The 144,179-nt window shown below is 42.3% G+C and overlaps 1 protein-coding gene across 10 annotated transcripts; it reads right to left on the bottom strand.

Moving 5' to 3' along the window:
* Positions 1-41,406: 41,406 nt before the first annotated feature.
* ARHGAP12 (Rho GTPase activating protein 12) lies at positions 41,407-116,555 on the bottom strand. 10 transcript variants are annotated; one of them, XM_063148794.1, is made up of 19 exons: positions 116,480-116,555; positions 110,220-110,971; positions 84,120-84,383; positions 79,076-79,216; positions 77,453-77,533; positions 69,098-69,223; positions 65,805-65,879; positions 63,036-63,097; positions 61,358-61,439; positions 59,034-59,156; positions 54,713-54,817; positions 54,261-54,359; positions 51,625-51,727; positions 50,768-50,887; positions 47,829-47,927; positions 45,705-45,782; positions 44,776-44,910; positions 44,405-44,507; positions 41,407-43,985 (listed from the first exon to the last, which is right to left on the bottom strand). In XM_063148794.1, exons 2-19 carry the CDS (start codon positions 110,886-110,888, stop codon positions 43,811-43,813), a joined length of 2,640 nt encoding a protein of 879 aa, XP_063004864.1. In that variant the 5' UTR covers positions 110,889-110,971; positions 116,480-116,555; the 3' UTR covers positions 41,407-43,810. The 10 variants fall into 10 exon arrangements, 9 of the variants coding, with proteins under 9 accessions (XP_063004864.1, XP_063004812.1, XP_063004822.1 ...); XM_063148742.1 differs by lacking the exon at positions 116,480-116,555 and adding an exon at positions 115,447-115,573; XM_063148752.1 differs by lacking the exon at positions 116,480-116,555 and adding an exon at positions 115,447-115,573 and having other exon boundaries at positions 50,768-50,884.
* Positions 116,556-144,179: the final 27,624 nt, after the last annotated feature.

The following is a 144,179-nucleotide window of genomic DNA, read 5'->3' as shown; positions in this document are numbered from 1 at the left end:
GCACAGCCATAGCTGCTCGCAGACAAAGCCCTGGCAGTTGCCATCACAGGATCCGGGAGCTGGCAGCCTTTCCCTCAGCCAAGGAGAGGAGACTAGACTGTGCCTCCTGCACTGTCAACGAGAGCAATCACAGCAGGTCATGACCTGTCTTCAGCCCAGCTTTTTCACCATCAACATCCTTTTCCCAAACCAAAGGGAAGTCTGAAATCCAGAAATATTTCTTTCTACCTGCAGGCTCTGCCTGAATCCCCTAAGCCCCTGTGAAAGGTCCTCCTAACTACCACAGCTCCAGCTGTAACTAAAGCCAGATAAAACAACCTTCTCTGAGCTGCTCAACAAAAAGTCAAGGTGCCCACAGGGCCTGCTGCCCTCAGCCACCAACAGCTGCATACCATGATGGTTTGGGACCACCCTGCCCACCCACCAATGCCCTGTACTGATGCCAGCAGATGCAATTGAGTCTCACTGCACTTCCCAGCTCAGTGTTTGAGTGCTTGGACAACCTGCCAGGGGGCAGCCATGGGGCTGGGGAGCCCTGGGACCATTCGTACCAAAGTGCCAGAAGCTGGTCCATCCCCTGGCAGCACTGGGAGCATTTGTACCAAAGTTCCAGAGGCTGGTCCATCCCCTGGCAGCACTGCAGCATTTGTACAAAGTTCCAGAGGCTGGTCCATCCCCTGGCAGCACTGGGAGCATTTGTACCAAAGTTCCAGAGGCTGGTCCATCCCCGGGCAGCACTGGGAGCATTTGTACCAAAGTTCCAGAGGCTGGTCCATCCCCTGGCAGCACTGCAGCATTTGTACAAAGTTCCAGAGGCTGGTCCATCCCCTGGCAGCACTGCAGCATTTGTACAAAGTGCCAGAGGCTGGTCCATCCCCTGGCTGCTCCCTGGAATGAATGCTCTGCTTCCCAGCACCGCAGCACCCAGGCCTGGGCACAGCAGGAAATGTGCCCACACCAGCCATTTTGCCATGCACATTTGGCAGACTCAGCTGAAGTCAGACTTGCATGTGGTTTCAGAGGTAGTCAATGTCTGGTTTGATATTCTGTTGACATGGTTTGTTTTCAGTTGTAGTTTTAAGCACCAGTCTCACAAGTGCTCCTGCCTGCACAGAGTGTTTTTCATTTCAGTGGCAGCAGTGGCCCCCTCAGCTCACAAGCTGGGTTTGGACCAGCAGCAGGAGAACATTTAAGAAATGACATTTCTGCCTGGGGTGTGAACACTTGTTTGGGGCTTTCCAGCTGTACAGCCTGCATGTGAACCGCAACCCCAGCTTTGCAGGGCGCAGGAGAAGAGATTACCAACTCCTGGTGTCCTGTCCATGTCTGGCATCATTGCCAAAGGTCCCAGCATGGCCTGGTTGTACTAGAGCAGCAGATATTGGCCACCTCATGCTTTCAGAGACAACCCTGCAGCAGCAAATCCTCATCTTTGCAGCCCAAAGCTCCCTCACAGAGCAGTGAGGTGACCACCCAGACACAGCTGGCCCATGGCCTGGGGGAGAGGCAGGTGCAGGAGAAAGCCCCTTTTGGTATCCTGCATCTTTGCAATCAATGCTGCAGTGTGCTCTGCAGCATCAGAGGAAGATGCCTCATGCTGGGAAAGGATGCCTGATGCTGCCCAGTCTCTAGGGGTGTTCCTTCCACTGCCACACACTGGAAATGCTCTGCTGCTGGCACAAAGAAGCTTTATTCTTATGGCAGAGACTTTTATTGTGCCAAAGGAACTTGTCCAGCACAAGGGCCCCCTTTGTATGGCTGCTTCAGCCATGAGCCACATGCAGGCCCAAGGCAAGGCCTGAATGCTGTGGAAGGCATTACAGGGTCTCTCTGCACAGAGATACATTCAGCTCAAACAGTGACATTTTTGTCTTACTTTTGGTGACTGCCAGGGGAGACTCACATGAAGACAATGGCAGGGAAAGTGTGCATGAGCCCTGCAGACACTTTGTCTTTTCACTTCTGAACAAGTAGAGAGGGAAAGAAGCTCAGTGAGTTCCTGATGTGCCTAATTGCCCAGCAGCAGCAGCAGCAGCAAGTGAATTGGCAGTGTGTGCATCACCCGCGCCGGCTGCTTCCTCGCCTCACCATATGTCTGCTCAGACACTCATGGCTCCCATGAACAAGACACATGGCAGCTTGGGCACTCCATAAGGGCTGTGCATGCTGTTCTAGAGGAGTAATCAAAAATAATTCCAAATGTTCAGTGTTCTGGCCTTGTCAGAGACTAGAACTGAGCTCTTGTGGTGCCATTCTATTCTGTAGTTTATTATAAACCTTACAGATGTTTGGAATGTAACCCTGCCCTCTTACCAGTCACATTTTTTTAACAAATTATTGAATTAAATGACCAGCTAGGTTGGCATTTCCTATTGCTCTTTACTGACTGGAATTTTTTCAGTCACAAAACATGTTCAATCACAAGTTAGCCTATAAGAAATGGTCTCTCTGTCAGGTGCTACTGCTAAATGACCTTGTGCTAGAATGGTCACAGGCTCTCAGAGGTCTGGAAGGTTCAGCTAGTCCTGCTCTCACCTACAGGATGGCTTTCTGCAGCAGCACAGCCTTGCCTTCCAGCTGGCTCCTGCCTCCATCCCACCAGCAGAAGACAGCACTGCTGGGTATTACAACAGTTGCCCCCTCCACAAAACCAACATTTTTCAGAATTACATTCAACACTACTCTGAGCTCCTACCTCATTGCACTGAAGTACCTCTTTACCAGGATATGCACCAGCAACACAGCAGTCTCAGCTTCTTGGTTCTTTCTTCTGGGGCAAGGAGAATGCTTTCAAAATCCCTTGTTCCTAGCATACCATCAGCTCATCAGCATTAGATGATTCCATGTGATGGAGGTGTTTTGGCCTGACATAGTCCTAACAATGGCAGGACTTGATAAAAGTCTTGCTGCGAGTATTGCATGCAGCTCTCTCAGCATTTAACTTCCAGCAGCAAAAAGTGGACAAGTACATATCTCTAAATCTGCTGCCCTGTTGCAGGTTCAATCAGGAAAAATCTTGATTCCCTTCTTGTGTCAATGAAATAAAAAACTTTACCAGCAAATAAGACCACAGGTGCAGACTCATAAATTCATTACCCACTGGAGGCTCTACACTTTTCCTTCTCAGCCAGCTTTACACCCCATGCAGTCAGATACGTGAGCTCCTTTTTTGAATTACCTTCAGTGAATGAACACTCTGTGGAGGCAGGGGGAGAGCTCTACCAGCTCTCAAGGCACTGGGAAGAGCTTGGATCTGGCCATGAAGTCGCCCAGCCCAAGGCACACCCAGGGGAGGATGGGGTGTGTGGAGCAGTGTCAGCCTCCCAGGCCGTGCTCCTCTCCCCCGGCAGCTGTGTGCAGAAATGCAGATGGAAATGTTTTCCAAGCAGGCACTCTGCAAACCCTCACCCAGGGGGCAGGCAGCACAAATCCTCAAACAAACAGCTACCAGCTGAGGAAAAGTGAGCAGCGTGGCTGTTGCCATAGCTTTGGGCCCACCACTACCGCTGTGCCTGGCACCTCGACCTCCCTCACCTCTAATCCCTCGCCGCCATCAGCCTCGGTGCAAGGCCAGCCTTGGCCAGGCTGCGTTTTTTTAATCTTTTCAGGCTGCCAAAACCCAAGCTGTCAAATACAAGTTAACAGACCGAAAACACAGATGTCCGCTCTTGACTGAGTTTCCCATGCAGACTGGACGTGCTCAGAACAGCTTTTAAGGCCAAGGCATTGTGGTACCTTTCCCCAGGCCGGGCTCCTCAGCACTCACTGCCGGTAGCGTCCCCCACGCCCGTCTTTGTGAGCATTGCTTTTCACGCACCTTGGTTTGACAAAGCTCTGCCTTAGACACACGTGGCTACAATTTATCAGGGACAAAAGCAAGGACTTCATGACACAAACACTTTGTGTGATACAGTGCACTGGGGATCAAAGATTTCTCAGCTGCAGTGCTCGAGAGTGGCCTGAGGCAGGGGAATTCAAAGTGTGCAGGAAGTTTGTCTGAATGCCCTTCTTACTCACCTGGAAACAGAGATGCTCTGCTTGCTCACAGGCCTGAAGAGACTTGACCTGCCCAAAGACATGGCATATTTGTATTATTTGTGTGTTGCCTATGAAGAACACAGCATTGGGGATCTCTAGGATTTGCTAAGAGCTGCTATTTGGCACCCAAGGCTGAGTATTGAGCACCTTATTCATCAGCAGGCCTCAGATCTTCTCCAGAAGGCAATTATACCTGGGTTGAAATCATCACTCAGCTTCCATGTCACTGAAACCTCAGTTTCTCTCCTGACACTGCCAATGAAACGATATACTCAATGAGCAGATCAGATCTGTCATTGTACCGGTGTGGGAGAATCCTGATAATTTTTCCTGATGAGTGTAGAAACTTGCCCTTCACCTTCCCTGCTGGCTTACCTATTCCATTCTCTTGACACAGATTCTATTCAGGATGGGGTGTCAAAAGGGGGTGTCAAAACTGAGATAGGCTCTGCATGGGCTACTACAGTGGGTCCTGAGCAGGGTGACCTCATAAAGCCTTAATACAGGATAAACTGCAATAATAAAAGCAGAACCTAATTGTTGGAATCAAGCAATTGTTGCTGAGGCCACCCAAGCTGGTGACTTCAGGGGCTTTTGAATCATAAGTGAAAGGCAGGTTTTGTGTGCCAGACTGTCAGAGTAAAATCTGATTTCTGAAACACTCACCCACAATATTATCCCTGAGAAGCCACAGCTCATTTTCAACAGTGTCAGAGATACTCAGAACTGCATAAATATTAAAGTAAGGTCTCTCCTAAAGAAATGATCAATACAGTGAAGCAAAAATAAAATTAATGCAATCATTCCCTGCAGTACTGTATTAAGTTATTTTGTTCTCTGTTACTCTGGTCCCGGCTACATTGAGATGAGGTAGTAAGTCTGAATTAGGTATTTGGGATGCATTTCCAGACAGGTGCATTGTTTTTTAAAATGTTTTTTCTTTTGTCTGAAGCATAAAGAATGGGCCACTTCCAGAGGCAGGGTACCAGGCTTGACAGACCAGTGGTCTGATCAAGTCTGGCATGTCCTTTGTTCTTCTGTTCCAATTTAATGCCTGCTGGGAGTGAATTCCAATCATGAAGGGATGTTTTTGCCAATGAATATTTACCAACATCCTGGCTACCCTGGGAGTACAGCTAAAAAACTAACTCCCAGAGAAGTGAACACGTACTAGAATAAACACTTACAGATAAGCCATGAGCTTTTTTCTTTAACACTGAAGGGAACAACATTTGCTTCAATTCCCATGTACATTTAAGACTAAACTAACACAAAGGCACATACTCCATGTGTCATTTTACTAGACCTGGATTTTTAGGCCAGTTATAAGCATGTCAATCATGTTTAAAGAATATATTATTTTAACAAGCCATTCATCCTTACAGTCCAGGAGACAAATAGGCAGGTTGTAACCTAACTTTAATTTCCTTAACTGCAGAGAAAGTAACTTGCTAAAGACACAGGGTTTGTGCAGATAACCCCAAAAATTAGAACCAGAAACTCCTCCATCATGTTGAGTCTGTGTATATGTCTGTACCTCTCATCTTTACCCACTGCTGTCCCAGTTGTGGTGAGAACTGGTTGATGATGCAATGTTTGTTCTACCTCTCTTCTAATTGCTAAGCTCCATTAAAACAGGCAAGAAATCGATGATACTCTTCCCTGGTCTCACATGGAAGAGCAGGCAATTGCAGCTATGGGAATTGTTGAAGAAGATGAGGTGGGTTCTGTGACAATGTGAAGTGCTGGAGGATGTTGTCACTGGGTGATCGATGCTCCAATCAGTTGGTGAGTTTCAATCACCACACTGCATTTTTTCATCTCTTGAAACAGCATCAAAGATAGGTAAATGTGAACTCTTCCTGGCCCCAAACATCTCAAGTGAAGCCTGTGAGAACAGAGGGCACCTAAGGTCTTCTTCCCTACATGAAATTCACAAGATACACACCTGCAGAGAGGCTTTGTAGCACAACTCTGCTAACACAGTGGCTGGAGAGAACTGCCCTGGCTTGCATGGTGTTCAACAAAGTAGGGCTGGCAGCCTCAACATTCCGCCTGTCCATCTGCTTAAAATTACAAGATTTTACAATAGCCCATAACAAAGATGGGAGACTTTTGAGTTTTAAGTCTGTTACATGGCATTTGCTCATCTTTTTTGGCATTTCTCTGTAAGAAGAAGGGTTAGAAAGTTGATGGGGAGTTTTGTATATATTTTGGTTTGTTTTATGCTAAAAACATACTGTAAACCCTTGTTGCAGACCCTATGGCTTCAAGAAAAAAGAAATCAAAGCCTCCCCATGAAAGCTCTGGCAGCACAAATGCTCTGTTCTGCTCTGTGATGTTGACCTGGTGTCCTGCACACAAATCCTCAGTCTCTAGAGGGGAGAGGGTTTCACCTTCCCACTTTCATGTGCAAAATGATGACAGGGCCAGGATTTTCTCAGATGGAAGCTGTTTTGGGCAGAGAGGGATCTAGTGTTGCCAGTTTCACCTTGGCTCACAGCACTTTGGAGCTCTAATAAAACCCAGGCTCTCGGAGCAGTGTGCCTGTTCCCATGTGTGCCTTTGCTGGCATTCACCTTCTCCCTGCCCATGCATGGCCTCACCACAGGTATGGAAAGAGGAGCAGCTCTGAGGACCTTCTTCTTCTTCCTCCTCCTCCTGCCTTATTTGGGCCTCACACACTCTACTAGTGAATATCTGCATCTCATCAGTGAGAGCAAATGGGCAACACAAGGGAGCTGTTAGTGAGCAGCCTGACATAGGAATGCAGATTTGTACCTCTTCTAGTCCTGGATAATTTGGGGTGATGGGATCTGACTGCACTGGAGGGAGTGAGACAGAACTCCAATATTTATACAGGTCACCATATAACCACAAGAAAAGTAGGACAGACAATTTTGGATTAACCTGTAATGTTAAGTACTTAATCAACAACTTAAATATTCTTCAAATTCCCAGCTTGACTGACAGCATCTGAATAGCTTTCTGCAAATTAAGTGGGCTTAAATCTAAGTACATTAGGGCTCTCTAGTTAGTATTGACAGTCATAACCAGGGCTTCAGCTATGCATATTTATGCTACAACACAGATAGGGTGTTCTGTCTAGATTTGGAGGATTTAGGAATTTTTAGAGTTCCAAAAATAAATGTAATGGAATGAAATATCAGAAATATGACATCTGCTCTAGTGCATGATTTGCAAGAGACTGTAGGTCTGTTCCTTTGAGAACATTATCATTGCCAGAAAATACTAAGTCCTAAAAAAAGTGTCAACTATAATTTGCAAATACTAAGCCACATTCCTCAGCCATTCCTTTCCAGGGCAGCCTGTCTACTCCGTATCCGTTCAGGATGCTTCTCTCTTTATAGTGCCAGAGAGTCTCAGAGTATTAAATGTACATATCTTCATCATCCTTGCAGGGCAGCAAAGTGCTGTCACCAGCCTTTAAAAGATGGGGAACATGAGCCTTTGGCTTGCCCACAGTCTCTGAGGCAAAGCAAGGAATAGAAAGACTGTTTTCAAAATCCTGGTTTCCCTTTCATCTTTCCTACTGGGTGGCTTGGCTGTTCAGGCAGCAGCTTTTAATGTGTGGGTCTGTTAGTGAGAAGTGCAGATTAAAGCACTGGTTCCCCTTCAGCCACAGCAGTCTGGCTTCTTGCTACTGGCTAAAATAACAAAGTCCGTAGGCTTGCCAGAACAGGCAACCTCTCTATTTTTACACAGTGCTCTGCAAATAATAAGCAATTTGCAAACAATTAATATTTTATACCAGTTTTTCCAAACGTTGCCTGTCATTTCCTCAGGTGCCCTGAGTGTAACTGCTATTTTATCTTTTCCAAAGTGTTGAAATCAGAAGTCCTGTTTACATGGATACAGCTTTTTGGCACATCCTCCACATCTTTAAGAGCAAAGTTCATCACTACTAGCAGAAAGGAACTGTACAAGGGCTTTATAGGGCTTGTGAAGGCTGGTTTCAGTGCCTCTTACTCAGTTCCAACTTTGCCAGGAGATATAGTTCTGACTTAGACACTTACATGATTAAAAGCTGCCTCCACAGTGGTTTTCAAAGTTTATTTTTTAGCATGGAATTAACAGGACTTGAATTATAAACTGTTGCCTGGTCTTTCCATCTTCCCCCCTACCCCAAAATTGCATAAATATTTTATATTTACTATATTTTAAAGCCTAAACCTTGCCATATGGGACATGTAGACTGATTGGTTCTGAAAAGAGATGATGATATTTTTTTTTAATCTGGCAGCCAGAACTGTTACAAAAGAGTGAACTCCCAAATACTGTCCTCAGGCCAGAGACAAAGATAGGGTTTTTTGGGGTTTTTTTTCTGAATTACTTGCCCTTACCATTATGATTAGCATAAATCAAGGTTAAACAAAAACAAGTAATGTTGAATTTTAAAATAAATGAATAATGTAGAAGTCTCAAAGTTTTCTTCCTGTTTTGGGGCAGCCTGTTAGGGTCCAGCCCAGGTGGTTCACAGTTCACACTGACAGATTTGATTGTCCTGCAAACTTCTGGACCATCCAGCTTGGCAGAGGCAGCTGCTGCAGCCTGGGCTGAACAACACTGCTCAGATAAAGGTTCTGCTCACTGAACCACTTGTATGGCAGTAGCTGCTTCCTCCTGCAGCAGTTCCTTGGAAGTCTAGCAGGGCAAGTTGCCTTTTAGGCCAAAGGTAGGTGCTAAAAAAAGCAACACATTTTATCATATTATTATATGGAAACAGTTGTACAGCAAATCTTAAAACTTAAAGTCATGTCATCAATCTCTGTATTCAGTGTGTCACTGAGAAAATGGAAGACTTCAGGGGCACACCTATTGGACACTTTGAATAAATACAGTTTTCTGTTTTCAGAAGTGCCCAGTACACACTCTGCCAGCATCTTTGAAAATGCAAATGGTGTCATTTTTTTGTCTTTTTTTTCCCCATATATATATATATATAAAATTAAAATAAGATGGTACTTTGTGCATGATGCAAAAAAAAACCAAACTGAAGATATCTCTTTGGGGAAAAAAAAAAAGCCAGCAGGCTTCAGGGGTGGCCTGCTTGGGTGGCAGACTTGGCTCAAATGAGGGGCAGAGGCAGAGCACATCCCTTATCACAGAATCACAGAATCACAGAAATTCTAGGTTGGAAGAGACCTTTAAGATCATCGAGTCCAACCCATGTTCTAACACCTCAACTAGACCATGGCACCAAGTGCCACATCCAGTCTTTTTTTAAACTCTTCGAGGGATGGTGACTCTACCACCTCCCTTGGTAGATGATTCCAGTATTTGACCACTCTTTCTGTAAAATACTTCCTCCTTAATTCTAGCCTGTATCCAGTCATGCTTGCTCAGAGCAAAGAGTTCTGTGGGATCTGCCTTGGAGGGGACAGCTTTGGTAGAGAAAAAGAACATTTACTAGTGTAGCTGCCATTAGCAGGAAGCCAGATGTAGACTGTGTGAATATTTTAAGTCTAATTTAATTTGGTGCTGGGATTAGGTGTGTGCTATTTATAAGCAAGCCGTGCCAAGTGGTTGCTCAGGTCTTGCAGCAGGTGGGAGCCTGTTTAGCGCGGAGTCAGGGAGCGCTGTGCACGCTGCAGGGTGAAGCTGGAGCTCTCTGAGGCTGGCACTGCCAAAGCCCAGCACACAGAGCAGATTTACATTTTCTAAGCACCCGAGGGGTGATTAACAGGCAGAGCATGTGCATCCCCCGCCTTTGTAATCGCATCCCTGAGAAACCGCGCAGCCTTTTGTGCTCAGTAACATTTGCATGAGGTGAGGACAAGTGGTTTGTTCTTGCTGTAGGGCTCTCCCTGGTACAGGAGTGCTTTGGTATCTTCCTCTGGACACAAAGAGCCATTCCCAGCCATGCTGGCAGAGGGCTGTGGCCAGGAGCTGCGCAGCACCAGCAGTGCTGGTGAGCAGAGGCCGGGCTCAGTGTGTTCTGCAGTTTGCTTCACTATCTAGATACTGAATTTTATTGGACACACGGCCCTAAAAGAGTTTCCAGAGCAGTAAAACATTGTCAGAGATAGGAACAGGGCATTTAACCTATTAGATCTGGACCAGCTGCAACTTTTTTCAATGGGGGACACATTTGATCCCAGAAAAAAAACCTCAAAATCTGGAGAAAAAGTGCTATAGGGAATAGCTGAAATTAGGGGAAACTGCTAGCTCAGTTAGTGATTCTTATTTCCCATGTCCCTTTGTTGGGGCATGGAAAAAATTTCACAGTGCAGTCTAATGGCAAAGAAATTGATAAAAAAAATATATAATGTCATTTTGTCTCCTACTTGCCATACTAATATTACATTATTGCAAAAATAAACCCTTCAGATGGAGCAGGCACGTTCCCTAGACATTCAGTCACAGCAGCCCTACACTTGTGTCTGCCTGAAACATGACAGGCACCCAGAAAGGCTGTTTGCTCGTGGCAGGAAGTTTGTTCTGGCTGCCCCAGCACTGCCAGGTGCTGTGAATGTGCCCACTGCTGACTCACAGGACGTCTGTGCATGGCTGCTATGTCATGCAGAGAAGACCTCCAACACTGCTTGTCTGGGGTTTGGATGCACATTGTCCTATTAACTCCTTTCTCCTCTTCCCTGCAGTTTGCAGGCAGTACTGAAATGGGGGCAGGTGGATAATTCATATGAAGGAGGGCAGAGCTGCTTCAGGGCTTTGCTGAACAACCTGGAGAATCAACTGAGAAGAATCTCATGAAACTCAAAAACGACAAACACAGAGTCCTGTACCTAGGATGAGACACCCCCCCACAGCAGGACAGGGTGGGGGTGAAGCAAACAGACAGGGGTTTGGCAGAAAAGGATCTGGGAGTCTTTGTGGACCAAATGTGGGACGTGAGGCAGCAGTGTGCCCTTGCAGCAAAGGCAGCCAGCTCCACACTGAGCTGGGGGAACATGAAGCAGAGGCAGCAGGCAGGGAGATATGAGAGTGTATCTGGAGCACTCTGTCCACTTTTGGGCTCCACAGTACATCAACAAACAGGATTGAGTCCAGAGGAGGCCACAGAGATGGTGAGGGGGTTGGAGCAGGTGATGTATAGGGGGAGGCTGAGAACTGGATTTGTTCAGCACAGAGAAGGGAAAGCTTCAGGAAGGGGGTCCACAAAGGGGCAGGTGGAGTCAGAGTCCTCAGTGGTACACAGTGATGGGCAGTAGACCAGCTGGAACATGAGAAATTCAAATTAGCCAGTGGGAAAACCTGATTCATCAACAGGGCAGAGGAAGGTCCTGACCCTGTAACAACTTTCCAGGGAGGTTGTAGGGTCTCCATCCTTGCAGATGTGCAAAGCCCAGCTCATCAACACCCTGAGCAATGTGCTGCAGTTGACCCCCTTCTGAGCAGCAGGGTGACAAGATGGTCTGCAGAGATCCCTTCCAACCTAAATTACTCCGTGATTCTAAGGCACGATCCAGGCTAACTGTTCAGTTGGTCTCTTCAAGCATGTGCTCCAGAGCACAATTCCAGGTTAGGTTCTTTGAACTAACAAGCCTTTTACTCTTTATTGAGAGCTTAGAGGGATTATATGGGTAAATAAGGGTGCAATATTGCAATATTGGTTGTGGGAATATCCTCCTTAATTGTCTGTAAGCCTGACGACACAAATACAGGTGTGAATGCTCAATTCTACTGAAATTGCTACTAGATCCTCCTTTTTCTGGAAATCACAACCTGATTTCTGAATCTGTTTGTTTCTTAAAAAAATATTAAATACTTATTTTTTCAGCTTTCCAAAAACCTCAGATAAATTCTATTAGTATTGCAAAGCATTTAAACACATGCCCAACTTAATGATTACAGATGTTATTGGTTAGACCAAGGTACTTGTATCACAATCCATCTTCAGACAAAAGTCAGAAGTGTGATATACTGTATTTTTCACTGGGATTTTCTGTTTGCTGCTTGTTTTCACTGTCTCAGTCATTTGTTGTATGCAGAACTACATGATGAAATAAGAGAACAGTTTTTTCTCTATGCAGAACTACATGATGAGATAGGAGAACAGTTTCAAAACTGCAGAAAAAACCCAGCAAATTCTGGCATGAATAGCAGTTTAGGATTTCCTAGCATTCTTTTACCAAACCATTTCAATACCTTTTCCTAGGTATTTTTAGTAACTTGCCATGAACCTACTAATGCATCAGTGCATAAGCTATCTGCAGGCCACTCCGCACTGCTAATTTAGCTGGAGATTAGGCCAGGAGCTTTCTTATCCTATGTTAATTTATATTTGAGCCCCTAAACCTGGGTTATTGAGTGACCTCCCACTGTGATCTAGAGCTTTCTCTAACCCCAGAGTCACTTGCCAGTGAACTTCTTAAGAAAGACTCAATTTTTCCCTTAAGCACCATTTAATTGAGAGTAGTTTTCCTTCCTGCGGGAGAGAATAGTCAAAGTTTAGAACTTCCGAGTACCTGAAGCTACTATGAGCTTATAAAACCTCAGGCAAGTCCCTATGACTGCTTGTATATATGATTTTATGGCATGAACTGTAAAACAAATACATTTTAAAGCCTCATCCTTGCACTGCACTGCATGAGAGTGTTTCAATCTGTCATGACAGTGTCCTGTAGCTGTGCTTTTCAGTACATACTTGCAATCTCAGGCCACAAAGCCAACCAAATCCCCTTTCTGCTTGGTCTGAAATGAATAGAGGCTATCAGGTTGTACTCAGAAAAATGAGAATCCAGCCTCCTTCTGGATTGTTGGTATATTCAGACACTTATAGCTGTCGTGAGATAATGAAAGAGGTGAAGTATCTCCAAAAGCAACCTAGGTATCTGGTTATGTCCTAGCTCTGATTGTCTTGAAAAGCAGAAAATTCCCTCCCTTTTCCATTAGCTTTTGAACAGCAATGATTGTTTTTGAGCATTGAGGTACCTTATGTGCTAAGGAGGTTCTTAGTGCTTTCATTAGACCAGAATGAAATTAGAAATTTAATAACCAGAAAGATCTGTTAAATCTTTCTACCATTTCCCACCAACAAAAGTTACAGAATGGAGTAAAATAACAGCAGCACATTTTGTCTCTTTATTTTAGATAGGATTGATTGCAGCACAGAAAGTTTCTGCTTAAGGTTATCCAACAGGAAAGTGCTGGATGTACAGGAAGTAGAAGGACTTGTCAACTCTTCAGAGACACTTTCTTTGCAAAGGTGAACTCTTTACCAGAGTATTTGACACACGCAGAGAAGAAGGTGTTAATCTGTTCACATCCAAGGCACAGTCTGCAGGCTGCTGGTAATTGCTGCCCCATAAATGTGCTTGTCATGCCTCCTTAGTCTTTAAATATCCAAACTCAAAATAGATGTCTGTGCAACATGTTGAGCCCAGCACTATTGTTTTGTGAGGCAGTATTATTCATTTAGCTTCAGCCAGCTGCTCTCTATATTCAGCCTGGAGGAACAGACTGGAATTTGTAACCAGACAGGCAGGCTGGGAAGCTGTAACTTATTCCCTGGGCTGATAAACCAGTGCATCGAAAGTACAGTAAACAAACGCCCACTGGAAACCCATTCCAGGGCTGTGTCCCCTCCTTTCCCCTGCCACAAATAGCAGTGATCACAAGGGAACCTGCCTTCATAAACACATACCCTAGACCTTAATTCTAGTATCAGCTGCATGACATAGTGTTGCTGGTATGTTAAACACGGCACATAACAGCAGGATACACTATTAGGTCACACATGGCAATATAAAACACTAGGTAAGGTCGACGCCTTCTGCTGGGTGGGGACCTGGAGCAGGTCGGTTGTTTGTAACTACATTGCCCTCTACTGACAGATGCCCAAAGAGGTTGAGACCCTAATTCCGCTGAACTTCACTCGAGAAGAGGCTGATGGTGAGGCAAAAGCAGGAGGTGGTGTCATGGCCCAGCCTGGCAGGAGATACCAGCACTCATCTCCTTTGGTGGAGACACCATTTATTCTAGTCCCAAAGACAGGTACTCGGCTATGAATTGATGTTCTCCACTGAGACAGTCTCCTTCTTTTCCTTTTTTGAAAACAAATAAACAATTGTCTGAGCTGTTTTCTCTGCATTCTTCAACCTTTTGTGGACATTGGAAGCAACCATGTGCATAATCCAGCTGCAGGCAAACAACCATTGTGAATAGGAGTGCCTCCAGCCCTTCTGCAGCTCCCTGCAGCTGTGTGGAGCCTCAGCACAAGCACATTCTCTGGCAGCTGTTACTGGTGCTTGAGGAACAGGCATCTTCACAGGGCTCCACTGGGAGGTCTGTGTCCATGTGCTCCTACAAGAAATAACAAAGCAATGGGTGACTTCTCCTCAGCCTCCAACAGCTCCCAGTCGATGACTGTGACTCTGTGCTGGCCTGTGGGAGTTGCCAAGGCTGACAGAGCACTGGGCTAAGCAGGCACAGCCTTGACTTCATCTGTACACCACAGGCTCTCAGCTGCATTGTGTCTGCCCTCCAGCAGAAGTTGTGCTGTCTGCTGCTGGTAACAGGCTCTCACTCCCCATATGTCTTTGAACCACCTCCAGCAACATGTGGGTTGCAGAGGAGATGGCACTCATCTGTGAAGCTGCAGTTTGAAAGGCTGAGAGCTGGCACAGCAGATTAAAAAGCCTGTGAACTCCTGTTCTGGGACAATGGTGTTTTACTGGGGTACTTCACTTTCTCTGGCCTTTATTTACTTGAGGCAGTACCAAAGTTTTAAAGAAGGCAAATGCAATTCTACAGCTATGATAGCAAGGAAAGTTACATTGTATCTTCTCAATTAGCAATTCATACCATCGAGATTCATTTATGTATGTTCCTTAATGTAGGGAGAAATCTCAGATGCCAAGTATTTTCCCAAGGGAAATTTCCACTAGTGCCTTTGCCATAAAAATTCAAATAGTAAAAACTTCATGTCAGTGCTATGCAATTTTTCGTGTCTCTAAAGATACTGCTTCATACCAAGAGAAAACAATAGAAGAAACATATTATCTGCATAAGAAAGCGTGTGGAATGTATATGCATGTGTGTGTGTCCCTCTCTACAACAGGATTCATATGATTAAAATCATCACATTTACTTCAGGCATGAATTATTTTCATTCAGTCACTGGTGGATTTGAAATGAAAACAAGTGGGAACATCTGCGAAGCCGACAGACTGTGGTGAGTGTGTGTGTGAACTCACCCTGTGGGTGAGTTCAGAGGAAGGAAACCAGCCATTGATCAGCTCACCATCAGGTGTCATCTCCGTGGCTGGAAATGCTGGCAAGGAGGGAAGCTGGACACGGGAAGGAACTGAGCAGCAAACAAGCCATGCGTGAAGCCCTGGAATAAAAAGTGCAAAAACAATGAAGCTTAGGTAATGGGAGAACTCCTGCCATGTAGGAAGAGGAACAGGCTGCAACTCATTCCAGCCCAATCACTCCAGGACAAGCATGTAAATCATCTGAGTGTGCACACAAGATGCTATTTATAGCTGTTAGTTGAAGTACTTCTTATTTATTGTTGTGTTTTTGCAGAAGGAAACCCACTAGTACAGGAAAGATGCTTCTCCAAGTCTCAAGTGTTTCCTGCAAATTTTATATATGTGCTTTAGCCCAGCTTTATTTATGTTCACATTCTCTGTTTTAAAAAGTATATGGATTAATGGTGCACTGCTGGTAAATATTTATTTATACCAGTGTGATGCCCTCCCAGGGATCCCTGCAAAGGTGGTGTGGGGGATCCCCGGGCTGATGAGTGTGTGCATCTCCTGCCAGGTCTTCCATTATCTCCTTCCTCAAGGGCACAAAAGGCTGAAACATGAAACGCCCCGGGCTCATCCTTACAAGATAAATAAATAAGCAGCAGGCACAGGGCTCGGTGGGCTCTGGGCTGCTGGAGCTTGGAGGAGGAGGAGGCAGCAGGGGAGTGAGAGGGCACAGTGAAGGTCAGCTCTGGCTTTCCCCTGGGACTTTGACCAGCTCAGCTGTTCCCCACTAAATGCTCCAGGGTGACCAATGCTTTAGTCCAGAGTGTGCCTGAGAGAGCAGCCCAGCAGCTCTGCTTCCTCTGGGGCTGCTTCCCCTCTGCCACCACTGCCTTGCTGGGGGCACTGGTGTGGGGCAAAGCAGGAGCCCCAGGCACCACCCCTTTGGCCCAGCAAAATGCCTCTGAGGCCTGCCTGTCTCCTGGGAAGGCTGACAGTGCATCCCTAAATTGCCAGCTCTGCAATGCTGGCAGGCTTGCATGGCCCCAGAGATTTTTCCTCTGCCCTTTCTGTCAGTGAAAACCCCCCCAGCTGGTAATGCCCATGCAGAAGGAGGAGTGTTTGTGGAGCAGATCCATTTACACTATTGCTTCTCATGGGATGAGACATGAGGCTGGGTGGTGGTTCCCACCTCTCCTCCCGTGCCAGCTGGCTCCCCATGGAAGCATTTCTGTCCTGCCTGACTGCTACAGCTCTCAGGGCCCTTATCTGGTGGGCTGGAGATCTGTCCAGCAAGGAGCTGGGGTATCTTGGATAACATTGTCCTGATTTGGTTAGAGGGAAGCAGTGAGAGAGTGCTCAGCTGTAGGAATTGTCCTCTCCATTTGCATGCCTGTGCAACCCCATTTCACTGCCAGTCCTGCTGTAACTATCCAGCTCTCCTTTACTGAGGATCTCTGTTTAACCCTTTCCTGAAACATCAGCATCATTTCTGTCCTTCCAGAGAGCAATACACAGATCTCAGTTATTGACTGAAGGTGTCAGGGGCTCCTGTTAGCATCAGTGAGGAAATACCATTCAGTTCCTTGCTAAACAAACATTTAATGCATTGTTAAAAACCCTCCAGTAAGTACTATTTAGAATACCAGTGCTTTAGTTTTAAACAAAACCCATTCAAGCAGTAAATCCATTGGCTTTTCTCACACAAAATTTCCCCTTTGTTGCCACTACACATACTTGTAGGGAAAGGTCACATCACAGCACTTGCACTTCTGTACTTCAGTATGCACAAAGAAACTCAGTCCTCTCCAAATGTCTTTCAGGGTAATTTTCCTGTCTTCTTAGTATAACTGCAATTTGCAGTCCAGACCTGAATTTCTTAGAGCTGGAAAAGAAGAGTATCATCTTATTTGTTACCTAAACACTTCAAAACCCCTTCAGCAAGTAACCTGGGTATCTTCACAGCCAACAATATTTTCCTGTTATGACTTGACCAGCATCTTCAGCTGCAGTGAGACTCCCCTGGAGTTCTGCTTTTGCACCTACACTAACACAAACTCATTTGGCCAATTAGTGCACACACCTAAATTTAATTTCTACATTTACAACCTCTCTTCAGGCTGAGATCCCTGTCTGTCTCAGCAGAGCTGTAGTCAATAAAGAGGAGATGCATTGCCCTGGTAAGTTTTTGAGTTGAGTGAACTTTGTCAGAAGTTAGAAATCAGAGATTTTCTTTGCTTGGGTCCTGCCAGCTGAATTGTCCTGGACACCATGTAGTCAAATAAAAAATGCATCTTTGTTTCATATGATTCCTCTCTTTTGCTTATCCATTTCCCATCACAACTGAGGTGTGAAGAGGGTGGATTGTTCCTCCAGTTTGAGCATTGCAGAATGAGAAGTAACCTAGGGAGATCTCACTCCATTCACAGCACACAACGTCCAATTTAGTATCTAGGTGGAGTTTTCCAGGTTCCAGATTGTGTTCATTGCCTTTTGCTGTGCACCTCTTAAAAGAGTCTGGCTCCCTCTCCCTTCTTCCCTGCCGGCCATTAGCTGTAGACAGCAGCAGGAGCACAGACATCCATCCCTCTCCAGGCTGGCCAGGCCCCTCTCAGCCCCTCCTTGTCCACATGCACAGCCTCCAACAATCTTGGTGGCCTCCACTGGGCACAATTCAGTATATCAAGGTCTGTTCTGTTCTGGACAGTCCAAAAGTGGATATGGTACTCCCAGTGTACATAATTCTGAATGAGTGTTAATCATGGCTTTCCTTGAAACATGAAAAATTGCCTCAAACTGTGGGAGCAAAAGCAGCCACTGCTGTGTTTCTGGGAATGGGGGCATCATAAACGAGAATTTTCAAATCAAAACAACCTCTTCTTTTCCTGTCTTCAGCTGAGGCTTTAAGCTGAGCATCTGGGAATTTCTCTCCAGTAGGGGAAACCTGCATGGAAACCACCTTTTCATGCCCAGTGTGTCCTTATAACAATTGAGAAGTGGATTCATTACAAAGGGTAGAGGAAATCGGCTGTTCTTAACTTTATTTTCTGTACTTTTTTGGTCCACAAAACCCAAAGCAGGACTCTTTTTTAATGTCTTGGCAGCAAGGAAGAGGAAGCATTTAACCCAGATGCTGTATTCTCTGTAGATTATTTTCTATAACTTGCATTAATAATGTCATTATAATAAAGTGCAAGGAAGAAATTTGATCTGCTTTGCTCTCCCTGAAGGGAATGCATTTCTTTCTCTGCCGAGTGAACCTCCCAGCATCTCACAAACATATGGTCTCTTAGGTGTAAGTGATGCTCACCCGCTTTATTGTCTTTAGCAGGAAAGAACTAAATATGTAACAGATGCTCAAGTACCCTGAAATGAATGTATTGTGCAAACAGAACTGTCATCACAGCCCTTGCAGTCACATTTTTCACCTGTTGTATGCTTGTTTATCTGTAGTTTGTTTTGACAATGTGTAAAATGTTTTTTTAAAAGATTGGAAAACTCCCAGTTTCAGAGCTGAGCTAGTGTCTTATGTCTCCATAGGTGGCACCTCCATATCTAGACTACTTAATATCTGTTTAAAACTCAAGTAAATGTATTCCACTCCCCCCCCCCCTTTTAAATTTTTTTAAATTGTGCTAAGTTCGTGCTTGGTAATGACAGTTTGGCAGAAAAAAAGGTGTTTCATCTTCAAACAGCAGAAGACAGTCCTTTTTTGTTTTGCTTGGATTGAATCCAAATATGAACTCATACCTGAATTTGAATTCCTTGCATTTCAGATGTTTTCAGATCAGACTTCAGGTTTAGACTATCACAAAGCACAAACCAAAATATACATTCTGGCTACTGACTCTAGCTTTTTCCTTCTTTTCTCCCCTTCACTTTTACCAAGTAGAGTTTGGATGAGGATATTTCCTGCCCTCAGGTTCCTCTTTGCTGAACTAAATCTGTGTCATGTCAGCATGTGAGCCAGGTCCTCAGCCCAGGGCCTTCAACAGGTCTTGTATATAATGAATTGTCCTGGTTTTATTAAATATCTAATCTTCATAACAGAAGAAGAGGAAGGTTTGTCCTGGCCTTTAGGGTCATGGCTTTTATATTTCTGTCTTTTAGGTAATTTGAACTAAAAGCCTTTTGGCACTGAGAAGCCAGAAGTTGGCACTTTTGTCCTCCTGGGCACCTCTTCCCAAGGTCTCCACCAGTGCTGGGATGTGAGAACAGCACCCATCCTCTCCTCTCCTCTCCTCTCCTCTCCTCTCCTCTCCTCTCCTCTCCTCTCCTCTCCTCTCCTCTCCTCTCCTCTCCTCTCCTCTCCTCTCCTCTCCTCTCCTCTCCTCTCCTCTCCTCTCCTCTCCTCTCCTCTCCTCTCCTCTCCTCTCCTCTCCTCTCCTCTCCTCTCCTCTCCTCTCCTCTCCTCTCCTCTCCTCTCCTCTCCTCTCCTCTCCTTCTCTGTTTCTTGGTAGCTTCACGTCCATGGCTGCCAGCCATGCTGCACACAATGTATGACTACATCAGAGTTTACCTGCCCCAGAGCTTTTCTTGTGGCATCCCAGAGACAGGAGGTTTGTTTTCTCTCCACAGGTGTAAAGCTGTGATGGAAATGGTGGCTCCATGGACACTCTGCTTGGTTTGGGGTTGTGCTTGTTGAATTTGAGAACAAGGATGCAAATACCACATGGCAAAAGTGTGGCTAAGTGATGAACTCCTGGCAGATTCCATGCTGCCAGGCATTCTGGCATGTGCCTGGTGGGCTGCTCCACAGCTCACATGTAAGGCAAGAACTCTGTCCAGATGCTCAGAATAAACTGAGTGAAGGCAGTAAAGATTTGCTGATATTCTAGTGGTTTTAGCCTTTATTGTCTCCACAGAATGTTTGAAAACCTCTCTCCCTAATTCAGCCCAGTCAGAAGGATCAGCTTTTCTCATTTGAGGCACTTCATGGTGGTGGTTAAATGGATGGAAGAGAGAAGCTCACACTCAGTGCAATCTGCCTCAGAGCTGCTATACCTGTTTGGCTGAGTGAGCTTTCTCTCTCTTTGATCCACTCAGGCTCTCCAGCCTTGTCCTGTATTGTGAGGCATAAGAAGTGGCTTCTGCTATGGGGACTGGCAGAGCCACCTTGCCCTCAGTCAGACCCTCTCTGCACTGGGGCTGGCAGGGACATGCCTGAGGCTACCACAGCCAGGGAGAGCTGTACCTCTGCCTCCTACCTCATCAGCCAATGTGCCATTGCAGGATTTATAAAAGGCTGCAGACGGCTCTGCCTGAGGGATATAGGCTCTGTAGCTCCAAGGGTGTCAATCTCAGCTAGACATAAGCCACTGCCCTTGCTGTAGGACTTCTCTGTTTGCTGGGTACATGGGCCAGTGCACAAGACAGATCTGAGTGTTGCCTAATTGCTGTGCAGGGTTATTTCTTACCCTGCAGCTTGGTTTTCATCACTCCTTGTGTGCTGAAAACCCAGAGGGGCTTGACTCCCTGCAGTCATACAATGTGCAGAGACCTCCAGGACATAACTCAGGGCCATGACTCCAGTTGGCAGATAAGGTCTAAAAAACCCTTTTTGTGCATCTTGCCCTGAGAGATGTGTACTGAGAGTGTGGTGTTAGCAGAGGGTCACTTCTCATGCTCACAGGCCCTAATCCATGGCTGGTTCCACTCTGCACCAGCACACGCTGGGATCATTTTTAAGCTCTGCTGTGATTTTTTGAGGGCTGCTCAAAGGCTTCAGTCTGACTCTGGGATGTGACTCTCAGGCACTGTGCAGCTGTGTTGGCTGACTTGCCTCCTCTTGTTTGCTGTGGTTGGGGCACTTAGATCTCAGCAGAAGAGGAGGTGCCCGAGCTCCTTCCTGTCCAGCTCACAGGGGAAATGGCACCTCAGCTCCTTCTCCAGGCACCCAGCAGCTCAGCCAGCCCCAGGAAATGGTACAAGTGCAGCTCTGCACCTGCAGGAGCACTGAGGCAGCACTCACATGTAGTGTCTTTGTTGGGAGGGGCAAAGGCTTTCTAACATTAGCACACTCACAGTCCAACTTCCTTCTCTTTAGCTGCTCCAGGATCTGCTTTAGCCTCAGTAGGACTACTCGGAAAGGCAAAGTGAGCAGAGCCTGACCTTTGACATTAAAAAGTGTAGTTTCTTCATCCCAGGCTTTCTTCTGTTTACTGTGTTCATCTGTACGTCACCTAATTCCTGGTACCCAACCATGGCAATTTCATTTTAGAAAGTAACAGCTTCCAGGATCAGTCCCTGCTGCCCCTCTCGTGAGTGACAATGGAGGGCTCAGAGGTGCAGGTCTTGGGGCTGCACAAGCACAGTTTACAGGGATAAAGTGGGAATTGTGTCCCTGGAGGCCCCTGCTTCAGGCCTCCCTGTGGTCAGGCAGGCCTGGGTGTCTGGTGGGACCCTCAAACCCTGGGCAAAGAACCTAAGTTTTAATTTGATGTGACTCAAACAAATCACAACTTCTCTGTTTAAACAAAAAGGACTCTGTCTTGTTAATTAATTTATTCTTTTCTCATAGTGTAATAATACCTAGAAGCAACACAATGACTGTCCAAATCCTTATGCCTTGAAGTGCTTTCAGAATGAGATACAACAGAAAGTCTTGTACTGGTAATAGAATATTTTTAGAAGCCAGAAAAATCTTTGGAAGGTAAATGAGGATAATTCTGTGTGTTTGTTTACTTCACAAAGAACATATCTAAGAAAAACTATTGGTATATCATAATCTTTACAAAACTGTTATGATATACCAATGTTGTGGTAGTTAAGTTTCAGCCAATTTCCTTCAGTTCTGCAGCTTGCAGGCATGCATGAAGTGGCAGAAATTCCCACCTGTCTTGGCACCTGTTGTTCAACTATTTCAAGAGGCATCTCTCATGGATTTTTTGTTTACAGCTTCATTAAAGGCAAGGCACTCTGAACCCCACTTGATTTAGAAGAATGTGTGACATCTTGCTGCAGTGGCATCTCCAGCATCAGAGATGTTCACTTGTTCACTTTGAGATCAGAACTGTAGAAAACTGAGACTATTTGCAAAGCACATTATGCTCTGACTGAATACAATTTCAATAGGCATTTATAAATTCAAGCAACAATGACCTAAGTTAATTTGACTCTCATTCTCATCTACAATATCCTGCATTTTTCCAAATGTAGGTTTTTATGGCTGTTGTTTAAACTAAGGCTAACATTGATCAACACAGGTTTGAATACCAGCCAAAATATCACTAAATACAATTCTTTGCTAATTCTGAGCAGCTGCACCTTGCAGGTTCTGTATGAAGTTGGCCTGCTGGCCTGAGAACAATTCCATGAAGAAGGAGTGAGTGCTCTTAGCAGCAGGGAGGGTTTGGCAGCAGGGCTTGGCCACTGCAGTGTGCAGCCCCCTCTCGTGGGAGCTGGCCCTGCTCCTCCTCCCCTCATTCCCAGGGATGCAATCATCCCAATCATCCTTTTCATTGCAAACCTGCAGGCTGATTCTCCAACGATAGCATCTCTAGTTTCCAAAATCCATTATGGTGCACCTGCAGATGTCAGTATAGCCTAAAAAATATATATTTTTAAAAAGGTGCTCCTAATTACTGGAGGCTAAGCCATTTATGCAAAGCTCATGACCTCACTCAAGACTTGGGGCTTCTGTGAGGGAAAAGGCTCCTGCAGGAAGTGTCCAAATGCTTCAGCCCACAAAATCAAAACAACTGGAAGAAGACAAAAGGGGCAGAGGATGGAGAAAGTGGCTGGCAGAGCACAGGTAGGAATGGGTTGGGCTTTCTGGTCTGTGCAGCAGAGGCTGTGGCTCAGGAAAGCACAAGCTTCACTTTGCTCAGAGGTGAAGCAGCTGTCCATCAGTGCACCTAGAATTTCTCTTTAGGCTGTACTTCTAAAGGGAACACATGCTGAAATAGTGTTTCAGGACACATTATTTGCTTTTAGAACCTAAGCCCATCTGTTTCAGCCTGGGCTGTTAGCCCAGTGTAACATTTGCAGATGAAATATGGGCATTGTGCATCATCTTTGTGTATTTGCAGGAGGTTAAAAGCGTGCCTGTGGGTGAGAAGCTGGAGCCTTTTTATTTCATGTGATTTCTGCTTTGAAGAAAAAGGCAATTACAGAGGTCAGATTTCCTGCTACATTCTGAATTTTTTGGAACAATAATGAAGATGGGACAGTTATTCTTCATTTGTCACTCATGAAGTTAATCCTCTGTGCTCAAGGACACTGCCTGCCTTGTGAGCTGATGTCTGTGTATCACAAATTCAGTCCCAGCAGGGGCTATTGCTTGAGGGTTGGGCTTGGTGGTCCCCTCCAGCTGAGAGTATTCTGTGATTCTGTGAACACAGCAGCCTTTCTGATGCCAGGGAGGGCAGAGCTCTTTGTAGGAGGGTTGTGGAGGCTCTTGCTGCCTTTGTCCTGCAGGCTCTGAGGTGGGAGGAGCTGCATTAGCTCTGTAATGCAAAGCTGTAAGTATGTACATCATGATTTTGCAGCCTATCCCAGGTAACCTGCCTTGGAACTGAGCAGCAGATGAATGCCAAATAGCTTTCCTGTAAGGGACTTCACACTAAGCCTTTTAGGAGCCTGGCTTATGGCAAATACCGTGGGGATAGAGCACAGCAGCAAACAGCCTGCACAAAGCTGGCACAACTCAAGCCTGGTGCCTCTGCAGATCACTCAGAGGCAAAGCAGCACACCTGGCTGAGCCCCTGCCTGAGCAGGGAAGTGCCTGTATGTGCACAGGTCACTTTTCCTCTACCCCCCAAAATCAAAGGGGATTTTTTGTTAGGGTTTTTTGGGTTTTTTTTGTTGTTTAAACGTTGGAGGGTTACAAAACACAGTGTAAGCTAGTGGCTCAATGCTGCCAGCAGCCTGCACCCCAACACATGGCCTTTGTGCCCATGGAAAATCAGTGCAGGGGTGTCTGGTAAATGTTTGCCTCCTACATTAACTCCATCCTGTGCCAATCATCTTGTTTTGGCTAAATAGGACCATGAAAACGTGTGACTAACTAATGCCTGCATGTCCCATAGGTAGGGCTTTGTGTCACAGGCCCTGGACTGAGTTCACCTGAGGCTTTTTCCAGGACATTGCAAGTACTTGGTCAGGGTCTAAAATTAGACAGTTGCAGACATGGAACAAATGGACCCCCACAAACCCAGAAGAAGAGTCCAGGACAAGAGAACATGGATGTGACTTCTCACCCAGGGGTGAGCCCTGGTGCTGCCCGTGGAGAGGTGCCCCAACAGAGGCGTGCCCAGGGAGGAGCGATGCTCTCAGGTGTGGATGCTCTGCTGGCAGCCTGCACTGCACACCTCTGCCCCAGCCTAGTGGAGCTCCATGCCTGTTTGTTGGCTGGTTTCCCCCCTCAATCTGTATGTTTTAATCCAATAAACCAGAGCAGGCATGCAACTAAAGCAGAGGAATGGAACAAAAGCTGTTTCTTCTACCCAAGACAGTCACACCAAGCAGTTAAAAGCTGACAGCACAACAGTAAACAACCACTTTCTTTGGCTCTGAGAGTTTGCCCTAAGCTGAACAAACTGAGAGTTGACAGAAGTCTTCCAAGATTGGGTTTGTTTTCTGCTTTTGTCATCACCTGTCCATAGAGAGAAAAACTTTGCAGTTCCTCCAGCTAACCTCTTTCCCCTGATGTAAGAGGATACCAGTCCTTGCTACCTTCAGACTGAATTGGAAAATAAAGAAATTACTGGAGAAATGAGAATCTTACTGAGTATAACTTGTCTTGCTTCTCTTGATGTAATTCAGATCTCCTGAGTTTGCAAATAAATTATATTGAGATATACACCAGACTCAGGATATAGCTCAAGCCTTAGGTCTAAGTAGAAAAGCAGCCCCTTTTCTCTCTCCTAGGACACATTGCATCACCAGTCAAACTGCTTTTGTCAAGAGTCTCCGAGGTTGTGACAAAGTGGGGACCCACAGCATCTTTGTGCCTGGGGTTGGGGCAGCAGAGGATGTCAGGGGAGGCTGAAACATCAGCTGCACGATGCTCTAAAAGTGTCACTTTTCCTCCCTGAGCCCCAGCAAAGCAGCCAGGGCTGCACCTGCAACAGAAGCAACAGCTTTTCAGGAGCCATCTCAAATTTATCCCTTAGGATAAGCTCTGTCTGAGTTACCCACTGACCTATGGGTGGTGGCCAGTAGTAAATGCTGGGAGGAGGAATGTGTTGGATCTGTCTGTACTGTAAGTGCTCCTGATTCATTCCTACCTGTTATCCTCTGTGTTTGGAATCTTCCTTGATGCCTTCAGTAAACTTCAGTTAAGTGACAGACCCCGAAATAACCTTTTTTTTTCCTGCCAAGGGACATAATTTAATGAACAGCAGTGGTGCTTAAAGTTTTGCTGGAAATGCAACAAATTAAAGGCAAAATGGTGCTAAGTTGTGTGGCCGTGTGTTCCTAGGAAGCCTGTGCAATGCTGAGCTGCCTCACTCCACCTGCTCTCTGGTGGCTCAGGTCCTGCCTGAAGCTCTGGCAGTTTTACATTCTACAGCTCTTGCAGGAAAAACCTTCAACCAGCAGCGTTGCAGCAGGCAGGAGTGAGAGTCCCAGCGGAGCATTTCCCGGCATGGGAAAAACGCGCCAAAGAGAAAGTTCTCACTGCAGTGCTTCCCTCCTATTAGGTTTTCAAATAACAGATGTTTCCCTCTGACATTTCACAAAAACTTCTCTGTGAGGTTTTCACTGCTTTCCAGACACTTTCCAGTTAAAAGAAACTTATAAAATTGCCTACTGTTTAACACCTGTTTAATATCAAGGCGAGTGGCCACTCACGGTGCCTGTGCTAGCACTAAAGGACCACTCTCTAAACGTGTCACTTCCAGTTTCAGCTCCTGCTGTGCTGTGAACCAGGACATGGTGGTATCTTTGATCTCAGAGGGATGTGGAGAGCACAGGGAGCAAATATGGAGACTTGCAGAAGCACGAGTTTGCTGTAGTGAGTATTCCAGCTGCGCCCATATGCACCTGTAGCAACAGTCAGTCAGAAGTTCTGGAGAAATTTCATAGCAGGAAACTATGGAATGACTTCACTAGGCCTTGTCACTCAAAACATGTTTATGTCCTGAATATATCAGCTTAAATACCATGGATGAAGTGGCCTCTTATTTCTTTAATGATATAAATACACAGCATGTTGACTTGAAGGTTTTTGGCAGAGCAATCCTGCCAGTTTGTGGGTTATGCTGCAGGGAACAGAAAAGCACCGTGTTTTCAACAAGGTACAGTACTGGCATAAGAGCAGAATCATGCTGTAATTGCTGTAGTCTGCTTTGTGCTCCACTTGTGCTTATTGACCTTTCCCAGCTCCCTTTGGCTTCTATCTTTTCCTTCTTTGTAACCAGCTCTTGCTCATCATGATCTCCTTCTACTGCTGCATCACAAGTACTAATTTCTAAGGCAAAACCTCTCTAAGCCTTTCTTTGAAAACCTGTGCCTGGAGAGAATTCTTTTGCACCAGGATAGCTTCAAAAGGCACCAAAATGTAGAAGACTAAATTGTTCTTTGAACATCCCTTTTCTTTGGACATGTTCATTTTCTTTTGAAGTCATTGAATCCACAACCCTATTACACACATTCTCCCTCTTGCCCAATGCAATATTCCTTCCCAAGTGTGGGTTTTGTGCATGTGCAGTAGGCAGTTTGTGATGTCAAATCATAGTCAGGGCAAATTTTCAGGGTTTTTGTATTGCCCTTAAACTGATACTTAACTGTCTTTCTCTTGTAAATCAGCTAACAAGTGGTAGGATGTTCTGTGGGGGTCTCTTCAGATTCCTCCGAAACACCTGGAAGGGACAGCAAGAGAGTAAAAAATGTCCCATGGCTCTCTGTATAAAACTTGTGGTGCTGAAGTTTTTGTAAATTCATCCCATGCCTAAATATGTCAGGAGACTGAAAAACACAGGCTTAAAATCCAACCAGGTTTGCTGAGATTCCCAGTGAGCTCCAGTCTGCAAGCACCAGTGACGTCTTTGCCAGCTGGGAGCTGAAAAACTTGATCTGCTGCATACCTGCTCCCAGGGCTCTTGGAGAGTTCTCTGACAACCTGCCACAACTAGACATAGTAAGGTGAGCTAAGGATAGCTTAGGGTAAACTTCCATTTTTCTCTTCCCTTATTTGGACTTACAGCACGGGCTTAACTTTTTAAATGGCTTTCTTTGTCTTGGCAGATTGCTGTGAACTGCACCATGCCGGGATGATGTTTTAATATTAATCTCACTGTAAGACCAATTTAGGGCTTCATGTGTTTTCTGAGATGTTCCCAACATCTGTTAACAATTTGGGCATGAATGTTCGTTTTTGCTCTGTCAATGGGTACAGCCACTATTCCAGCAGTCAATAAAATCATGGTAGGAAGGGAGGAGGCTGGAGAATCATTGCCTGCTGGCCACCAAAGAAGCAGAGGTAGAGTGGGTTTTTATAGTAGGAGTCCTAGTAAAATATCTGTATTGTATTTGAATACCTGTATATAGGCCTTGCCCTGATAAGCCCAGGTTGTTCTTGATGGGCTGCAGCTGCGATGTCCATAATTGGGCTGCAGCTGTAGCTAGTGAAGATAACTGTGATAAAAGGGAGTGGGCTTGGCCAGTCAGGGAGAGCCTGGAGGGAGTCCTGACTAAAAAGCAGCAACAAGCAGAAGAAGAAGTCTGTGCTGTGAAGAACTGCCCCCAAGAAATATTGCCGAGAAGGTACGAGACTTTAGAAATATGATTGCGGCAGTATAGGACTCTAGAAATATAAAACACAAGCAGAAGATAACAGGTTTTATTGCGTTCTGCTCCTGCTTCTTCACAAGACCCTAAAGCCCAAGTGCTCAAAACATTTTAGGTAGTGCAAGGCTTCCTCTGAAAGTGAGGAAACACTTTTTCGTGTGAAGGTGATCGAACGCTGGCACAGTGCCCAGGGGTGTGGTGCAGTCTCCATCATTGGAGATATTTAAAAGCCATCTGGGCATGGTCCTAGGCAGCCTCCTCTAGGTGTCCCTGGCTGACCTCCAGAAGTCCCCTGCAGCCTTATCTCTACAGTGATACTGTGGTTCTGCCTGCTCCCATCAGGGCAATGTTCCAGAGAGCCTTGCCGTGCACGACAGGAATGGTGGCACTGACTGCCCATCTGTACCACAAAGATCTTGCAGTTCTTCTGTGGCTTTTCAGCAACCTGCTGCTGGAGTTACAGCCCTGGCAGGAAAACCCCTGAAGGCCACTGACACGGCTGGCATTTCCAGAGCAGCTCCAGTTATGTGTGCCAGAGCAGGGTCAGACACAGGGCCGACACTCAGGAATGTCCCTCTGGGTCCCTGTGTTTTGGTGCAGCCCGTAATTTTTTGTTCCTTTCTAATTTTTGTAACGTGAAGAAGCAAACATGGAAAATCTTGTTTCAAAGCCCAGTTTGTTGTAAAAGATCAGGAATGTCAAGGCTGTGTAGCTGTAGTTGTTTGGAGAGCTGTTAACAGCCTGGATTAGAGGTTTGCTTGCCTCTTTTTTAAAGCTTTTCCTTCTGCTCACAACTGCAATTAAATAAAGAAAAATAGGAAAGCAGCTTTAGTAATAAGAAACACTATAAGGCGTTTTTTTCCTTTGTAGACTTTCTATAAGCAACATTTTGTCAATTGTATGACATTTCTTCCTGTGGCTCATTCCTTCACCTGGCCTGGATGGCTCCCTCTGGCCACCTCACACCCGGAGACTGAGGCTCCACCATCCTCCTTGCACTGGCTCTGCTCAGTGTGCATGTGCCTGACAGTGCAGGTGTGGCTTTGGCAGAGATTTGTACCTTCTGACCCCTTGTTGCATGCCAGTTCCTGCAGCAGCATGGTCTCAGTGAGCTCTAGGAACAGCACAGTGCCCTCCCCACACGGGTGAGCTGTGGCTGTACTCACGGTCCATCCAATTCTCCCTCCTCCCATCACCAGTGCATGACTTGCAGGGTGGAGAGTTTGGGGATTTTTTACCAAGTTCTCTTATCTGCAGAAAAATTCCCTGAGTTGCTCCCTCGTCCTGCCTTGGAGATGCATTTTTTTCTTGGTGTGGATATTTTTGTCTTGCTTTCAATTTTTATTGCCTTGTTATTTTTACTACTTGCTTCCCTTTGACGAAGGCTTTTGCTGAGCCTGATTTCCAGAGGGGAGAAACTCCTGCAGATGCTGTCTTTCACCCTTCTCAGCATTCTGCATCCTGAGCTTTAGCCTGATGGCTTTTCTCCTTTCTAGCCTGTGTCCTGGCAATGTAATATTACAGACAATCCACGACAGAGCCCAGCAAAGAGGAGCTTATACCAATTGCACAGGCTTTTTTTGTAAAGACATCATCTTGCTCTTTTAAACAACTCTGTTATTTGAACTAGTGTGTAAATCTTGGCAATGCAGTGTGGAGCAATAAATAATTAAACCATTCTTTTGACAAACAATAAAGACATACCTTTGACAATTTTGTTATAGAAACATGTTTCTTGTAAAAGCTTTATTTTGCATACTTTAAATACAGCAAATATTCATTTCTCCAATGGCTCTGTTACAGTGTGAAGCTTCATCTTGTTTGTCTGCACAGCTTCCAGTAAGGTCATTCAGCCAAAGCAATTAATAAAAGGGGCCTCTAAAATTACGGTTTCTGAAATAATTTTAATTTTGTCCTTTGTGCCCCACAAGGGGAGGTGTGGAAAGCTCATCTGGCATCTCATGGCCCCTCAGTGGGCACGTGTTCAGTGCAAAGATATTTTAGCTGGCAACCTCCAGCTGGAATTTATTGCCCATGTGCAGTCTGAAAGTTTTCACAGACTCAAAAATTGGCCAAATTTGGTCAAGCTGCATGGAAATGACAAAATCTCATTACTAACATGAGACCTCTCAGCCAGTTTCTGAATTTCTGCCTTGAACAATAGATGTGCTAATGCTCCCCACTGAAGGCCTCTCACCTCAGGGTCTTCCCCTGAGCTCCTTCTGAGGTTTCTCTGAGCAGATTTTGTGACAGTGCCTCCCAAACACTACAAAGCAAAGTAGAAATCCCACACAGCAAACCTTGTAAACTTTTCTGCCCTTGATGGGTTTATCATCCACCAGAAAATGGTCTTATATTAAGGAATTTTGGACTGCTTACAGTATTTATAATTAGAAATCCTGACATGCCTTGGTAAAGGGGTGGAGGGAGGTGAGTGAATAAAATGCAAGATGAGGAAAAAGAAATGGAAGGAGATAGGGAGAATTGTTAAAAGGATCTAGAGGTAAAGGCAAGTTGCAGCCTTTACAATGTAGGAGAAAACCCCAAGAGTGTGGCAGTGGTTAAGCTGGGATGAGACACCCCAAAGCACTTTGCCTAATCATGTCCTGCTCCCAGGTCATGGAAACTCCCAGCTAGTGCCAGGTACTGTGACCTTAAAGCAGTATTTGCTTCCTCTGGTGCAAAGGTTTTTTAAGTCCTGTGTGTAAGCAGAAGCTGCTTTCAGCCACCCTCTAACCAGGGAGCTGCTCTTTGGTCTGAGCTGGGTTCCTCCTCTGTGAGGTGAGCTGGGCTGCAGAGGAGATGCTCTGTGGGTGAGAATTGAACACACTATAAGCATGGTCTGTGCCTCTGGCACACTCCTTTATCTTCCTTGCTCACTTGGCTTATCATATCCAGCAGCACACAGGTCTCATTTCCTCTTCTTCCCCTCCCTGCAAGCTTCTATTGCTTCAGTGAGTCATCAAATACCCACGTGGGGACTGGTGGAAGATGGTGATGTGGTGCTGACTGGAGCACAGGGAGACATGCAAACGAAACATTTTCTGCCTGAAAGAGTCTGACCAGCACTAGTGAAGCCAGTGCCTGTCCCTGTCCCACACAGAAAACTCTGCTGGGCTCTGTGCAGGGTCTGGCTGTCACCAGAGACCCCTGTTAGGGATTAAGAAGAGAACCAAGAGCTTGTGGCAGCTGCAGGAAGAGGCTGCATGAGTGATCCTTTGGGGATGTGATGCAGCATCTGACTGAGATGCTTCCCTGTGTGAACACTTCACAGTGCTGATCTGCGCTGACTCACAGAGCTGAGGCTGTACCTGATTTCAAACTGCTCTGCACTCTTAGGCTGACTTTCAAATATCTTTCCTGCAAAGATGAAAGATGCTAAGAAGTAGGTCCTATAGCTGCCTCCCACACTCCACTCTCCACTCTCTCTTACATATTAATCCAATAAGATGTAAAATGATAGACAGCAGCCTTCAAAAATGTCATACAAGGTGTTCATTTAAAAAAAAAAAAAAAAAAAAACAGTCCAGCTTTCAAAATGAAACTAATATAACTCACAGCACTTCTGTCCCAGTACCAGAAGGCTTAACTTTGGGGGACATTTAGGAATAAGCAGTGTTTAAAAACAAAGAGGTTGGAGGTACAAAATGTAGATCCAGGCTGCATGGCTGCCCAGGCCTGGGGTTCAGGTTAGGGAGGGGTGGAAATCTCAGAAACAGGCAGCTGCACAGACCTCATGAGCATGAAGATGCTTTTCTTACTTTCTGACTGTTGGGGCCTATTAAGTACACCAGAATTTTTAAATAGTGCTTTGGAGTCAACACACCATTTTCTTATTTAGCCAGTTGGGATGAGTGGTGGTTGTTTACAACCTTAATGAATCTGCACCTCAAGACAGGAGGACTGCATGTGAAGTTTAATTAAGATTTGCAGGGGACTTTCTGCTCTCACCCACCCCCAAGCTGCTGGTACAACATTGGAGGGAGGTTGAGGCCTCACTGCTGAGCACAGATGGTGAAGGTGCAGAGGGTAGAACCCTGTGGGGCAGCATCAGCAGCAACAACACACTCAAAATCCTCCCAGTGGGGCTGTGGATGTGTTCACATCAGCACCAAGGCTGTGAACAAGGTAGCCAGTCCAACACAAACCTTTTGGCACCATGCAAGGGCAACTTCTAAAAGAGAAGGTATTCTCTGCACACTGCTTTTATGCACTTATACATCATCATGTGCCAAAAGGAGAAAGGGAAGAATTTTGAAAACATTCTCTTCTTTCTGTGTTTGCTCTGGGAATAGATAAATATTTCACATTAACTGTGTTCGTCTGCCAATTTTTGTCGAGAGAGCGCTATCTCCGAATTGTAGAGCCTGTGAATTATAGTGGTAAACGCTGTATTGCTTTGACCTTTTGAAATGTCTCCAGCATGACTGGCTGCCTGTCCTCCCCTTCCCCCAGAGGTCAGGCAGGTTGTAAATATAGGCGAAATGGAATAGCCAGATAATCAAATTGAACCCATTTCACTGCAGTGCGGTGCAATCACAGCACAGCGAAATTCCATCAGCGTCGGGGCTGCATTTCCAGCGCCACGGAAATCGCTCTGTAACTGTCCACACAGCCCCAGGAGCAGGGCTTGTCATCTGCTACAGCCTGGGCTCTGCATTTTTAAGCCTCCTTTAGCAAAGAAAAAAAGAAATCCCAAAGCCACATAAAAAAGGGTAAGGAATAGGCTGACATTTAAAAAAACACATCATCTGAAAAGAATTACCTTGACATATAGGATGATTGATAAGTTATATTTGCCTTGTTGGTTGGTTGCTTTTTTTCTTTTTCTTTTAAAGACTCTAAAATGCTTCCTCTGCTCCAGAGCAGATAACAGAATTGCTTGCTGCATCACCTGAGTGTGCCTTCTTCAAAGAATAAGTACTTTAGTCATTATATTAGCAACAGCATTGAAGTACAGCACATAAGTAGTGATACAAAGAGCTCCATAACTCTCATTATTCATGAGGATGGAATTTAGGAGCAATGTCCCTTGACCAAGCAAGACAAAAACCTGGAAGTTGAAATCCATATAGGTGTTTTTTGGTAGTAGGAGCCAAGCACAGCACTGTGCTTCTGTTTCTTGCAAGCCCAGAGATGTTAGCAGTGGGGTAGCGGGGCATAATTGATGTTTACTTACAATCAGCATCTTTCTGTGCCAGCAATCATGGCAGACTGAAACTAAGCAGGGGAACCAGAAACCCTGCTGCTTTCAGCTGTCTGGAACAATAATTACACAGTGCCACGGCACCTCTGGGAGTCTGGCACCATTTATCCTCTGACTCTCGGCGTTGGTTACCTGCCACAGAGCAATCCCCAAAGCAACCAATCCCCAACATCATTTTCATACAAAAGGTGGAGAGAATGATAATGGCTATGCTATTGCTCTGCCTTCAGAAACCCAGGCTGATGGCTTAATTGAGGTTAAAATAAGCTCCAATCAGAGAGGTAAAAACTTAACAGGGCTACTTAATCTTATATAAATACAAGAGAGATACAAGTGCATGAGGAGAGAATAATAACTGACTCTGGTGAGGTTTCTATGGAGAATAATCATTAGCCAAGCAGTGAACAGATTGGACTGGGAACAGGCTATTTAGCATTCATGCCCTGGTGGTAAAGGCTTTGAGCTGGAGCCTAATTTGAATTTTAGGGTTGGGTTTAAAAGGAATAGAAAAGAAAAGAAAAAACCCACCCTGTCTGGAGCAAACAGCATCAACCTAATTTTTGTCCTAGACTGTGCCAAAGAAATTCGCCTGACTTTTACTCTGTCACCTAAGTGCAGATTGTCTAATGCAAGGGAGAAGTAATTGCAGGGCAGGAAGGCTTTCAGTTGTCTCGGGAGCAGGGATTTGCCCTGCCCAGGGCAGTATCCCCAGCCCTGTTTGTACCTCCTCCCTCTCCCCACACTCTTTGTAAGGCTGAGCAGGCAGCCCAGCCTGCTGCCCTTCAGCAGCAGCACCGGGAATGCTACCAGAAAAATAAATTTTAAAAGAGTTTGATTTTTGCTTTACATTTTCATTCTCAGAAATAATTCCTTTTTTAGAGCTTGAAATGAAAATATTTACTCTTTCGCAAATCACTGGAAAGGTTTGGCAAGACTCAGATGTTTTTATTTTTCAGGCTTGCAGATTGTTGGTTATCTGCTTTGTTAAGTTAAATTAGATGGTAGATTTCAGAAGTATTTGCAAACACCTCTTTCATGCAATGGCCCTTCAAATAGGAGCTATAATTTCAATCCTCTTCTGCTCTGTTTTTTTGCTGTTTTTCTTTTTTACCAGCTGCTCGCAAGAGTGATTTCTGTAACAGTTACTTTCTTTTAAACAGACTATGTGAAAAAATGCAATAACTAGCTGGAGATGTGCAGATCCTGCCAAAGTACAGTTTCTGGGCTCTTTTTTCCTCAGTATGTATCCCAGAGATGAAGTGATGTCTTTCCCAACCAGCAGCTCAGCTGACACAGTCCCATACCAGCTGCAGCTGGATGCGGCCTCTGGATCTGTAGCTGGGGACAGATGAAGTTAGAAGCATGTATGATACTGCTGATTGTATTTCAGAGTTTATTTATTTTGGTGTAACTTAAGATCCAGTCTCTCCTGTTACTTTTTACTTAGTATTTAGTAAAGCATATCTTGTTATTATACAATTTCAAAAACATGTTGCATGCACTATGATAAAATCTGTGGTTTGCTAGGAGGTTCTCCTGTGTACTTACTAGCTTTGCTTATAACTCCCCATTTTCCTGATCTTAGCTGGAAGTCCTTCAGATTATGCCCATCAAGAGATAAAAATAAACTGCAGGCTGCAGCTCGGTGTAGCTGGATGCTCCATTACTGTTGCAAAGTACAAGAGTCCTCAGGAAAGCAATGAAAAATTACCCCTCTCCAGCCAGTGAAAAATGTCAGGAGCCTCGTGGTCTCTGAGGCCTTAGCAGAGAATAATTGTACTGTGAGCAGATTGCTCTGTGCCAGAGACCTCACAGCACTCTCAGAGGGAAAGCTGTGAGACCCCCTCAAAAGGGAGCTCAGAGCCCTCACATGGCACTTTTTGGGAGAAAGCAGGGAATGACAGAACACCATGCTCCCAGACTGGCAGCCTTCATTGAGGTGAGTGGTCCTGTGCCTTCCAGGACTGCTTACAACCAGGAAAATGCAGGATAACTATGATCCAACAGATAACTGGGTGGGTATTTTTAACAAACTGAGCTGTGACCGTCGTTCTACTGGTGGCCAACAACTGGACAGTAAAACAAACAGAAAAGGAATGTGAGGTCCCAGGCAAGGAGAGAACTTGGCCTGGAAATTTTCCTGGAATACCCACTTGGCCCTGTGCTTGTAGGCACTGCCTGTCCTCTCCAGGGCACTCTGCAGACAGAGCATCCAGCCCACCCTGGCCCAGGCTGTGCCTCCTGCTCGTGCCCATCATGGTAAGGGCCAGCCCAGAACTTTGCCCTGGTTGTTGTCCCTGGAGCTGGGGCCCTCCAGCCCACAGGGAGCTGCATCCAGCGTCTGACTCCAGAATCAGGATAAAAAGAGGGATTTTTTTTTGCAGCCTGGTAGCATTCATAAGTGTGCTCTGCAGAGGAGATGTAATGAGGATGATGACCAGGACCAAGGATGACCAATGTGATGAGGTCAAGGCAATTCTGAAGCAATTTGTGCTTAATGGGTAACAGGGGCCAGAATTTGTTAGATATTTCACCTCCCTAGGAAAGGGTCTGACAGAGCCAAGTTCATTATCCTGGGGAGAGGTGACAGTGCTGTTCTGCCAGATTGAGCAGGAGCAGGGTTAAGGTTGCAAAAAGAGGACCAGAGTCCTCCTAATTGTGTCTTCCCTCTCTTTTCAGTGCTTTAATTATAAAATGTGTTTGTGCAAGACTGTGAGATGCTGGGCAGCTTGGTGGGGAGCAGAGCTTTGGGGGCGGGCAACAACTTTGCCCAGGGTTTGTGTGCAGGGCAGGTGGGAGGGGGCCCAGATGGTGGGATCAAAGGAGCAGTAACTCACTCACTCTGACTGCACCATCTGCTCTGCCCTGGCTTATAATTTCCAGCTCTTTCGACTTCACCCAGGATTTGGTGACTTGTTTGGGGACCACTTTGTGTGAATAAAAAGGGAAATGGAGGCTCTGCTTTGCAGACCTTGAATTTCTGGCAGGAAGGGGATTGGCCATATCCTCCACACAGCAATGCACTGTGGGGAAATCATTACTAGACCCCAAACTACCACTGAATGGCTTTACAGGGGTTGAATTAAAGGCTTTTCATGGGTTCCTGTAAATGACAGGAAGTTCAGCTTTGTCACCCTCTTCCTGGTGCTGCAGGTGTAATGTTGATCACCAGCTCACATAAAATAATAATAAATAGCACCTCTGTTAGTTCTTTTAATTTGTCAGCCAAATGTGCTAGACTAAGCCAAATGTGCTAGTACCTTATTTTAATCTTGGTTCTGAATATTCAGAGCCTTAATTTTTTGTACATAATTACAAGATGCTGAGACCCGTTATGAAGTTAAATAGTTCACTGCCACAACAAGCTTTGTCTCCAAAACAATAATCAAGCTAGATGTGTTTGGTGTTTCTGTGTCCAAAACCTCTTCCAGCTGCCACAAGGTAACTAACAGCATGGTCCTTCAATGTTGACATTCATCCCATAAGCAGAAAGGTAATTCCAGCTTTTCCTTGTCTGTGCAGGGCTCAGCTGGAGGGCAGCTCTTGCCCAGGTGACCTGACTCATGGAAACTACAGAGCAGAACAGGACAGTGTGGCAGCTGTGATGGGAGACACAGAGGGGAGGGCACTGCCAAGAGGAGGGAAGGGGAACCCCAGGGTTTTCCCCATTTTGTGGCCCTTGCCCCTTCCAGGATGTTTGTGAGGCTTTGTGGGGCATTCTAGGGAGAAAACAGCAGAGTGTGCCAGGGCTGCTGCTTTGGTGACAGCTCCTGGAAGCCATTCTTCTTCTTCCCCATCCAAAGTCTGGTTTTGGGGTCAGTGCAGTCCCTTTGCAGTGCCCTGGTTCGCCAGTGCTGCTCCAGGCTCCCTCACCCTCACACACAGCCCAGCCCATGGAGCAGCACTCTCTGCCAGTGCTCTGGTCCCTGGCACTCCAGAAAAGCTTTGGCTCACAAGGATAACAAGAGTTACCTACCTGAGTGCTGACATCACCTAAACTTGCTGTTCTGGAAAGGAGTCAGAGTAAACAGCTCCTCTGCCCAGACCCAGTGCAGCTGCCCAAGATGGTTTTCACTTTCCTCCCTGATAATTAGTGCCAGTTCTCCTTGCCAACTCTTCTGAGTAGATTTGTAAATTTTGGAGCACTTTGATATATCAGCTGTTAATGTGAGGTTTTGCTCCTCCCAAGGACATGTCCCTGCAGATGTCAAGCAGAGTGATTTGCCCACCAGCAGGGCTGTGAGTGCTGCCATGGCTGATGAGACAGGTTTGCTCGACTGATAGTGCTCATTTAGGACAAAAATGGGAAGGAAGCCTTTGGCCAGAAGAAGAGCTTTCATTTGCTAGAGACCATGAATAGCCAAGTGGGAACAAGGAAGCCCATGGCTAAACAGGAGGCTACTGCCAATTCCATTCACTGATTCTCCAAAACCTGGGAGGACTGCTACAATGGTGATGTCTGGCTTGCAACGTGCCCAGAGCCTTAGATCACAACCTAGCAAATGAGAAAGGCAGCAGGAAGGAAGGAAAGGCTCTGGTCCCCAGCCTCTGCCTTGTACAACACGGGCAGCACTTCTGCCATCTGAGACTGATGCTGGCAGAGCAGGATTTGCTGTGCCACCAACAGCAGCGCTCAACATTTCACTGTGCTGCTTTCCACCCTCATGTGCTCAGGCTTTCTTTTAATGTCAGGGATGCAAGGAAAGCCCAGAACACACTAGGACAACCACCTGGGGAGTTAGTTATGATTTTTAAAAGCTAATGATGCCGCCCACTGTTCAATGTTTATAATAAACTGTCTTCTCCCCCTCTTAACTAAATTGTGCATATACAGGGTGGGAAGCTGTACCCAAGGGCCCTGAGCACCTGGCTTGCTGCACAGAGCTGCTGCACTCCATAAATAGGAAAGGTGGACAGAAAGTTATTAATTTTCATGCATTTGAACGGGACAGGCTGGGAAGCTCAGGCAAAAGAAAGCAACAAGAATGATCCTGGCAGTGTTTTAATGCAAACCTGAAGATTGTGCTGTCCTCTTGGCAGCTGGCTCACAGCTCAGCCTGCACAAGCAATGCAGATGGGGATTCAGAGGTTGCATGGAAACACTTTGCTTTCCTCCAGCCCTGTGCCAAATGCAATTCCTGATTGCTCAGCTTACAGACATTTCTGCAGCACCAGAGGAGCAGCACACAGCCTGCTGTAACTATCACCTGGAAAGGAACATTTCTCTCATTCTCTAGTCCCTGGTTTTGCACTGATGTCTGCTTTGTGCTGTGTCTATGGCTGAGTGGCCATGCCTCAGCCCTGCCAGGGAAGCAGCGCCCTGGGCAGAGCCCAGCACATTCCAGGGCTCCAGACTCTTGTACAAATAAGGAAGCAAAAGGTCCGAGCTGGATCAGAGCAGGACTAGTGTGTAGTGTGTCAGTGAGAACAGCACTTCAGCTCTGAAAGAGCTTTGTCATAGCAGGAAACACAGTGGCACCCTTCAACCTGCCAGAGGAGGGGCATTACCTTTGGCACAGCCATGTCTCAGTTTTTTCCTCACAGAAGAAAGCTGTGAAGTTGAGCAGGTCACATGAGTGTGGCAGGGGCCTGGCAAGGCCAGCACCCACAGAAGATTCACTCAGTCACTCAGTGCCAGGGAGAACATCCCTGCAGCAGCAGGAGAGCTTGGGGACAGCACTGTGCAGCTCAAGCCCCTGCAGCCAAGCACCACCCAGCCCAGGCTGATAGGAGAGGTTTTCTTGTAAAAAGGTGATTTTTCAGTTCTGTTTCCAGGTTAGTCACCTCCTTTACTGGAACAATTGGAGAGGTGCATGCAGGAGCCACCAAGCCACCACCAGCTCAGCATCAGCCTCCTCATAAAGGCAGAGAGCACTGGCACATCAGTGGCCAGGAAACACTGCCAGGGGTTTCATTCCAGTCATTTGGCTGCAGCACTTGATGAACTAGACAGGCTGACCAATGTTTAACATGTATTTTCCAATGCCTGATATAAGAAATGACAGCTTTTAATTACAGTGCTTAATTTTTTAGGGGACAGCTGTTTCTTTCACATTATGAATTAACAAGCTATTCTGAGCAGATTTGTACTGTGCAAACAGATCTGAACTAGCTATGAAGATAGTTTAGCTTGGAGCTTTATTTTTTTGGCATACTCCCGCTTTTGAGCTTCATGCGTTTGTTTCTTCTGTGTGCTGAGGTTGTAGCAGACAGGACCACCTGTGCTTCTCAGGATCTGCTGCCACAAGGGCTGGATCTTGGATGGGGCCCTCAGTGCCACCAGAACAACATTGCCAAACTGAGAACAAGTTTAATTTTTTATTGCACAGATGCTGGTAGAAGGGACACAGTTCTTGACTCCCATTGGCACTCAGGTGCTTGTGTCCAGGGAAGTTAGACACAAGTGCATCCCTGAGGAGCTGACTCACAGAAGACACTCCAGAAAAGATGGAGAAAGGCAGGCACTGCTGCTTTGCAATGGTACTTAACTCCACCTGTTTGCAGAGCAAATGACCCTTAAAAACATAGCTAGGCCTTCATCTGTATTTTAAGACATGCAAAGGAAGAAAAAGAGAAAATAAAATCAACTCCAGCCCACACTCCAGGCAGCCTGGCTCTCTCCCAGGTCTCTAGCCCGGATTCCTGCAGTTCTGAGTGAATGTTTCTTTGCTATCTTGCTTGTCCATCACACCTGCTTTGTCTGTTGCCTTCAGTGTTCTGCATTTACTTATTCCCACACTCAGGATCTCTCTCCCCTTCCCCAGCCCACTATATGTTAGTGTAATAAGCTGTAAAATGAGATTCTATGAAAAATAAAACTGACACTGTACCAGCTTGTTCCACTTTGCATTCTAAGTTTGCTGAACACAACACAGATTTCTTTTATTTTTTTAAAGTAGCAGCTGAAACTAGAATCTGTTTGGGGAAGTTGTAGGAAACTAATATTAGAGCTGCCATTTAATTCTCAGGGCAATAAAATGGACTGAGAGGCCAAGTCGCCTCTGAATGCCTTTCATGTTGGTTTGTTACACAGTGTGAGCTTGTTTTACAAGTGCTCTGTTTACAAGAATGCTGGGGGAGCTGGAGAGGGGGGGAATGTTCATTTAAGCCCCACATTCACATAGGGCTACTTTTGTAAAGGCCTGATCCAGTCCTACCAGCTTGTGCTTGCCCACAAGACTTCCCAATTGTGGAGGCTAATTAAGATTCTTCAGAGGAGCTCTGCTCTCCCCAGCGGCTGCAGGCAGCCTCATCAGACATGCTGTCCCTCCCCCTGGGCCGGCAGAATGCCCCACTGTGCCTGCCTTACGTGATGCCTTATGAATTAACCAATTGATTCTGAAAATATCACTACTTTAGGGCTAAATAAAGCTGTTCCCTTCAAGGGGAAAAAAGTCCAGCATAGGAATAAACTGATACTGTGTTACCTATAAACTCCCTTCTCTCTCATGCTGCAAGGCGAGGATTCGCTTGCCAGGGTACAGTGAGTTGAGTACAAAGGGAATTTATCGTGGATTTCTGTGAAAATAGGGAGGTTTTCCTGAGCCTGGACAGTCAAGCATGACCTATCCACTTGCAAGTAAATAAAGTTTCCTGCATGCAACTCAGAATTAAAAAAACTAGTTTACCTGAAATGGTAAACTGACTGTGCATATTTGCCTTGCCTTTTTTGTGCCCACTTCTCTCTCCAGCTTCAAAATGAAGAAACCTGCAATCAGTACAGATCAAGCACAGCTGAAAGTTGCTTGGTACTACTGCTGTGTAGCTGAACACAGCTCTAGTGCTGGAACAAATATTTCAGCTGGCACCAATGCATAATATTGCTCCTCCAGTTTCTCTTGAGTGGTCATGGGACCCAAAAATTTATATTCAGGTTTTAAATTGCTTTTAAACCAGAACTAAATCTGATATAGAGCCTGAACTGAGGAATATAAAAAATTAACTATGTTTCATCTGATACAGATAGCTTTCCCCTGGTGAGTTTGTGCAAATTTCTTATTTTGATGACTTAAAACAAAGCTAACTGCAGGAACAAGACAAAATCTTTCAAGCACTGAAGAAACCTAATGTGGTGACATACATAGTTTCATGTTGGCCACAACAAATGTACCATTAGCTTGGATTTTCTCCTCTTCTGAATGTCTCAAGTGTTTGCCTACACCTCCTTCAATTAAAAAGAATCCTCTTCCCTCCCCAAACTAGAAATTAGAACATTAAGACAACTTCACTGCACAAAACCATACTAGATATTGTAATAACAAAATGCTTTATTTTTGGGGAATACAAGGAAATGTGTGACATCCTCATAATCAAATTGCTTTAAAAAGGCATTCTTCCTTTGAAAAAGGTAACACTTGCAACAAAAGGTGACCGGTGAACAAGCCCTCTCATGTAGCAGCAGGAATTCTTCCTTTACAGCCAAAGGCAGGGTTTGAATAATGCACAGCCACAGATTCCATCTCAGTCAATATTTTCCAGCAGGTCGGGGCACAGGCTCAGCACTGCTCGGTGACAGCCCAGAGGGAGGCTGACACCACAGTCTGAGACAGGGCTTTCACAGCTCTCACCCAGGTCGCTTTGCAACAAACCACAAGACTTCACCATTACCACAAGAAGACACTGAGAAAGCCACAAGGTTACTAATCTCCTCGCTCATCTCCAAAAACTTTTCATGCAAGCCTTATGAAGTTCTCGTGAAATTCTCGTACCATCAGTCTGGTTAGAGCTCAGTGTGTCCCCACAGGTCCCCTCTGCTGCCAGCCAGGGCTGTGTGTGACAGGGACACAGCAGAGCCAGGGCTACTGACACAATCCCCTCCTCAACGTAACTGCTTCCTGTACAGCGGGCTCCAAGCTGGGATGTGTTTCAAAGACTGCACATTTATATCCATAAATTACTTCTGCCCTCTCTGAACCTCATGTTAGAATTCAAGGTGTTAAAGAAGGGGACTGGGAAGTTCCTAAAATTGTCAGGTTATAAAGTAGGCATTCATATTTCAGTCCAGTGTGACAGCTCTTTGTCACAAGTGGTATCCATCCATGCTAAGGGGTGAGATACATTGGTCTTGTTCAAAGGGGGCTCGTGTTGTCTGAAGTGGGTATGGTAAACTCTAAAAGAACTATCGGTTTTCTTTATTCAGGTTAGACATAACAAATATGTCAGATACAGCAGTTAGTCTAGAAAAATACATTTAAAAAAATCTTCAGCAGACCATGCTCCCTGTAACAAAATCTTTCAAAACCAATTTTACAAATTTTTCTACATTAATGTAAAAAGAAAATCTTAAATTTAGCATAGTGGATTCCATCAAACATCTATCTATCAAAACATGACTTTCACTATCTGCAGATGTTAGAATTCATAATACATTTTTCTAATGTATCCTGTACATATTAAATAATCTAAAAGGCTCTTCTTGTAGTGCATTAACAATTTAGCAAGCACACTCAGTATTCCTCCAGTACCATTTGCATTACAGTTATTTGCCCGCAAATGTAATTAACATCTAAAAGTGCACACAGTTAGATCTCCCTCCCTCCCCATAACCTGTTTCCCTGCTGAAACCCAGACATCCACTGGAAACATTATGCTACTGTAGCTAATCTACCCATGATTAGAAATGTGTGACTAAAGTGTTCTTCAACTATACAGGAACTGACTTATATACAGGAATCAAAAGGACAGCCTGTATTTACACCAAGAATGAACTTCCACTACCACAGCATTAACCAGAACTCAATACAGTGTTACAGTCGGTATTTACTTAGGACTTTAGCTTTAGATCAGTATAACACAAAACTTAGCTCAGGACATACCCTGAAAAAATGAACATGTTTATTAAATATTACTTCTATTATGTCCCACGACAAATAACCGTAGCTGGATATTCTTACAAGTTCAGTGTTTGAAATAGTGTAATAGTGTGCTGCTCTATGAAGCAGCAAAGAACTTCCAGAGAGGCTGCTGGGGAAAAAAAGAGGAAGAAAGAAAGAAGTAAAAAAAAATCCTAAAAAACAAACAAACAAACAAAGGGAAAAAAAAAAGACAAAACAAAAACCCCAACAACAGAAAAACAGGAAAAAAAAGAAGAACAGAGGGCAGCAGACATGAAGGGAAGAATTAGATTTAAATAACTAAACCAAACTGTTAGCACAAGTCTAGGACAATCAGGCATGCAGAAACCCCTTGGAAAAGTGTCATACAGATCTAAGTAGGCTGTAATAAACAAGCTTAAGATGTAACTTCACTGAATTTTTCCATACTGGGAAAAATGGTAGGACTTTCCCCCATCATATGGAAGAATTTTGAGATTAAATTCCAGATTATCCAGTCTGAGATTATTAGTTTTACTCTCCAAGAAATCCAGTGTATGAACCTATATTAGATTTTTCCAATGATACTTTAAAAAGGCAAACTAGAAACTTTTCAATTAATTTTTTATATTGAACTTTTCAAAGAAATCTGAAGTGTTGTCTTTAATTCGCATTAAAGTGGTCAAACATTTCTCCTGTTTCTTCCCTCCCCAAAAGTGCAAAAAAACAAGTTGCTGCTTGGTCCACAAACATAAAACATCATATACAGCAAGAGGTTTTTCTTCTGATGGAGTACTGCTGCCAACCCATCACTTCCAGTTTCTCCTCCAAGAAAAATGTCAGCGTCCAAAGATGGAATTCAATTCCAGTAGAATTAACTCTACAATCTGATTCTGGTATACTGTGTGGACTGCTATGTTACCAGTCTCTTTCTCTGGTTTTAATAAGGTTGGACCAAAAACTATTGCTACACTTTGATAGGTCATTCGGTTCTTTTCTCCATTTTCTACAACTCTGAAAGAGAAAACAATACACAAGAAGAGATTTATCAGTGTTGGGGCAATAGGATAACAGAAAAAGATACATCCCAAAGCAAATGGCTATTCAGAGGATTTATTTAATGAGCAGTCCTGCTATTAAGACATACAGCTGCTGTAATTCCCTTCTCTATGAAAAAAATTCTGTTTTGAAATGTCATTCTTGGTCCTCTCATAGTCCCTCTAAAGGACTTGGCAGCAAACATCACAACTATGCAACATACTGTCTCTAGTCTGGTGCTCTGCAAGCTCACATCCAAACAGACTGATACATGCTTTTTATCAAGTCCAATATAAAAAATGCAGTAAGAACAGTCACTTGGCACTTTAAATTGGATTCTTTATCTTTAAGGAAAGATCAGCAACACAAAGCCTTTCCTTCTACCTGTCACTTACCTTTTCAGGTGTCTAAAGAGTACCTGCATCGTGTCCTGATTTGGTTTTGGCAACTGTTTGATTAAATCTTTAACAGCAGGGACACGCTGCCGTGGTTCTTGCTCTGCAAAAGGGTGAGGTTGAGAAACAAAAGTTCAGCATTTTTGTTTAAAACTTGAGCACAGAATTTGAGAGGCTGGGCAGGAAAGCCGCGGTTTGCGGCGCTAATCCGAGATAGGACACTGCCACCTCCCGGCCAGCCCCGGCAGCACCGACAGGAATCCCGGACAAGTCACCCCGCTCACAACCAAAACATCCCTCTCATGGCCAAAATCATGTTTGAAACTGTACAGGACTTATCCAAACACCATGTGCAAGTTCTCCAGACTTACTAATTGCATTGACAAAGTCATTGAAGTGGTTGTAAGTGAACAGTGGCTCTGGCAATTCTCTGAAGAACATTTTTAGAGCTCCTGTAATGACATGTATATCTTCCCATTTACTGTCATTCAAGTCCAGCTTCTCATCTGAGAGAGAGAAATAAATAATTAATGATAATACTACAACTATAAAGGCTCTTTTACTTTTTTCCTTTTTTTTTAAATAAACTCAACTTTTCTTCTGTACTTATTGATTTCAAAGCAGTGAAGACTCCCTCTACTTCAGCACATTCCATATCCCAATCTGGGATACAGAGCTGCAGCAGCAGATGGAGATGGCTGAACTCTGCATACTGCACTACATACAGTTCCCCTACTCCTAGGGCATTTTCCAGAAGGGAATAGGAGCTGCTGACATAACACAAAATTTACTGTTGGATGCTGTCAATCAGGAAATGAGAGGTCAGATTCTGGATGGGCTATGCTAAGATACTGCCAGAAGAAGGGGTTTTATACACAGAGTACAGTGAAGAGGAGCTAAGCCCTCTCCCCACTAAAAGGCAGTAGCAAATCTCACTAAATAACCCATAAACTTACAATTTTAATGTTAGTAAAAGCTCAACATGCTTGCTGTTTTCCCATAAGGCAGTGAGATATTTTGTTTGAAACAATTCCCCTTCCTCAAATTCTATTACCATCTTTTTTTTAGAATTCTGTTCTAGCAATGCCTCTGAGGTTCACATGAGACTTAACCTCCAGAATATCAGGTTTTTCAAGTAATGTATGTTACACAGTAAGTTCTGTAATTCTGAAGTAACTTTACTTCAAGGATGACAGTCATTTCTCGTGATATGTTACAGAGAAATCCTTTTCTTTAGCTTTCTATGGACTTCAACAATCTGAAAATATATGCCATTATAATACAACTGGAGGAAGCTTACCATGATTGACTGCAAATCTCAGCTTCTGTATCACTGCAAGATTGCCACTAACTCTGTATAAGCCATCAATATCTAATCCTGAAACAAAGGGATAAATCCATTTTAATAACTTACATATGTATTGGTCTAGTAGACCTAGTAGCAAAATTAAAAGCAAAGGAAACCCACCTTGTAACAAAGAAATTAAAAGTTAAATTAGCTTGTTTTGATGGGCAAGGCATATAAAACAGAGGGGTTTTAATTTGCTGGCACAACTTTGGCAGCATCAAGCTCAATGTAATCTCTAAAACTTCCTATTCAAGTAGTAATGAGGCAACAGCTCCAAGTTTCCCCAATGAGATCAGATGTCTTGTTTAAGATGCTCTTGGTGGGTGGGTAGGGAATACATGGGAGTCCAACATGCAATAACCAGGTATTTTGTGGATACAATGTTCAATTTTTAATGTATGGTTAAGAAAACCCAATCAAGTCATGCATAGAGAGCATCTCAAAGTTGTCAAGTGACCAGGTTTACAACAAGGAATGATGCACATGCACACTCAGAGCTACCCAACAGCCCACAGAACTAAAATGGGCAGCCCCTGCCTCACAGGATTGCACACTCGACCAGAAAAGAAGAAAACTGTGTCTCTGTGGTTGCTACTGCAGTTACTCAGCAGTGATTAGGAGATAAAAAATTTATCTGAAAAGCCACTTGGATGCAGCAGGTGAGTCAGTGCCACTGAGAGGGTGAGTGTTGCCAGAATACCTGCAAGTGCCTGTAGCTCCTCAAGGAGTTGTCTGATGCAACAGAGCACAGTTACCAGCACCATCTGACATATCCCTTTTCCCCAAAATCCACTACAGAAAGAACTGATCTGAAGTGTATTGGCAGAAGGAAGAAGACTTGGAGAGGTAGGAAAAAAAAGCTGTTCATTTCTGTCAGCTTCCCCTCAGGTATTTAAAAAAGGAAAACTTCACTATCTTCACTGTAGTCCTGCCTTTAAAATAAAAAAAAAAATAAAAAACCAAAAAAAAAAAGGAACAAAGCAAGGAACAAACCCCTTTCTCACAATCTTCAGATCACAAATGGAATAAAGCCTGCAGCCACAAGCAAGGTGGCAGTTTGTCAGACTGGAGTAATGCAATGGAAGCAGTTTTTCTCCCCTCCCAGGCCACAAGATAGAAACATTGACAAAGAGGACTAGAGGCTAAATGAAAGTCCCATGGAAGGTGCCTTAGAATTCACATGTACTCCCCTGTAACACTTACCCTGATACTCAAGGGACTGTTCTCAGATTAACAGACTGGTAAATATCTGAATGATGATTATGGAGATTCCATAATCCCCTCTCAGTCATTTTTTCCAAGAGATAAGGCAAAGACAACAGCAAGAAACAGGCAAGAAAACCCACAGAGACTATAGCCAAGCCAGGAGTCACAACCAACAAATTTTCGACAAAAATGTGAAGATGTGCTTTACAGCAGAAAACCCAGAATGTCACATGTAGCTTTCAAACAAAGTGTTCTCACTTGTTAGGTAGGAAATACATATTTTTCAATCAAAGCAAACAAAAACTGAGTCAATATGTGGACACTGATAATCTCCAGAATTGCACAAAATACAGCAATTTGTGTAACTGGCTGAAGGGCATCAAACAAGCAGGCTGGTCTTCTGGCAGTCAGTGCATACACAGAGCAGGAACAGAACTTTTTCCTCAAAGTTCATTTCAAGGAATTTTTAAAAGAAGTGATTGCTAGCATGCTTAAACCTTCCAAAAATGAATAGTTGCATTTCAATAGTCTCATTTTTAATCTGGGGGGAATAAAAGAAACTTGATGAGCCGAGCTCTTCTACTACTTCTTGTACTCCCTCTTCCTTTGGAGCCTTGCTGCCAGGGGGCTGTCCTGCCTTTTCCTCAGCTTGAAATACACTCAAGCAGATTAGGTTCTCAGATATAAGATTTCCTTCCCTCTCCCCACTTTGGATCCCACCTGTGTCCTCACTCTTGAAAACCCAAGGCTAACTCCAGATACAAGTCTCAGATTAGCTTCCCCAAATAAACCAACAGCATTTTAAGATTAAATGTTCAACATTAAGAGTGGTGAGCTAGAGAGATTTGTAAACAAAAAATTCAACCATACCATGTTCCTCAACATGCTCAATGCACAGCTTCACGAACTTTGGCACCGTGCTGTTTTCTCTTTGACACAAGCTGGTGAGATTTGAACCAAAAACTTGATCTGGAACCAAGTAAAGAGACTGATTTACAGTGGAACAGGACACGAGTGACAGAACTAGTTCAGGTTAAAACAAACCTCTACAAGGGGCAAAGTCTACTGGATACAATTGTTGCAGCATTGGAGAGGAAATAGGAAAGTTTTGAAAAGAGTTCTCAGCAGCTCCCAGCGAGAAAAGCTCCCAGTAAGAAGAGCATCAGCAGCTACACAAGAAAGGAAGTTTTGCTACTGAAATCCTTTTGATCCATCAGGTGATACTTTATGAGTCATTTCATCAATAATGTTATAAGAAATGTAATGGATGCAAATGTGTCCTGTTACACTCCATTCCTGTCCCAAGATCAACATGCATTTATTGCAATCTTTGTTAAAAAATTCAAAGAGATTATGAACTTTAACCGGTGTGAAAGCTTTCGGCATTGCCTGGGGAAAGAACCCTGCAAAATGGCATCTTTCCTGCACCCACTGTTTAACACAGCATTATATATTACTTTATTTTAATGTAGAGTCTTCTGACATTATTAGATTCTGATGCAAATTTGTAAATGACAGACTTTTACCTCAGAGCTCTGAATGGATGCAAGTCTGACCATGCACAGGCAACCTGGCTGCAAAGTCAGAATCTAAATACAGATATTTATGGGCAATGGTAAATCTGAATCTTATTTTCAAAACTGCACAATCCAGGGGGAGAATTTTCCATCATAAAGTGAAGCAAAATTGAAAATTAGCTTGGACAGAGAGGAGAATCTTGCAATGTCTCAGTGAATTAGCAGCATGTAAATTCTTCTTGCTCAGATTGTATCACCAAAACCTTTGATAGATCCATTTCTATGGTTTTCATCAAAGATGCCAAAATAATAGATGGCCTCTTCTGTTCAGATGCATGAAGGTGACATGGGGTCTTGAGACAGAGAAGCAAAGATTCCACTCTGAAACGGAAGGGGTGTTTGTTGGTTTGTTTACTCTGTTAAATTAGATACATAAGTGGCCATCTTTCCAGAATCTGGTGTGTCTTACTTCAGAGCTTCTGCAAAAGAGAGACTGCTCTTGCATTTGCATCATGCACGGCACCTAGCCCATTTTTCAGGTTCAATAATTTCAGCAGATTAACAACTCTTACATCTTGACCAGTGCTTTGGGAAACCCAAACAGCACACCAAACCAATTTTACAGTATGAAAATGGGCATTTAATGGCATTCTTAGCTGGATGTGATCAGGCCAGAGGTCCACACCACCTCGGTGCTGTGGCAGCTACTCACGCAGCGAGCTTTATAAGCAGAATCAGTAGCAAAGGATTGAAAAAGCCCACGCAGCAGAAAGCCAGGCTAGCATGCAGCTGTGGCAGGTAAAGCAATGCAGATTAGCCAGCAGAAGAAAATAGTAGCATGTAACAAAGTAATTTGCTACAATTGCCTTCGACTTTAATAATTTCAACATACACAGAAGTAGTATTTTTTTCTTCACATCTTAAAAGTAATAACTGTACTTTTGATTTTCCATGTAACAAAACTTTTACACAGTTCCTTCTCCACTTAGTGCATGCTGTTTCAAGTGGATTTTTTTTCTTCCAGAACTTTTCACTAGTTTTTCTGCTCATACTGGATTTTCAAGCTTTCCATTTACTAGGTTTGTTCTGCAGCAGCCACCAAAGTACACTGGGCTTTTAAATGAAGACTTCTGTATTCTTCATTCATACAATAAATGTAAAGCTGTACAGTGCCCATCCAACTTTTAAAACTTACACCATGCTTTTAAATAAAAACCAAACTCCTCATTCCTTAATGCCTTTATTAAAAATCCAGTCATTAGCACGCACATGTACAAGTTAAACTTGGCTTAGTGTTCACTGTTGCCAATGTCAGAAGTTATGTCACTGAGCCATGACATGAATATTAAGTTGCAAAGCAGAGCAAAATGTTCATGGGAAAAATGGGAATAATGCTCCCTTATTCCAAACAAAATTTCCATCACTTACAAGTAAATTATATTTGCAGATACACAAATATATCAAATGCCACATGCAACAGAAGCACACCTGTTAAAGTATGCAGTGAGGCAAATCACAGTAGGATTTGGTCTGGTATTTGCCTACCCATATGCTATTTTGACCCTAGTAGAGCACCACCTACAAGTCCTGCTAAAGCATACAAATAAATAAATAAATGAAGTTTTACAATGAGTACCAAGTCAATAATTTACACAAACACATTAACTGAAATCTGTGCAAATACCATTTTGTCAAATTGTGACAAAAAGAAATCTTTCATAACTTTGATTCAAGAGTATCTGAAACAATTAAAATAATGTATACATTCAAAAAAAGTTATGGGAAAAAGATGTTTGAGTTAAGACTCCTGTAACCTCATCCTGGTTTCCCTAAATATTTAATTTCTTATGATATGGCACATGATTGTCTGGTTCCACTCGGACTAAAACACCTTTGGGTGAGCACACGCACTCAGCTTTGTACCCAAAGGGCTGCTCCTTCCCCTGTTTGCACAAATGAGGGTCAGATATCTGGATTTCCAGCTCAGAAGGGTGGAATGCAGTGCTTCTTAGCTAGAGAGTCCAAGTCCAAAGGGGCTCCTGGGCCCCCAGTTCTCACTGCAGTTCGGCCAGCACGGAGCCGAGGGAGAGGCATCCTCCGAGCAGTTTAATGGCCAGTAACAGCACTCAGAAGTACAGCAATCACCAGTTCCACTATACATCCAAGACTTTTGTTAAACCAACTATACACATGTATTTTACTCTGAAACTAGACCATTTTAACCCCATTTTACACATGAACTACTAAATTCAGCTTTTCAAATTATGTCCTTTGTTAAAAAGGTTCATTTACCCTTAATGTAGCCTTTTTCACGGACAGCTTGTAATGTAGGGCGCCGTGTAAGAAACTTCTTGAGCTTCGTTTTGGTCTTTTTCTGATCTGTGGAGTCTATATTGCTGGGTGCTTTCACTGCTGAAAACAGAAACACATTTGGCATTACTACCCACAGAACCAACACTGTATTTATCAGCCAAGGAACCAGCATTAAAGAAAAAAACAATTACACTCCAAAACACAAAAAATCTACTCAAATTTGCAACTCATCCCTAATTTTTTCCTTAACTTTCTGGAACTCCTTGTAAATAGCATCCATTTCTCAAACTACCAAGAGACAACCCTATCACTAAACACTTGCAAAACCAACTAAACAGTAGCTTGTGTATGGAATTGATGTGGAAATTTACAAGTGCAGCTATGTTTCATAACCCGTCCTGCTTCCCATTAGGTTAACTATCTTGAGAAAAACAAATACTTTTTTGAAAATTTCATATAAGAGCCTGGAAGGAAAGGAGAGAAAACAGTTTGCCTGGTAAGTCAGATACTATTTCTATGCATTTGACAACACCCTGAAAAAAATTAATTTCACCATTGCTTATTTTCTCCTGTTTTAAATGTGTCATACAACAGGAGCTAAAGACATTTCACACTTCTTTTTTTCTTCTTCCCTTTTTAAAGTATGATTAATAAAACATGGAAGAAAATTTACCAAGTGGCACCAAGATGCAGAATGAACTATATTGTTTCCAAACTCCATTAGTTTCATTTTTAGCTGTCCTTTAGAAATCTTCCCTATTTACACAAAATACTGAAGATGCAGAAAATGAAAACTGCCATCGCTAGAATAAATTAATGGAAAATTTTCAACTCACAACGAAGCTTCTTAGAGTCTTTATTTTCTTTCTCTTTGTCTTGTTTTTCCACTCCAGGGGAATCTGGTACCTCATCATCTAATGCTTCATCAGACTCTATTACCTGTGGGATTTAAGAAGATATGCAGTGCTCAGTTTGCCAGTTCAGATAATACAGCACTAACACACACATTGCCTGCAGACAGTTCTACAGTACACAATTTCTCCCCCTAAAATGACATTCAGTTTGTTCTTTCCTGAACTCTAGATGTTAAACATCTTCAGAGACAACTCTCATTGGCAGAGTGAGTAACTTTGAGAAACACTATTTATTCATAAGGCTCAAAAAAAATATTGCTGGACATTGAACAAAGTACAACCAGTCTTTCATGATAACACTTCATTACATCAATGCATAAACAACAGAAATCATTTTTGGTTGGCCTTATTTTCCATATCCAATAGACAAACATCAGCTATTTAATGGTCTGCCACAGAAATGCCTGACTGATGGAGAAGAAAAAAAATTCTAGAGCATTTACCCAATTTGTTTTCTCTTTAAGTAAAATTTTCTTAATAGAAAATAGAACTATCAATTGGAAAATCTCACTACTGTCAAAACATACACTGAATTCACTCTGAAAAATAAGTGTACCGGTGTCTAAAATTCTTTCCCAGTGTTCCTGCTATCAGCATATTCTCATTAAACATTGTCAAGTGAAAACACAGATCATGTTGAAGTGTGGAGGCAGATTCCAGAGTCTGCTATATCACCTGCAGCCCAGGCTATGTGTGTGACTGCAGACATACCAGGAAATGGGGAAAGAAGCTTCCTCAGCTTCAGTACAACATATTCCCCTCCCAATCTGTGCATGTCTTACTTCACTTCAACTGAAGTGAACTGGACTGCTATGCAGTCACCAAAATCTGTCTGCAGAGTGCTTTCTTTTACAAGGAAGGAAATCCTAAAAAATGAGGCAAGATTGTGCACTCCAGAGCACTGAGCAGCAGCATGACTTCCTGGACTAAGCTGTACTTTAATCTGTTACCTTTAAACACCTTCATTCCTGGTCCTTTTCCAAAGCTTTGGATAGCCTTTTTACACATCACAGATCAATATATTCAACTGGCAAATAATGTCCCCATTAAGGATCCTCTGCCACTCTTCAAGAGGCCTCAAAGCTTTTTAGGATTGGCATATTTTAAAACTATTAAATACTTTGGAAAAAAGTCAGCTGGGATCTAGTTTGTACTATGCAACAAGTCTAAAGTAATAACATGAAAATTTCCATGTTTAAAAAAGAGTAGCCACATCCTTTGCAGGTTCCTCTAGTACAGGACATTGCCACAACAGAGCCTGAGGGAGCAAAGAGAACAGAATCTGATCTGCATGTTCTTTTGAAGAAGATCTTGTCATGTATAGATCTTGTCAGCAATAGTACCTTGGTCATGGGAAAGAGATCACAGCTGCTCTTACCGTAAACTTTCCAAAATTAAAAGTTGGCTTTAGATCTGATGGATTTTTGTACCCAAAGCTTCAATGCTTCAGATTATCAGGTACTCTAATGCACTTTCTTGACTTATGGCTTGTAGTCTTGGGTCTCTTGGCTACCAGCTCCCAGCAGTATCCATCACCATTTCCTCCAGAATGCTGATAAACTCTCCTTATTCCACCATTCCTCAACCTAACAAGTAATACCCCACATCTCAGCCTATCTCAGCCTTTCCATCTTCACTCTTTTTTAAGCAGAGATGGAGTGGCCTCGGTTGTGTTACACAGGGCAGACAGGAGAAAGGGTCCCTGAGTGACTCTGCCTTGCCTGGGTATTAAGGGCCATGACATTCCCATACCAGGAGACAGCAGATTAGGAACTAAGCCATGAGTGCTCAGAAAGAAACTCAACTATTCATATCAACTTGCTCTGTTTTGGTGGAAAACACCCATATGTGAAAAGCACTAACAGAGCTAAGAGAAATGAAAGACACTGACTGGCATTGAAAGTAACAAAACTGGATCTTAGGGACAGTAGCCAAGCCTGGAACTATTAAAAAGTAAGAATATAGATGAAGCAAACTTGATAGAGAGCAATATTTTCTCCAAGATCTCCTCCAACTTCTGAATTAAAAAATTGTTAATCCTATTTGGCAATATCAAAAGCAAACACTTGAGCACTTCTCTGATAATTAAATACTTGGCATTATGCTGTCAGATAAGAAGAGATAATACAGTATTTTGCCAGGACTTTTAATCTGCACTTCAGTGCAGCCATAATAAATGAAGAGCAGTATCAAATGCTAATAAATGTATGTCATTAAGCTGTCCCTTGGCCATCCTCCCCCTTTCATTCCCTCTCTATCAGAACCTTTCAGGTCACTGAGACAGAACAAGTATTTGGCCAGAGAAGTAAGTTCATTTCTCAGATGGATGTCAGCCCACACCTTCTGCATCTTAAGCTAGTGGACCATCTTTATCCCTTTGCTACTATTAGTTATATTTCACTTACCACCACCAGGAACTGCCATATCCTCAAACTCCTGCCTGCTCTCAAGAAAATCAGTAAATGAAGATGCACATGAAACTTTAGAAGCTGTTATATCAGTTAGTTTTCTAAATAATATTACTGTGAAAATAGAACCTTCATGATACAAATACATACCTGATTGTTGATGGTGTAGTTAAGAACTTTATACCACTCATTAATAAAGCTGTCATTATCTGATTGAATTAAGAGCTCAGTACCTTGGCGGGTTTTTAGCTTTAAAGAAACAGAAACAGATATCATCAGAAATGATAAACACATCATAGTTCAAAAGTAAAATAATTAAAATAAAATTAAACTTCTCACTGGCAAAATTGTTAGCTAATACACAGACACTCCAGAACATTTACCAGGGAGGACAGCCTTTAATAGTCTGCTTAAAACTGCAAAACATATCCCATACAGCCATATTAAAAATGGACATTTCTTGCAGGTACTAACAGCTACATTTAAGCAAGTAGATGTGGATAAAACTCAGTTTTATGAGGTTTTAATTTTAAGCTTAAAGAAAATTTCATACATCAGTAATTGAAGTGCATATAATTCTGCATTTAAATAAAAATATTTACCTCAATAACATTCTTTTTGCTGGATTTGTCCTTCGAGGCCCAGTCAATCAAAGCCCCTTTGAGATCCACTGTAAATTCTGGCTTAGACTGATTAACACCAAACTTCTGGAAAAAATTACGAACAGTGATGATAAAATTAAACCTGAGGAAATTCTTTACAGTCTTGCAATCTTTTAAATGTAACATGTATTATTTACAGTCTGTACAACTTAGACCAGATACAGTACTTTGCCACGAATCAACAGGCATGTCACCAGGAAAACAAAAAACCTTCCACAGAACAAACTTTAAGCACGCCTGTTACAAGCTGCTCAGCCTAAAGCCCTCAAAATTCTACAAATTTAAATGCCAATCAGATTCCAGCAGATATTTTTTTCCTATGACTAATGGCAGAAGTCCATACAACATTTGACTGTAGCTTGATTTTAGCCAAGATAGTCCCAAGCTTTAAACAAAACCAGCTAATAAGTAACTGAACAAAACATCCCCCAACATTCTGCCACCTAATCAGCCGTTGTATACAAAACCAAAAATCAAACCAGAAACAGTACACTTGCTGGACAGGAATCACATCCATCCACACTGAAAGAGCACTCTCAGTTTGTACATTTCTCTATTTATAATTTTTAAAAAACATTTACCCCCCAACACTTATACTTTTCTGTAGTGCTTCTATTGCAATACTGGAGTACGTCCTACCAAGTAAACAGAACTCACTGTCTGTCTACTAAAGAGCAAATAACCCACAAGTAACTCCTTCAAACAATTTGGAGGAAAACCTCAGGGAGCTATTCTTACCTGCGACCTTCCCATTTATATTAGATATCAGAATTTTTTAAAATAAAGTACTTTTACTATGATTTCAACATACACCACATAGCTTTGAAATTTAATTCCTCAAGGAAACCAGTTCAGCAGCCCACACAAACAAAAAGCTCTAATTGCAAGTGACATGAGTAAAATATGGAACAGGGAAAGCTGGAAGTCCCTCAGTTTACAGCACAGAAATTTCATGCTGTAGTTCCAGGAAAAGCTTGTAGCATCTGCTCCCCCAGAAAGATTCTTATTTCTTCACGAAGCCTTTGATGTGTGAGTGCTGCTCCTGTGACAGCTCTGGGGGACCCAAGCCCCAGGACAAGCTCCTTGCTGCAAACACAAGTTTCCAGCCTGTGCAAGAACAGCCATACCCAAGGGGAGAAAAGATGGTTCAGAAAACAGGACTAATCTGCTGCTTCTGAATAAACTCCCAGCATGGATGTTAATTAATGCTAATTGTGTTTCAGAAAGGCTGTTTACCACTGGAAAATCTCCAGTCTAGAGTCCTAAGGGCAATGAATGGAAAGCAGCATCTTAACTTCTTTATTTTACCCACGAAATATCAGAATAGGGCTGTACTTCTAATTTACCCAATGCCAATTAGCACTTGGGAAAAAACTCCACACCACCTTCCACTTTCAAACTCAATTCTCAGATACCTCATCCAAGAACATTTCTCATTGATTACAGCAGAGCTTTTGAGAGAAGCCCAGCTCAGCAGGAGAGTCCAAAGAACAATCTCTGGGCCATTTTGGCTCTTGCAGCAGCTGCCTGTTCAAGAGAAAGTCACATAACTGCTGCACACACACCCAAAGTGTCCCAGACGCACTTCCTGGCTGTCTAGATCAATCTTGCTGCGTGTTGGAAAAAAATTAAATCAATTTATAGAGTTTGGCACTGAAGAGAACAGGAAACTAGTGCCAAAGTCCTCTACAGGATTGGGGCAGGGGGGTGATTAGTTAAAACCACAGCCCACACGATGTTGAGATTCACAGGACAGGACGTGCTACAGGTGACATCAGCACTTAACAAGAAAAAAATGTCACCTGTCAGTGCTGTTTTGACCAAAAGAAAAGCCCTCCACTACAGTAGCTTGCTGAATCCACACCTGAGAGATTTCTGCACTACCTCCAGCTTTAAACTCTACCCCTCTTTTTGGCCTGAGTCCCCTCAGTATTTCAGAGAAGCACAGAAGAAAGCAAAAACTAAAGCCAAAAGGGAAAAAAAAAGAAGACTTTAACCACTCCTTCACTCAAATGTTGGCCAAACTGCTGTGTGAGAGCCAAGGATGGGGAAACCCAAGCAAATAATCCCAGCTACCCTGCAAAGCTCTTCTGAAACACCAACACATTACATTCTTGTCACAACCTTTTTATTCAAGGACATTTTAAGTTTACCATGCAGGCTCTCCCTTGAGCTTTCCTGTCAAGGTTCTTTTCTGCTCCCAGATCTATGAAAATGAGATGCCAGCAGCCATTTCCCTCCTCAAAGCTTTCAGGAGCAAGTGCTGCACAGGGCTGCTCACACAACCTGCACACAAAGGTTGCTGAAGGCAACTGAACCCTCCTGAAGCCAGCAGGTTCTGCTGAGAGAGCTCAAGAAAAGCCTTTCCTTTTGCATCTGCTGCCACACAGATACTGAGTCTGCTTTCAACAGCGCTACCTAGTCAGCACCAGTCAAGAGAAATCCAGCTCTTACTGAGCAGACACCTTACTCTTTCTGGATTCCTCTTCTGAGCTGCCTGGGAATATTGGAAAGGGCAGCAGTGGAAGACAGAAAGAGGGAGAGGTCTATATGTGGTGCTGCCAGCTGTCCTAGATATGAAGCTGTCCCACAGTCACTTCTGACACCTTTTTTTGGACAAAAACATAGTCATGGGATGTACTTATGCTGGTTGCATGGGAGAGGTAACTGTTTTGAAAGAATAGGGTGCTTTCCTTGCTTTAGATAGAGAGGATGTTGTGCAGCTTACGGATAGCCTTAAAGATGTGTTCTGACATCAATCAATAGAAGGCCTTTTCAATCTTTTCAGGATTTTCTCCAAGTCCTGGAAGCCTGCACAGGGACAAACCACACAGTCTGAACTGTGACACATTCTAGCACTCTTTGGAAACAGAACTGGAAATTATTTATTGGAAGACTTTGGATGTACAAATGACACCTGGAATTCTTGTAATTCTGTTTCTAATAAGAGTTGGGTAGGATGCTCTAATTCCAAGTCCTCCTCTTCCATGATAACTGTGGAAAGCAAGCTGTGAAGAGAGATGCACCTTTTTGGCTGGCAGGGGAGTTACAAAACTACAGCTTAAGCAAAAAAAAAGCGGGGGAGGGGATGGAAATTCTTTATTGTCACTGCAAAATGATGGATTGTTTTTAAATCAGACTGATAGGGCCATTTGCATTCCATCAAGTTTTCACAAAAGCATGTGAGATCCTGCATAATCAGCAGTGCAATACGGATGAACTGTGGTAATGTACACATAACATCCTTGGCTAAAATCACAGTTCTGTATCAACAAGAGTTTGCTCAGATGAATCTTGAAGAGCATCTATTTCCATGATGTTTGGGAAGTTTACAGGCTTAGTTTGCCACCACTGTACTTGTCACTGAGGACATGTCACTATTACAGACAGCTGACAGATGAATCCTTCTAAGCAGTTGCCATTTTCTTTGCTTTAGGAAGCCCTGTCACTTTGACAATAATACATCTCATTCACACCAAAAACTGAATGAAAAATACTTCTAAAAAACATCCAGATGTCCTTATAACAAGTAGCCTTTTACAAGGCTACCAAACTGTCCACAAGTTATCTGTCCCAGGCTTCCACATACAGAGCAATTAATTTCACAAACAACAAAAAGACAGTTGCATCATTTTAAACACAAGGTTAATTAATGAATTTTTGATAGGCAGCTCTTCTGTGCTTGGCATTTTCAAAACATAACTACAGATGCTTAAATTACATATAAAATCCTACAAATTTACATCAGCTTTCTGTATGTGGAATATTGCCAGAACATACTTGTTCTCTTTTCCTTTCACCTCTTCATGCATAACATTTACATTTTTGGGTATTCCCATTACAGCTAGAATTATCAAATAACATGTACACCATTGTATCAAAGGTATCATAGGCACCATAAAAAGATTCCAAATTAGTTGTGTTAGAATGAATCAGACAAAATATCTGTTAAAAATTTCAGAATATCATGCTGCTTATTAGTCAAGGCACTAGTGGTTCAAATAGTAGGTAAATTTGGGATTATAATTCTAGCACCAATGAACTAGGTATGCTTTCTACTTTGTTCCAGTGGAACAATTACAGGATTATTGCAATAAACTTGTGTTAATCTGCACCTTGGATGACTTTCAAAAACAGCAAACAAGATACATGAGCTGTTATATGTAGTGTCAAAATGAAATCTTGGAAAAATTCAATTTACTTTCAGGATTAGTGGCAAATAGCCTGACAGTGACAAGAGGCATGCAACAAGAACACATACAGTGATAGCTGAAACTTGGGCAGAGTTTACATAGGTGACAGCAGGTCGATGACTGAGAGCATTTTTCCAAGAAGAAAGCAGCGAGAGCAAGAGCTCAGGAATTGAGCCCCCTTGGCAAAATGACTTGATGAGAAAAAGGAAGAAAAGTGATGAAGTCAAAAAACAATGCACAAAAAAAGAAGATATGGTCATATCAATCACTAGATGAATGCTAAATATTTCATAAGGTGAAGAAGAAATGTAATTCTTATCATATGTCACACTGTTAGACTTGACTTCACCTTATCAAAATATAGACACAGAACAAAGTTTGAGAGGTGGAATTTTGAATACCTAAAAAACAAAAATTAATTGCCTACAGAGACCAAGAAGAGTGTGTGCTCAACACTCAATTACGTACCTACAAAGTCAGCTATGATCATGCAGGTGTAAAACATTAGGTTCTTGAGAGAGATTCTCCTTTAATATTTCCAGCTTCATTTTATTCTCTTTGTACTGTTGATATCTATTTTGCTGACCCTACTCTAGTGCTCTACACACAATTGATAGTGTCTCACAGAAATATGCTGACCATGGGACTTCTGCTCCACTTAAATTATCAAAAGAATTTACACATTTTTAATTTTAAATTTATTTGTTAAGATTTTTATTTATTTTTAAATTATTCTATCTGGCATAGCATGACTTACACTAGTGCTCATAAATCATGCAACTCTGCTTATAGCTTATCTTTTATGGATAATAAATCTGGGCACACATCATCATTGTCATATATTCATGAAGAGTTTAGCATTGTGTATTTTAATGATATGAACATACAGCTGTAAAGTACAGTTCTTTTGATTTACAGCCACATCTGAATTAAGAGTATTAGTAGCTGTAAATGAGATTTTGGAACTTGACTAGCTACATAGGCAGAACTTTTACTTTGCAATATGCCTATTAATATCTAAAACTGAAACACTTTTTGGATCTTTGGCTGCAAAAGTCAATCACAGAAGTGACCAAAATCCACTTCCTGCCATACAGTGGAACTGACCTTTCATGCCTTTCATCTTTATTGTTTTTCTTTCCTCCCTCTGCATGATCATCTTGCCCAGCTTTACCTTTTTCATTCTCTTCTACTCCAAATTTTATTTATCTATCCTCATCTATTTTCTTCCAGCCACCCCTTCTACAGAAGGGGGGAAAAATATATTTACAGGTCTGAAAAAAACTCAATACTATGGAAAGGAATTGTCAATTCCAATTCATTATCCATAATGAAGCACAACAGGAGAAAGTGAGGCAGGTAGAAAGACCAGTAAAGCACAGCAAGACAGCACAGATCTGTAAGAGGCAATTTTGCTGGAATTCACGTGACAATACATGAAGATAATGAACACTGGCTCTGGTGTGTCTTTACTTATTAGAGGGGATCCACACAGTTTAATGTCAGACCTCCAAAAGAGGCTATGAAAGCCATACATAAAGAGCCATTTCTATACCTATTAATGCAGGAATGCAGCTGGATAAATACAGCAAATTTAATGATAGTGCTATTACACTAGAGGTGATTAAAAAATTGAATCATCATCATGTTCAGTGTGATGTTTCTCTTTTGGTCTTCATCAGACAACAAAATAAGTACAAGTACTTATCATGCGCTATGAAGACCAAGAACAAAATATGGAATCCAGCAAGACAAAGACTAAATCATAAGACAACAACACTGCATTGCTCAAACAGGCCAAGGCAAGAAGCCATGTGTCAGACTATTTTCTTTATTATATGTATCACATTCAAAATTACCTGGAGTATACAAAAAAAAAATCCAAGAATGGTAAAACACACAAACTGTTTAGACAAACACATTAGTAAAGAACACTAAAGTATCTGGCATGGAGAAATAACTTCTAGCCTAAGAAACACCTGAATGTTATCAGCTTCTTGCCTGTCAAAAATACATACATACATCTGGTTTTCTTCTTACTCTACATAATAATTACATTATGGTTACGTGAAACTATTTTATGCCAACTTCTACACAGGTATTTTTTCAGGTATTAGGTGCAGGTGTGTGTGTGTGTGTGTGTGTATATATATATAGATATAGATATAGATATAGATATAGATATAGATATAGATATAGATATAGATATAGATATAGATATAGATATAGATATAGATATAGATATAGATATAGATATAGATATAGATATAGATATAGATAGATATATATAGATATATATAGGTATTTAGGCCCTGCAAGTAAGAGGGCTTTAGTTTATGGTGCTTTACATGACTAACACTTCAGTGAGGGTGGGGGTTGTTCCTGGGCTTACCCAGCCAGTTCCACTTCCTTGGGTTTTAGTGAACAGCAGTGATGACCCTTGTAACACTGCCCATGATGACATCCAATTCTTTCTGTAAATAATTGTAAACAAACATAAAATAAATTGACTCTGAAAGCAGATATTTAACCCGTCGATCATTGTTGCTCAGCTGACCTGTAAGTTTATATAGTTAAGCACATATATAGTTATTAGTGGCATCAGTAAGTCTTAATTGCTATCATATTTGTAGAAGGAAACATATGTTAACAATCCCAGCCTGACCATCAAAGTCTAACTCAAACAAAGCTAATTAGTAGTAGAAGCAGTACACCAAGAGAACACCATGCAATTATAATTTCAAAGGGGCTAATCTGGAACGTTCAGCTCCCTGTGTACTTAACAGAACATGCCAAACTACTGCATAATTCTGAAATTCACTGATCTGAGATGGAACTGTCCCATGTTTATGTAATATGCTCATTTATATTGGCAAAAAAGTACTTCCTACACATCTGAAAAATTAAGAGAAAGAACAAGTTGTTTCAGTTGTCTGACTATTTGATTTTATGCCAGCAGACCTGTCCTCCTGAGGTTATTAAAAAAAAATCTTGACAAGCCCTGAATATCAATTCCCATTGCCCATGAATTATTACTTAGCAGCTCTCAAAGTGACAGGATGGCCACGATGCATCTTTCTGTTCAGCAGTGCAACAATCCAGATCAATGATTCCAGCAGATGCAATGTAAATGATGACAGCACATTGCACCAGCAGCAGCTCACACACACTGCAGTCTACCCAGCCCCAGCAAACTCTCAGTAGAACTCTGAGGAGCCAGGCTGGAGGTCAGATGTGCTGCCCAGCCAGACTGGACTAGGTCAGGGTGGCTCTACAACAACAGCTGGGTGTTGGCTATTTAATCCTCAGAACAAGCATGCTTCATGTATCACAACTCTGGGAAACACTGAACTAGACAGAACACACTATTAGATCTAAAAGATTAAATTAACCAAAAAATAATAAAAAAGGGGGAAAAGGCAAGAAGCAAATCTCAATTAACTCTGAGGATGCCACACCTCTGCAGTATTTGCCATTGATTCAAAACACCAGAAATGCAGTTAGACAGCATCACCTGATTACACATTATGATTTATAGTGCAAATTGCTGCCTGGGACGCAGAGGAAAGTTAGAAATTAGGTCAATCACCTACAGGAGACTGACACTGGGCAAAACACTGCTCCTAAGCCTTCACAAGCACAGTGAAGGGAGAATTAAGGAGCACATGGATGTACGCTCCTTCAACGTTAAAGACAGCACGTGAAAGTCTGAAAGCTCCTCTTACACTGATTTTATCCAAGGAACAAGGCACACTATAACATATACAGACTTGTTCTTCAGTAAATCAATCAATGAATCAATCCCATTTTAAAGAGCTGTCTCTCATCAATGCCCCTTCAGGAAATGGCTGGCCTGTGTGAAGCCCTGATCCATGAGCCTCTGGCTCTCTGCAGTCCATCAGCTTTAGCTCACTGGGACAAACACATGGGCTAAGGTTAAGCTGTGTCACACAGGAAAACCTCTAAGGCAAATTCACACAAAAAGAAATTGCAAACTCCAGTATGCTGTCCTAATACAAAAGACCTTGGATAAACCCTAAGCACATGCACTTTTCAAGTCCAAGACTTACCGAACTTTCTTCCCATTTTCTGTGATTTTTGTCACATTTAATAACCCATACTTTTCTTGACCCTGTAAGATAAGAGTAAGGCATAAGAAATATAAAAGAAAACCTGCTTCTATTAACATCACATCACAGAATTCAATCCTCCAAATAATCCATTTCTGGCTGTAAGCCATCTTTGCTCATGCCATAACTTCAAGAAACTGTCTTTAAGCATATTTAAATATTCAGAGATCAGCAAAATCAAAATTCCTCTGGGATAGTACTTATTACCATTCAGAGGGTAAAAAACTTTCCCTCATCAAGATCAAGGTTCTTTGGGCAAGCCAAATTAAATAATTTGTGATAGTAGACAGTGAAAATTATTAACGTAAAATTTATAATGATTTACATAATAGTAATATAATAATACCATAGTAGTCCTTTACTAAAAAAGGAGGTGGCTGACAAAAAACTAGCCTAGATTCCCATATAAATTCTTCCTATTAATTTTAATATCATTTCATATTTTAAATAAAACATGGTTGAAGTGCATAAAAAATTCACATATTCATGTTAAAAACAGAAGAGTGAAGCACTTCTTTGATGTCCTCTTTTCTTCCTATCCCCATGGAAAACTACTTAGTTATGTCTTGTTGATGAAAACCATCTATATTAGTATGCCTACAAAAAAAAAAAAAAAACTGGAACACCAGTCAGTGATTGATGGGAGAAGAACACTGCTGAACAAGAAGGCTGTTTGCAAGTTTCAAATATTTGAAGTATTTCTAGTCTCTGTGTAAAAATAATGAAATGAAGGAATGTTTGAAAAGCATTCTAGGATAAAAAGATTCACTTAAACCATCACCTTTAAATGAGGTATGAAAAGCTACCATTTTTTTCTGACACCCCAGCCTTGTCCAACCAGCCAGTGGTGCTAAAAGAATGCTAAATTATTTTATCATCAATTCCTTTTCAGTAACAGCTTCTAACAGTTCCTAATTTATGTAATAGTTGAAACAATCAACTAGGGAATGGATCCAAGTGAGTTTTATCATTAAAAAAATGACCTCAATTCTAGACACAATGAAAATAGAAGATAAATCCTCTTTAGAATTTTCCTCTCAATCTCAAATTTAAAGACCATAACTGCACAATACAATTTTGAAGATTTTTTTTTTCTGGGATACCATGGACAACACTCTTATCAGAGACACAGATCTGTTTTTCATGGACTTTAAAAATTCTACCTGCATGTTTCAAGCCCAGCACGTAAAATACAGAAAAGACACATTATCAAAGACAAAGATGTTTAGCTGGTGGATCAGATGTTACTCCAGTCCAGTGGTAACTGCTGCTCTTACTCAGTTTAATACCTTCACTGGGCTGAAATGCTTTTCCAAGCCAGTGACAGATGCATTATTTTCCAAAACTGGTATTTTCAACAGAAGAAGTGAGCCCCTTCCCTCATCCACTCTCCAAAAGGCCAAACAAAGGAATTATCCCATTCTTTAGATTACTCTGTTTGTGATCCATGTGGACCAGCAGTCCCATGCATTGCACCCTTTTAACAAGCAGAACAGCCTGTTGCCAACTTTCACAGAGATTGAGCAACCTGTGCTCACTCCCCAAAATAAATCATGGGTTTTGTCACTTACTCACAGTGGAACCAGTGGGGATGTTCCAGAGAATTATTCAGAGCAAGGATCATACTGCCCTACTTTGCAGCAACACTAGGGGGTACTAACGGGAAAATTAATGGAATCAGGAAGAAGAAGAGGAAAGCAGGTTAAGGATCAAAATTCTCAAAATTTACCAGCTTTCTTTGGAATATTTGAATCCCAGGGAATAGCTTGAGATGTTTTTTCTATTACCTAAATCAGGAGTGCAAAATACAGTTTCAAAAATTCAAGATCCAAGCCAAATTTAAAGAAATTAGATCACATGCAGCAATAATTGCTTTTGTGTGAGGTTATCAGCTATGCTTGCTTAATAAAAAAAATGTTTATTTTACTGTGAAAAACTGTTTGAAGTGTTGTGAGAATGGATTATCAGGACTAAGCCAGAGAATTATTCCCCTGCATGCAGAGTAAGGAATAAACAGGAGAAGTTGTGCCTTTAATACCCTGAGGTTCCTATCACAGGGCTGGTAAAACTGACCAAGTTAGTTATTTCAATGCTACTGTAGTGCAGTTCCAAAAAAAAAAAAAAAAAAAAAGGTTTTTTATCCATTTCCTGCTGTTTAAAAATGAATGGTCATGTTTTAAATATAAACTGAAATTTTAAAAAGCTGTTTAGCAGACTAAGGGGTTTTTTTCCCAGAAGTTATTCTACTAAAACAAAAGGACACAGTTTATTTGTGCTAGGTCCCCAATGTCTCTTTAATAAGACTGACACACAAGCCAAAATTAGAGATATCAACTATTACTAGCAGTGAGGGATTCTGTGAAGAGGGGAAATTTTCTGTTTTTACTGTTAGCATTTTCTAGATGCTATGTAAGAAGATGTGACTGTTGGAGGAAGCAAAGCGAGTTCTACATCACTAGGCACAATTTGGCCACAGTGAATTTTTGACTTAACCTACTATCACTAAGTTGCATTTAAAACAAGGACATTCACATTTTTTCCCGAAAGCAGAGCTGGATGTAATGCATTCCTTTTAAAATGCAAAGCCTTCAAATAGTTTTATCCCATTGTTTTTCCCAAGAACAAGAAGGCTTGCCCTCAATTCTCTAATCATGAATAGCTCAGTTTCTACAACATCTACTTATTTATTTAAACATTTTGCATACTGACTGTGGCTTGATGCTTTGGTGAAGAAGGAGATGATTCATTTTCAGGAAAACTGGCCTTAGAAGCAGTTGATGATTCCTATAAAATTCAAATAGTCAATGTCAACAGATACTGTTATCATCTTTTATACAATTATTTTTTTTAACCTAAAGATGCTTTCTCTCTCTCTCTCTCTCTTTCTTTTAACACACTCATACATTAGAAAAGTACCTCTTTTAGGCATTCATAATATTCTCAGACAGTTACATTCTAAACTCACTTACTAAACAGTGCTCTTACAAGGTTTACAGACAACACTCAAACTGGGCTAATTAGTACATAACCATTTCAAAAAAAAGATAATAAATGCTGCATCAGCATCAAGCAAAGGCTTCATCCTTATAAAGGGATAGATTTTTTGCATGACATTGCTATTACATTTTAATGTATATTTAAAATAATGGCTGATTACATGATACCATATACAAATAAAATGATTTTAAAGAATACAATATGTTTCTGTGTGGTCAGTAAATACAAGATTAGCAGAAAAAAAATATATATATAGAAAAACACATACCAACTTTATTAATTTTTGTGGCTCATGATCATTAATCTCCTTATAGTCAAACACTGAAAATCTCTAGAAATTTGGTATTTTGTTTTGAACTGTTAACAACAGATGAAAATAAAATACTTAATCTCTGAAAAGTAGAAAAATTGCCCATCTGAGGGGGGGAAAAAAAAAGGCATGTGCATTTCCTCTGAAGTAATGATTGCCTTGCACAAACACATTGCTTGAAAATCTGGTAAAGAATTTCAAATGGAAGAAAAACATCACTTGTTCTCTGTTACTGTTAACACATTTCTCCCCCTCTTTCTTTTTAAATCCCTTGATAGCTCTCCTAAACCCAGTTTGCTTTTGCAGCATTACATAGCACTCTGCACATTTGTGCTTTAAAATTCACTTGCAAATCTACCTAGAAGTGACCCACTAGTTCTTTTAGTAGCATAATAACAGAGAACTTTAGCACTCCTAAGTAGAACAGCCTAAATGTTCCATATTTTCAGATGTCTGCAAAGAAAAAAAAATTTCAAATTAAGAAAATCAATTGTCCCTCCCAGGAAGGTATTTTTTCCTATGCTTATCAAATTTTTTAGCTGATGGCTATATCCAGATATGTGCCACAGCCAATAAACTGTTAACCAGTATGTTTGGTATCATCAAATTCTCATGAGCCCTGGCAACCCATACTTTCATCCTGACACATTGCAGGTATTCTTTTGGCTGCCCTATTTTCATGCAGTTGAGTTCCATTGTTTTTCCAGGAAAAAAACAAATAAGGAAAATAGACAGAAAACAGCTTCCCTAGGAGACAGCTGAAAAGAAAGTTTGGGGTTCATGTGGCCACCCAGACAAATACCAGCTGCTTTCCTTTCTATTTCATGCCGAATTTGAGGCAGCTTTCATACAGCAACAGCAACTCAGGAACAAGAAATCCAGTATTTGTGGTAATGAAACATTCCCTTTCCACATACTAATTTAAAGCAGAATATATTAACAGTGTGCCTGCTAGTGCTAATAAAACAGCTGCATTAATGAACTAAAAATTATTTGTCTTTCCATAAAACATTAGTTTATTGCTCCACTACATGTTTTAAATTTTCTCAAATGTTGTGCTCTATATAAACTATTTTCTTCTCACCAATAAAAAACACATGCTGCCTACATGTTTGGAGACTGTTAAAGGAGCTTTAGGCTGCTGACTTAAGACTTCACAAATGCAGCTCAAATAGAGTTTCTTTTGGTTATTACCCATAAAATTTGTGCATTTTCATGTTTGCTTCACTAGGTTTAAGTTCTCAGTATGTGAACTCTGAGCCTTGAAGAAATGTAAACAGCTCCACTTATTTAATGTTTTACAAAAGCTTCTTCATTCAGTGCAGCACTACATAAAGTTTTTTCCAAAATGGAAACAGCAATATATATTATACCAAAAATTAAAAAGTTAAGTCTTTCTTTGAAAGCGAAGCCAGAAGTTCAAGCTATCTCCAACAAAATCGTTCATTCCTGTGAAGCATAAACTGCACATGAGGTTAGAAGTGTCCACTCAGCTTTGATTTATCAGAGCTCCATCTAGGCTGTGTCTCATGGAGTGCCACAAGACTCTGAGTACAGAAGGATGCAGGAGGCGGAGGAGGAGGAGGAGGGAGGGGAAAGGAGCAGCAGCAGCATCTCAGAACTGCTGGAGCTGAATTAATGCCCAGAGGTGCAAAGTCCCAGCCAAGCACGGCCCACTGCCTCCTCAGCACCACACATGATATATCCCAAAGTGACAACTCAAAAGCTCAAGATCAAATCCAATAAATCCTGCTCTGAAGAGCTAAGTCAACTCATGGAAAGCAAGTCCATTAAAATGGATACAACAGGTCAAGCAAATAAGGTTCTGGGCAGCAGATCCATTGTCATTACAACTATTGTGTTTTGTCCATTCAAGTTTGGTTTTGACATCTGTGATTACACAAGGCCACTCATAGGCCTTTCCTTACATTTTCAAATCTGCAGTGGTTTATTTTTTTTTCTCTGAATTTTAGGAAAAGGGAGCTTACAATGCCATTTCTTAGTATTTCATTCTGAGAAGTTTGTGCTAAGATTTCAGCACTACCAAGTTATTTTATTTTCCAGGTATCTTGGGATGGACTGCAGTGAAGACACAGAAACCATGCTACCACTGTACATCACCCGTTTCCTCCTGCTCAGCTCACATCAGCTCTCCTGACCCACGGGCAGAATGGCCCAGCACAAGCAGAAATGGAAAAAGTCAAAGCAGAGGGAGAGCAAGGGAAAGGCCCAGACTCCTTGCTGGCCTAAACAGCACCTCTTCCTGTACAGCCCAAAAAGAACATGCCCTGGGAATGGGCAGAAAACAGCTTTTGTTGTTACTGACCCACAGCATTTTTCAGGCTAAACACCAGCTCAGCTGTGGGGGATCAAAGCCAAGTGTTTCAGCACTTTCAGTACTGTCCTCTGCCCTTCAAAAACAAAATTACAACCCTGCTGTAACCATGCACAGCTTTTCCCCTGAACTAACGCTAGTTAAAATACTTCAAGGACAATAAAAGAGCTACTATTCACAAAGTAACAGTAGTGAAGTTATTGAACAGCCCTTGTTTTTGCTGCATGTTATACACAATGATACAAGAGACCAAAAGAAAAATGAAATTTCAGAAATTCATGCATAGTAACTTCTGGCACATTAAATACATCACACATCAGAAACAAGTGGCATTTCAGCATGCTGATAACTTGCTCCTACCTTGTCATTGGTGTCCAGCACAATTGTGCTGTGCCTCCATTTTGTTAAAACTATTGGTTCCTGTAGCCTCCTGTCCAGACTCCTACTCTTTATTATATCTCTCTGCTGCTGTGGTGAAGCATTATACTAAAAAAAAGAAAAATAAATTTTTAAATAGAATCTAAATCATGCAAACAAGACCTGGACATACCACTCATATGCCTAAGCAGTGCAAACTTTCAGACTTCTGATGTCACCACCCAAGTGTGTGAGAACAGCCTTGGTTTTATTCTGCATTTAGTCTTCAGAATTCTCCTTTCTCCTGTAGTCCTCTCTGAAACAGCAGCTAAGACTGGCATGTTGGGATAATACTCTCAGTTGGCAGAGAGGTGTTTGATTTCTTCTGCAGCAGATGTTGCTGATTTTGCAACCCCCAACAGGGTATTGAGAACCACCAAGAAATTACAGGAAATACAAAATGTAAACATTCACTCTTCATGTTGCATTGACAGAACTACAGCACCTGACCAGCTCTTGTGTAAGAAAATCTGTGATCCTAACAATATTTAGATTGTTATGACTGCCTGGTATGATTCTGACCCAAAGACTTGGGATGCCTAGGATGAGGAGACGTGAGAGTGAGGACTTGCTTTTACAGAATAAACACATCAAATTGCTTATAAAATAATTTGCTGGTTTGGAATGTACTTACCATATACAAATGTACACATTCCATAAACATGGAAGATAAATATTTAGCAGGAAATAATTTTAAGACCTAGCAGAGCTGTAATAACCAAGGAGAGACCATATTTATCATAGGTTTTCTAGTAACTCAAGAGCATGCAAACTCGCTGAGAAAATGTGAGGTTCCTGAGAAGGACAGAGCATTTAACCAGATCTCACAACTGCAGCATATTTTTCATTAATAGTGCTGCCATTTTACATCATCACAATACATTATAAAAAATTCTAAAAATATTTCAGACAAAGTGTTACACTGAAAACACAACCAAGAAAAGACAACATCGATGTATGGGGGTTTTAAGCGATTTACTAAAATCTCATTTTTTTAATCAGTATCAAAAGACTGAAATCCACACATACAAAGAAACTTAAGGCAGCATTTGTGGAGTGATGTAAAGCACTAGAATCCACTAAGTAGGAAAAAACAAAGAAAAGTGAAGGTCTCCCTTTAGCTAAAGCAATAATCTCTGCAAGGACAATGAGTTCTACAGTTTTGATATTGATTTCTGCTATAAACTCAGAGCCTCGGGTGTACAAAGACAAAATAACCTATACCTGCACATACCAACAAAGCATGGCAAGGTTTAACCTAAACAATATGAACACTAAATCTAACCAAAATTGCATAATACAGTTATATTTATTGCACAAATAAAGAACCAGCATTAGTACTGCTGTAGCACTCACAATGCTTGAGTTAGCTTTGTATTTTACTATGAACAGAGTTAGTGCTCCAATAAGCCAACAGATGCTTAAAAGTGAAATAACTTTAGCGTTTTGTTACATTATTTTAATAAGCACAAGATAAGTAAAACACTCCCAAGTGAATGGATGTTACGGAACTGAGAATAAAATTTAGTAGTTCATGTACACACAGAAACAGATCAGCTGTCACTGCAGAAAGTCACTTCTGAGCCGGCCTTTGTACGGGCTTCAGCACATTTGCACTCACATGACAACTGCTTCCCCACAGTGGTGAGGTTTAACCAGCTCTCAGTTTGTCTCCTTGTTAAATCAGAAGCTGAGCTGTGATACTTGCTGAAAGGACCCTAGTGCTGGTTTGCTTTCTCCTTGAGGAAATATCCACTCTGCCAGAGCTCCTGCTACCCCAACCACAGCAGCACGCTGAGCAACGTGCAGCAAAACTGCCTGCCAGCAAAACCAAAATCTAAACAACTTGCAGCAAACTGTGTCTAAATCACAAAGGATGAAACAAACAGGACTCCCTGCAGCAGCTCTAACCCACTTAGGTGGGCAGTTCCAACACATTTCTTGCTATGAAACAGAACTGTTTATTTCAGAAATAGATTTACACATTACTGACACTGGTATACATTATTTATGGAAATCTTCCATGCACTTTCCATTTGAGTAACTGAAGGAATTGAATGAACAAATATGTATTTTGAAGTAATTTATCTTGAATTTAAGTACATTTCAAAAGTTAGGATATGGGCACAGGTGATTGTACTTAAACGGTGCCTTTGATACTATCACAAGCCACAGGAGTGAACTTCTCTAACAAACAATCTCACCTTGAAGAGAAAAGGAACTGTAACATGAAATTCAAGTTTTACTAAGCATATTTAACAAAAAAGCAAAGCAACAGTATATGGAGCTCATCAACAAAGCACTGCTAACAACTCAGGAACACTGAGCTCTATGCATCTTAGCAGCTTAAATAATTTGCATTGGTGATACAAACAGTGTTGGTAAACTGACAAGTCTTTAATGGGAACATTTGACATTTCTGCCCCATTTTCTCACAATAGAAACTTCAAATAAATCTTTTTTTCTCAGATGTATAAGAGGTTTTTTGTTTGTTTTATTCATTATAAATAGTAAAACACACTGGGAGGAAGGATGATGTGGAAATAAAGTTTTGTGTTTCTGGGCTCAGGACAAGTCTCCACTTTTAAAATATATGAATTGGTCTGTGATGTCCAAAGAGAATCAGAGGGAGACAGAGGCACCGCTTCCTACTCTGCATTGCCCAGCAGAGCTCACCACCCTCTAGACCAGGCAGTGTCCCCTGGCCAAGGAGAGGTGGCCAGAGCAGGAAGGCTTCCCTGCTTGGGTGACACCACCCTGCTGCCCTTTGCTCTGCCCCACCCCAGCTCAGTTCAAAAAGCCTTGCAGAACAGCTTCAGGTCAGCTCCCTGATCTCTACAGGACTCCCACCTGCACAGGAGCTGCTCTCTCTCCTCCTGCATTTGCAGTATTCACCATTGTTTAACAGAAACTAGGTCGGGCTTGCCTTCCCTCAAAATCCTGGTTTTACATAACCATAAGCAGGCTTTCTATGCCTAAGACTTGCTGTGATCCTGAAGACAGAGATCAGGCAAGGCTGTCCTCTGCAATAAAACTGACCCATTCAAGACTACACATTGCCTGGTGGGACAGCCCCTTCTACACCATGTGCTTTACCAGCATCTTCTTAGGGTGCAGTGTTTGCTTCCTAACACTAAAGCTTTTTAAAATCCACATTTACACACTACTGCTCCTTGGAAATCCTCCCCAAACTCAAATTTGTCCCAATACAATAATCCCTCTGGCACATCATCCCAGGTTGCTCTTCATTTCATTGGGAGCATCTCTTATCACACAGGGGGCACATGAGCAAATCGTTCATTCTCTGACTGCACACACCAAGGGATTTCTTTGAAACAGTTCTCGCTGTAGTTCAAGGATACCAGCGGTGTAAATTTAGGTCACAGAGTATTCTTTTCATTGCTGAATTTGTTCAATACCTTCTCCAGCTACTTAAAGGCTTTCTTTGCCTCAGTATAAAATTTTCTAACCTTCTGAACTGACTGAGTGACTTCAATTTAATTTTAAGCTGATACATGGCATGGCTCAAGGCTCTGTCCTAGCCTAATTGTGGCTGAAACAAATGTAACACCTCCAAGTTATTTGTAGCAGTTGTCCCCATTCTTACAGAGATAGCACAGATCTGTCAGTTTGAAGAAACAGAAAAAAGATTCTTCTTGGTTTGTGTTAGCAACATCTTCAGCCAGACAAAGGAACTGGGTGGGCTAAGGGAGAAAAGACTGAGAAGCAACCAGTACTGAAAGCTGGCAAAGAGCTGAAGTGAAGCATTTTAGACAACCTTACTGCAATCAAATTCAAAATAGCAGCATTTAAAAACATTGTGCCATCCTAGTACCCTTTAGCCCCTCATATATGTTATTTGCAGTTGTCCCAAATGACTGTCTGAAATAGAAGAACCTTCCTTAAATTAAAGCTGCCTCAGAACAAAACTACTTTCTAGCGCTCCTACTGTCCTTGGCTTTGAAGAAGCTTTTTTGCTGTTGTGATAGATGTAACACCTATGTTACAGCTTTTGCTTTTCTTATCAACTAAATCAGTAACACATTTTTCTTAAACCTCCATAAATAAATAGGATTGTTTTTGCCCTTTTAAGGGATTCCATTCCCTTCCTTTCTCTAGGGAATGAAGATTTTCTGCCAGAGGAAGTCAGGGTGGCAGCAGTTGGAGCCTCAGCCACACAGAAGGAACAGAACCCAGGCAGAATGAGAAGGAACAGAACCCAGGCAGAATGAGACCATGGCACAAGCAGCTCGAGCTCAAACGTACCAGTGACTGAAAGACAACTCTGGATAACCCACTTTGTTCACTTTGCTGTCTTGGACATCCATTGCTTCCCCTTTTAATCAATCCTCAGGGTCACCAAGACTGCTCATCTTTGATGAGCAGCTCCAGTCCTTCCTGATTGCCACGGGTCCTGCTGTGTGCCCAAGCAAAGGCTGGGGGAGGTGGGAGCCACTAAAGCCCAAGACAAATGAGGAAGATCCAACCAGGTTTTGTGAGTAGAAATATAGATATTAAAGAGAAAGGGAAAAAACCCTGACTGCCTTCTCATACTTAAATCAGGTTTGTTTTTTTAACAACTTGTGTTGTTAAAAACCACCTGGATCCTTGCACCAACTGAGGCTGTCCCATCTTTCACCAGGCAATCCCAAATTTAAGCACAAGAATGTCACTACTGCTAATGGAACTGCCTAGTGCACTGACTTGCAGTAGACTCAAATGCCAGCACACAGGGTAAACCTCAAATCCAGCAGCACAGCTCAGAACAAGACAAATTTACTATAAGACAACCTAGTTTTATTTACATGTTCTCATATTTACTTTCCTTCACCATTTAATTGCATGATATGTTCCTGATATGTTACCTGCCCCCTGTTTCAGTGTAACTTTTTCAGCTATCATGCTCTGACAGTTTTCAGGTGTCCATCAGGAAAACCATTCACCAAGTACCAGAACTGAGGCCCCTGAGCTCACCCCCATGCTGGCAGTGCACAGAGTGAATTCACAGACTACTGCTGCTCCATTAACATTGCCAAAAATGAAACTCCTCCAGCTACTCCTTCCTCTGTGGATACAGCAAGGAGAGCTTATGCTGCAGGAGTCTGTGAGAAGAACACAGGCAATTTCAATATCACAGTCTGTAAATATTAACACTAAAACTGAGTTCACTCCAGAGGCTTACAGTAGACACATTTTCTTCCAAAGGCTACTCTTGGATCAGGGAGCTTGCCCCGAGGAAGGCCAAGCATCATGCTCTTATGTCAGGTGTTGGCCTAGGAATGCATTTTGAAAATCTGAAAGATTTTTAATCTCTAGTTTTTATTAGGTTATCCCTTATAACTCTCCTTTGAGCTATTCATTTTGATAGTTATTCAATTTCCCACTTTTTTTTTTTTTTTTGTCACTTTGATAGGTTAGCTTTTCTTGAAACTTCAGAAATTAGGGAGTTCTTACTCCTGAGATGAGTTTAATTCCCCTCACCCTTACTAGAGATTTCTCATTTGCTTAGGTCATAAAACTCCTATTAGAAAACCATGTTTCTGGAATAGGGCTGTAGCCCTTCTTCAACTGAATTTAGACAATATTCTTCAACTGAATTTAGACAATAGGGCTGTAGCCCTTCTTCAACTGAATTTAGACAATTTACTAAACAGGAAAGAAACATCTTTTACTATCTAACTTTAAATTGCTTGTTCACTGGGGTTGTTTGTTGCTTGATTGTTTTGGTTGGGGTTTTTTTAAATAATTGGCAAGAACCAAAAACTGAATACAGCAGAACACTGCAGATGAGAAATCTCAGTCCCCTGCAGGATCTAGTAGAAACTATGATTAAAATATTATTATCCATTTTAAAGATTAATTCAGTATGTTCTTCTCTTCCACTGCAGAAAGCTGGGTCACACTCATCATGAGCCTTAATAGACTTTTCAGCAGTTGTCAAAGCCACTGCATCTGAAACATCATTTTTAGCCAGAGGCATCCAGCTATTCCTAGATGTTATTTAAATCCACATGACTGGAGGGCTTTCTGTGAGACTGTCTAAAGTAATTTGTTTTGTAACTGTCCTCCCTTCCCAACATATACCCCCACAATTTCTAACACACATACAAGAACAGAATGTTATTCCCAAGCATGTGCACATTTATAGTTAATTCTATTACTCTGAAGATTTTTAATGTCACAGTATTAGCTCAGCTAGTGTGCTATTTCCAGAAATCTCTGAACCATTCTTAGTTCTAATGAAATCCAGATTATTAAGAACCATCTAACAAAAAGATTCTATTCTTTTTCTGGTTTATAGTATTACATGACCATGCTATTATATCACTTTCTTTCACAAGACTTGGAAGGAAATATTTGTGCTAAATACACTGAGGGGAAACAAAACAAAACAAAAAAACTGAGCAAGAGTAGGGTTTTTCCTAGTAACTTACTTTTCATTTAAGCAAGTGTAACAATGCTGAGATCCTTCTATGTTTTTCTCTCACTGCTCAAGAGAACTTTCAACATAGATTATTTTTCTTCAAAGCACTTTTGTGGTCTGAGTGTTCTTTAATTCATTTTAAGTACTTTACAACCAGCTTCAGCAAGATCTTTGAGAGACTAATTTTCAATCCTGTTTAATTGCTCACAAGCATAACATCTTCAAATACATAGTTACATAAACTAGCCTAATCTTTTGTTGAAATATTTAAACTATTTCATAGAATTTAAAGCTAAAAGCCAAGATTCTGAATCTAAGAGTCAATTGCTCATTTTCTTCTGTTAACCTTATATTTGCTGCCAGTCAAGATTTACTAGTTTCAAGAAGGAATCAAAAAGTACATTCCACCCAAATGAATAAGAAATAATTTTCAACGAATATTTCTAGCATCAATATGTGATCACTGTCAGATCTCAAATTACAAACCAAAGGCAATGTTTCATTTTGGAAGTGGCTACTAATACAACAGAACTCAGACTTTGTTTAGAATCACTAAAATAACACATACTATTAAACAACTACTAGAACCCAGTCCCTTATGCCTCCTAATGTACCTCAGGTAATGGCTCAGGATTACCTTTGTGACTTATTCTAACTGGATTAAAGGCAATTTGCTATTTAATTCAAATCCTAACTCAATCTATTTTTGTGAAACACAATTTCTTCCAAGTCAAAACTTTCTGCACAGCATAAGTCATAGAATGAAGTGAATGAATGCATGACATTATTCCCAAAAAGTATTTCAATTATACATACAGAAGTAATAATTGCTTCTGGTAAAACCTGGTCTATCAGATTTTAAGACTTCTAATAAATCCAGTAACTAATCAAATGCTAAATAGCTTTAAAAACCAATAGGTACAGATGATATGGTTACATCGAGACATGTTACAAAATTTAAGTTACCTAACACATCAGACTAACATATAGGAGAATTCTCAAAGCTAACTCAACTCTTCAGTGCTTCAGATGATTCTACTGAATTTCTAATTTTCATGTAAATATTTTCTCACAAGTATTATGAAAGCACTACCTATTAAGATTGCTCCTTTCTAAGTGCAAGTGACTCAAGACACTGATTTTTGTACTGATAAAACAATAATGGAGAAACATGCTTTTTCATATGTTTATGCACACAGTTTTGTGTGAAACAGTTTTTTAAATAGCCACAGCTTTTTATGTAGTTTGAACAAATGGCAGGGAAGACATACATAACAACATCCATATGACAAATGCCCAGTTTTTTGAAGTGAATATGAGAATTAAATAGTATTAGAAACATCCTCAGACTACCAAGTGTCCCCAGACTTGTCACTTCTCTACAAATTTCTATTTTCACTACAATATTAATAAATACAGAACACAACTCTGGAGAAACTGTGCCATCCTCAAAAATGTCACAAAACTGCTGAAACTTTTTTTTTATACACTTGTTTGTATAACCACTATGGAGGGTTACAAAAATCGACAACAGTTTCTCATCAAGATTTCTCCTTTTTCCTATACAGGTTTTCTTTATCACACCAAAATCACAGATGCCATTCTGCAGCCCTGCATAAAACCTTTGTTCAATTCAGCAAAGACATTAGATCTCCTTTGACATCTAAATAAGCTATATACATCCATTTTTCATGTCCTTGAGTACATTTTTTTCCTCTTCACAATCAGAAATTCCACAAAAATGCAATAAATAACAAAGAGCAATATCTGAGTCCTCTGGTGGTTAATACCTCACATTAAAGGCCTGACAGAACAGATATTCAGGAAGAGAGGAAAGCCCCAAGTTGTTGAAGTTTCTTTTTTAGGTCACTCACCTTAGGTAACTCCCACTCTGATCTGGAACCATCAGCACTGTAGTAGTATGGTCTACCTTGTTCATCTGCGTGTTTTATCCACTGCAGAGAGAAATGTGATGATAGAAAATGTAATCAGAGTGACAGTCACAACAGAAAATCTCTGAGACCTGAGATTTAAAGTTAATTTTTAATTAAGTGCCATCCACTTCAGCCATGTCTAATGCACAACCCTCCATTAACTAACTGAGGTTAGATTGCAGTAAGAGCAACAATTTTCAGCATCCTGATTTTTTTCTTCTGTAACTCCTCAGAAAGAAGTCCAGCAATATCACACAAGAGATTGTGATAAATAGATTTTTTTTAAGATGCCATATCTTATTCTTATCAACATTATGTTGTCATTTTAGGGAGACAATTTTTCCATCAGATCTGCATCAGGATCTTATATATAAAATTTTAAAAAGCAGCTCAACAGGCAACTGCTGATACTATGAGAGATTTATGCACTCATTGAACAACTTTTTTAAAACATCAGTGGAAACATGAGATGCAGTCCCTAGAAAAATCATGAAGAAGACAATATAATTTCTGTAACCTGTACAAGCACCTCCACAATCAAAGAAGTAAACCCACGACAACTGGCACTGGTCATGCAGAAAGAAAAGAATTGTAATGAGCAAAACTCAACAAGGTGATTGCAGAAAAACACAGAAACACTCACAGCAAGGCTCTTGGCTCAAGCAGGTTTCACAAGATTGCCTTTCTATAACTGTGGTAGGAAAGGCTGTTTTTTATCAATCCCAATGGAATTAAAAAAGAAGGCTGCATATTTGCTAATACATAGGACTGTGCTTTACAGATGTTTGTCAGAAACTGATTAAAGAGAATAAAATTCTAAAATGGACAAAAAAATACAACTATTTTGAAAATTATAGCAAATAAGACTTGCCTAATTCAGCTCAAGAACAGGCGGTGCTATAATACAACAAAGTACTGTTTCAGTGAACTTCAGAAGTTTAAAAAACTAAAAATGCAACTTCAGTGAACAACTGGAAAATGCACTGCTTTACAAATATATATATTTTATCTTAAGTGGGAGAAATTTTTATGGCATGCCCAGTAAGTTGTCAGTAACAATTAGATAGCAAAAACAGGGCATAAATCTGCTGATATGGCTGCAGTTTAATTAAGAAGTTTGTCTACATCTGAAAGCAGTAGTAAAAAATCTCTAATGAAGGAAATTATGAAAGCGGTAAAGCAACATTACATTCAGTTTAAAAACATCTATGTAGACAAGAGCAGCTCTTGACAGTAAAAAAAGACAGTAAGAAAAACTTTTTGGTATGAAGTTCAATCCTGAAGTATAACCAAAAGAAAGGGGGAGAGCAGGAACTAAAATATAATACATGGTATGTTCATTCAATATAATCTGACACACAATTGGAAATAAAACTTCTTCTAAATAACAAAAACATACATAAGCAAAAAAGTTCACTTGCTAAAGCTTCATGCACATTTAAAAAAAAACAAAAGGAGCTACTGGTGAGGTATGCTCTCCACTTTTGGAAATGTAGGTTTCATTTCTAGAAGTGAATTAGTGGGAAAGATTTAGAACACATGATGAGAAGAAGGAAAAAGTACCTTTTCATTAGTATAGTCATTGGTATATAAGGTTTGACCATGTTCATCCAACTCTTCTGACCAACCCTTTGGAGGAGAACCATACTGACTATCTGACTGGCTGTAACAAGAACTGTGGTCGTTTTCTTCTGATGAAAGATGCTACAAGTAGTCAGAAACATACAAGGCAGTTTTGAGAATGAAAGCGCTTTAAAATCTGAAAGATCAAAGATTATTTGACTAGAAAGAGAATAGTAATGAAAACAGGGAGTTCACATTTTTATATGAGAGAATGAGATGCATTTTTACAGTGCAGACAATTCAAAGTATTTTCAGAACTAGCTTTTACTGATAATTTTTTTTAATTTCCACAATATCAGATTTCACTACTCAAATTTAAACTCCAGGGGTTTTGTCTATCCGAATTTTATTCCTACAAATTTACATTGCTGATGAAGAGAGTTAGCTTTAGTAATCTGCATTGCCTTAAAAAAAAACAACCTGGGAGCCCTGCTACCTCAGTTTTCTACCACCATCTACCATCATCCCTAATTCCATACCTAAATCCTTCTCCTTTTTTTCAAATACATCTGGAAACACAGGAACGATTAAGGGCAACTTGAAACTTCAGTTTCACCTTCTTAGATGGCAGCATTTTACAGTATTTGTCCACTGCATCTTAAACTATTATGAATTTCCACTCTCCTCCTTCCAACTCTGATGCACATGACAAAGAGCATTGCAAAAGCAAAGCCTTCCACAAGGCACAGCTAGCTGAGGCTAAAAATTGTTTCCTGAAGGTAGAAGTCAATTATTATCCTAGGAACAAGTTTGATGAGTAATGCAGAGAAAAGATTTTACACACACATGCAACTATTTCTGTACCCCTATAAACCTTGTTCATCCCCTTGCTAACACATTGTAGTCTTATTCTAAGCACCCACTTCATGCATCAAAAAAAAAAAAAATCTCCCTCCTTTCATCTTCTACAACATCTCTGTGCTGTGGTCTCCTGAGGAATTCTATGCAGATTTCCTTTCACAATGTCTTGGATCCTCAGCTAGCAGGAGGCAAAACATTAAAGACACCCTGCTACTCAGAAACTACAGGAATAAAATACTATGGTTCAATAACACTGGCATAAGGGTTTTGAGAAAAACTCTAAGGTAGGAGAGAGACACAATTTCAAATTTAAATAGGAAAAAACCTCTCCCAAAAAAAATCGAGTCTTACAAAAATATTAAATTATCAGAAACTCCCCAGTTTTTAAAATTCAGAGGGTTTAAAGACTATATGTTTAGTGACATATCCAAATGATTTCTGTGTAGGTTTTTGGTGTTGCTTTTCTGAGTACCTTAGCACCTGTGTGACACACACTCCTTTAACTGACATGACCCAGTTTACCAAGCACAGGAAAACCCACAGGAAATTTTTAGACCATTAATTAAGGAACATGAAAAAATGCACATGTCCTCTACAGCTTACAGAATGTGAGCATGTAAACCATGGATTAACCAATGCTACCTCTCTTGCACATGGGGCAATGTGAAATTCTCACCTGCCAATTCCTAACCACTGTGGAGAGGGGAGGAGAGCAGAGGGAGCAAGGTGGGGGGAGTTCTTCAGTCCCATTTTTACACTTGCAGAATTAAGACTGAAGAGTTGCCAAGGGTGCTGTTGGCCTCATTTGAACTACTGTTTCACAGGATAACTATATTGTATACATGCATTTAAGTTTACATGGTTTTAATAGTTAAATATTAATTGCATTGACATATGGTAAATCAATGTAGAAGACTTTGGACATTTTTATTATTACTATCTATAGAGATTATGACCTAATAATATAATACATTGCTATTTGCCTCTTCCAAGCAACTCCTGATACTGCAGAAACACCCTACATAGGTAAAACTAAACAGAGGACTTAAAAATGAAAATTCTCCTAGAAGAGCCTCTGTTTTATAGGAGGAATGTTAATGTGTCTATCTGCATGGCATCCATGTAATAATAGTTTAGGTGCTGCATGGTTTAACTCATATCCTGTACATTTGCAGACCTAAACTTCAACAGAATTCCTGAGTTATTACAAATTTTACCAAGCCAAGGCACTCCCTGTCCCTCAGCTGTCAGGAACAGCTGCTAAAGCTGCATCAACAGGGTTTAGAGAACACTGACTAAACCTCGTTCCTCAGCTTTCAATTTCACTTTCAACACTTTTTCAGCCTTAACTGCCTGTATGTTTTTTTCATATTGTTCGTGCTTTATCTCAAGTCTCATCCCCAGTTACACTATCCCACACTTAAATAAACCCATCTTAAGCAGACAGGTGCCTTATAAGAACTCTCTAGCTTTTAACATTGCTACTACTTGTGCAAGTGAAAATAATCAGGAAGAATACTAATTAAGGAAGCTACCATCCCTTTATTACCATTTGTTAATATTAAAACAAAAACCATGGAATGAAATCACATTCTGGACACGATTTAAATCTCATTTTGAAATTCAATTAAAACCCATTGCTTTTCTACAGCTGTTGGGTAATTTGTGGATGTCTCCTTCACATTATGATCTCCTATCCAGGTATTAAGGGTTTGTCTTCTCTGATATTGTGACATCTCATTCCTTTTACAGTTCAACTTAATTAAATCACTTCACTTGACAAATTCCTCCTAGTTACTGTTAAACACTTCTTCCTCAGATACATCAACAAATCACTAATACATTTTATCTGTAATTCCAAAATCTTCTTACACCCTTCTTACACCCTTACACCTTCTTACAGCCCCTATCCACAGGACTTCACTGCTCCCCCATATCCCATCCATGTAACATATAACATCCATTTAACTGTCATGACCTACTACTGTTTTCTTTGTGCCATGTCTGTGACCAGCTACTTTAGCAAATAAGATACAATTCTGCCCCTTGTTAATTATCCAATAAAATTTGATTTCCTAATCACAGAGTTCAAAGACCAACTCTAAACTATGTCACGTTTCATATATTACTCATATATTATAATAGCTGATCTCTCCACTCTCGTTTTTACATCACCTTCCATTTTGCTATCTAATACAACACAAGCTCCTCTGAGGACAAATTAGTAGAAACTAGCTTTTAATCCTTCTGCATGTACTCTTTTATTATTAAAAGAGTATAACTCAGGCTAGCACAAAAGCCAACTTACAATTATTAAGATATATTAGCTCTAACTTTCCCTATCAGACAAAATTTGAGATGTCCTACATTTTCCTGTAGCTCAGGCTTGGATCTCAATCTTTACTTTATATTGGATTAAATACCCAGAGGTTCCAAAAAGGAACATGAACAGTGTAGTGTGAAGCATGTTCCCAAATGCAGAACAGAAAAGAAACAAAAGGAAAGAGGGGTGGGGGGAAAGGCAGCTTCAAAAACAAAACATGACTGCTGGGAAGTGGACTGACATGACCATGCAATGTGTATCTCTCCCTAGACCCATGTTTTGATAACCCAACCAAGACAAAAATTACCTAAGGAGCTTATGCTGCTGGAAATACAGACTTCGTGTCTATTTAAAAATCAAAACATGTATCTCCAGTGGTCTCACAAAGACTGAAAACTTGATAGACATAACTGCCTGATGGCCAACTTGTGATACCTGAAGCACCACAAATAAACAGAAGAACTGAGATGAAAGAAGTTATGGGCAATTTTTAGAAAGTAAATTAAAAATCAAGCATTCCAAAGATGCAACCATGTGGTGAAGAGATGGTACAAATGTATGAGCAAGAGTCAGAGGGATTGCTTGCAGATGGGGAGGAAGAAAGAACTCTTGCAATTCTTCCATGAAAAGAAGGAAGAACTACAATAATGAGAAAACAATTACCAGGAGATGGAACTACAACAATGAGAAAACCATTACCAGGACAAGGAGAATCACTACTCAAAAAAGCAATCAGCTCACCCAGACTAAAACCAGTCTTATCCAGCAAAAGGACAGTCAGTGATAAATTAAGAGACCATCACCAGAGATACCAAAGGGACAGGCATAAACATTACTTCTGTTTGCCTGTTGCTGCCATTCACCTGAGGCAAGAAAATTTGACTATTTAAATGCTCGTGGATGTCACAGCTGCTGTGAAGGCCATTGCCAAAGGAAATGAAAGGTTTCCATTTCCCTTTCTCACCTGTTCCTCTTACTACCTTTCCAGAGGTAGACTTCTGTGACAGGCTTCCAGCAATCAAAAATTTGAGTAGTCCACAATTCAATTTTAAAACTAAACTCTGGTTTTATATCTTAGATATATATATATATATAGGATATATAGAGACACTATATATAGTTGTCACAGGAGAAAATCCACCAAAAAAAAAGGTGTATATATATTTGAAAAGGGAATATAGAAGTGAAATATGCAGAAGATTTTTTGATAAATATTTGCTTTCTCTTTCCATCAGGAAGCTGGTTAACCTCAGTACTGTTTGGACACAAGAACACTATTTTATGCATATCTAAATGGTAATATCCATCTAACAACTATTCCTTTGCTTTATCTGAACCACTGCAGTTCAGATACACTTCACGATCAGACTTTCCCTAGCAACTGGCTGCACAGAATAAATTGGCACCTCAAATATTAGTCCAAATCATTTTTTAACATAAATAACTTCACAGTAAGCTTCAACTATCTCAAGCAAGGTCAGCAGCAAAGCTTTACCAAAAGGCTCTGCAAAAACAGAACTTTTACATAATGAAAAAACTCCATTGATATCATTGATATACCTAAAGAATATGTTCATGGTCTGAATGGAATCTAGTCAAAAGTAGCAGTATCTGTTATGGGGCTGTTTTTACAGGCTTTTTTTTACAAGTTGCTACTCTTCCACACAGTTACACACACATTCCTATACACAAAAGCAACCCAAGAGTGAAACTGTTGACCACTTCATAGCAAGACACATAACCAAAAAGACAAAGGAAGACACTCCTTGACGCCTCAAAACCAAGAGATACCAAATCCCACAGCAAAAGACCATTCAAATGCATTACAATCTCATTGCTTTTGATCTCAGAAGGAACTACCTCATGATCTGCATGGCTCTGGGAATCCCCTTTATTAATGCTTGCATCTCGGGCCCACCGCGGAGGCTTCCAGGTTCGCTCCTGTGATCCTCTGTTGTAGTAATAACAGCGTCCTGTCGTATCTTTATGGGTTTCCCATTCCCCATTTATTTGGATTGGAGCACTTGTAGGTAGAGGTGGAAGTGCAGACTGAGATATTTTCAGTTCTTGTAAGTTAGCATAAACAGGTGAATCAGGCCTCCCTTGGCTTGGTGGGGTAGTTGGCTATTGAGAGAAGAAATGCACTGTTAACGAGCAAATGAATTTTTGAATGCTCCCTTACAAATCAGAATGCAGTAGTAAAACAAACCAACAAACTCCTTCTTTTGTTATTAAATACAAAAGCACAAAGGACAGCCATAAAATGCTGGGGTATAAGAACATTAGATTCTTAATTCTAAGGTAGATATCACAAGCTATATTATTTAATGCTGAACCAATTTTTCAACATTCCTCCTGATGACAGCTGATAATTATGTCTTACAGTGGATTTGAAATACACTGGAATCATCATCAAAAAATTATATGCTTGCCATGCCTTGCTGAAAAACTTCAGCTTTACAGTTCAAGTATTGCTCAGAAACTGGAAGTAATGTGATCTTGTTGAAGACAATACATAGCATTTCTGAGATGCCACTTATTAGGCAAAGATTGTTCCCCAACCCTTTCACCTCACTGTTGATACAGTGATGGTGAATGTAAAGCAGCACTTTTGCATTCTCAGCAAGGTCTGAACAGGCAGCTCAGTCGGAAAGATGAGCACAATGTTGTGATTAAGTAATTGACTAAGAAATTCTGAGAAACACCTGGACAGTTTGCCTGTATGCCTTTTCAAACATGCTTATTTGAAAATATTTTAGGCAACATCACCAAGTATTTAAATTACCCCTCTCTTCTTGTAGAAACTAAGTAGATATTCTTATCCACCTTATTTTGTTCACATACACGCACAAAAGTAGAACAACAAATACTCATAAGAAAACAAAACACTAATGACAATTGCTTATTAATAGTTTGCCAATGTGACAGACAGCAGAAACTATGGTTTGAAGACCAAAGAACTTAATGAAACCACAAGTACTCCCAAATGAGCCCCTACAGTGTTTAGGAGAGAAATAAAGCCTCAGATGTTCAATTTTCAAAGCCTAATACAAATACACCATGCAGAGTGTAAGAGCATGTGTTTTCACAAGAACTGTGATTATGAGATTGTGAAAGCAGCTAGTTATTACACCAAATTAAAGAGTTTCCTAGTAATGCACCGCCATTTTTGTATTTTGAGGCATAATATTAGGTATTCTAAAGGAAAAACTATACAATTTATGCCATCCCCTTGGTTTTAATTGAGCAGCTTTGCTGTAGGCAAGTCCTTGTGCCTCCTGCTGCTACTACATTACATAAAAGACCTTTTATAATGTACTTTTAAACATTAAAATCATAAGATGCTAATCTAGGCCACATCTAATCATAAATTATCAGGGTTTGCTCAGGCAAGACAGCGTATCATACCACACAATCAGATACAAACTGATTGCACCATAGGTAGAACCAAATATGGGCAATATCCACAACCAAAGGGGGAAACAGCTAGAGAGGAACTTAATGAGATTATAACGGGCATGGACTTGTTTTGCGTGCCTTTAAAAGAGACAACACAGCTTGCCAGATATAGCAAGTACAGTACATCTCAGGCAAACCACAAGTGAAATGCTGAAAACAAAAAAATTGCAGCACTGGCAAAATCCGAAAGCCAAAACCAATCAGTATCCTCCTATACCTGATTCAAAGGAAAAAATCTGTTTCAAAACTTGATAAACAGTAAAAGGTTATTTTTCTACTATCCAAGTCACACATGTTGACTTTTTTTTTGTTTTGTTTTATTTGGTTTGGGGTTTTTTGTGAGGAGGGTAGAACAGCTACCTTTGGTAGAGTTGATCTTGAGAGCCTTAAGAGTACAAACAACACTACTGTGAATGAAGACCACCCTAATGTCTTCAGGGATGATGAACCAATTCCCTGGGATGTTGGGGCAGCAATCTTGATGCCTCCTCATTCAAGAGCACAATTTCTGCCTCGGTGTCCAAGAGCCTTCAGAGCTGCACCTCCCACGTAAACCACAGGGTTTGTCATTGAAGTGACACCACAGAACGCACAAACCTCCAGCTCCTTCCTCTCTTTTAAGGAAGTGGCAAAAGTGGCACCACCAAGCACCCTGGCTGCTGCCAAGGGGGGCTGGTGGCTTCCACAACCCTCACCTCCTCCTGAAATTCCTCTTCCACACAAAGCAATAAGGCAGCTCCTCTGCCTGGCCCACGTTTAACAGTCACTATTTTGTTTTAATTAAGACAACTAAGTGCCATCACTAAAAGAACAGTCGTGTGTATTAGTAAAAATGTTTTCCAAATAGCCTGAAACACAGAATGCTTGGTATATTTTTGCATTGGAGTATTTTCTCAAGCAATAGGAATATGGCTCAGAGGCTTCACATGGAGGTTTTCCAACCACTCCAGCATTATAACCAGCACAACTCCAGATGAAACTGCAGGACATGGATGTGCTCAGCCAATACTGGGTTCTCACAGCCAAAGTACTGCCACCTAACTCAGGCAGCACACAAGGTAAGTTTAAAACACAACAATATGAAAGTGTAAATGAGGGATTTTCTTCTGAATACTTAGTGCTTCCAAACTCAAGATACCAATTTCTGGTTTTCAAGGAGAAGACAGAACTTTTCTCCTCAGCAACAAGCAAGACAACTAGCTGTCCTGCCCAGCCAGTCCTCCAGCTCCTTTCATTCCCTGCTGTTTTCTCTTCTGACAGATTTTTCAGGGAGAACTGCAAGATTTTTGAAAGACATCTGGAAATTACTGTTTTCAGTGAAGCATTAAGAAAAAGCAAAGTCACCAATCTGACTGTAATACGCAGCTTAGCTCATAAGTACGTCTTTGAGGGATATGACTCTGTTATCAGGATCTATTTTTAATAACCTTGCAGCACACAAGGAAACTTCCTCATACCCTAAGCCACATGATGAGGTATGTTGTTTTGTCTAGGATTTGCTCAGTTCAACAGCACTCAACCTTAACAAGGCTAATTTTGTCAATATCTTATTTATTGATAAATAAAGCAGCTTTTAGCAAGTTCAAAGTCTCCTGAAATTAACATCAGTGTATGTTCTATGCCAGTGTTGGCAGGAAGGTCAATCCCCACCAGGCTGGGGAGTCCCATACAAGCAGGTCACAGTGCATGGCCTGTAGGGCTCCCAAGTACTGCACCACCTCCTCCTTTCCTTCCAAATGATCATTTTGTGGGTTCACAACTGAGTTCTGCAAAAAACTTGAATAATTTTAAGCCAAAAAGTAGATCAATTTAACTTTCATTTATCAAAATCATTACTTACTGACAATATATTAATATGATTAGACAAAGCATTACCTAGACCAAAACAGTTCCTGATCACTTCCATGGGTGTATGCCCAAAACCATACACAGTTAAGGGACATTTAAATATATGCTAAACACTAAGCAGGACTTCCAGTGAGAACTTCCCTCCCTGAGGCCTTTTTTTTTTGCACTATCAAACTCTGACTGCTCATAAACATGGAATTAAACCTTCCCAAAGAGACTCCTTGTCTTCTCACTATCAGAATTGCAAGAACATGTCCTTCAACGTGCCCGTGCATGCACGCACTAAACGCCTTCTACTCCAAACATTTCAACACTCATTTGGTGTTTGATATGGATTTCAGACTTTTTCACGTTGCTTTCTCCTGCTAAGAACAGTGAAGGATTCTTGCTGGAAAAGTATGTAGGAAAATTAGCAAGCAGAAATACTTCTATGACACTACAACATGAATTAAAATTGTACAGCCCATTAAGCACACTGGCAACTTCAAGAACATAAAAGCCTCTCCCAGAGCCCAGTAATGCTCTGTAGAATACTGTAAAAATCTGCCACATTTAACCTCAGTCTCTCCAAAATGTCTGCTCACACTAGATTGTTGTAATTGATAAGGAAGAGAGTTTCATGGAAGCAGGACCAAGTTTCCTTTCCAAGGATCAACACACAACATTCTTCAAACAGAGACTTCACACACAGCACTTTCAGAACACAGTTTTTATTCTGGCACAGTAGGAAGCAGATATGGGCCTTTAAAAAAAAAACACAACCTGTTAATCATTCATGAATGAACAGTCAACATTTTTAACAAAGGCCATAGATATGCTATCAGGCCTCTGGAAACCTGAACTCAGTGCAGTGGGCAGAAAACGTACACATTTCAGTAATGAAAGTACCTTGTGAAGTGGCAGAGTATGGCAGCAACAAAAAGCCAGAAAACAAAGTTCATTTGCAACTGGTAATTACCTTTTTTCCTTTTATAGAACTTAAATTCAAGACAAAAACTTGTAGAACATAACAACTGCTCAAAGAATGACTGCAATGCCAGCCTGCAAAACATGACCTACCACACATTAAATTGCTTTCACTATGGTGCCTCTATTAGCAATGAACATGAATGTAAAAGCTTTCATTTCAGTAGCAGCATTCAGACTGCTGTAAGTAGCTGCTAAAAATGAAGAATCTTTAAAAAAAAAAAGGCATATCTCAATACTCCTGATGAAGTTACAAACAACAGATTATCCTTACTCATACAAAAAAGGAGCATTATATTGAAGGAAAGTAAGGGAATACTGTCTCTACAGAAGCAAGCTGAAGAAAGGAGAACAGGCAAACCCCAAAGCATCCTGAGACTGGGAATGAAGCATCCCAGTTCCCTCAACAACTGAGCTTCTTGCCAAGGAATTCCCACTGTCCTTTTAGGAAGGCCTGGGACTTCAATACCAGCTTTATTCAAACAGGAACGATACAAAAGAAATCTCAAAAACTCTACAGTTTCATGTTCATAAAGTGACAGCTTCAACTGGAATAATTAGCTCATCTTTTCCTTCCTGTTTCTGCTTTTGGTTTATATTTTTACAAACATGTTCCGGACTCTGTCTTCTTTCTAACAGATACAGGCATATTTACAATTTATACCCAAAAAACACACAGAGGAGATTTTTCAGTGAGTCCTCTACTACCTCAGAGGTGAACAGAGCAAGCTCATTTAACAAGCCAAATTAAAATGGGAACTGAAACAACTTTTTACACTCTAGCCTTCTCCAACATAGGCCGGATAATTCACACTGTAAGTCTAAGGAACATATAAAACAATGAGAGTGAATATTATAAGCCTGTTAACAGCTGATTATAAATTTCAGACAAGCTATAGTAATGCAAATATTATTTAAGTGCATTGTCATTCTTGTGTTCAGTTGATCTGCCATTATAAATTGGTTTAAAAAAAATGACACTGCAAAGCAATACAGAAATAAAATCAATTCTCAAATATATCTGCCTAATAAAGGCCATTCAACAGCTAAAAGTATCCCATTTAAAAATTAAGCAGATAGATTCAAAATATTTTTTAATGACTAGTCATAACTTCCTATTGGACTGGAAGCAGTTAAATTAGGCATGATTCACCTTTGCTAATTTTATCTTTCAGGAAATTCTGTATTTTACTTACACTGAACTACAGGCTGAGATATTACTTCTTTCTATTATTGGAGATAGTTGCATACAATTAATTTTATTTTACATACTTCTATTAATATTTTGCTTAATGAAACCAGATTATGAAACAGTCTTAGGACATTGGGGTTGCCTGAATACACTTGTGTTATTTCAGCCATGTAAATTCCCTTCTGCTTCAGCTCTCATAAAACAAAAAATTCCTATTGTTGATGAAAATATAAATCTTTATCTAGTGCTACTGTAATCTATCAATGTCTAGGTGCATAGCAAAAAGCCCTTCAAACTAAATACATTTCCTTCCCTTTGTAGCCCAAAAGAGGTAACTTAAATTATTTTCATACTTATCAAGATAATGATTCATTTAATTGTATTGCAAAATCCTGCAGTACAGAAAGCGAAAGGTGGCTCTTTCTGCCACACTGACAAGCACTCAGGAACAGGAATGGAAACTGGCTGCAGCAGCAGGACACAGCCTGGGACAGGAGGGAGCACTTGGCTGGGTCTTGGAGGACCAGAGACCACTCCCAGATCATCCATCACAAGTGACTTATCAAAGAAAATTGATGAAAAACCATTTTTCCCCTGTATGCACTGCAAACTTCCCATTCACGTCCCTGCAGTTGCTCAGTGCATGAGCAAACTATGACATAAGCACATAGGAAGTTTACAGCAATAAAAGAAAATATACTGAATCACAGCAACAGTGATGTCAAATATTTTAAAAAACTGAAATAAGATCTTACAATGGGATCCTTTGTCAAACATGCACAAAGATGACAGTGTTTACCGTACTTGTACTTTGCCACTTGCACAATCTAGCTTCTCCCTTCCATAAAAAAGCTTTTGTCCAAGGATATAGACAAAGCTGCTTTTCCTATAGCAGAAAATTTCAATACCATATGAAACACTTGACGTCGTGCATGCTTACACAGCGAGCTTACCCCAGTTAGGAAAGAGGAGCCAAATTTGACAATGTGCAAAAGTCAGAGAGTAAATTTCCTTCACTCCTTTTCCCCCTGTTCATCAGATTAAATGCTGATAACTTTATTATGTGTGTTGAAAGTATCTGCAACCTAATTCAGAAATTTAGCCCACATCTTGAACAACCTCAATATGCCATACAGGAGTTTACACATTTATTTTTCCACTTTTAGGGAAGTTAAATTTCAAGTTGTTTCTGCATTTTAGCTCAATTGCTGCCAGTTCTTGAGCTCTGTGAAGCCCAGAGTACATGTCTGAATGCAGATTTGTGAACCATAAAGTTGTTGGGAATCATTTGTGATCTCTCTCAAGAATATATTCTATACAAACTAAAATAGTACACTAAGAAAGCACAAGAAAAGCCTAGCTTGCTTTTCCCAGTGGAAAATTATCCCGTAATAGGCCAATAGGTACTGCTTTTCAGATGGCAAGTATCACAAGAACACAACAAGCACTTCAGTAGTTTTAGAGCTCTTCCAGCAGAATAATCTCTTGAAGTTTCAGAAATAGTGGAGACTCCTCACTTATCAAAGCATTTACTGTTTTAACTGGTTTAATGTATAGCTGTATGTCTCATTTGCCTCAGAGAGGTGAAACTATTCTTAAAGGCAGATTATAAAGATCTTCATGGAACACTTCTATGTTGTACCCATTACGGAAACACAGCACGTCTAAGAAGTGCTCCTATGAAATATTATTGTGGAATAGTGTAGAATGGTGTCATTTGAACTCATAATAGCCTAAAGGTCATGGAAAAGTTTCCATTACAGTCACTTCAAACTGAATAGCAATTTTTTCCTACACTTTACATTTTCAAAAGTACAAATCCCATAGCCTTTAAGTGTACTTTTGAGGGGCCAGTGCTTACACAAAGCAGTGTAAAGCCAGGAACCCATGAAACTGCAGATGGGAAAGTAAACACCACCTCTGATAAAATTTCCAAGTTACTGAAGTTGTACTGAGCAAGTCAAAAACCTAAAAGATAGCTTGAGAACCACTTGAATGAACAAAATGAAGTCTAAATACTACCACACAAGTCACCAAAACCCCATCATTCAGTAGACCAAAAACTGTAATATTCTCCTATTAGAAAGAGAAGAAAAAGCCCAGAACAATTAAGAAACTCTATATGTGTATTATAATGGTTCACTTTCACAATAGATAGTTGGGGATTCTTAAAAAAATAGGGAAAATAACTATTTGCAAGAGATAGTTCTAAAACAGAGCAGTCATCAAATATGTGTTCTGTTAGAAAGGGTACTTCATTCCAAACACTTGACAAGAAAATGCAGAACTCCCACTCAGTTTACAGCTGCTGTCCTTTTACTCTGCTGCAAAAGCAGATTTCACTTGTGTGAAACTGCTTCACCAAATGTTGCTCATGGCAGCAAATCCAGCAAGCATTTGTTATGGTAGTGTTTCTTTGTTAGGTGTTAGAATAATTTCAAAATATCTTCTTGAGCTTATGAACATCAACACTTAGAAGTTTTTAATAACATGTGCAGCTGCAGAATATCACCAGTATTCAAACATATGAGCAAAGCTGATGTATGAGCACACTTACTGGGATACTGGAAATACCATATGGGATTAATTAAGGTGGCAAACCCCAGTGAAGAACACAGTTAACTGGCCTAGGAAGCAAAGTATCAAATCGAATACTAGAAGGACATCTGTTCGTTTGCCTCACTAATATATTACCAGTAATACATTCTGTTGGGTAACTGGTGGGTTCCAGTCACTTTTTACCCTGTCATCCTCCACATCTGCCTCTCCAAGCATTCCCTGAGTTTATAACCTACAATTACCATTCACAAGCAGCTACACCTCTCATGTGCCCCAAAACTCCAGAAAGCAATTTCTTGATTACACTGCCCACTCAGGAATAAACCTCAGAAACAGCTGATGTAGCTGTAGCTATTCACGTTGACTTCCACAAACATTGTATTAAAATCTTGGGAAACAAATTTCAACAGTGCTCAATTTATACACAGGAACACCTGAAAAAGCATATTCTAGGGATCATGACTGGCTAAACAATTTCAAAACATATGATTTGAAGAACCACATTTTACATACTGTCTATACCATTACAAACCAAAACACAAATTATGCACCCAAAGTCTAGAGAAATTATGATAAAATCTATTCATCAAGTAATGTATTCATACTCTAATATAAAACAAACTTGGATTAGGGAAATAATAATCTCAGAATCTTCTTAACTCTGTACACACAAGAGCTATCATTTCTAACACATCAGAATGTATACTATAAAAAAAAAACAAAATAACTTTTTTTCACTTTTTCCTTTTGAAAAAATTGGTCAGCTAATCTTAGAAGAAAGGGAAGCCAAGAGAAAAGTAACTTGCCAAAGTAACTTTAAATGAGTTGGTTACCCTAATTACCCATGCACACAAGCAAAGAATTTCCTTCTTGCAGAAAGACAGAACCACACTGACACTTCTGCTTGTACAGAAGCTCAGCAAATGCTTTTGCTAATTCAGTTCAGGTGACCCAATCAATAAAGCACAGAGTCAGGCAAGAACTCAAAGTTTAGAAAACAAAAAAAAACCCACAAATTTATTTGTTTCAGAAAATCAAAGATTAATGACACATTTTCAAGACCTAGCTAGGCTGGTCTACCTGCCACTGGCTACCAGAAGGAGCAACCCCATCTGCCTTGCCCTCTGCACCCCTGATGCTGATGTGGCCCTGCAGCAAAGGGATGGAAAAAACCAGAATGGCAATAAACTAACCCTGTTGAGACTTTTAAAACAAAACAAACGAAACTCCACAAACAAACAAAAGGCTCTCCCATATTTAGACTCCTTGGGTGTTTACAGGTCACTGCAAGATCAGCCAGAGACACCTCTGAAGTGTCTGACTGAGGTGACAGGAGAGCAGGACCTCCTCCTTCAGAACCTCTGTGTTAGCTCTTAAGGAGGTTTAGCTGCCTAATTAAATTCCAAAGGTGGCTGAAAGAAGGAATTATCTTCAAGTATCTAAAACAGAACCAGTTATAGAAACAATAATAAGTAAAGAACTGCCTATTTCTCCCAGATACAGGTAAAAAATGGCTAGATTGAAGTGGGGCAAAAAAATTACTTACATATAGAGCAAAAAAGGAATTAAATTTTGCAACAGCCCAATCAGCAAAATAAGGAACTTTCCTTGAAAGCTTAAGTGCAGTTTAGTCCACAACCTTCAATAGCACTTGTGGTGTTCTTGCTTCTGTCCCTATGCAGTGAGAAAGAACCACAATGGGGTTGTTCTCTATTTTCCTTACTCCCACAAGGCTTTGTAAACAAGGCTACATTACAAATCTCTAACCCTCATCCTGAAAAGCAGCATATTCACATCTGAAGTCTGAAACAAATGAAGAAGCTATTAAAAGTATACAGTAAGAAGCTGATTTATTGTACAAGTATGCACAATGAAATGCTGGGTTTAAGGCCTTGTTTTCTCTTAAGAAAAACCAGCAGCCTGTAAGAAAGAGCAATACAAGATCACGGTGATCAGAGCATTCAAAAATAAAGCTGAAGAGACCTCATGCCACCAAAGAAGGAAAGAAGTAACCCAAGTAGCTCAGGCAGAGAATAACAAATATTTTAAGCTGACTAAAGACAGCTCTTCCTGTCACCTCAGAACTCAGCAGTTGGATGAAAGCTAAGAGTGAAAAGTGAAAGATATTTTGTTTACTAGCTGAAGTCCCACACTTGGAATGAAAAAACGGAATTCTGAAGAACATGGTTTTTGTCAGCATTTGGAGAAAAACTGTTTTAAACATTGAACATTAGTTTTAACATGTTTAATACTTTACATCTGAAGTATAAAATAAAACATTTTCCTCACAGCATCTTGAAAAATTAAAAAACATTACTAATAATAATTTTTAGTAAGAAAACCTGGGTCAGGAATTTTGGGAATATCTTAAATCAGTTTAAGCCAGGGAAGATGCTATATTTTCCTCTCCTCTGCAAACCACCAGGGTATCTTAATACTCAAAATAAGTTAAAACCCAGAAAGTGTCATAAAATCATACCAGTAAGGAAAGAGGACATTTTCTCTCCCCTCCCTCTGCATACTTTCCCAAAAAAGAAAAAGTTAAGGACAATTTTCTTCAACCTGTAGCAAAACTAAAACAAGAGGCTACCACTGGATCTAGTCATCCTTCCAATTTCAGACATTCCCACAAATGTGAGGAATGAGTTATGGGCAATCAAGCTTTTCAGATTTCAGAAAAAAAAATAGGGACATAACCTCATTTTCAGTTCACTGAGGTGATTAGCCCCCAACAATTACTAAGATGCAAAACAAACCAGAAAAGAAAACATACAGTGCTCTACTTTGTGGGATTAATAGGCATTTTTTTCAGAACAAGCAAGTTCAAGAATGGACAAACCTACCTCCATGTCCAGAGATGATCAAAAGGCAGCAAATTCATCTCTACACTAAAAAGCTGTCCAACACAGAATTTAAGTCACCCAAGGCAATACCTGAAATGTGCCAACGAGTGGGAATATTTGTGCTTCAACTGTACTTCTCCCCTGACTGTGAATTATCAACTTCACCATCCTCAGAACTGCAGCTGTGAAGTCAATTCCCAGGTACAACTTGCAAAAACAGCCCTAAAATGTTATGAGCTGGCAAACCACACATGTTTAATCAGGAGTAGCTTTACTGGACCTGTGGCCATTTCCCCCTGGTTCGCTTTCACAGCTGCAGCACTGACAGGAAACTTAAAGTCGTTTTTCTTCCCTGAGAAGTTGCAAATACACAAGTGATGAAGCAAGCTGCATTTTGTAATACAAGATAGAGGTCCTGCAAACTAAATGAACTGGGCTTTGGGGCTTTTGCTTAACTTCTTCATGCTTCTGAGTAAATGCAGTGCAATCTAAAATCCAGTATTCATCCTTTCAGAAGCAGTTAATTGTAATTTTCACAGTACAAACATAACTTCTACATGGCCATGAGGATAAAAGAAAATCAGTTGATTTTATGCTACAGTAATCAAGAAAGAACCACAAAATAGCGTCAATGCATAGTGCCTATAGCATGTCTGTTCTATCTTACATAAAACAATTGGTGAAAGGACTAAAGCAGCATGTCACATAGTCTAGAAACTTGTTTTAAAAAGGGGGGGAGAGAAAGAGTGTATTCCACAATACTCAAAAATAGTAATGAATGGGCACATCAACAATTCCCCCAGAAGCTCAGCACAGCTATCCACCCTCCAAAGCCAAAACTAAATCTGAGTATCTCTCCTCTTCCCACAATACTCCTTAAACATAACCCAGTTACATGTTTCACACAGAAAATTACTGCACTATGTCTGTTGGTATGTGTTGCAAAACAGGTGTCAGAATGTGTTCCAATGGCCCCTTATGTTCTATATGGACTGCTGAGCAATCAAAAGGCTTGGTACTATCCATGCAAGATAAAATGCTGTGTTTGCTGTAGATGCCAACTGTGTAAGTAACAGGACACACACACAAAAAGTCTTACTCTAATTTTCTCTGAAGATCATTCACTCAGACAAGTATGAACATTTACTGTAATCAAATGTTTAACAGAAATTCCCCTGTTTGTTTGCAGGTCCTTCTCCAACAAAGTTTGAGGTTGAAAGGCCTCCTATGAAGAGCTGAAACAAAGAGGCACAGCCTGCCAGAAAGGAGGAGGAGGTGTGTGAGGAAAGGGAGTCAAGGATTTTGATTTTTGAAGTAGACTCCATCTCCCAAAGCCTGCTGTCCCAGTTATACCAATCCAGAGAGGGTCTGCTAAAGATGCACTGATCATAAATACTGCATCTGGTCTTCCCAGGGCTGGCACTGCATTTAAAGTAGAGCCAGTCTGACCATTAGCAGCACTGCTGGATTAAGATCATAAAAACCTTTTTTGAATTCTGGGCTCCAGGAATGAGATAAGGCTCTCAGAACTAAGACAAATGAGTGAGAGCAGCCATAAGTGAACCAGACCCTGCAATAAAAATAGGAAGCAAAGTTCTTTGTCACATCCCTGCCCACCATGCAGACTGCCTGGGCTCACTGTCTGCTACCACACTGGGGAATGGGGAAACACAGTGACCCTTCTCACTTCTCCTATGATTGTAAGACAAATTCACAACTTACTTTTAGTAAAATAAACTGACATAATTGAATTCCTTCTGCCATCCAACACCATTTTTCACTGCTGACAAGAAAAAACTGAAAATCATCCAAACCCTAGGTATCAGAGATTCATTGCAATTTATCAGTAAAATGAAGGACTTATTAAACTGCCCTAAAAAAAATCTGCCCCTAAACAAAAGACAGATAGGAAAAAGAAAACAGTCAGATTCAGATATCTGGCACTAACCCTGTCTGAAAGAGGCCACACTAGCACATACATTCACTGCGTGCTCCAGACTGCAAAGCATGTTCCAAATTACTGGGGAGCGAGACATAATCTAAATTAATTTTTAAAACACTAAATAATTTCTGTGATTTTTTTTCACTGAAGTAGGATTTACAAAGTCTTCTGACAAGTGTAAAACCGTGACTAAATTTAGAGAGCATGTTTAAATGGACTAAAAACACACAGATGCTTTTGTTGCAAGGAATCTATTTTGTAAAATAACATAATTTTAAATTCTAATGTAAAAGCTTTCATGTAAGAAGAGTTGTGTTGCAAAAGACGCAAATAAATTACCAGCACACAGTACACAGGAACGTGCAATGGCACTCTTGTTATACAGCGTGAGGGAGTTCTGAAAACCTTGTCAAACTTCATTAAGAGGAATGTTATGCTTATTCAAAATTACTAAAACATTCCAGGCTTTTTTGACTGTCCTTTGCAATAAAGCAAACCTATTAGCAGTACATTATAGCTGAGATGGCAAGAATTTGCTAATGGCTTCATGCTGATTAAGCAGCAGGCAGTGAGCGGTGCCCTGTTCCCCCAGCCCTCCCCCGTGCTGCTGAATTCCAACTCCAAGCTCAGCATTCAGGGGATCAGCTGGAGCCACCATCCTTTGGAGAATGTTCCCATTGAAACTGCAAGTGTCACAAAGTATGGCAGCACTGTCTGCCAAGCTGTCAGGGGAAAAAAATGCTTTAAAGGACATGTATGCTTGCTCGAGTACATAGCAATGTTCTGCACATGAAGCTGTTCCTGAAAGCTAGTGTTCATCTGCAGAAAACACAGGTGGAATGGAAGCTGAACTTTCTGGGAGTCAGAAGAGAAAAATTAATTAATAATTAATGTGTTTTGAATTACTGGATACACTAATACTTTGCTGTTGATTTCTGTGTTGTTTTCCAGTGAGATTTCCATTGAGCTCATACAAAAAGGTGAATTATGCAAGTGCAGGCATTGTAGGAGCTCTGGATTCCAGGTCCCACGAGGGTCTGCAGAGTAACAGTGCTGAAAGCTGATCAGCCCACTGCCCAGAGAGCCTTCTGCAACACTGCTGGCAGTGCCAGAGCTTATCCTGCTGCATGACTGTTCAGATTTTGCTGTTCAGCCAGATTTAGTATAACAGCTATATTAAAGATAAAAAGCTTATTGGGAAAATTTAAGTGCCTGAATAGGCTTTAGGCTAACATTGCTCCAAATGCTTTTGTCTTCACAAGAGCAGTAATTGAGTATGGAGGGTGATTAGCTCTATCTCCTAAATAACACTTACTGGAAGCATTAGCTGTGCATTTCTGATTGCCACTGAAATGGGGATTAGAGGACAGGCAAACTATCTGGCACAGCAACAGCACAGCAATCATAACAAAACCTCCAGCAAAACCTCAAGATGAGCCTTGCAGCCATAAATCCCCTCAGAGGAATGCAGAGAGATGTTAAACTGCTAAACTCTGCTAAGAACACACACTTTCCATTTTAGCACTTGGATTCATCTATTTTGAGCAGAAACTGAAGGTTTATGGCCCCTTTTGCCACGGCACTGCAGAGCTTTGGGCCACACTGGCTGGCATACCATAGTGTGGTATCCTGGTAGCCGCAAGAAGTTACAAGGATCAGTTTTTTTAAAAGTCACTTGTCATAAACCATGCCTTTATTGATATGATTAGCATAATGCATTAATATGAGAAGATCATTCAACGTGAAGAAGATCCAGACCAAGAAGCTGTTTGATGTGGTTTTGATGGCTTTTCATAGGCTTCTTTCTCCACATAAGCCTTCCCTCAATAAAGACTGAAGCTTAGAGATTACACAAAAACCATTTTCCCCACACTATTCAATTTTTTAACATATTTAAACAATTTCAGCTAACAAGTAATCTTTTAAATTAAAATTAAGCATCATTCTCCCACTTACTCATTTATCCCATTATTAAAATAGATAATCTAAAATTTTATTATTTTAAAAATCTAAATTCATTTTCACCTGGCAGATTTCAAAGAACGGTCACCATATAAGGCTTTCTAGTCCCTGTATTAGATTTTCCTTTATTAAATCTGTATTCAGATCCAGTATCCTCTCACATGTTTACTGTGTAACACTGAATATAATTAGTGGGTTCTGTGACAGACAGCAAGACTTTTTTTACAAGGTGCAAGACAAAGTCACTGCATAAGGACTTAGAGAGGAGATTACAATTTCATTTTCAAAGGAGTCTGGTATTTTAGGACACTGCATTTCTTGTCTCCCAGTATATTGGAATGGGACATTCACCAGCCTGCCTGAAGCAAACAAACCTTAAGGCAAAAAGCAATAGGTGGGAAAAATACTTAACATGGAAACGAATATATTTTTTGCTTTTCCAATACTTTGCATGTGTTTTGTGTTTAAAACTTCTCTGACCAGGAAAAATACCTCTGATTTTGGCAGTTATGGAAATGAAGTTCACAGCTCCACTAGAGAAGTATTTTAAAATTAAATTCCCATTATAAGTTGGGCTCCTAACAGGCTCTTTATATATTGTCACCTCCACTATACATAAGTATTCGGCTGTTTAGTTTGCATGTTGAAATTTCTAAATAAACCACAAAAATCCCACATATATTGGCATCTGTCACTTATACTGGAGGGGAGAGAGATATAAAGAATCAAGACAAAATGTCACAAGGGCTTCTAAATTCCCAAGACACTGCCTCTATTCTCAAGACAATGTACGTGCTACAGCACACAAGCAAAACTCTGAGGTTTTGTTAGGGCTGCTTGAACCCCCTCAATCTCATGTATTTTAATGACTTAGGACAAAGAACGCCTCCTATTACATCACGTATAACATTTCTTTCTGGTAATGAAGGATAACAGAAAGCCAAGTCTCATGCCAGAGAAGACATGCAGAGAACATTAGGTCAAGACTTCAGTTTGAAATTTTGCCTTAAAAGACACAATAGGATGAGCAAAATAAGTGGTATCAGTTAGCATATTTATATATTTATATGAGGTGTTTCAAATTTTGAACAGAGCAGGAATATTGCCCTTGACAGCTGTTTAAGACCACACAAAAAGAAGCCTGTACATAATTGTGCCATGGTGCTTCTAATATATTTTTAATTTCCAGATTTAACTGAGCTAGAACAGGTTGTGATCACTCCAGTTTTAACACTGGGATTCTGTTTTGTGAAAGCATACTGAATAGCAGGAGGAACATTTTTAGGAATATATCCAACCCACTGTGCCTAACTTAAAGAAGTTAGAGACTTTTTAAGATCACTTTTGAGGGCTTTTTAAAATGCTTAAGCCAAGCACACAATTGTACAAACTTTTCTCAAAATTCCCAAAATATCCAGCAATTGATTGTATGTACTGCTTACAGCAGAATTAAACAAAGCAATAAAATTCTCATGGGAACCTCAACCAGGTTGCATCTTTTTTTCCCTCTCTACAACTACTGAAAATAGAAGTATTTGTTCTTTCACTGTATTTCTTAGTCTGTTTCTCTCTACTTGCAGACAGTTTGTTGGCACCCAGTGTAAGGACAGAAAGCATGAAACACTCAGCCATGCATTTCTGCAGTTTTTCTTCCTCTTTATTTTCCTTACACTAGCAAGAATGTCTTTCATTTCCAATAACAGCTATTTCTGCAAATCAGTATCTAGAAAAAGAAGTGTACATTTTTCACTGAATTTTGTGTTTCAACATGAAAATGTTAAATTAACTTCCACTTTAAATGCAACTTCCACTTTACTTCAATGCATATTAAACCAGCAATTTTTGTCTCAGATTTTGTTTAAGAAGATATAAAAAGACTGAGTATTTGTGTAATTTTATTTACTTTATAATTCTGAGGCTGCACTCAAGCAGATCCATCCACACCAAGGAAAATACAGAAGGCTGGCTCAGGGCTCAAATCACCATTTAACATAATACTTTGAGAAGCAAAGCAGCAGTTTATGGATAGACAGTAATGATATGAGAGCAGGACAAGCACACACAATTCCTGAGACCATCTATGGGCACAGAATTTAAATGCAGCCCTTCAAGCTACTTTCCTCAGAAAACTGATTGCAAAGAAAGAATTTGTCAATGTAGTACCATCTCAGCACAATGTTCACTTCAATTGTTTTAACAAACAGCAACCAAAGACCTGCAGCAGCTGGAAAAAGCTGTTTTACAGCCCTCACAATGCTGTACAGGCAATCATCACTTCTTAGGTTTGGATACAATCTGCTGAGGCTTTAAAGATTTACAAAACAAGAAAAAAAGAATAGGAGTTTAGAGCTAGATTTTTAGCATAACACTAAGGATTTAGATTTTTCTGTTTTTCCATAAAAGGAAAAAACCCCACAAGCCTAAGTACAAATCTAAGTTTTGCTCCAATGATAGTTACAGTAGTGACTTATGAACTAGCAAAAAGCAAAAATGGATGCAATGCAGTTTTTACATAGATAATTAACTGAAAAGTAAGCAAAACTTAAAAATAAAATTTACACCATGGTGGACGACAACCCACAACCTCGTGAAACACCGAGACAGGTCTCTCTTGGAGACGGAAGCATGGAAAAATGGAAAAACCAAAAGAGAAACTATCTCAAGTTGAGCATCCCTCACCCTATGTCTCTTCAGGCAGCATGAGCCTTCAGGCTGGCAAAGGCAAAAATGAAAGCAAGGGAAGAGAGAGGCTGGAGAGGCTGCAGTGGGTGACTGTGAGGAGCTCAGTGAGCAGATGAGAGAGGGACAGAGGGACAGAGGGACAGAGGGACAGAGGGACAGAGGGACAGAGGGACAGAGGGACAGAGGGACAGAGGGACAGAGGGACAGAGGGACAGAGGGACAGAGGGACAGAGGGACAGAGGGACAGAGGGACAGAGGGACAGAGGGACAGAGGGACAGAGGGACAGAGGGACAGAGGGACAGAGGGACAGAGCTGTGTGAGCACCAGGCCCCTGACAGGGCTCCTGCTCCCTGCCTAAGGCAGGGCAGCCCCAGAGCCTGGCTGTGGAAAGCTCTCCTGGGAGGAAGCACTGCAGCTCCCTGGCATAGCTGGTGGGCACCAGCAGCATGGGGGAATGCATCCTGCAGCAGGAAAAGCACACAGCCTCAGGGAAGCATGAAAATGCCATTACAAGTTAGAGTGCAGCACCCAGGAGGGATCAACACAGCAAAGTCACAGCCAGGACATCTGGATGGCAGAAAATGACAGTACTGACGAGTGCATCTCCTGAGGTTGTTGTGAGAAAGCTTAAAGTTGGTAGTCACACTATATGAGGTGCAAATCAAGATCAAAGGGCTATCAAGAAACAGAAGAGCTGTTCTGGTTTTTTTTATCTCATATACACAGAGAACATGGGTATATAGATACACACACACACACACAGACAGAGTTCCCTGTGCCTAAAGCACAATGCAGTTATGCATGACAAACATCTATTTTAGCTTTTCCACTTGGATGAAGATACCCAAGAATTGATAAGGATAGTGCCAAGCATGTTGATAAATCTTCAGTGGTGGGGGCTGGGGGGAGGAGGGAAATACACCTGCATTTAATTTCAATAGGAAAAGCAAATCCAAGTCACTCAAGAACCTCATTTACTGTTGCAACACTTTAGTGCAGGATGAAGCTTCTTCTAAATATCTAAAACACAAACAATAGTTATGTGCAACACTTTCTGTAACATTTCTGTGGTACCATGAATCATTTCCAAACAATATCCTGGTGATCTTTCAAGCTCTCTAGAAAATAAATGAGCATGCAATATTACTAGACATGCTGAGCAACCAGCTGAGAGTCCAGAAAGTTTGCTAACTGTATTTTTGTTTTTATCAGACGTAACATTTTATTACAGTATTGCATAAGCACACTCGTTACCTGAGTCCCATCACATCAGTGACAGTAAAAAGCAAGTGTGTCCTCGAGTCCTTCACATCTGCTGACTTTGCACCAGACTGTGCCTATCCAGGCTGCCATAAAGGAGCTCCTTACAGGCCAGGGACACTCGTGACAACACTGCCCAGGCCAGCACCACCACCTCCCTGCAGCACTGGAAATAAATATTTGTAGAGCCAGGTGGTGACTGGAGCAGCAAAGTGATACAGCTGAACAACCATCCACAAAAGCAAAAGATGGCAACTGTGTACACTACACACCTGCAGAAAACAGACATAAACCTCTGCTCTTCAGCACTGCATTTAAACAAAATACAGGGAAGTCACTTAAATTTAACTAGATGATCTGAAGATCATCCAGAAGCCTTAGGTAAACTACTTTAAAAGGGAATATTTAAAATGATATTATTTAAATTCAAAATGTAATATGCAATTTCAGATTTAAAATTGGAGTCCAAGTTTCTAATCATGATTTTGATTATAAGCAGGTGAAGCCAGATAATTTAACATCAAAACTCAACATAAGCAATAACCTAAATTCATTCAGACAGCTCCTCAGCTTCTAGCTTTCATTTACAAAGCTTATCAGATGGAAAACTAGAATGTATTAAAATACAGACTCCAAACATTTATGCCAGTCTTCACAGCATCACTGTACACAAGCTCCAAATCTCTGTCAAAAGAGTTTACGAACTCTTAGGACAAATATCAAAACATGGGGGAAAAATATATCAAAATTACCTCCTTTTCAAGATGAGAGAGGCCAGCAACTGCATGTTATTTCTAATACAGAAACACCAAGAAATTTGCATTCTGCATTTTCGTTCTGCACCATTTCCTACTACTGACATTCTCTATGCCTGTTTGAATGCCTCTCTGCACCAACCTAGCACTTTCATATCTACCAGAATAGAACTATAATCTACTAGAAATCTACTGTCTTTCCCAAGAGCTAGGTCAGCAGACTTTTAAAATAGAATATTTGTATCAATTTTGAATTTAGCCTAACAGTATGTTGTCCAGTTACTCACAATCACAGAAGTCATTTGAAAATCCTCAGTTCTTACTGTCCTGACAGACTGTTTTGTCCAGAAGTATTGTCCTTAGCTTTAGAACAAACTCCCCTTAAAGGCAAAACCCATTTGTCCCTATCGTTTTTAAAGCAAACATACCTGGCAAGGCATGTCAGAGACGTATCAGCTGTTTGGGTACTAGATATGCACAGATTTTGCTTGCTTTTTTTTTTAAACACAAATGTCTACTATTCCAGAGAGCTGCCTAAAAAAAAGGAAAAAAGTGTTTTGCATTTTATTCTACAGAGTCATACGTTCCCTGATGTTTTGTCACACTGCTGTGAAACAAATGATACTTTCTTTAGGATTCCACAGAATAACAGCACCTTTGTTCTATAGGCAAGCACTGCAATATTCAACAACTGCCTAGACTGTAACCAGGTAAAGACATAGCAAAAGCAATTGTTTGTACCCAGAGTTATGTGAAAGAACAAGAGATGATCAAATATTCTCAAAACAGTCTCAAGCAGAGTTTTACCTATCACAGTCTCTGTCTGATGGTTCCCTGCTTCAAATGACAGAAGCACTGCCAACGAGAAAGAGCAAGTCCCCAGCATCTCCAGCTGCTTTCAGCTTAGGCAGCAGTGAGACAAATTCCTTTTCCTAGGGCTGCTTTTCCACCATCCCTAAAGACTCTGTCATCACCCTGCTGAGGCTGGCACCTGGCATGAATTCAAAAGAAAAGTCAGGTGGGACAGCATGCACCAAAACTCACACACTGCACACCAGAAATTACACTTTTCTAGGTAAAAACAGAAAAATCAATTCCATATTATGACTATTATTCCTTAGGCAGCACAGCTTGAGCTTCATTTGAGCTAGGAAGTAATTCTACCAGGATAAAAACCACAGGTTTATTCATCTAAACCAGTGCCTTCAAAGTTCCACTTCATCATTTTCTGCACGAAATTAGGGTAAATAGGGGTGCAAGAGTCAAAAGACTGTGTCGGCACTTGCAGAATTTTGACAGTGCACTAGATGTTTGTTTCAAGTCTGAGAGCAGAACACAAAGCTGCATGTACAAGCAGATCTGTAGCTTACTGAGCTGAGCATTCCAACACCAGTATTAGAACAAGCCAGTCAACTAAAACCAACTTGTCTCACAGGTCGTGATTTTCTGACACCTGCCTCACACAGATAACAGTAGTGCTTGCTTTTATTTTTTTAAGGTAGCTCAATCTGATTTGCAGCAGAGATGTGCAGAGGAGCACGGGATATGGACTGTAGACAACATTTGTGGCACACAAGGGTTGCTCATTTTAAGGCACCTAAATCCAGATTTACTCACCTGGACAGAGAGGGAGAACTATCAGCAACCTGAATTACTTATTAAAATTACAGAGACTGAGCTGATCACAAACAGCAGCACTGTAAAGTGAAACTATCCACACCTGTTGACACTGCATAGGAAAAAAAAAAACCCACATACACAAAACCAGCCAGGAAAAATAGTCCTTAAAATTATCTGTCCAGAACCTTTCAGTTATTAACATAATTTAGCAAACATTTCAAGCTGTTTACAAAGCTCTAGCAGTGGCTACCAAAATCACAGAAAAAATATATTAAATTAATGTTTTATAAAACTCCTTAAATTATAAAGTTTTGAGTTCCTTGTCATTGAAAGTTATTCTTCACTTCATTATAATGTGCATATTTCAGCATTTAACATCATTAGAATAACAAATGCTGTTTTTAAGAAGGTAAAGAGACTAAAGGATGGTACTTCAAACATAATTCAAACTACTACATTATACATATCACCACGAATCTGTAAACGGTTCAGTTTTATTGTGAAAAAAAATCTTGCATGCTTCCTTCATACTGTCAAATTACTCATCTCTTGGACAAATGAATGAAATAAAAAAAGTAACATTAAATTTTTTATCATAGAAGCAAACTGATTTTGTGGCCAGCAAAACAGCGATAGCCATTTATTTAAGAGGTTTATTAATGTTTGACCAGCAAGGCAGTCTAACACTAAAAACCTGCCACCAGTCTTTCAACTAAGTGACAAAGCCAAGAACACCAAGACCTCCAGAAGATATGCTGACATTCACAGAAACAGAAAATATTGACTAAAAAGTTACTGCAATCCCATAGAAATTGCAAAGACAAGACAGAAAGAGCTCTTTAAGATCTTTACTACTCAGAATTAATCAAAGCAAAACAGCCATCCTAGTGATAATCCCCTTTAGTGCTTCACAGTTTATGCAATAGTCAATTACTAAAGAGGATGAAAGACAGAACAATCTTTGCAAATAGGTCACTGTCTATATTTATAATGATTAAAACCAACCTGCTGCTAAAAGTAACTTTTAATAAGCATAAAAAGCAACATTTAGACGGTGCCATGTATTTATTTTTAAATACATTCTATGTCTCCTATGACAAAAGAGGAGGTAACATGCATCAGAAACAAAGTTATTTCCCATAGGTTATCCATTAGCATTGCCAAAAGCAGATTTTAATTTCTGTCTGTAATTTTATCATAAAGTATCATCCTCAAAGATATCACCTAAACATTCTTAACATCATCTCTGAACTTAGCCAACTCTCCCTGTCTGCATACCCTCTCTCTCAAAACTTGGTAAGAAGGGAAGCATTGCCCATGGTGCTTTTTAAAGACCATTTTAATGTCTCCTTTTGCTTCAGCTCTTCCTGCCTGTTTAGGCATGCCTGAATGTGTAAGTCCTTTTTTTTTCTTTTTCTTTTTTTACTTCAGAACAATTACCCAGGTCTCTGCTTTTACTGCATACTGCTCAGACATCCCATCTGCTTCTTTCAAGTACTGTCCATATCTGCTAAAGAATCACTCAGAACTTTCCTTCTTCCCCATATGCTTGGCCTTCCTGAGGAATATTTTTGCCCTTTCCTTGGGATCAGAACATGACACCTGGCACCATTTCCTGAAATTTCATTGAACTTCATTGATGCTTTGAGTGCCACCATTGTCTCAGTGACTCTTACAGCCAGCTGTGCATTCACTCAAACTATTTCATTCAGTTCCAATTCGACCTGCAGTTACTGTCAACACCAGAGATTTAAATCTGGTTAAACTGAAGCTTGTTTCCTCTCAAGCCCTACTTCCTCTAATTACCTCCAGCCTCCCACAGCTCAAGTCCACAAACTAACCTATGGTTCTTACAATGCCTTATCCACCAGAGTGGCAAACAATAGTTATTTCTTTGCATAAAAAACGTCAAAAATGTTCATTATCCAGTCCTAATGTTTCTCTCAACCAAATCCCTTGCTACATTTTCATTAGCAAATCCTTCTGCTCACACTGCTACCTCTCTGTCCTTCACATATTTCATCTGCTAAAAAATCCTTCCTTTTTGCATTACTTTGGACGCTCTGGATCTTCCAGTATTTCCACAGCCAGCAAGCTTATGACTTCAAGACTGTACAGCTGCAGAACCAGCACTTCATTACTGGAAAGGAGGAGGAGGATAATCTGCAGAGAATAATGTAACCACTTCTTACAAAGATCTCACAAGAGAAGCATTCTTCTATATCTCATATATTTGTACTCAAGGACAGTGAAAACACACTGAAGGTCAGGCTAAAACTGAATGCTATCACCTCAACACCACCAAAAAATAACTTACATGAAGGCATTAATAAGGTAATTCTAGCTTCTAATCTTACAAATTTAAGAGAAAACACCTGTAGCTTAGAGTTTATTATAATGCAGACTGCATAAAACTGAACTCCACAGCAGGCAGGGGAGGGAGAAGCAGTCAGTCTTGTGAAGTGAAATCCTGTTTGTGCGTGAAAGCCAGGAACTTGATGTTCTCACTACAGACTAGGAGCAGTAAAAACAGCTTTCTGAGCCATTAATTTCTACACAGCTGATTTCTACTAAACAATGCTCATTATTGAAAGAATTCTAAAAAAACTGCCAAGCTGTTCCAGTGAGAAGGCTGGCACTCTGAACATCTAGACTGAGCTAACGGTGACATCAGTTCTACCACGGCTTTAATCCCCACGGCTACTAAATGTCAAACATTTTCATTGTATTTAAAGAGCTTGCAATTGTGCACCATGAGATTAAGTTACAAAATAAGGCAAACTGCAAGGCATAGCAAGCATCCACACTCTTGTTGCCCAAGATTCTCATAATGGCAAGTGAAACTGCCAAGCATTTTCCACAGCCAAAATGTGGCATTTTTGGCATTTGTCACTCTTAAACACTGTGAAAACTCCCCCATTTCAGACCTGTAACACAGTGTCTACAATACATGCATTGCTGTCCCACTCAAATATAAATTTATAAATCAGTTGTAGTGTAGAATAAAGTATAGTGGGAAGAGAGGAGAATGGTGAACAGATTAAGTGTCACTGCATCAAGAGGCACAAAGTCCAGTGGAAACTGAGCTGCAGGCCATATATTTATTATTGACAAAAGACACCCATGTAATATTAATTCCATCTGCTTTAGAGAAGGAAATGCATCAAATTATAGTCAACACCGAAGAAGGAACTGTCCTACCATGTAATAGAAATTTTAATGTGGTAAACTATTTAAAGTAGGATATATTTTCTAAACATTCCTTGGTATTTTCATAATTTGTTTGGCAATTGATTAATATGGGAGTAACATGCCAACATACACTTCTAAAATAAATATCTAATTATTTAATCACTTTATCGTGCCAAGCTCTGAGTGGTTCATATCAACTACACTGAGCTAGGGCAGTGCTGCAAAGAAAGTGCAAGAAAGCTCATGGATTCTCACACTGTGTAAGACATCACTGAAGAAAAGAAATTAAATTCAGTAATCCTATTCATTCCATAATATTTGGGGGAGGGGTGATGAAGTTAAAACTAACATAAAATATACAAATATTAGAGACATGATGTCCTATAACTATAGAAACTGAACATCAAGAATGAGGCCAAGAACACAGTAGGCTATTGAAAACTACAGATTCTAAATATTACAATAAATAAACATACACACAGTTCAAAATTCTGTAATTCACCTAATCAATCTTGTATCTTTAAGATCTTCCCATATTGACTCATTCCTAAGCAGCTTTGCCTTCATTGTTTCTTATTAGCAAAGTACTGATTCACAACTCTCAATGGTAAAACTTTTCATGTCTAATGTTAGCATCAAGTTTGATTTGAGATACTCTGGTACTCTGAACACATGCTGTCAAGTGGGATTTACTGTAACAATCAGTTTTTATCCAAGCAAAAACAGTTTCACACTACAGCTTAAGTTCAAGAGTAGGGAGCTTTGAACAGAATTTAAAATAATTGAACATGTCCCTAAAGAAAGATGGGGAAGGCAAGTGTGAGGTGGGGAAATTATCTACATACACACATATATAAATATATAATTATGTGTATGCACACAAACATCACTGGTTTAAGAGCAAACCTGGATTACAACAGACTAATTAACTTGGTTACCCCTACCAGAAGTGACCTGATTAAGTCACAGTTCTAATCTTTTGATGGGGGTGGGGGTTGCCTGTTAAAAAAAAAAAATTAAGAAGTGAGAGAAAATGCTTTACCAAGGACAAAGGCCGTCAATGCTCAGTTTGAACCAGAAGTAGGAGTACATCATTCCTGAGATTCTTCCATACTAATTAACAAACTCACATGTTTTGAGTTTTAATCCAGAGTAAAGTTGTGAGAAGCAAAATTGGCAGGGCTGACTCATTAAAACAGTCCACAAATAAAATGATCAAGCCAGAAATTCAACTCCATCTAAGTCTTAAGCGTAATTAAACCCACCAAGACATTAATTTACAGTTCTTATGTTATCTATACACACTTAGGGAAAACTGACAGTAACTTGCACATTTCAACAGGCCAAGTCATGCGGAGTTACAGCAGTAGGCTCCCTTCCTCTGAGAGAAAATCCAACCCAAATTCCATGTCATATTAAAACTATCTTAATATGGAAACACTATTGTTCTTTCTTTAAATCACAGAATCATGTAAATGGAATCAATTCCCATAGCACAGAAATTCTGCAAGAACTAAACACATGAACTGTTTCGATTTTAGTAACAATTTCATGCTGAGAGAAGATATTTTTATTTGAACAACTGGAAATTTTTGGGAATAAGTCTCAAAACAGTAGCAGACAATTATGGCAATAACAAAAGAGAACAAACCAGACATGGTGGCCATTTTTCAGCTTACCTGCACTTGTTCTGTGGAACTACTACTGAGTTCATCTCCAGACTCTGAATCTTGGTGAATTTTTTCTGAGCCTTCTCCTGCTGAATCACAAGACTGTTCATGCAAAAAGCTGGTCTTCTCTATTTCCAAGAACTCTGGGCATGGGAAATGACCCATGGAAATGGTTCTAAACTGATTGGAAACCTTGGGAGATTGCAACTCATTGTTAAGTTTTCCATTGTTCTGGGTAAGGTCCAAACTCAAACCAAAAGTCTGACAGGGGCTATTGTTGGGTCCCAGGTTTTGATTGGCATCTCGAACTAAGCAAGACACTTGAACTGGAGAAGATTTTCCAAAACTAGAAAGCTCTGGTGACTTATTCACATTTTCTGTTGATCTCTGTAATCCATGTGTCAACTTCAAGGTGTTATTTGGCAACATGCTTGCCTGCTTCACAGGTGGCATCAGTGCTTTCCGGGGTATTTCCTTCACATATTGAGCTGGCACATAAAAGGGTTTGGAATTTTCGTCTCTTTTGACTTGCCACCAATCATCATTAGTCTTTTTCACTAAGATGTATTTTTCCCCTTGCTTGATCACAATTTTCTTGTCCTTGGCCTCATACTCATAGTCATACTCCACTTGAATGTAAAATTGTCCTGGAAGCATCTTCCCACCCTTATCAGCCATTTCTATCTGAAGATATTTCACCTTTTCAGACAAAAGGTAAGTGACATTCTGTTTCAGTGTTATTTTCCTGTTAATGTTCAGAGCTGTAAGAAAAAAAACGGTATATGTAATCAAGTGGCTGTTTAAGAGCACTTTGGATAAAAATAATTTTGAAGAAATCCTGCCTACTTAGACTAATTGATGGAAAATGCAGTATTTTCAGATATCCTTCTGCGTGTTGAGATAGAAAATCAGTAGAACAACTTAGGTCACTGATTGAACTGTCCTATTCACACAAGCCTCCTGCTATCAAGTGGCTCATTAGCTTCATTAATTAATTAGTTATTGCTTCTATTACTGATTAATATTGATTAATCACTGGGGATTTGGTGAGGGGACTGATCTGAGTCAATCTCTTGCTTACATATAGGCTTAATTTCTTAAATGAACTGTTAATACACTAGTTTTAATCAAAATATTCCAAAGAAGACTTATCTACCTTACAGAAAACCTGATCTAACCAAATATTTAAGGGCTAGAAATTAAAATGCAAACAAAACACAGTGACACAGGGACAAAACAGGACTATGAACCAAAATGGGTAATGAAATAATTACTAATACATGAAAATTCTGAAAAGCACTTTTCAGCATCTTTATAATCCAGACAACTGCCACTGCATCCACACCTACAAACAAATTCCATTTAATCATGTAGCATCAATGTCCAAATTCACAGCTGGGAAAGCATTAGTCTTGCCAACTTGCACTGAACACAATATAGTAAATTAACATGAAAGGTAGGATTTTTAACCTTGAAAATCAATGCATGTAAGATCTCCATCATTCACACAGAAAGTAGGAGAACTCAAGTAAAATGCTGCCATATTTAATCTTATGAAGATTAACAAACACATTTTTTATTCTTAAATGCCCATTTCATGAATGAGAAAAGTTATGTAGAAACTTGCAGCTCTGCAAGTTAAGACTTTGTGATGGGATTTGTAGCCTTTACCCTGCCACAGAGTGGAACTAATGCAATTCCATGCAGGCACACACATGCAGAGTGAACTCAGCTGCTAAACGGGACCAAGGACAGAAATAACAACAGAAGAGAACTTCTGGGGAGATCTAAAGCAGAAACCACTGAGGACCATTCAGTTTTCTTTTGCCATTTCTGTTATTTGATCTGAGCCTTGAAAAAATACATTTGGATCATAACTCAGAGACAAAGTAGAAGGTAAAAAGCTCAAATACTACACCAAGACAGAAGTGCCCATCTTTAATCTATGTCTCTCTCCTACACACCATCTTCTTTTACTTCCAAGAAGCATTTCCTACAGGTAACCAGGAAGCCACCACTGTTTCCAAGGTTCCACACAGAAGCAGAAGGTCAGGTTTACAATTTTATCAAAGACTTGACAGAAGGAATGATGGTACCACATTCAACAAAGCTGACAATAGGAACACAAAGCAGGAGAAAAGAATGCCAGGATTCTGGCGTTTACTCTCTACCATAAAATGGTACATTGACATTCAAAGTCTATTTACAGCCTTGGTACAAAACAACTTGCTTACCTGGTATTCTACATAAATAGGTGTTTTTAAGTGCAGCTCTGCAGTTGTTTAGCAACAGCAGCAGAAGGTAAACATGAACAAATTGCAGCTATTCCCACTCTCTTCCCAGTTTTGGAAGCTCTGTCATGCAAATGCTATTTTTTTCTTCTTAGCAAACCTGACTCCTTCCAACACTTCTTCAAAGCTGCTATCAACCCCTTTCAAGGCTTCCAGGTCAGACACCAGAAAAATGCAAGTCTTACCAAGCTGCAGTCTATCTCAAAGCTCTGTTACCTCAAAAAGCTGAACCGCAGAACAAGGTTCCATTCAAAATCTTTCTCCCACACAGAAACCAAAGAGAGAACATAAGCCTCTGGTTTCCCACAGGACTAACAAATGTTTAAAAGCTTGGATTTTTCATTCCTTTTTTTGCCAGTTCCATATGACAACTTCTTGAGAATGCATGCTTAAAATTTTTTCAAGACAGAAAGGTTCAACAGGTTGCATGTTATGCTTTAAAAAACCCAAAATGTTGAATAATACAAGTTAAATAAAACAGAACTGCTACAGAAATAGCTCTACCCACTTTTGAAGTCAATTTTGCAGCCTAATTCATTTCCAAAAAATAACAACAAAAAAGAAATAACAAAAATAAGCAGCACAATTTTTGGTCTTTCATCCAAGCTGCAAAATTATCAAGTCAATAGCAAACATTTGGTAATGTTGAACATATGATTAAAGAGAGACAGGCTGTGTTCAGCCAGAATACTGAAACAGATTTACAAACAGATCACATCATCATGATCAAGCAAGGCTCTAATTCTCCTCCTCAACCCAAAAAAGCAATAAATATGTATGGTACAGGTAGGAAATTAACCCTGAAGATCAGCAAACAACTACCATGGCCTTGATTTCACAGATTCAAATGAATTTATTATTTCTATCTATTATTTATTATTTGTATCTATACCTAATTTTTCTATTCCTTACCATTTACCTGCCATGCTCGATGGCATCCACATTGGTAAAGAAGGTTGGATTACTCTAATTAGAGGATAGTAAGTATGAAAAATCATTTACTTCCACAGAGAACATCTGTAAGCTTTCATACCTTAATACCTTAAATAAAGTCTCAGTATGTGATTGAGAGATTAATAACAAATGGCCTCACTAAGAAAACCTATGTTCATGAACACCAAAAGAGACTCACACCTCGCATTTCTCCTGGTGAAGAAAACCCCAATCACTACTGGCAGGTGATCTAAGGTGGGTCACATCCCCGTGGACACACAACCAGCATTTCACGGAGCACTCCCGCTGTCCCGCGGGAACGGAGCCGGGTGAGGGCAGGCCCCGGGCGCGGCAGAGGCGAGCAGGGCTGTCACTCCGCACCAGGGCCGGGAGATCCCTTCGGACTCCGGCTGCCATGGAACCGTTCCCATCTCTTACTCAGCTAAGGCTGACTAAGGCTGCCAGCCCTGGGTGTTCGCAGAGGTCAGCTCCTCCCTTCCCCCGTCCGCCCGCGGGCGCGCCCCGGCCCGGGCCGGCCCTGCCCCATCGACACCGGCCCTGCCCCATGGGCTGCACTGCTCCCGCCACCGGGCCGGCCCTGCCCCATGGGCTGCACTGCTCCCGCCACCGGGCCGGCCCTGCCCCATGGGCTCCACTGCTCCCGCCACCGGGCCGGCCCTGCCCCATCGACACCGGCCCTGCCCCATGGGCTCCACTGCTCCCGCCACCGGGCCGGCCCTGCCCCATCGGACCCTCCCGGCACCGGCCCTGCCTCATGGGCTGCACTGCTCCCGCCACCGGGCCGGCCCTGCCCCATCGACACCGGCCCTGCCCCATGGGCTGCACTGCTCCCGCCACCGGGCCGGCCCTATCGGATCCACCCGGCACCGGGCCGGCCCTGCCCCACGGGCTCCGCTACTCCCAGCACCGGGCCGGCCCTGCCCCGTCGGACCCTCCCGGCACGGCACTCGGGGCTCCGGGGAACTCTCCCCACTCTCCCCTGGGTGCACCAGGGGTTCGGCATGCCAACCCTCGCCTCCAGCTACGTTTTTTGTGCGTCCCCACAAAATGAGACCGTTTGTATCCAGAGCCGATGTGACAGCTCCAATCACCCTCAGGCAGGCAGGGTTCCAAGAGCTGTAGGTCCGCTCAGAGCTCAGCCTTTCCTGGAGCAACCTGACCCCTGCAGCTGCACCCTCGCCTCCTTACAGCATCCAGCCTTAGCTACAGAATGGTGCTCTTTCGATTGATCCTCAAGTCCATGGAAATGCTTGAAAGAAGCACAGTCCTAAGACACAGAATCATAAATATGATCATATGTGATACACACAAAGTATGCTCATGTATTGCATGAGATATGATCACCCCTACCTTCAGCATTATCCTAGAATTCAAGACTCACTCCCACTCTCTCTTTTGAAATTATCAGACACAGCGCATCTCTGAAGATGAGAAGATTTACTTCTCATCTTTGCAAACCAGGTAACTGAGTCTTGGGAAAAAACCTAAAATACTTTTTGCTATTTCTTTTCTTTTCCCCTAGGGAAAAGAAAAGAAGAAAGAAAAAAAAAAAAAAAAAAAAAAAAAAAAAAAGCGCCCCTCCTAGGGTCAGGGAATTGTTACTTACTTTCCAATACAAGCAGATGATAAATTGTTAAAAGTGCTACTGAGTACTAACGGATCGCCTTAAATTTCTTTGTGTGACCTTGTTCACAGTGTCCTACAAAGCAGCAGCAGTTGACTTGTGTAATCTTTTTCCATTTTCAGCATCAAACTTCACCCACTACTGAAATGAACCCTTGCGCAGTGCTGATACAGAAATAAACTCAATTACGAAGGCTAATTTGAGATAAATTCTTAACAGTTCAGGCCAGATGAGATACCCTGGCTACACCTCAATAGATTCCATGATTCTGATTCTCCCTGGGCAGTTTTCTTAGGGGTTCAGGCTGTACCTGCATGACCACAGCCTGGGAGACTGGTCCCTTGTCAGACTTCAAACCCATTCATACCTTTCTTCCCAAGGGGCACCACTGCTTGTCCAGCACACCTGATCCTCAGCCAGTACTTTCCAGCAGACCAGAGCCTGCAGGAGCCACCCTCTGCAAAGCACCCACTGAGCATGCAAAAGCTGCACACAAATAGAGGCAAATGGAAAAGACAGATATAAAAGACAACTTACAAGCTGTATGAAAACAAGCTCAGCCCTTCGCTTTTTCCTCAAACACACTTCGAAATCGAGCACTACTCGCAAGTAAACTACCTACCCGGAGCTCACCCGTCTTTAAACGCTAGAGGCATAATAAGCAACCATTTAATAATTGCCCGTGACTCAGAGCACTGAATAAGCGATGCATTTTAAACAAGTGTCAGGACAACTTTTCAGCGCCGCTGCAGCCCGCGCCCCCCTCCCCCCGCTCGCTCCCTCCCTGCCAGCCCCGCTCGCTCCTCGGTGCGGGCTTTTGTTAAGTTGTTGACTGCGAGGGCTGGCTATAAATAGCGCGGCTCGGCCCAGCCCGGCCCAGCCACCCCAAGTTACCGCGCTCAAGTTCACACAAGGGCGGCGGATCCCCCCGGCCCGGCGGGGGCGCCCGGGAAGGGCGGCGGGGCCGCCGCTGCCTCCCTTTGTCTCCCGCAGGTGAGCGGGCGCCGCTCGCACACGGCAGCGCGGGCGGCCCGGCCCGGCAGCGCGGCCCGCGGCGGCGCCCAGGTGCGGAGCTGCCTCCCGGCGCCGCCGACTCGGCGCTCCCGGCGCCGCCCGCGGAACGGAGCCGCCACCACCGCCGGGGGCAGCGCGGGGCGGCGCCGCCCGGAGCCCGGCGGGCGCGGGGAGCGCTCCGCGAGGCGCCCCGGGAGCGGCAGGGCGGGAGGGCGGCCCGGGGGGCTGCGGCCCCTGCGCTGGCCCGGGCGCGGACGTTCCCCCGCGGGGCCACCCAGCCCTGCCCGCCCGTCCCGGCGGCGGCAGCGCCGCGCTCGCTCCCGTCCCCAGCCCCGTCCCCGCCCTCCCTTCCCCGGCGGGCCGAGGGGCGCGGCGCAGGCACCCACCTGCCGGCCGGGCCCCCTCCGGCTGCGGCTGCGGCGGCTCCCGCTCCGCTCCCGCCGCGGCCCCGGCGAGTGGCGGCTCCGGGGCACGACGGCGTCATCGCGGGTCACGTGCCGGGGCGGGCCCGGGCGGGGGTGGGGCGGGGGCGGTGCCCGGGGCCGCCCGGCCCCCGGTGAGGGATCGGCGCTCGCACCGGTCCGTCTGTCCGTCCCGCTGTCCGCCTCGCCGTGCGCGGCCGGAGCGCTCCGGGGCGGCCGCTGGAGCGATGCCAACAGCTCCCGAGTGATGCCGTGTGTGAAACACCCGGGCCTCTCTGTCCCTGCTGAAACGAACAGAGGGAAACAAAAACACCTTCCTCCCTGCAAACAGGCTCGGTCTGACTGTTCAATAGACGATACCTGAAGAAACCACATTTTTTAAGTAGTTACCTAAAGTGAAATAATAATAAACAGTTCTCGACATTTATTTCGAGTTAACTCACTTGGTACCTCTTACTATATTAAAAAAAGTTCTCAAACATTGTTTGAAAATATTTAGGTGGCCTTCATAGCATTTTCAAATTGTAAGCAATCTTATCTTTCCCTTTGAAAAAGCAGTATCTGGTTCTCCTGGTTGCAAAGATAACCTTGAAAGCATGAACTGACTGTAACTGATCCAGCAGTATCTGAATGAATCTGCAAACAGCCTGAAACAATGGCATGGAGATGTGTAAACTGTCTGCTCTCTATTAATCTAATGAAGGATAATGCTGGTCTAACTTCTTCTTTGACTATTTTAACAGACGGAAGGAGGAAGGAGACAGTAAAACCATCAAAAGGTGGAAAGAACAGGTTTGCTGAGGGAGGGACAAGCAATGGGAAAAGACCTGAGAAGCGCCATTAAGAGAGAGAAACAGACTTTTAACTGAAGATTAAAACAGCATCAATAGGTTTAATTGAACATGTGGACATATTTTCATATGGAATTGTAGTCCATCTTGAACTTTCAATACTGATAGTTCCTTGAAATCTCATGTGTGTTATGCAACAAACTTGCAAGACAAGTAGGAAACACTGCATACACCTTAAAGCTTCTTCTCAAGCCTGAGTACTTGTGAGAATGTCCCCTTGACACCAAGGATCATTTGACTTTGGGCTGTCTGTTCACAAAACCTAATTATTAAAATTCTGTTGGTATTGCAAGACTGATAACACTGTCACACCCATGCATTCAGCAGTTATTCACAGGGTCTGGAAAAAATAGACTAGACACTAGCATTTCTGTTGTAAGGGAAACAACATCTTGTATGTAGATGTCCATTATCTACCTTTAAAGGCAAAAGAAATGTGTAAAAGGACAATTCATGCTCACTCTTTTGTAAATTACACATATGTGAAAAAGACATAGAGTAATTTTGGATGTTTCTGTCTAGCAGGATTCTATCTGTATGCCCAGTTTTGTTGTAAAAAATAATGTACTTGGGACACTTGGGTCCCTCTGAACAAGCTGGCTGCATTTTACCTGCTGACATGCCTGAGGTGTACATAAAAGCATCTCAAAAATCAGTCACGGTAACCACACTGTAATTATCCCTCCTCACTGCCAAGGCTGCACTAGAGTGCTGCAGGATATGGCATTAGTGATTCAGTCTGAGGCACTCTTCCCTCTGAGTCAGGGTTGAACCAATGGTCCCACATAAGATCAACAGGCATAATAGAGCTGAAGGTGCCAGAAGATATGTAATTTTGAGTCCCTGCCCAAGTGCAGTCATGAAAGATTCCACATTACAAATAAGCTGTCCAGCCCAAGTTCCAATTTTAGTATCTGTTGCGTATTCTGCCCGTGAAGGATTTCTCTGCCCTTTCACTGGAGTAGAAAGAGCTAAAGTTCACAACCTTTACTCACCATGACTTGTTTTTCCCAGAGATGTAGGAATGCTGCCATACTCATACCTCAGATGGGACTGCATGTATTTATTAGTTGGAAACATCCAGTAGATGTACTGACCTCGCAAATCCCAGGCTGAAAGAACTGCCAGCTATAATTGCTTTATGTAGTACACGAGAGCTATGGTAGAGAGTACAGGACTCAATTCATGTACCTATTGTGTTCTGACTGTTCTGTATCAAACCTTGCACACAACAACATCAATCTCTCTCTTTGTAAACTGGTTCCTTAGGAAACATCAGTGTTTGAAGTCTCTATCTGTTCTATTATGCCAAACCTTCAAAACCTTTGTCCAAATTTAGCTGTGTTTGCCAAAAGGGAGTTCCCTTAAAGGTGGTTAAGCTCCCACAAAATCTGTGGAAGCAGTCAGCCATATAGAGGTGGAGAAGAATCTACGTAAGAAAGTGACATCATAAACACTGCAATTGTGGGGAAAAAAAGATGATAGTTACTATCTATGATAAAACACAAATCCATAGAAAACAAGCTTCACAGTTCTGAAAATCCAGTCTTGAAAAAAATCCATTTCTGGTGTTTGAATAAGACATAGAAATGTTGCTTTCACTTCTCATATTCAAAGTTCTCAAGTACTAGTTTTATATGTATAAAAAGCTGAACCTATTCATTTTGAAGGTGAAATTGCCATATTTTTCTTTTCTATTTTTTTCCTTCTGAGTCTATATCAAATCTCTGCAAGTTCAGCTGTCCATTATTTTATGCCTCAGTCACAGTAATTCTAGATGTGTGTCATGTTTTAATTAATTAGAAATGCGTATCTGAGAGTGGCTGCTGCCATCCTGTTACTCATAGTGCCAGAACTGGTGTTAGGTAACCAGCAGAAATGTGCTGCTGAAAACGTGATTGGTATTAAATCTGGGTTGTTTATTCATTGTTTGCCACCCCTCCTTACCAAACATAATCTCATTATGAACTGTGTTGATTCTTTCTTTTGGAAATGACTAAGAAGGCAAATACAAAAAGCTTTGTCACATCTAACAGGCAGATACTGCAAATATCCACCTTGCTCATTTTGCTGTTTCCTCAAGTTTTCACTCCTTTTTAGAGACCTTTTCCCTTTTTGGTCTTATAACCTTAGCAGTGATATGCTCTAGAGAAACCATTCTAAATTTAGACAAATGCACTTATTTCAGCAAATATTTTTTATATAAATAGAATATATTTTTATTTCATTTTTAATCCTACTTACAAATGTATTTTTTACAATGTTTGAGTTTGCCTGATCTAAAACACATTACCTGGGACATCTCCTGTGTACTCTGCTCCTACTCTCAGTTTTTTGACAGCTTCCAGCCTCTCACCTCTATCTAAAAATACTCTTACCACCTACACATAGACATACAATCAATTCCTTCTTTCTGTTCTTTCTCTGTACTACAAAAGCACTTTTTCACAAAGTGCAGATGCTGTGGGCTTTTTGCATGAACTTTTCAATTTACTCCCCATCTCCTGACTCAACTAATAGATGAGCCATTTTTATTTATATACCTGTGCATTATATGGAAAATCAATTGACGAGGGAACAATCAAAGTAAAGACTGTAGAAAAAGGAACCCAGATTTCTCACCAGCTCAGTAAAGAACTTCTTTCACCATGACACTACAAAGGAATTTTCTGCCTTAAGGAGGAACTTTTATCCACAGTTCAGAGAAGATGATTTGTTGTACTGTGAAAAATCAGCAAGGAATTTGTAAAATTTTTCCATTTTGCCAGCAGATTGTTTTTGCAAATTGTATTAGGCAGAGTGGACAGTGGCCAACACATGCTTTTTCACTCTGCTCTGTTTGTTAGCCACGTCACCATTGTGATCTTCAACATTCTCATCTCTCTTGGAGCACCCAGTCGAAGCTGTAACAAAAATTCAAACATACCTATTGTTTGTATTTGCAGTCTCAGTTTGCAAGTGAAGGACATTTTTTTGCAGCTATCTGATTGTCAGCCTTACCAAAGAACAAAGTGAGATTTGTTTTGGTCTAACAGATCTTTTGATTCTGCTCTTTCCAAGAGCTGGTTCCCTACTCACCTGTGTAATTAAACTGTTTATCACCTTTCTCTTATCGAGCACAGTATTCCAAACTGTATCACTCCTGTGTGGAACACTAAAATATACCTCTGAGTCACAGCACAGAATTAAAAGTGGAGAAAAGTAATGAATAATTTTCTGACTGAATAGCTAAAGCCTGCAGTAGATGAAGGCAGACTCTTCTTTGTGCTACCTTGGTCTAAGACCTCTGCCTAAGCTAAATCTCAGTCATCTTTGCACAGCTAGTCGTGTCTTGATCTCATCATGGTTTGACCTAACAGGCAATTAATCCTTCTAATAGTAAGAGCTATTCTTATAAACCTATAATTAAAAGTGCTCATATTCAAAGGCACAATGTAAATGTCCATTTATACCTTGGAGAATTAAGGATAGCCCCACATAAAGGTCTTTAATTTCTATGTACCTTGTATGTTTTCTAATGAAAAGGAAGGGTTGTCTATCAACCACTGATAAGCAGAATCCAAATAATACATAGCTTTGCAAACAGAATTAAATAAAATCTAGTGTGATAAAGGTTTTACTCATGTTGAAGTAAATTTTATTATACTGTACAAAATTCAGGCTTAGAGAAGATTCACAGGGGAGTTTCTGGTTCCTCAAATCACAGCAGCTCAGAATTTACTTCAGGGCAAGGGTCTGGCATGACTTGGTAAACAACCCAGTCACTGGTGGGTGCTCTGAAACTGGAAGCTCCAGCTCACACTGCACATTGCTGGTCCCATGCAGCCACAGAGGCTCCTCAAGGTCCAGCAAAGCTCCCAGTGGATGGTCAAAGTGAAGTTACGTGAGGCTGTCTGGTTAATACTGGGTGGTTTTTTCTGAGGAAAGGCAGAAACTGACAGCCTGGATAGGTTTCCCCTCAGCTTCACAAGCATAGGGAGAAGTCAGAGGAGAGGTTCATCCTGCCCAAGTATTTTTTGGGTATCTATTAGTGTGTATCTACATCAAAGATGGATGACAAAGCTCCCTTCAGACTCAGTGGACTTCTATTCATCACAGTCAAAGGAGTCTGGGGAGTAATTCATCTCATCTCAAGGTAGGCACCCATATGTGATCAGATCAATTGCACCCTAGAGTCTGTTCATGTACTTAGTGGAAATCACTGCCACTGGAAAGGTGAATGCCAAAAGTTTTCATGTTCATAAAGAATTAGACAATTTCATGAGAGAAAAATGAGCGACTTAGATTTTAATTTTCAGCTGCCTGAAATCATACGAAAAATAGACACACGTTTTATTTCAGATGTTCTCCAAATTCTTTTGTTATATAAGCATGGTATTTTCTCTTAAAGCCATTGCCTGGTCACCACAGAGCTGTTCTTGACCAGAGAGCAATCCTGGTGGAAGAGATTTCACTCTATGCGTCCCAGTGACTCACAAAAATACCTAATCTGCACATTGTGATATTCATCTGAGTAAACATTCTTGCAAATCACAGTCTAAAGCTTGGCTGGGAATGGTCCTATTGCAGAACATGTGTGGGAGATGGCAAGCTAGCCTCTCACCAAAGCCATGGGGAGGACTGCTTCCACAATTTCACACTATGGATGATCAAGTTCCAGCACCTGTGACTGTGTTTAATTGACTAGTACAGATGCCACCTTTTATTCTTCCTTCTCCAGTTCCTCTGTTCCATCATAGCCCCTGCACCAACTCTTCTGAATTTCATTCTGCTTCATAAAAAGAAAAAAACAGTTCTCCTGTGCCAATAGCTACTGCAGAAACAGTCAGGTAGAAGGTCACGACATGTCCATGACAAGCTGTGTTTCATTCTCTCATTTCTGAGTTTTGCTTCTGACCAAAAAAAAAAAAAAAAAGTTATTTCAAGTCACTGAGTGGGCTGGTATGAAGGAAACTATGTGCTGGCTCAGAGTTCTTAGTAATTTTGGTATATCATAGCCATTCCCAAGGAGTCACTGGAGTTCAGGGCCCAAACCCTTTCCAGCCCATCACTCCTTCAAACAGAGATATCTTAAGGAATCCAAGTCCACATTTTGGCTTATGTTTGCTTTCTTGCAAGTTTCTCTGCTGGTTTTTCCTTCCTCTTTCCACTAAAAAGTGAACAGAAACCCTTATAAAAAATTTCATTGCTCAAAGGCTGGCCTAGCAATAACGCTGTAGGTGACACAGTCAGTGCTGCTGCTGTCTCACCTGCTTCTAGCCAGAAATGAGTCATTCCAGCTTTTCACTAGAGAGGAAACCATGGGAGAAAGTGATAAAAGGGGATTGGCTGGGTCTTTGTTATTTTCATGTGGTTTGTAAATAGTAAAATAGAAGTTTCATTAGAAAGAATGGAATTTTTTTTTTGTATTTTGGCTCAGCCAGTGTAGTTTTACATCCCAAGCTGATGCAAAGGATCCCCTAGAATGTTTCATGTAGGTCGTGGTTTGACCATTACAATTGCTCTGCAATAAAGAAAGGGAGAAATCAGAGGCTGTGTTGGCTGTGACACTGCACTGCCCCTCTTTGCCATAGCTGTGGTCTCATGCCTTTTCCCTCAGCCTCAGCTGACACTCCCCAAAATGTTTGTGAAAACGCCTTACCCTTATCAAAGCCATTAAAGCAATCCCCAAACTCTCATAAAAATTGTTTATCCATGTAATCACAGACTTCATTTGAAAAGTCAGGTTTCAATTTAATAAATGCTAAACCTTTTAGAGGCTTATATCTCTTTTGAAGCCCACGAAATAAAAACATGTCCACTACATGGGCATTTTAGCCAGTTCTAATTAGCTCAGGCCCTAATTAGAAAGTCTAGAGGCCTTGTGCATACCAGGCCATGACTTTACCAGTACATAACATGTTCTCTCCATCCACTGTTTCACATAACTGAGGTCATGATCTCTTCCTGCAGCACGGGAAGGAATATGGTGAGCACCTGTCTGCAGCCAGGACAGAGTGAAGCTGTGTAGGATGCTGGTCTCGGTCAGGGTGAAACAGCCAGGACAGAGTGAAGCTGTGTAGGATGCTGGTTTCGGTCAGGGTGAAACAGCCAGGACAGAGTGAAGCTGTGTAGGATGCTGGTCTCGGTCAGGGTGAAACAGCCAGGACAGAGTGAAGATGTGTAGGATGCTGGTTTCGGTCAGGGTGAAACAGCCAGGACAGAGTGAAGCTGTGTAGGATGCTGGTTTCGGTCAGGGTGAAACTATGCCCTGGAAGGGGGCAGCCCCGGAGCAGCTGCAAACAGCTGAGCCAAGATAAAAGCCTTTAACACCAAGGCAGATTCACAAGGAAGCAGTGGCGGGGCTGTGAGTATCTATTAAACTGCTGATAAAAGAGTCCCTTGAAGGTGCTTCCAATTATGAAATAATAGCTCTACCTTAGGGATGAATAAACTCCAAAGCCAAGTGAGAAGTGTTCACTGGCTCAGGGTTTTGTTAGCGTTTTGTTTGTAATTAATGAAAAGGGAGGGAGAGCTCTCGGGCTTCCTTCCGAGACAAAAAGAGCAAGGAGGGCGGGAGGAGGGGAACAAAATTAAAACCAGGTCCTGACCAGGGTCAAAACAAATTTAAATGTTAGAGTTTTTATACCAAAACAATGACCTTGTAGCTCAGTTCAAATGAAGCAGAAACTGGGTTTAAAATAATGTTTGTAATCTCTTCCAGATTAGCCTGCTAACCACAAGAGTCACTCTAAATGCGCCACCTTTGGTCCTTCTGCCTGTCACAGTTTTGGTGCATGGAAAATACATGAGCAGTCATTTGAACAAAGGGTGTGAACGCTGCTCAGCCCGGAGCACTCCTCGAGGATGGAAGATATCTCAAGCTCAGCCCCTCTGCAGTGAAGATTTAATTATTAATGCTAAGTGGAACCGCAGCAACAGGATTGCAGGCACCCCAGAATACTAAATGGTGTGGCTGGTAGTGATGAAGGACTGAGAAATAGGTGGTAGAGGGGGCTTAAATCCCCTCAAGCAGATACTGAACCCGCATTTTTCATGGCAAGCCTGAACGTTCAAAAGAGGCGTCGCCCTCCCCCAGCTCTGTGATAGGAATACAATGGCATGGCTTTCCCTTTGCTCTCCCCAGGCAGCAACGTTCAAGTGAGTTAGATCAAATCTGAATTTTTTTGAATGACTGAAGCCAAATTTCTTGTTAATTTACTATTCACTGGGAAATATATCACCCATTTCCATTCCTGTTTAATGGAAATCGTTTTGTGCATTGATAACCACAAGTTATCCTCAGAAGAACCACAGTATCTACAGTCATCTCTTGGTCAGAAATTAAGGGCAGGACAGTCACTTCTGAGCAAGCCTCTGGAAGTGCAGCTTTCTGTGCCAGTCCATCTGGCACTAAATGATCTCTGGCACTCACTGATCAGCTCCATCATAACAGAATAGCAACAGAAACTCTGGACCAGGTACTCTGTGCATGCCACAAATTGAGGTTTTGTTAGGTGCTGGACACACCATAATTCAGCAATAAGCATGAGACAGGTTATTGTTGTGGAGGCTGAGAAGCTGCCATGACAGCAGAAGTTAAAATACATCCGCTGATACAACAAATGAGGAAATAATAAACAGTTACCAATTTCTAACAGTTATAGGTCTTCAGCTATTGCTCCTGCAATCAGATATCCCACAAAACAATTACCTTCCTCAGCCCTTTGCATTTGCTTCTCGAAAGAGGATAGGGGAGACATTCTTTTCTCTTTCTCTTATGTGAGTAGCTCTGTAGTCTTCTGCATGTTTTCTGAGTGGGCATTACCCATTCTTCTCACTTTACTGAGCCTTTTTTTTTAAGACATTGAAAACATTCATCTTTGGAAAAGATCAGTACCAGGAAACTCTAAAAAAAATAAAAATGTCACCATGGTAAGAACAACTCAGATCAAAAGTTTCTAAGTGCATTTATTCATAAAAAGAAAAAAGAAGGGAACATCCAGTGATACTGAAATGCTACAAAGCAGAAACTGAGAAAGGTTTTCACATAAACTGGAACATGGAACTTATTGCCAAAGCCTTTCACCAAGGCCGAGAGTGTAGCAAGATGAGAAAACAAAAGGCATTTACACAGGTAGCCCTGGAACAGCAGCAGTCACAAATGTTCAGGTTTTGCAGCAGAGACCAGCCTTTCATCCCTCCCCACGGTGATTAGGAAACCAGGGCATGTTGTCTCACTTGCTATTTCTCCAGAAGAGCTTAATTTTTTTTACTTTCAGAGACAGGATATTGGCACAAACAGAGCTCTGAGCTGAAACCGTGGGCCTATATTTCTGTGACTTCCTGTAATGCAAAAAATAAATAGTGGTGTTTAATCTTTACAACTGCAGGGTATAAGATATCACATAGAATCATCACTTTCAGACACAAACATGCTTAATCCCCAAGGAAGCATCCTCTACAGACTCCAATTTAGTCAACCTGTGCTCCCTTGTTCATTCTGCAGGAACACAAGAAAGTTAAACAGGTTTTCATTTGCTGTGACAAAAGTAAACCTCACTACATTTTATGGCTTGCAAAGTGAGCAGGATGATTAACCATGAATCACAAGATAGAAATTCCTTCGGCGTATTTTCAGGAGCTGTGAAATAGCCATTGACAAGATGGTATCAGCATTTTGTCCAGGTCTTTTTAAAGGTGTATCCTCCATGCTCCCCACTTTGGGCCTGCAGTATTATAGGCTACAGTCATTTTTAGGTCACGCTTCAGTCGCACCTTGGCACGTCATGTGTGACCAGCCCCATCACCTGACAGATGGCAGGATGGTAGCTGGGTCACCTTTGAGCCCTAAGGCCAAGACAGGTGAGTAAAAACACATTTACACTGCTGGAAAACTCAAAAGAGAAACAAAGGGAAACAAAACCCAGCTCTCCTCTTTATTTAAACCCCCCTCCAAGCAATTACAGATGAATTATGCACTCTATCCCTCTCCTGTGTATGCGCTCTCTCGCTGGCTAGATTTTAGTAATCTATTATTCATTGCCTTGCTCTCTGTTCCCTGCTTTTCCTCTCCCCACACCGCAGGGCTCTGGGGGCTGCTGGGGGGCTCCTGGCCCAGCTGCACAGACCCTGCCCCTCACCCACTGTGGGTTATTGTGGAAAACCAGCAGGGACTGCCAGGGAATCCACCCCAGCCCCTGGAACTGAGGTCAGGGCCCTAACTGGGGGGGTAACTCCAGTGCAAGTGGCATCTTTGGGGGTGTTGAGGGAACCCCAGGGCTCTGGATGAACCCCAAGCAATGAGATCATTCCACAGAACTGGGCTGTGAGGCAGGTGACTAGGCTTGCTTTAGATATAGATCTTTTCAGGGTACTTTGTTAGATATACAAGAAGACTTCTTTCTGCCCAGGGTTCAATAAATAAACACAAGTGAGAAGACTCACATTTAAAATTCCCCTAAGCAAGCAGGTATTTTAGGAATACTAAGATCTTCAAGACCTTACAAAAGGCAAGAATCCTTCTCTGGAAAAAAGGAATGAAATTCCTGTTCCAGGAGCTCCTGACCATTTCTGCAGCCTCTGACAAATGATCTAATGATCCTGCTGGGCCAAATGTGAGAGGAAAAGTCTACTGTATTTTGTCAACACACACTTTTAAAACAAGTTCTCATGCTTTCATATTATATGAGAGAACAAAACTTATAAGGTCCCCTTATAAGGGACCATAAAGATCATCCAGTTCCAGCCCCCTGCCATGGGCAGATACTTTCCACTAAACCAAGTTGCTCAGAGTTCCCTCTAGTCTTGCCTGGAACTCTTCCAGGGATGGGGCACCCACAGCTTCTCTGGGCAACCTGTGCCAGTGCCTGGCCACTCTCACAGTAGAGAATTCCTTCCTAATATGTAATCTAAACCTATTCTCTTTCAGTTTGAATCAATTCCCCCTTGCTCTGTCACTACATGCTCTCTTAAAAAGTCCCTCTCCATCTTTCTTGTGGGTTCTCTTCAGATAGTGAAAAACTGAAATTGGGTCACCCCAAATCTTTTTTTTTTTTTCCACTTTTCTAGACTGAACAAATCAAATTCTCCCAACCTTTGTTCACAGGAGAGGTCCTCCATCCCTCTAATCATCTTGGTGGTCTCCAAGAATGTCCTTGCTGTGCTGGAAGCCCAGAGCTCCAGGTGGATCTCAGCAGAGGGGCAGAATCCCTCCCCTGCTGCCCACCCTGCTCTGGATGATATCCCAAATGTTTGGCTCTCTGGGCTGTGAGTGCCATGGCTGGGCCGTGTCCAGCCTCTCCCTGACCCCCAGCTCCTCTCAGCAGGGCTCTCTCCATCTCTCCAGCCTGTGCTGGTACCCGGCGCTGCCCCAGCCCTGGTGCCACTGAACCTCAGGGTGTTCCCATGGCCCCTCTGCCTGAGCCTGTCCAGGTCACTCTGTCCTGTCCTTCAGGTGTGAAACTCAGCTTCAGCTATGTGAAGCTCAACTGCAATCACCGTCAAAGGAAAATTATTTAATGTCTTATTGGGAGATGAAATTGCAGCTCTGATTTGCTGTGTTACCATTTATTCCTGACTGTACATTGCAGTCATTTGCTATCCCCCAGAGACACGCTTTTATAGAAGCATACAGATTACTTTTTATAGTTCTAAATCTTTTACTTCTTTATTTGCAACTTCAAGTAACTTTTTAATTAGCTTGTCAGGTAGCAAAAAGGCTAAGTAAGGTACTCAGTGGGTAATAATCCAGACCAAGGAAAATACAATGTAGAGGAGAAAAAGCCATATTTACCAGACAAGCCTATAGTGAATAGGAGATTTAGTTCATAATGAGAGATAAATTTGCAAAACAATTCAAAACAGTAATTTGAAATATTTGAAAATCCAAGCACTTGCTCTGGAATAATTTTTATTTGAAATCACATGTTTAATCTTCATTTTAGTATCCTAAATGTTTGTCTTGATGTAAGTGCTGGGAAGTTTAGCACAATTACTAGATGACAGATAGTGCTCAGACTTACTTCCTAGGCTGAGGAAATCTGACAGTCACTTGTCTCCAGACAAATCAGGCTCTGACAAGATGATGTGCTGATGACTCTCCATTTTCTGTAAATTCTGCAATTTTTCATTCTGTGATTGCACAGAAAGAGAAAGGCAACTGACCTTGCTAAAATCAATGCTCCCCAAAGTAAAAGAAGCCTTTGATTTGGTCAGGATCTTCTTGTGAAGGCTGTTGAAGCTTTGCAATACATTGATTTTTGATAAACTAAAAAATGTATCTGCAGAGGCTGCAGTGCCTTCTCACTCTGGGGGTTTGTCACATGTATTTCATCCCCAGATTTATTCCTCTTTATTGACCATAGGATGAAGTTGTTATTTTATTATCCAACTCCTGTGCTGGGGAATATAATGAGGCAAGTGGAATACTCATAGTTGCTCCCATTTACAATCTACTCTGCCAGGAATAGTTAGTAATAGATAAAACACAGAAAAAGGTGTTTCCTGAGCTGAAGAATTAGTACTGCATAAAAGAGAGAAGAGGATGCTGTGGGAACTGGAGAGCCTTGGTGCTGCAGCTGTAGTGTGTGACAAAGAAACCCATGGCAAAGTTCTGGGAGTAGCAGGGGAGCCCTGCACTTCCCAGTTTCCCTCTTCTCCCCAGGGAATCTGTGTCTCTGGGCAGCACAAAAACCACTGCAGCAGAATGGCAGAACTGGCCTTGCTGCTTGTTTTGGGGGATGCTTCACTGGAGTATTTTATTGACTTTTAACAAGAATTAATTTACTGAGAGCACACCAAGCCTGTGCTGCTGGTGGTTCATCTAGAGGTATAAATTAGGGGTATTTTTGAGTTATTGATTTTAGAACTGCTTTAGGGTGGAAATGTGATCTATGTAGCTGGTTCTCACAATTTTCCTGGTGCTGATTGGATTTAGGGGCTGGCTTGGCTGATGCAGAGCCCTGCAACACCAAGCCTGTGCTCAGGTGAGCTTCTCCCCCTCTCCCTGCCCTCCAGCCCACAGGGAGCCTTCCCTGGCCCCAGTTCCTGAGTGAAGAGTGGTTCTGTCCTCCCATGCCATGCCCAGGGCCGGGGCAGGTGCACTTCCAGCATCTTTCCAAGCCCAAGGGGGTCTGCACTGAGGTACCACTGATAGATCCCAGCAGGAACCTGCCCAGAAGCCAGGGGAGAAGCAGGGAGTCCTTGAGTCCCTGCCCATGGTGCTGCCACCCAGGAGGTGCCCAAAGAAGGGCTCAGCTGGGGGGGTGCTGGGCTCACCAGAGGAGGTTCAGTTTCTGTGCAGGGAAAGGGAGCAGCAGCCAGAGCTGTGCTCAGCTCCTGTCAGGGGTGTCTTCACTTCTGTCCAGGGGACCACACAAGTTTCCCTTCACTCCTCAACATGCAGCCAGGCTGCTGCACAACATGGATTTAAGACAGTGAAGAATTTTGTTAATAGGTTTCCATTTCAAAACCTGCAAGGTTTTATATAGTAGGGCACAGATTTTTCTGTCAAATCTAATCCCAGTCAATGCCACGCCATAATCTCCTAATTACACTATGCAGTAGGATCAGTCTCTCTAATCCCTAATTATATCTTTGCTAAAAAAATGTTTAGTCTCACTTCTGTCTCTTCTACATGGTCTCCAGCTGTCCAAAGGATTCTCAGAGCTGCTAATAGAAATAATCTGCTGAGGTAGATCTCAGCAATTTCTTAGAAGGAAACTACAAATTCTCCCTAGAAAGTAATTCAGTTATCCCAAAACTGTTCATCAATTTGACCCAAATTTGTGGGGAAAAATAACAAACAAGCAAACAAAAATGTGATTAATTGTTGGTGACAATTCACCCCACTAAAGAGAGAGGACACTGCAGGATGCTCCTGGCCCCACATCCTTGGACACTTTCAGTTTGCACCGAAAAACCCTCACCCATAAAGCATCAGAGACCCACACCCCTCCTAATGAATCCCCACCCATCAGGGAGCATTTAGCCCAGGAACAGCGATTTCCTGGCTCCTCAGGAGATCATCCCTGCACAAGACATTATTTACTGCTCCATTGGTCACAGCAGCAGGTTTGGGTCGGTGTGAGATCCTTGCCATTCACCCAGTGCAGGGGGGCACAGCTGCTCTCTGAGGGAGGATTGCTCAGCTGATCATGAATGTGTAGCAACAGATCTGGGTATGGAGCCTCTCCTTTTTTTCTTTTTCTTTCTTTTTTTTTTTTTTTTTTCAAATGCAAGGAAATAAAATGTTTTAATGTGGGTTAGATGGAATGGATTTTGTGGACAAGGCTTTCTTTACCTAAAAGAAACACCTGCAAATTTTACATACTGCTCACTTTGGTAATTGCCTCTTTGTTTCTTTTATTAACATTTTGGTTCAGCTGCTGAGCTGAAAAAAAAATCAGTAATTTTCTCAAACCAGTTCATAATGCTGGGATGGGGCTGCCTCCCTGTTCAGAATAATAATGGTGGTCTGCTTACTGTAGGTGTCAGTTTAGTGACCTGTGGAAAGTCTGCAGTAAAAATAATGTGGTCCTTCTTCAGTCCTGTGCATCTTCCACAAAACAAAAGAAATCAGTGGTCTGTGCATCCAGCCTTACCACTGAGGCAGCTGGTAGAAGCCCCTTCACAATATTTCATCAGGACACAGAGATTTAATAACAATTACTATGTAAAAAAATGCAGAGTTAGATTAATGTCATATTATAAGAACTGTGAACCATTAATATTGTAAGAGGGCCATTAAAGGGTAGAAGGCTAAAAAAGATGATCCAGCAGTACCAGGAGGGCTTGGGGACATGTTTGATAGCAGCATTTAGTTCAAAGTGCTTTTGGCAAAACAGTAACAGGCCATGAGGAGTGTGGGTATAGAGGTGGGAGGTGTTTGATGCAGAATGAAATTTGCTTCCTAAAAATCAGTGAGAAAGAGTGGGAGGGGTGCTAAGGGGGAAGCTGGGGGGATCACCCTTCCCCTCCTCCCTGTGGCAGCACGGGACACTGTGCTGTCTGCACCAGCACCAACCTCCCCCTTTTAACGAGATTGAAAATGTGATTTTAATAAGATTGATAAGGGTGATTTTAAATTTCAGCCTCAGTGGGGACAGAACTTCTTTGTCCCCTGTGCTGGCAGGCAGTCCTTCCTTTCCCTGTATCCAGATGTGACCATGAGAAGGCCCCAATATTCATCTCAACTGAAAAACCCCAAACACTGGGAAATACTAGGCTGGGAAATACTGGGAAATACTAGGTTGGGTCCCCAAACCAAACATGCCTGACAGTGCCTCAGTGGTGCTGGAGGTGTTTGACAGGACCAGAGGACAAACAGGGTGGCACCAGCCCAGGATGTCTTTTGGAACAGCAAATGTTATTGACAGGCAGCGCGTGAGCTGAGTCACTGAAAATGTGTCTGAGCTCTTGGACAGGTATTTTGGATGTGGACACTGCAGGCAGGATACCCAGGGACCAGCTGCATCACCCACAGGTGTCAGAGCCCAGCACTGCCATGGGCACTGGGGCAGGCACACACCACACAGCTTTGCTCGCACTCCAGGCTGAACCTGGGCCATGTCAGGGCCATTCCCACCCTCCATGGAATGGGAGAAGCTCAAATGAGAGGAGGGAGCTCTTGGTGTTTGTGTAGGAGGAGGCTTCAAGGAAAGAAAAATGAGTAGGAGAACCTTAAATATTCCCCTTTTGCAGGGGGAGAGCGGGCTATCACCTGGGCTCAGGATTACTCTGTCACTCAGAGGTGTGCTCCAGGACAGGGAAATTACCATTTCTTCAGAGGTGGAGCTGCAACAGGGCTCCTGTGAGGTGCAAGAGTCCCTCAGCCTGGTGCTGCACAAGGGCTTGACCCTGCCCAGCTGATACTGCCCAATTTGCATAAGTGGAGCAAGATTTTTGACACAGCAATGGGCCTAAAACTCAGGAATTTCTAATTGCTATCACAGCCCTCTCATTGCATGACTGATGCTCAGCATGTGACGCAGGATTAATTATGCATTTTGATTCATGAGTTGCAGCTAATTACTGTTGTCCTGGTGAGTGCTTCTATACTTCATCTTGCTCACTCACACACACAGGGTTAGTAGGAATACATCAGAGATTTGCCCTGCTCAAGCCAGTCACTCCAGAAGTATAAAACAGCAATGAATCTTAGGCAAGTAGTGGCAGAAAAGCTGAGGGCCAGCTGGAGATACATCCCCAAGTCACAGTGTGAGGGTGAAATTCATACACTCTTCACCAAGTGGGAAGAGCAGATTTTGACTCCTTGATTTGTTAACCTCACATCTTTCCTGGCATCACAGCCAGCTTGGAGGTGTATGTAGTGAAATATGACTGTGAATAATACTTCACACAAGCTAATCTCCCAATTTTTAAGGAGGAGGAGCAGCAGAGGCTCCTTCCAGGAGGGACCAAGGCAGCTGGGGCAGCTCCAGGGAGCCAGCAGGACCCACCACAGAGTCCCTGTGCCTTGGGACACCCAGGTCCTCCTTGATGCAGCCATCAGTGTCCCTGCCCGTGCTGAGCCTGGCTGTGCCTGTCTGTGACAGGCAGGTCCCTGTGTGCCACTCTGTGCTGCCTGAACCTGCCATTCCCCTGAAGGTGCCCATGGATCCAGCTGCATCCTGGCTCCAGCCGTGCCCTGGTGGCTGCTCCCAGCATCGAGGATGTGAGTCACCGGCACGGGGAGCAGGCTGCTTCCCTTCAGAGCACACTGCCCTCTCCTGAGCTCTGGGGGTGCCTTTGGTTGGCTTTTGTTCTCATTTAATCTGCCTTTTTGTGGGCAAAATCCTGCCTTTCTTTGGCAGGGGAGGTCGGGGCAGAGGGAAGATGCTGTGTGCCCCTGCCTGGGGCAGCCTGAGAGGCAGAGCAGGAGCAAGGAGCTTTAGTCTGAGCGCAGCCCTGCCACCTCATCCCTGCCATCAGCATCTTAGTTATTAACATTAATTATTTAATGCTTAATAATGGCTTTCTACTGCTGCCACTGACATACTGTGAGACTCAAAAAATCATTCTGTACCCACATGTGCAATCTTTACACAGAAAAGAAGTCTGACCTCTGTTAAGTGTTTCATAAACCAAGAACAATAAAAGTAGTTTTCCCCCAGGAGCTGTTTTCCTTGTTTCAAGAGAGACTTTCCCAATACTTATTTGTCTGCTTATAAAAAAGTTTTAAATGTTCAGCAGTAAGAAGTGCCATTATAGAAACAAATTGCACAGAGTCTTCAACACGTGACAGCTCGGAGTAATCTCACTGACAGTATTGCACACGCATTAGAACACACATCAAATGAAAATAATATTTCAGAGGGGAACATATTCCACGTCACTCCCCCACAAGAATATTTCAGAGGGTAGGAGAGACCTGCAGCTGTTTGGAAAGTATTAGGCTCATTGCAGAATGAGTCAATATTTAGTGACATATCTTTTTCCAAGTAAATCAGAGGGCAGGACAAGATCTCCCACAAGCTCTGGGGGTGCTTGTGCAGAAGAGAGGTGGCACAAAACAGCTGCCACCCCCTGCCCTGGTGCCCAGGCGCTGCAGCCACCCCTGGTCCCTGACAGCAAGGTGTCCCCTTGGTCTGCCCTGGCAGGAGCGGCTGGGGGGCTGCTGCTGCTAGCACTGGTGGTGTGACCGCAGTTTTAGGAGCCACACTGCAATTTCAGGGCAGTTTTGCTCCTTGGTGAATGCTCACTGTGCCCCGTGGAGTGGGCAGCAAAGAGCTCTCAGTTCAGGAGAGAGCTGCAGCCCCTGCAGCCAGCTCAGGCTCTGCCTTGGAAACAGAAACACCAAATAAAATGTGAGCTCTTCTGACACTTGGTACCTGCACCGAGCTGGTTCATGCAGCCAGTGCCCTGCTGGGGCAGAGGAGCTGCTCCTCTCCCACCTGCCAGAGGGCAGCTCATGCACAGCCCCCTGCAGCGGGAGGAACTCTGGCCACAGTCACCAGGCACCGGTGGGGCTGCGTGGGCTGGGGCTGCACCGGCAGTGAGAGCAGCCCTGCCTCTCCCCACACTCGTGGTGTAAACTCAGTGAGGTAATTCCAGCTGGAGAGCATCCGCAGGGGTGAGTCTGTACTGAAGGATCAGCAGAACATCACAGTCTCCAAACATACATGCACATGCTTGCATCTACACACATCTTTGTGTATATACACATGGTGTGTGTATATATATATATATATGTGTGTGTGTGTGTGTGTGTGTATACATAGACATATATATGTGAATAAGTAGTGCAATAATTTTGCAGTGCTACAAGGAGCCTGAGGTATTTGGTGTATTAAGCAGCAGTCAGTTTCTACCTGACTTTAATGAATGTTTGTTAATGCCTGTGTACTAAATGACTGCTGACTGAGTCAAATACAAATGATCATATCAGTAACAAGTACAGAAGATAAACCTAACTCCTCACCTAAATTCATTTCCCTGCTCTCCTTCTCCAGCTGGCATTTACAGGCTCCAAGCCTAGAAAAGAATCCTGCTACAATAATCACACACAACCAGCTACAAGCACAGACCAGAGTCACAGGGATGATTTAGGCTGCAATAGCACCCTGTGATATTTCATTTTTGACTAGCATTCATAATATCACAACCATTCAGGGGATGCGGAAGAGGTAGGTAAGTACCCACAAGATGAAAAGCCAGAGCAGGGAGTGCAGTATGCCCCAGGCAGGAGCTGAAATAGCTGCTGAGGAGGGTAGAGCCCACCCCTGCTCCTCATGAGAGCTTAAGCAATAGTGTTTTGCAAATATTCTTTCTAAACTCAGCTTAAAAATATTTTTAAAAGGGAGGAGGGTTTTTACAGTTCTTTGAAGGTATATGGGAAGTGGGAATGGGAAATTCTGTGGAGACCCATACACCATAAATGAGTCATGACTTTCTGTTTCAGTTCATTTAGCTCCTGGGTTTGGTTTTCATTGCTGCTGCATTCACCCTCTGGTTTAGGAGTTTTTTGTGGTTAAAACAGCCAAGACATGGGAACTCCTGGTCTGGCCCTTCCTCTGCCCAAGGGCAGTGTCAAGCTCTTGTTGCCCTCTCAGCTCCACTGGTGGAAGTTCTCCACTGCTGCATGGAGTCCATAAATATTCCTTGGGTCAAGCCAGTGTGAGTCCCCGGCCTAGAGGCCACCACTATCAGCAGATGTTGAAAAGCCCTTTCCCATCCTCACTCCTGAAAATGCTGAATGTCAAATAATGTAACCTGTAATTGCCTGCAGCACATTCTGGGACACTGAGCCCCAATCTGGGTGTGGGGGTCAGCACCTCCCCTCTCCCCAGCTGTGTCCCAGGGGGTGACAGACATGCAGGGAGTTTGATGTCTGCAGGTGTGGAACAGGAGGAGATAACAGAACTAGAACCTCCTGGATTCTAGTTGTGATGCACCTAAATTTTGGGTTATGGTTTTGTCTGAGGCTCTCTAAGATGTGGGTGGCATGCAATCTGCACAGCTATAAAGACACAATGGGAATTAAAACAAAAGGTGGCCTCATTAATCTTTTCTAAAATATCCAAGGTCTGTATGAGTTCAAAACTTCCCAGTGGGTGCTCAGTTCTCTGCTGATGATCCTGTCAGTGATGCTGCCCACTGCCTGCAGCAGCACCAGGCAAACTCTTCCAGCACTGATGTGCCAGAGCCCCTCAGCTGTGCTAATGCAGCAAAACCTCTGCTTGAGGCTGTGGGGGCCTCTCGCTGCTCAGAGTGACCCCCAGAAAAGTTGGAAGGTCTCTTTCCAGCCTGGGGCTTGAAGAAGGAGTCAAAGCTCTTCATTTCTCAGTCTCAAGGTTGTTTTTTGTTCCTTATCTATAAAATTCTTTCTCCTGTCCAGCTGAGGTCCCCTCAGCACGACAGTCCAGGCACTCTCCCTGCCCCCGGTGGGATGTTATATCTTTATACTAAAAACTACATATAAAATATTTACAATTGCTTTCCAATACCTGTCACCTACGTTAGACAGTGAGCTTCTACTCTAAACCAATCCAAAAGTGCCAACATCACAGCAGAAGATGGAGGCCAAGAAGAAGAAGAAGAAAGGCTGGACACACCCAGATCCCTCCATCTTGCCCCCTGAACTCCCATTCTAAAACCCCAAAATCTACTTTTTCACCCTGTGATAAATTCACTATCATTCTACTTAATTTGTCATGGCTTGCAGACCTTCATCTAAGGCTGGTAATTTGCTCCATGGGTCATAATCAAAACCACACTGGAATTTGGGCTCTGTGCCAGGGTCTCTGAGCCCCCTGGCAGGGGTCCTGGAAATCCAGGACAGCCAGAGGGATGTCCTGGGTCCTGACATAAGGTGAAAGACTTTTCCTGGAATAGCATTCAGGAAATGTAAAGGCAGGAGAAGAAATTGAATTGAGCAAACTCTGTACCCCTTTATTCCTTTCAAGTACAACACCACACTCATTTTCTGAAGTCCCCTCAACTTTCCCCAACCACATGAGTAATTTTGCCTTTGAAATTCTCTCCAGGCACATTGGTTTTGTGTGCTTTTATGGACCTGTTTTATTCTTCCATATAAAGCACAGACTCTTCACAGCGCTGCACTTGACTGATCAGCAAGCAAAGCCCCACCAGGCCGACCCTTGACCATGGGGCAGATTGGTTGTGGTGTGTCCTCATCTTCCAGAATCGGGGTGTGAAAGCAGCAGGGACTTGTCCCGGCAGGGATGTGCTCTCCGGGCAGCACAACACTGTGCTGTGTCAAACCCCGGCAGCGCTCGCCGCGTGTTTCCCGATGGTTATCTGTTATCTGCTCTCCCAGGGCGCAGCTCGGGGGAGACGCGTTCCACCAAGCCAGCGCCAGCCGTGCCAAGCCACCCTTGCGTTCGGCACAGCCAGGTCTCGGCACGGATTCAGGCATCCATCCCTGCAGCATCCACCCCTGGCAGCATCCATCCCTGCAGCATCCATCCCTACACCATCCATCCCTGCAGCATCCATCCCTGCAGCATCCATCCCTGCAGCATCCATCCCTGCAGCATCCAGCCCTGCAGCATCCGTCCCTGCAGCATCCATCCCTGCAGCATCCAGGCCTGCAGCATCCGTCCGTGCAGCATCCATCCCTGCAGCATCCAGGCCTGCAGCATCCGTCCCTGCAGCATCCATCCCTGCAGCATCCAGGCCTGCAGCATCCATCCCTGCAGCATCCATCCCTGCAGCATCCATCCCTGCAGCATCCGTCCCTGCAGCATCCATCCCTGCAGCATCCAGGCCTGCAGCATCCGTCCCTGGCAGCATCCATCCCTGCAGCATCCATCCCTGCAGCATCCGTCCCTGGCGCATCCAGCCCTGCATTCCCCGCGGCCGAGGGAAGCGCGGCTCGCCCTGTGCCGTGCCGGGATGGGCGGCGCGGCTCTCCCGGCCCGCCCCGTGCCCGCCGCTCCTGCCTTAGCCCGGCTCGGGAACAATCCTCGCCTTGTTCCCGCTCGGTGACCTGGGCCTGGATCAGCGGCCTGAGCGCCCGCACCGTGCGGGAAACGCCGGGGCGGCCGCGGAGCCGGGTGCGGGGGGTTTAGCACAGCCCTGGAGAGATGATGGGGGGAAAAACAACAAAAAACCTCAGTCAAACAAACAAAGCCCAAGAAACCAAAACCCAGCCCCCACTGGGTTTTGAGAGGGTGATCAGTGCAGTTCCTTGAAAGGGCACCTGCAGGGACAGCCTTGGGCTGCGCTGCTGTAGAGGACAGCACTGCAAAGAAGGGGCTCAAACAGGCGACATTTAGAGCAGCAGAGACCCTGAATGGTTTGCCTGTCAGCTGTGAGTTTGACTTCACCATCATCATCATCACCACCAGCATCATCACCATCATCATCATCACCACCTAGGCCCTTTGTAGGGGGCTGCCAAGAACCTCAGCCCTGCCCGAGGCTGTGTGGCCCAGGGAAATTCCCCCACTGGGAGCAGGACTGGGAGAATGCAATCACCATCTGAGGGAACAAGTTAAGGACACCCAAGTGTTTCGCCATGGAGCTGGTGGGAACATTTTCCAGCCCCTAACTGGAAGCATTTGCAGCCCCTAGGGAAGGTGTCTGCCCTTCACCCTCTGCAATTTTCTCAGGGCTGTGCTCTCCAGCACTTCCAAAGACCTGGGTTTTTTTCAATTGCTGAGAAGATGATGTGAAGGTTTGAGTGTCTAGAAATCTCTTGGAAGTATTGGTTATACCCATATGCAGCTTCTTGCAGACCTGAAGAAGTCAGGCAGCCACAGCTGGATCTGACTTTCTGCTCTGGCTGGAGGCTAAGGGTGGTTCTCCACTTGCCTTGCTGGGAAGCCCCAAGGGAAAGCAGGGAGGCAACAGCATCCACCCACTGCTGTACTTGGCTGTCCCAGCATCACCATTTTCAAGTGCTAGCAGGATGCTGCTGTAAGGCAGGATGAAGAAACACTGCTGGGAGTGCTCCCAGAGCCAAGCACTGGAGCTGGGGGCAGAGGAGGGAGCCACCCACAGTGCAGGCCAGGTCACCTGCAGGTCTCACTGGTGCCAACCTCATAGGGGTCTTTAGGCACCAGAGCACACTCACAGGTAATGATTTCAGTCTGTATCATTTAATCTTAGCTCCCAGGCACGTTTTGGGAGTGCTTCTTGCCCCCAAGAGCAGGAGTGAGCCCTGCTGCTGTGGGCAGTGCTTGGGACCCCTCCTTCACTGGGTATTAGATGCAGGGCTACAATTGCATCCTTTGTACTCTTGTTCCTCCTCCATGGTCTGTGCCCACAGCCTGCTCATGATCCCTGCAGCCTGGCAGAGGATGGGAGCAATGGGCAATCAGCAAAAAAAGACTCTTGAGACACCACATCCATGCATTTCACAAGTTTCCACAGCAGAGGTAGTCATTGAAAGATTTAGTTCCTATTCAGTATTTACTGTATCAAACCAGAAATCTCAGAACTGGTTACAGAAGAAGGAGTTATTACAGAAGAAGGTGTTATTAGCTGTCTAGCAATTTAAATTATCTGCTCCCCCTTACTCCACTTTTTGTGGAGCTATGTTGACGTTTGAAAAAAAAAATCTGTTGCTATAGCTACCAAGATGAGCTTCCAACCATGAGATTATGATCAATAAAATATGCCAGATGTGTCTCCAAAAGCTTCCATTAATAAAAAACCAAGTGTGATGAGAATCTTCAGACTAATTCTAGGGGACACAAATGAGATGCTTTTAAATATCTCATCTGATGAAAAGTAAAAAGCAGCCAGCACCCCTAAGATTTGATGCCAAGCACTAACTGAAGCACTGCTCTCACTGAGAATGCATGCACCAAAATAGCCTTTCAGAAACACACAGCCCAGAAAGCTGAGCACAAGTGAAAGGGGAACCCTGTGTTTTCCAAGGCTGCCACCGGTCCTTTCCCTCCTGCAGAACTGCTGATGTGCAGAACAAAACCCCGGGGCATGCTGTAAAAGTGAAGGCTGAGTTTCCTGTCCTTGCAAAATCTCTGCTTCTCTGCAAGTTGTCTCAAAAAGCTCAGTATCCACTTCCCCCCGGAGTGCTTTCCCACGTGTGCTGTGGCTCCAAGGGGAAGATGCACCAGGCAAGCACCAGCAGGAAGGAGCAAGGGCAGCAGGGGGGGAGCAGAGAGGAGCCCCAGGGTCAGGTCCTGCCTGAGGACCAGCATCTCCCTGGTGCTGGGGGGCTCTGCTCGCCCCTCACTGGCCCCTGGAGTCTCCCTGCAGTGGGTGTCTGCTCCTCTCTACTGCAGATCTTTGGGGCAACAGTTCCCAGATGCCTCTGGGTCTCCTTCTCCACAGCCTTGCTCTGTCCTGGCTCCCCAAACTCTGACCAAGAACACAACAAAGCCAAACTCCATCCTTTTCCAGGCTGGCAGTGCAATTGCTACCAGCTGTATCAGCCCAGCATATGAACCAAGGATCCTTTTCTTCGTGTCCACATGTGCTTACACTCCTGCAGTCAATTGTGGAAACAGTTCTCTTCCCCTGACAGCTCCTGCATAGGTTTCAGTTAGAACTACATGAAGAATAGAAATAAAATTTTATTAGATTTGACTCATGCTTTTATGCTTATTTTTATGCATTTTGGCTCTTTTTTTATTATTATGCATATTCTCACATTTTGCACTTCCCAGCTCATTTTCACCAGCTAATAAATGTTAATAAACTCACTCCAAGTTATGTGGATGCTTTGAGTCCAAATTGAACTCTGCATCACTGATTTAGCCCATAACAGGCGAGGTACATGTCTGCTGAATATTGTTATTGAATTATCCTGTGCTGGAATTGGATGCCACTGTTTGTCACTGTGGGAATGAAACGTTAATTTAATGCCATCTGCATTTATTAGAGAGCAAGCCCATTGTACAGGCTGCCAAGGGAAACTGACAGTCCTCTACAATAATGAGCGCAGGAGGAAAAAATCCATTTCTCATCAGGAATGACTCTTCCCACCTCTCCTGTGCTGCTCAAGTGCCTGTGGATCAATGGAGACAAGTCAGCTGGAAAAGAGAGAAAAATACAAAAATGTCTCAAGCCCCATCTATGAGTGGATTTGATAATGATTCACCCACTGCACAGGTCTGACTTTCTGCCATAAATTCATACCAGTCATTTTGCAGTTCAAATAAAGTAACCAAATTTTGCGACATTTCCAAGCATCTTCCTGTAAAAAAAAAAAAAAAAAAAAAAGTGGTTTAAACAAAGAGTGGAAAATGACTAGCACAATATTCTGGTACTTATTCGGAAAGATAACGCGCGTCTTTTCCCGGTGTTTTAACGCCGGGATTCAATCCTGGGCAGCTCGGGGGGAAGGAGCAGCGCGGCCGAGGACAAGAGGGACCCAGGGTGGGCAGCGGTGCCCAGAGCACCGGGCCGTGAGGACACCGGGAACCGAGGGCGATCCCGGGAATGCACGGGGAGCCCCGGACACCGGGAACCGAGGGCGATCCCGGGAATGCACGGGGAGCCCCGGACACCGGGCACGGAGGGCGATCCCGGGAATGCACGGGGAGCCCCGGACACCGGGAACCGAGGGCGATCCCGGGAATGCACGGGGAGCCCGAGCGCCCCCTGGCGCTGAGCGGGCGCCGCGTCCCGGGCGGATCCGGGCCCGGCTGAGCCCGGGGTCCGGCCTGAGGGCAGAGGCAGAGCAGAGCGGGGCACCAGCCCGAGGGACGGAGCAATGGATCCTTGGATCGCTGACCCGGCCGTGCCCGGCACACGAGGCCACATCGCCCCCGTGCTCGCTCACGGCCGGGAGGTCTCGGGCAGATTCCTGCAGGGGCCAGGTTAGGGCCGGCTGCCCCTCACTAGCTCGGCACCGCTGGACAATTCTCGGTTTAGTGCCCCGAGCAGGGAGATCACAAGAGCGGCTCACACTTCATCACCACCTTGCAGGCTCATCAACAAAACAGCTCTTTACAGGGCAGGGAGGATGACAGCCCAGGAACTCATTATTTGGCCTGAAGTCAAGCTGAACCTCAGACCTAGAAAGTGTCACAGACCAAACTCAAAACCTTTATTACCCCACCACAGCCTGGCCTGAATTCCTTCCTCTCAATGACCTGTGGCTCAGTTCCTCTCCTGTTGTGTAACCCTGAGCACACGGCCTCGTGTCTGAGAGGAAAGCAGGCCTGGAGGAGCAGCAATACCAGCACCTTACAGGAGAGCAGCGAGCAGCAATACCAGCGCCTTTCAGGAGGAGCAGCAATACCAGCACCTTCCAGGAGAGCAGCAATACCAGCTCCTTACAGGAGAGCAGCAATGCTAGCACCTTTCAGGAGAGCAGCAATACCAGCACCTTCCAGCTCGTCCCTTCCCCCAGCACAGGGACAAGTCACTCACACCCGAGGTGGGCAAAGGAGAGCTCTGCAGCCTGAAGGGGAAGGGCGGCAGGGGCTGAGCCCGGTGTGACAGGACCAGGGCTCTGTTCCCGCGTGTGAGCAGCAGGAGCTGCGCTGCCCCTGCAAGCCAAGACACCGCCAAGTGTGAGAGCACATCCTCTCCTACAGGAGCAGCAGGAAAGAAGCTCACCCTGCTGCCGCCCCCCGCAAACCAGCCCCGGGCACTGCGGTGACCAGGCTGCTGCAGGCACAGAGAGGCTCGCAGAGCTGTGGCTCAAACGAGCCTTCCTGGGCAGCAGACAAAGCTCTGTCCTGGTTTCTGCTGAAGGGTATTTCCTGCAGAAAAAGCATTCAAAGAATCATTTACACCCTCTCAGGGAAGATCATTACAAAACATCCTCCAAATACTCGCTTGTTTATCGGATGATGAGTGATCACTTAAAACATCTGTCCCGGCCGCACAACACGCCCCTGGCCTGTTGATGAGGGCGATAAGCAGACAGGATAACGCCCGACATTTACACTTTGTTGAGCTAATTTACCTTTCCTTTTTAACGCTGCTCCTGACAAAAGCAAAATCAAGAATCTACTGAAAGAGCAAGTGGACTCACAGGTATCTTCAATACACTGTTATAAGCTGTGAAGTGTATTTGTCTTCAACTGAGGAAACAATCTAGCTGACTTACAGGACAGGGCTTTTCAGGCATTTACACAAGAGCAGCCGTGGAAATAGCTGTAACACACACCCGGGGGCACCTCCGAGTTATTTCCACGCCCAGTTTTGTGGATTCAGGAACGCGGAGAATGTGGGTTATGCTGCTCTCCTTGCTGCAGGTACACATCAACACTTCCCTCGGTACCGGAGGTGGAGACACTCCATGGATTTAGCTCTGTTCCCCAACACCGCCGTGCCCACACCACGCAGAGCACAGCCTGCAGGACATCCCTGGGTGCGGATATGCCCCACCACGCTATGCAACGCCTCAGCTTTCCCTTCATAACCTCATTAGCCTCTTACTTTCCTTTTCAAATGCAAATAGGCTAAACAGGCTCTTTCTTTTGTGCTGTATTTTCCTTCTTTTCTTCTCCTCTCCCCATTACCCCGGACAGCGCAGCTGACTGATGGCACCCTCTGCCCCTTCAGCTTTGGCAGTGAAACACCCCAAGGAGGCAGCGGCTCCAACTGCCCTGCCCGCACTGCCCCCAGCAAGGGCTGGCTAAAGATAGAACAATGAACAGCCCCGTGCGGAGCTCAGGAAGACTCGGGAGCTCAAAACTCCCCAGGCAAAAACTCTGACGTGCCCATCAGTTCACAGTGATCATCTTCCAGAGGTGTTTCCTTCGTCATTTATTTCCTTAATACGTACTTGAGTGGCAGTTTTGCACATAGCACACGTTAAATAGTGATTCATTTTGACACTTCCTAAACGGGTGTTACAACTCCTCGGTGCATTCAAGGGGGAAGGACCTAGGCCGGCCAATGAACTCCTCACCAGTTTGACAGTGCAGGGAACCACAGCTTTCCCCTGGCAGAGATGCAGTCATATTTTCTGCCCACTTTTGAAAGTGATTTTGGACCATTCCATTGCTCATAAGAAACTTCAGAGTGAAAGATTTCCTTTCCTTTCTGAGCATCCCTTAGTGGCTGTCTGCAATTAAAGAGGTCTGAGTTGATCATCCCCTAGCAGATTCAGAGATTTATTCAAAAAGGGAGCTCTGTGACTGAGCCATCTTCTGTTAACAGGGCACACTAGGACATATTTTACAGTCTAGATCAGCTCACTGCTGAACAGTTTTACAGATGGCAATTTCTTCCTCCTGAGATCTTTGCTTTTACAGTAACTGTACAGGCAGACTTAAATCATCACCTCCTTTCTGCTTTTTATATATATTTATAGATCAAGGCTATACATCTAGCTAAATCTTTTTCTGTGGAAATTATCCAGTTGTTTGCAGCCTTGCATAACCACAGTGCTCCATAAAAAACATCAGTTCAATAGCACTAAGAAAAAGCAGAATCAG

Source organism: Melospiza melodia, chromosome 1 (assembly GCF_035770615.1).
Source record: "Melospiza melodia melodia isolate bMelMel2 chromosome 1, bMelMel2.pri, whole genome shotgun sequence".
Lineage (NCBI taxonomy): Eukaryota > Metazoa > Chordata > Aves > Passeriformes > Passerellidae > Melospiza > Melospiza melodia.
The sequence above is the reverse complement of the archived record's forward strand: the minus strand, read 5'-3'. Positions and strand labels throughout refer to the sequence as shown.

Excerpts from the sequence above, each read along its gene's own strand:
- ARHGAP12 (XM_063148742.1), bottom strand. The coding sequence starts at position 115,558 with ATGCTCAGTGGGTGCTTTGCAGAGGGTGGCTCCTGCAGGCTCTGGTCT. Across the intron at positions 54,818-59,033 it reads CCCAAGTTTCAGCTATCACT|AAGTTTGGTGTTAATCAGTC; the intron begins GTATGTGTTCTT and ends AATTTTTTCCAG. Across the intron at positions 44,911-45,704 it reads GAGATTTGCAGTCAATCATG|ATGAGAAGCTGGACTTGAAT; the intron begins GTAAGCTTCCTC and ends TCTCTCTCTCAG.